This window comes from Oculina patagonica, chromosome 9, assembly GCF_052425735.1.
Source record: "Oculina patagonica isolate OP01 chromosome 9, crgOcupat, whole genome shotgun sequence".
Lineage (NCBI taxonomy): Eukaryota > Metazoa > Cnidaria > Anthozoa > Scleractinia > Oculinidae > Oculina > Oculina patagonica.
In genome coordinates, this window is record NC_135766.1 from 3293867 (window position 1) to 3417700 (window position 123834).

The 123834-nt window shown below is 39.1% G+C and overlaps 5 protein-coding genes and 1 pseudogene across 10 annotated transcripts in view; 2 read left to right on the forward strand and 4 right to left on the reverse strand.

Moving 5' to 3' along the window:
- Positions 1–299: 299 nt before the first annotated feature.
- On the forward strand, positions 300–54277 carry LOC144665191 (uncharacterized). 3 transcript variants are annotated; one of them, XM_078526375.1, is made up of 18 exons: positions 300–409; positions 14552–14901; positions 15167–15331; positions 15458–15571; positions 16451–16573; positions 24203–24299; positions 24857–25075; positions 26296–26672; positions 26860–27027; positions 28061–28171; positions 30095–30211; positions 30705–30795; positions 32170–32550; positions 35535–35657; positions 36753–36875; positions 38160–38285; positions 50175–50525; positions 53533–54277. In XM_078526375.1, the coding sequence occupies exons 1-18, from the start codon at positions 340–342 to the stop codon at positions 54153–54155; spliced, it is 3729 nt and encodes a 1242-aa protein (XP_078382501.1). In that variant the 5' UTR covers positions 300–339; the 3' UTR covers positions 54156–54277. The 3 variants fall into 3 exon arrangements, with proteins under 3 accessions (XP_078382501.1, XP_078382502.1, XP_078382503.1); XM_078526377.1 differs by lacking the exon at positions 300–409 and adding an exon at positions 7204–7234; XM_078526376.1 differs by lacking the exon at positions 35535–35657.
- Positions 54278–72956: 18679 nt separating this feature from the next.
- LOC144665267 (uncharacterized) lies at positions 72957–89394 on the forward strand. Its single transcript, XM_078526484.1, has 7 exons — positions 72957–73064; positions 74947–75275; positions 75857–76006; positions 84982–85098; positions 86303–86431; positions 86558–86634; positions 88292–89394. Exons 2-7 carry the CDS (start codon positions 74960–74962, stop codon positions 88934–88936), a joined length of 1434 nt encoding a protein of 477 aa, XP_078382610.1. The 5' UTR covers positions 72957–73064; positions 74947–74959; the 3' UTR covers positions 88937–89394.
- On the reverse strand, positions 77217–84175 carry LOC144666541 (uncharacterized). Its single transcript, XM_078527961.1, has 2 exons — positions 77561–84175; positions 77217–77373 (listed from the first exon to the last, which is right to left on the reverse strand). The coding sequence occupies exon 1, from the start codon at positions 84173–84175 to the stop codon at positions 77924–77926; it is 6252 nt and encodes a 2083-aa protein (XP_078384087.1). The 3' UTR covers positions 77217–77373; positions 77561–77923.
- A 7473-nt stretch (positions 89395–96867) lies between the features above and the next one.
- LOC144665215 (uncharacterized) lies at positions 96868–114943 on the reverse strand. 3 transcript variants are annotated; one of them, XM_078526405.1, is made up of 17 exons: positions 114424–114943; positions 113781–113857; positions 110260–110425; positions 109182–109398; positions 108109–108332; positions 107724–107831; positions 105754–105913; positions 105022–105218; positions 104213–104332; positions 103928–104090; positions 103307–103388; positions 102444–102490; positions 101873–102139; positions 100629–100703; positions 99991–100116; positions 98967–99317; positions 96868–97122 (listed from the first exon to the last, which is right to left on the reverse strand). In XM_078526405.1, exons 1-17 carry the CDS (start codon positions 114478–114480, stop codon positions 97112–97114), a joined length of 2448 nt encoding a protein of 815 aa, XP_078382531.1. In that variant the 5' UTR covers positions 114481–114943; the 3' UTR covers positions 96868–97111. The 3 variants fall into 3 exon arrangements, with proteins under 3 accessions (XP_078382531.1, XP_078382530.1, XP_078382529.1); XM_078526404.1 differs by having other exon boundaries at positions 102444–102493; XM_078526403.1 differs by having other exon boundaries at positions 102444–102496; positions 114424–114942.
- Positions 114944–115020: 77 nt separating this feature from the next.
- On the reverse strand, positions 115021–120033 carry LOC144665261 (uncharacterized; annotated as a pseudogene). Its single transcript, XR_013572906.1, has 7 exons — positions 118578–120033; positions 117605–117715; positions 117243–117353; positions 117045–117158; positions 116563–116673; positions 116328–116438; positions 115021–116152 (listed from the first exon to the last, which is right to left on the reverse strand). The product of XR_013572906.1 is annotated as an uncharacterized LOC144665261 (transcript).
- A 154-nt stretch (positions 120034–120187) lies between these two features.
- Positions 120188–123834, reverse strand: part of LOC144664887 (geranylgeranyl pyrophosphate synthase-like) — a 9852-nt gene continuing 6205 nt past the window's right edge. The window contains exons 8-11 of the mRNA XM_078526094.1: positions 123410–123477; positions 123243–123307; positions 122588–122637; positions 120188–122204 (exon numbers count right to left, since the gene is read on the reverse strand). Of these exons, the coding sequence (XP_078382220.1) occupies positions 122123–122204; positions 122588–122637; positions 123243–123307; positions 123410–123477 (265 nt within the window). The 3' untranslated portion in view covers positions 120188–122122. The remainder of the gene's footprint in view (positions 122205–122587; positions 122638–123242; positions 123308–123409; positions 123478–123834) is intronic.

Consider the following 123834-nt stretch of genomic DNA (forward strand, 5'->3'; position numbering starts at 1 on the left):
AAAACACTTAAATAAAATTCTATCGTCGCCGAATTAACTGTGATATACTTTTGTGAGAAAGTAAAATCACTAAATCAGTCAAGCACTAAGTGAACCACGCATTACACCTTTTCGTCTACAAAACAGATCTGAAGATATTAGGTTATTATAGTGAACATGTACGGACTTATTTCGCGGGGATTATGCTGAAACAGCTGAAACGTGAATTCTTTCTAGAAGCCAGACATTGACACCTGCTACTCAATACTGGCTGTATTATCTCAATATAAGTAACTTTAACTCGCCGTGTGGCAGTCGTCGTTTGCTACGTGAGGTACTCACACTTCTAAGTATCAAACCATGACATTTTCGAAGAAGGAAGGCGTGCTTCTCTTGGTTGGGTGTTTCTTGATGTTTGACATCGTTACAGGTAGGATAATTCTTTTTTTAAAATATTGTTTAGTTATTATTTTTAAAATTTCTCAGTATTGCCAAAACAAGCCTATGAATGCCAATTGTCGGACCTAAAAGATCCGGGTGGTTTTATCACTTGATGACGAATGCTATTGCCAAAGCTGTTTTCGGCGAACTGCGCAAAAAATTAACACCGTGTTAATGTGTTTCCATTTAAACGAGTTTTACATCGCCGTACCTTGCAAATTAAAACAAAAAACATTTTGGTCACAACCATGTTTATAGCATATCAAAACGGCTACATGTATGTTCAGTCGAATCACGTCCGCCTTAATAGAGACTGGGCAACACCCCCTCCCCCAAAAAATACATTTTAGTCGCTGGTGTGTTCATGTTTAAAATAGGTTTGTGCTTTAGGATTGTTATGAAATGGATTTGAAAATGTTTCGTTGTTTCCGTACGTCAAAAGATAGTACAATATTGACAAATTTACAGCTAATATATCATTGCTTATTTGACAAATCGTTGCAACCGAAGAATTAAACACTTAAGATGGCAATACCCTCCACTGAAGAAAGGCAACATCATGTGCTCTTTGGTAATAAAGTACAAAAAATGTCTTGTTAACAGCTCTATCTGCTGATTGGAGAATGAACTTTTTGTGTAAAAATCACCCCAAAAGACTTCATCCACAACCTCTGGTTTGTGCAATACACGATGCTCAAGGATAATTTGTGTTAGTATACACACACTTAGTGATTGACAATACTATAGCTAAGAAAAAACTACCAAATTTGCCCCTCCTTTTTATTTGTTTTTTCTTTTTTTTTTAAGTAAGAGAAGACAACATATTTCGCAATTTGCAGCACAATTTCTGCACAACTCGAGCAATGAAAAACATGTTGCTTACGTACGGTCAGGTAACTCTTCTCCCGGCATCGGCAGAAATCAGAATACCGCGAGTTTTAATCGGCAGAAATAACGAGTAAACCAAGAACCTCTACAAATATTCAAGGAAACATCTTTGTTTAGATTGATGGATTGAATGGTGTTAAAAGATCATTTAATTTTGCTAGATTGTGAAGAGGACTTTATCAAAGATTAATTAGATTTGCCATGTTTTAAGAGTCTGTTAACTGTTTCGCGCATGATTAGTGCCGCTTGTACGTTTTCCACGCATGAGTGGGAGTTAAATTAAATCGACTTTAATGGATTCTTTCTGAAAATGTTGCGAACGCTTGTTGAGATCACTTCGTTTGTACATACCAAAACAATTATTCTTTGAAATCTCGTTGAATAGCCGCAGAATATTTACTTGGGCGCTTGGTAAATATTTTATCGCTTTTCACCTCCATTTCAAAAAAATAATTGTGAATTATGACCCATGTTGAACTATGTCTAAAAAGCTGTCTAAAAAACCGAACATTTCGCTCAGTCGTCTAAAATTCAAAATTTGTCGAATGCCCTTCATATATTTTTTTCGCCTAGCGCTGAATTTCCGCGCATGGAACTAACAAGCTGGATATAGTGAACACACATAACCTTTTTTTTAGAATTTGTTATTTGTCAAGACATACTTATTCTAAGAGAGTTATGACCCTCTCAAATATTAATTACGGTTAAAATTTGATGTGAAAATTGTTCGCTATAGTTGTATTATTTTAAACGGCTAAAAAGCAGACAACGCATTTTTTTCTTGATGACATTAGCTCAACAAAATGAACAAAGAAACAAAAATACTAATTAAATCAAAGCAATTTTTCTTCTTTCCGTACTGGCGCTGTACCGAGAGGCTCGATTTGTGCTTAAAACCTGTCGGTTTTATTATTTTTGTTTGTTTGTTAGAGCTGTATAATTTAGTTACATGTAGAAGAATTACGAATTTGGGGGCCATGCATTTATTTACTCAAAGGCAATGGTCGACCTTGTAGACAAACAAAAGAAATAGCTCACTTACCAAACCAACTGTGTTTTGAAACTGTTTTGGAGCTGTTTTGAAAGTATTTTGACGATTTGAACACTATTTTTTAAGCATTCAGAGGTATTTTTGTGCTATTTTGCAAAAAAGTTAAATTTGCTTCGTTTGAATTGTATTTAGTTGAAACGTATTTTATGATACTGAAAAAAATTTCTATCTGTTTTCAAGGTATTTTAATTTTAAAACAGTGTTTAAATAGTGGTTTTTAAATCTGTTTTAAAACAATGACCACAAACAGTTAGTTTAAATAGTTTAAAAATACTACTTTGACACTGTTTTGAATGTAGTATCCGCTATGGTTGTTGACTTGAAATGCCGGTATAGTTTATAAACTAACAGTATAAAAACAGATTTAAGTAGGATATTTTAAATGTAGTTGCCAAAATAACAGTATAATTGTTCATTTATCTTTGTCTGAATGAAGCGGAGCGTAATGAAACAGAAGATAAATGGTTTCTTGAATTCCCAAGCACATGTGCATTTGTCAGAAGTATGTTGTAAGTACGTGATTATGCGAAGAAAGTGTGCAATGTAAAGTAGCTAGTATAAATACGCTGAACAGTAAACAAGTTTCATTGCGGATTTTCAACCTTAGCGGACAGTTTAATTTTGTTAAATTTTGTCTCCGTTAGGATTTCAGTCAGTTTTATTTTCCTGATGATCGGCTCGTGTGACTTGGTTCAGTTTGTTAATTTGTTTTTGTTTACTCATTTTCCTTGCCGGGTCAGATGTATACAGTTTGGTTTTTTATTGTCCAAGTGTAAACTTTTGTTACTGTTTGTTTACTGCCGTTTGTTGTATTACAGTTAGTTGTTTAGTTCAATAAATGGGCTAAGAATTGTCTGCTTATCCCACACCGCATTCTGTTTGTCAGTTTTTTGGGTGCGGGAAATTCAAGAAAATACGTTTTAAATAGAATATTTAAAGTGTGGTTTACAAGTTACTGAACAGTATTAAACAGGTTTTAAACATAATATTTAAAATCGATTTGAAATTCAACTCATGATTGCGTTTTACAATATTCTATAAAGAAGGCTGAATTAATCATACGCAAATTTCTGTTCAGGTGACTAGACTATTTACAATGTGGTTTTGAAATACTAAAAGCAGGAACAACATACATATTTTAAATACCCTATTTTTGCGCTATTTTGAGAGGTTGCCCCTGAACTTTACTGCTTATCCCCAGTCCCGTCTCCGTTTTATCTCAATTCCTTTCGCGCGCAACGAAGATCTGAGGGAAATAGACCGACTTATAGACGTTTAAGAGCCTCGTAGGAGGGGTGTCGAATGGTAAATGCGAGACTTTGCGAGCCGGCGAGACTGATATCTTTTCTGCGAGCCCGAGAACTTTTTAGCCTTGAAAAAGAAATCGAGACTCCGAGAAGGCGTCAAAGAAAAATTCGAGACGACGAGACCCTTGAAATTTGGCTAAAATTTTGCGAGACACAAATTTTTTGAAGGACCATTCACCACTCCTCGTAGGCATTATAAGCTTCTAGATATAGACAAATAGGAAAACAACAATTAGCAGACCTGAGACCTTTATACACAAAATGCGCCTTCTGCTTAGCCATGGAATCCCAGATTTTTTTCACAAAATAAATCTTGAGCTTGGATATCCAAGAATTTCTCCCTCCGGCCTACAGCACTCTTTGTTCGATCAAACATTGCCGCAATCGGGCGCGCAATTGTCACGTGGGTGTTTAATCATTAATTTTACAGATCACGTGATCCGTTCCGAAAGGGATTTGAATTTCTTTCCGCCATTTGTACGTACCACCATATTTGGTTGAAATTCCAACTGAAATAGCTTCTTAATCGATGGGTCACCTTCGGAAAGATGTATTTTCCAGTCATATGGATCGATGACGCCGTTAAAGGTAAGCTTGAACTGATTTTTAAAGCATTAAAAGATCTATCACATAAGTACACGAAGCGAAAGTTGTTTTGAGCTTATTGTGCACTGTATCTTCAGAACCTCCGGAGAAAACTGCTTTGAGAAATCGAGAGTAAAATTACAGAGAAGTACTTCACAAGGGAAACGAAAATTGTTCGAGGAAGTTTCGAACGAGAAACCAAGGGCTGGAGAAATCGGAATTCTACTGTTAGTAGCTCACATGTACATGACCCACATGACACTACATGTACAGTAGTACTGTCACTTGAACTGAACGTTCAAAGGTTTCAGTTCACTTCAGCCTGCGAAATAATTTATAGACTAAATCCGATTTCTTTCGTATCCAAAAACAAAGTTAAGGAGTCAGGCTTACTAAAATATTTCGTTTCTTGGATTTTATAATTTAATGCCTTGATTTTATTCAATTTCTATGAAGATACAATCACTATACATTAACTATTATCATTTTAGGACCTATTTTATTTATTGTAATTTGGTCAAATTTCGCCCCTTCGCCCCACTTTCCCAACCCCTTCCCCCTATCTATGTCGTAGTTTGTTTTCATGAGCTCTTTGCTACAATCATACATGTACAACATTGGATTGGGAGATGGGGGTATTTTAGCAGAGTGCAGGGCTGCAAAGCAGTCCTGGAGAGGTGCGCACTGCAGCGCAAGACAGGAATCGATGGAGAGCACATGTGGAGGCCCTATGCGCCAACTTGTCGCCAGGGGACAAGTGAAGTGAAGCAGGGCTGCAAAAAGCAGTTGGTCATCGAACATTGGCTGACCAAAATTAGCTCATGTCTGATGAAATAGCAAGTGTGACTGACATGATGTCTGGACCATTTTCTTGATCATAAATCACTTTACAGCAAGGATGATTAAAAATTCAACCTTATATTTTTTGGTGATGTCCGACCACAATTTTGTTGTTAAATTTGCCATAAAAACTGCTATTATTATTAAGTGTCAACAATAATTGTTAACCATAATAAAAATTATTTTAGGCTAAGAATGTAGTTCTAAATCCATACCAGACTGGCTTCAGAATGGTTGCATTTAAGTGCAAGCCTAGGTCCAGTCCCATGTACACGTTCAGTGAATGTATCCTGAGATGACCTTAAATAATATTGTTCTGTCACACAAAAACGTTTTCAATCCCATTACATTTCTGGTCTTCATTATTGATCAGTGAAGCAAATAGTACTTTTGCCAAGTCCGAGTAACATTGATAGGCCAATCAACAGTTTGATTTCAAAATGGCAGCTCGGTACATGATATGGATGAGTGAATAAATTCAGTCATTTGTACATTTAAATCTGCTCAAACTGGTAGCTGCTCTGAACTAAGTGAAATCAGCATTTTTATTTTAACTCTTAGAAAGAAGGCCCTCAGCCATTTTGACTATACTAAAAGCTTACATTCATAGTAGGAGAAACTTTATTCTGGTAAATACATGTAAAGTTCTTTGTGTTATTTAAATATACATGATGCAATTAATTAATTTAGGGTTTGCAATGTGAGATCTTAATTATTTATTTGTTATATTTGGGAGAGAAGGCATTTTTGCTACATGCAGATCTTAAAGCTTGTGCAGTAACACAGCATAAATTATTTCGAACACGTTGTTCATCATCAGAGAGGTAATCTTTCAGTCAATTGAAACCCCGCACCCCCAGCACCAAGCGGGGAATTTACATGTAACATCAACCAAATGTTTAAACATGACTGATCACCCTGTCCCAGGTGCCAAAACGTCTTTTAAAAAACCCAGCATAGCGGGGGCATCCAAACCAAATGAAGAAACAACTCAAGAGTGACTTTCAAGAAAACTGGGCAAAAATCTTGATTCTGTGCAGAAGTGGAAAATTGATTTCCTTTCATTTATTGTCTATATTGAATAAGTAAAGCTTGACTGTGGAATTTTTTTTTCAATAAAAAGTATTAGGAAGAAAGTGTTAAATAGCCAGAGCACTTACGCACCGCACCAGCAGTGCCTTCAGGAGAGAATTTGCCCTTTCTGCAGGGGGAGTATGGGGGGCCTCCACCAGAAAACTTTGAAAAACTGCATGGTCAGAGGTGCATTCTGGTGCATTTTCAGGACCATTATTATTATTTATTATAACCTAGAGTCTAAAACTTGACTCATGACATTACCAAGAGTTCCATAAAAAGTAGAGACAAAATACTTTCTAAAGGCAAACAGCTTAAATTCACCCTATGATAAAATTCATGTCAGAAACAGAAATGGGCACGGTAGTGTACAAAGTTGACAGGTTTCACAAGGAGTCTATCCTTGACGTGTGAAGACATAACCAACCTACAGAGGCATTTCAATACACAAATTTCTTTTCATGTCACCCACCGGGTGTCATGAAAGACTTTATCAAGGGAGAAGCGTTAAGGCTTCTTAGAACAAATTCCTTCTCACAACGTACATTTGAGAGAAAAAAAAAAACATTAGACATGTTGCCCCTGCTTCTGGTGATTGCATGTTGTTAAATCACTCTCCACCACCCCAGTCTTCTGACAATTTGTTAAATCCACTGCCCACCGGGGCACACGTGCCATTAAAAGTGTGTTAAATCCTGGCTTTGGACATGTTAAATCCCAGCTAAGTCCCGGGGGTTAAGGGACCAGGGTTTCAATTGACTGATGCATTATCATCAAAGTTTACATGTGCTTCTAATGATGAACTTAAGGCTTAAGTGTATCCCAATACATGTACTAAGTGATCACATTTACACAAATTGTGAAAAGGATTGGGATTTGTATTTTTTTAATATTATCATGGAGATCATTTCTTAGGGTTTCATAATGTCGGATCTTGATAGCAGGTACAGTACATATTGTGAGTGCATAATTATGTCAATTATATTGAAGTCTAAGTTTTTTTCTTTTTATTTTTGTAGAAAAATACCAACAGAACAACCTGGCCAAAAGGAAAACCCTGCAGATACATGTACACTTGTTGAGCTAAGAATAATTTAGAAATAATACTACGATTTCCAGTTGAGTACGACGCGAACAAAGTTTGGTGACGAAGTTTCAACATAACAACGGCATTGTTGTCAAGGGCAAACTTCTCTGTTACCATTGGTAACAAATTTGTTTTTGTAACTGCCTTGCTCGACAATCTCGATGCTTAAATAAATACAAACACTACAAATATCGTCAGCAACACTTTATTACGCTTTCAAATAAAAAATATTTACACAGAGACAACAATAAAAGAAACAAATAACGAAATATATTATGCCTTTGCAGTTTTATATCGACGGTAACAGATCTGTGTTGAGAGTTGACGTTATGTTTAACGTGCGTCACTTTACCTTCCTCGTTAGAGTTACTGTTCAACTGAAATTTTATCGTTTTCCAACTCCAGGGATTTTCTAGCAGCTTTAAGAATTCCTTCAGCTTTAAATAATATATCTTTCTCAAGTGCAAAATGAATAATTCGCGAACTGAAATGAAGAACATTTAGCGTTTCGTAAAGCTGACAAAAGCTAACACCATTTCGGATCGAAATTTCAAAATATTAGCCAATCAAAAAATTGCTCAATTAAAACTGACGCCATCTTGGATCGAAATTAGCCAATCAAAAAATTGCCCTGTTTCCCGAGAGGTCCTCCTTGTATAAAAGAACTTTGGCGGTCAGTACCTGTAACGACAAGTTACCAATGGAAACAGAGAAGTTTGCCCTTGACAACAATGCCGTTGTTATGTTGAAACTTCGTCACCAAACTTTGTTCGCGTCGTACTCAACTGGAAATCGTAGTAATTATACAAGCATTAAAAGGACCCTTAGCAGCCAGCCAGTTGATTTTGTTAAAAAAAAATATTATGAGTGTTTCAGTGTTACGTTTACACTGTATATTTTAGGTAGAGCATGTCATGAACACTATAAACTGTGACACAAGTTGCAGTACTAATTTGCAAAAAGATTCCATTTCATTGTACAATTAAATTTTCATTATTTCAATGGCATTGAAAATGATGGAGGCTGACTATGGTCCTTTACATGTACAGCTGTATGCACATGTAAATTTATTTTGGGAAGAGTCTTCATAATTAAGTGTTTGAACTCTTTTACAAATTATTTCACACACTCTCAGTGTTTACAAAGTAAAGTGGACATCTTACAGTTGTTGCTCATTCATAAATTGTGGAATGCACTATTGAAAGAGTTTGGGTTGAGAATATGAAAGTAGAGTGAGTGTCAGCTAGAAAGTTACACTGTACATTTTTGTGTATTCTTTGCTGTTGATTACTGCTATTGAAAGCCTCAGGGCTTGACAACTAGAGATGCATGTACAATGTACAGGTGTATGGTCATACACTGTTTGCATTGGTTTCAAAGTCAACATAAAAATTAATGTAAAAGGTTGTCGGATAACCGCATTGATCTTCTCAGTCTCTTCACTGCCAACTTGTGTTCAATTGTAGAAATCTGCCCTATGTGTACTTTAGTTTAAGACCCTAGAAGCTTCCAGAAAGCCAGAGTATATTGAAATTTAAAAATAACTGACACCTCCCTTGATAGGAAAGGTAAAAAAAAAATCACAAACATCGTGCGCTTACATGACATGTACTACATGTATGCAGACAGCTTATACATTGTGTACAAAGTATAATGCTCATGAGTTCAATCTATTGTTTTACAAGCATGTAAATTTCACCTACAAATGACTGCACACAAATTTAAAATGTACATTGTATAGTGCATACATGACTGTTTAATCAGCACACGTATAAACAAAAATATATAGCCTGAAGATTTGACATCAAACAAGAAATCAAATTTACTAAACATCTCGACAGTATATTTAAATTTTCAAGAACTTGAAATTTTTTCTTTGAAAAGTTTAAAATTGGAGTGCTTAGTTTTTTACCTTATTACCACTTGGCCTTGCCTATTCTATAACTTAAGGTATTATTACCATGCAGTGATGTCTATACAGAATGATCAATATTAATGTTGTGCTAAAACAATCTTTTATAAACTCCTAAAAACGTGTGCCATATAATCACATTTTTACATGTACTTACCATATTAAGAGATATGACCATACAGTACAGCTCAAATGTAAGTTGACAGTCCCTCAAGCCTCGAGACTCGATCCTCAAAACTCGAAAACTTCGAGTTTCGAGTCTCTAGTCGAAAATTTTGAGGTTCGAGTATCGAGTCTCGAGTCGAGAAAAATAATGAGCTTGTCGCTTGAATGATTCCTCGAGAAATAAATTGCTCAAGTGGGCCACACTCTCAAGTGCTGTACACAGTCGAAGCATAGTTATAAACTACGGTCGAAGCCAGCGTGCCGGCTACTCATCTCTGTTGTAACAATGCGCACTTGGTCGTTTAATATTTCGAACCATCAGGTGAACAAAAAGCTCGAAATAGCAAGAGCTTGAAACCGTCGATACTGAATGAATTGAAGGCTATCGAAACCAGAAGTAACCGAGTTGCAGTTAGCACGGTCCCGCCGAATCAACCTGTGATGAGCGATCTTAGGACAAACATGAAACGTGTGTAATGTCAGGCGTACGATTGTTTGTGTTATGATTTAGGACGCAATTATTAAACCTTAAAGTTCAATCTGTCATTTAGTTTTCTTTTGGAAAACGCAGTTACATGTGTATGAAATAATTTATCGCACTGTCAAATGGTGAGGTTTATATTTCAGGCACTTATGGTGGGCGCGAAACACTTGTACATGATATGCGAGGAGCTTTTATTCTCCACTCAAGAAATAAATCATTTCCTCGAAAGCCTTTTCGAGTTATGAATATTCGAGATTGCCTTGTTTCTCAATCCTCAAGACTCGAAATTCGAGTGACTCGAACTTCGAGACGCGAGGATCAAGTCTCGAGGATCGAATCGAGACTGTCAACTTACATTTGAGCGGTACTGTACATGTATCTGCAGTTGTTAAATCAGGGATTCCAATAACAGTCATCAACAGCCAAGAATCACTCTCTAACCAACAAGATAATAATTATTACACAGTGTTGTACCTCAATAATTACAACAGATCTATACATGTACCACCTTAATCCCCATTCTTTGCTTTGTTTTAGTTCAAAGTGAAGCCACACTTAGTTGCTTGTTTTCATGTACTCGACCCAGACACTTATTATTTTAAGCACCAAATTTAAAATGCATTTGTAATCCTGTTTTTATATTGTTTGTAATAAATATATTTTAAATTCCAACTTGCTTCTGTGGAATCTTGAAAAAGTTTTTAAAATATGTTTAATAGTGTTTTAAACAGCTTAAAAACACCATTTCAAAAGTATATTTTAATATTGTTTTAAATAGATTACAAAACCAGTTTAAACAGTCAAAAACTACATGAAAAATATAATTTAAGTACCTATTTTTAATCTGTTTTTGAAAAATAGTTCAAAAATAGTTTTTAAAAAGAGTTTAAAAACAGTTTAAAAATAGTTAACAAATAGTGTGAGAATTTGAAATATATTTGTAATCCTGTTTGTCTGAAATATATTTTAAATTCCAACCTGCCTCTTTGGAATCTTGAAATCATTTCAAAATACTTTTAAAATAGTGTTTCAAACAGCTTTAAAACACCATTTCAAAAATATGTTTTAACCCTGTTTTAAATAGATTACAATACCAGTTTAAACAGTCAAAAACTACATGAAAAATATAATTTAAGTACCTATTTTTAATCTGTTTTTCAAAAATAGTTTTTAAAAACAGTTAAAAAACATATTAAAAATAGTGTTGTGTTTGGTAAGGGATATATTTATATATACTTGAGCTGTCCAATTAATTTTATGATCCTGTTAACTATAAGTGAAGCATTTCGGATTCATGGATTTGAGAAATAATTGGTAGAGTTTCATTTTATAAGTTGTAGGTTTTAGTACACGTTTAATTATAGCAAAAAATAATGCTGAATTCGTGGCACAATCTTCTCCGTCGACACACAAAACAATCCATGTTGCAAAACAAATATCATGACAATATTTGCTTCAATCCAAGGCTACAAAATATCAGTTATCCCCACCTATGATCGATGAGTTGATCGTGCTAATGCTAACCATAAAAACAAACAAATATACTTTTCTCGTCCTAATTCTCTGAAGCCGGAGTTTGTTGTTCGTATATCATCCTTAGAAGACCATAATACATATGGCGAAAACGTGACTTCCATTTTTGCGAAAAATTTCGTTATTCAAATCAATCAATTTAAATTCTGTTTCGAACTAGGTTACCGTATATCTTCTGCGGGTGACTTTAGCCCAGAAATAAATAAAAAAATGTCAATAAGGTAATGGAAAATATGTTAGTATATTCTAAAACAGGGGGTAGCGTTTTGGGACACGTTGATTGGCTAATCATTCACCTCAGTGTCTCATTAACCTCAGTGCTGGCTCATTCACCTCCACTTTGATGAATTGTTCTTTTCTATGAAATAAAGAATTGTTTAACTTTAATTCTATCTAACCGTAAGGAAAGAAGGGTGCGGAAACCCCAAATGACAAATGTCGCTTCGAATTCAGTCGCATGAACAAGTATTAGTCAAAAGTCATATTAGTCAAAAGGGGTTAACCTTCAAGACCTTGTGAGGCTTTGTGATATTCTAATTGGTTGCTTCAGAATGTTCAGTCATATTTGAGTAACAAATATTTATTGATACCTGTAACAAGCAAGGCGATAGCTGGAGATCTATTTTGATTTTTGTTGCAATCAATAAAATTCGTTTACGCCCAAAAAATCATTTTAAGAGGGAAGGGACACTCGCATAAATATAAAAGCATCATTGTTCGTCTCACAGATGTTAATAAACATTTCATTCACGCCTTTGCTGTGCCATAGGCATAAACTAGCCAGTAGAAATACAGGGGACGCTTAATGGGTAGGAATTCATTCCGTGCCAACTATTCGCTTGTATATTAAGGACCTCAGGCCAAGGGGAAATAACAGGTTTTCGAAGCAAAAGAAAACAGGATCAGAAACAGATTGCATGTCAAATACCACCTAGTGTGCCACCAGGAGTGCATAAATAATTATGTGTGCAGTGTACTTAAAGGTGGCAAGTTAATGCCGGTAAAGACCATTGTTTACAGTTTTGGTAATTAATGGTTGATCTTATCGATCCATTGTCGCGTAGCATTCACAATGTATATTATTTTTGCTATGGGGTCAGTTTGAAATTTGGCCAGCATTTACACAGTCAATCATTTCCTTGGTAAAAAGGTAGGGCCACGTCTGCAATGGGAATAAATTGGTTAAACAAATGGAGTGTCTCTCTACGAATAAGTACCAAATTGTAGAATAATGTGAAAGAGATGATAGCATGTTCCAAGAGTTGATGCAGTTGAATCATTTTAATACCGATTGTGCATTAATAAATGTCATAATAATTACAATCACCATCTGCATTTTTAAAACACCTAAGAAGACAACTGCGCATAGGTATTTTTTTTTCACAAGAAAGATACATTTTTTGTGCCAAAAAAGAGAAAAAAGGGCAAGAAAACACGATAGAAACATAATCTTTTTTTCCATAATTTTATGAACCTTCTATCCAGAGCTACATCTGAAAAAAAAGAGTTTTGTTCCCTTCTAAAAAGAGGCACCTGATGTTCGATAGTCGCTATACACTGTCCAATCTAGATATTCTTTTCATTTTGCCATAATTATGGCAGAAGCTACATACGTTCTTCACAGCTCATGCCAAAAAAGCTAAACGTTATCGCCCTGGCAGGAAAAAAATATATTTCAAAAGCATTTAGAGCAATCACTTCAAATTTTAAAGCTGTTATTAACTATTTCTGTTGTTTTGTCGTTGTTTAGTGTTCGAATGGGTAATGGTAACTTCTAATTCAGAAAACTTTATGAAAGCTGTAGTATCTGGTCTCTTATGTTCTTTTCCAGTGTCTATAATTGATCACAGCTAACTGATGATATATGTTGTCATTTGATTTAAAATCCGGTCGTTGTTATTTCTAAGTGCATCATGATGAAAAGCTTGTGACATCTCAAAGTGACCACTTGAATGGCCTGTTTTAAATAGCTTAATGCATGCAAAGCACTTGGACCTGTTTTTATTAGCACATTAAGCGTTAACGCTTAACTGTACTGTACACTTTTTTTTCGCAGTTCCAAATTTAGTTATTAATATTTCGCAATTTTTTAATTCTATACTGTAAATTCAAAGTCCCGTTTTTTTTTTATTTACCAAATAAGTTTCATGTTTTATGGGATTCCAAGTATTTGCTGTGAATATTTTTAGATAAGCTGGATTACGATTAAATAATTTAATGACGTCTTGCCCCTTTTTTCTTTCGTAGCTTTGTTTAGTTTATAGATCATAATCTTTTTGTTAGGCTGAGCGATGCCGCCATAGTATTCACACAAGATAACGTATTACTCATTCCAGTAGAATTAACAACACTGATTTTATTATTCTTTGTCTATCATATTTATGCACTTAACTAAAAAGGGTTATCTTGAGCGGATCTACGTAGCAAACCAAAATAACATTCTTGGGATATTACACTAAAGCGACAGTTAAAGCGGATTACACTCTGCTTATACAAGGAGATTAACTAAAGATAATCGTGAAAACAGTGCACGTATTCTTACTTTTTTTTGAAAGTTTGAAATAACATTTAAGCTGGGCAAATGCATTATTTAAGCCTTCTTCATACGTCGATGGAAACTAAACTGCCCAGCACGCTTTCAACATCCCGTCATTTGAAAAAAAAAACTAAATTATTTAATATATTAATTTACAAAGTAACAGTTGCTACACATAGACAAAAACTATGTTTGCTGCTGTAGAGTCATCAAACCAGATAAGCAGTCAAGCGGTATTAAGAAGCGTTAATATTTTACGTATTACTATCATCAAACGTTTGGCGTCAACTGGTAAAGTCAGTGAAAAATAGGAACGCATGCATGTTGACCATGCATTTGTTGCTGTTAATAGATTGTTAAATTTAACTTTTGCTGTCTGTCTAAGAATTAAGATGCATATGAATTACGGTTCACTTTAGTGATTATAATTTCATTCTATTAAGTAACCATTATGTGCGGCTAAACGAACAGCAATTATTTCTATTAATTTAGTGATTTGGTCTTCAACTGTTTATAATATTTGCCGACTTCAAGAAACTTTTTTCTCGTCAGAGTTAAGACACCAACACTTTTTTGTATGTCTGGTTAAAAACTTAGTGCTTAATTTCAATTATTATTTTTTTTAGAAAACTGTCGTATAGTTTTAATTCTTTTTAAATTTCTTTTCAGGTGTCGAGAGAGGAAAACTCAATATTCAACAGGTGGGAGCTGACGGTTTTCACTGCGAACCTGTGTCATTCAGCAGTGGTTTTTCCAGTGGAACTCCTGTGAGAGTATTTGCTTCCATTAATCATGGAAACGAATCATCAGGAGCCCATGATTCCGCTTTTGTTTGGGTGGAAGATGTGACAACTAACCGCTTTAAGGCCTGTCTCGTGCAAGTTGGTTGGGGCTACGGAGGTAACACCACCATCGACTGGTTTGCATTCCAAGGTTCCCAAACGGGCGTTTATCACGGAGAGGCTAGTTTTAGCCTTTTCACGACTGGAACAAAATGCAGTCAGGTTTCATTTCCTCAGGTGAGATTATTTTACTTTTTTTTGGTTTTTCTTTTTCTTAATGAGTCTCTCTCTCATTTTGCACTGACTATGCCCTCAGAACATTTCATGGCGGTAATCAAAAATAGACATTTTCACGGGAGGAAGTACTGATCAATCGCATATTTATTCTAAGTTTTGTTTTTAGTGTTAACAAAACACTCTTGCTCCAACAAATTATAATTCTAAAACTTAAATTAATAAGGACGACCCCGTTTTTGTTTTTGTTTTTTATTAATATTTCCAGGCCTTTTCATTGGTGCCAAAAGTTCTCTTGACTGTAAAACACGGTACCCCAAACCAAAAGCAGGACGCCATGAGTGTCTGGATAGAAAGCGTTTCCAAAAGTCAGTTTGAAGTTTGTTTACGGGAGGCGAGGACATTTGATGGACCTCACAACAATCTTGCAGTGGTAGGTCAAAGATGAGATACATGTACCATCTTACATGTTTGACTGGTATAACAATGAACGCGTGTAATTTTAACAAATATTATAGCAATGAACATATTCTGCCGTTTTCCTGACTTCGTCCTCTAGAGCTGGATGGCATATGAACAGTACCCATCACCATGGGAAGCTAAAGAGTCATCATCGGTGGTGTTTTCTGACAACGAGGTACCAACTGCAGAAACCAACTACTCCCTTTGCAAGGTACGTGTGCACCCGCTATTGTGAGAAATTTTGACGTGCTTAAATTGAATATATACACTTAATATGTTAGTTTAACATAGTATTTATCTGAGCCCCGCGAATGAGCGAGGAAAAATACGTGTACGAGCAAAGAGCAAAATGTCCGCGCGTAACATATATTTTAATATATGTTACGCGCGGACAAAACCAACGAATAAGGGATTCTCATCCTACTACTAATTAATTTACCAGTGTTTCGGCTTCTAGTTTTTAAAATGCATTCTGCACCATCTGAGAATACTATCGACCTCATAAGGCGTGTGCCAATGACGAAAACATTACAAACAAAATATCTTTGTCCAGGGCTCACTACACAAAACTTTTTCAGCTACGCTGCGAGAAGTTTTTGCCGTAACAAATTCAGCAGTTACTGATTAGAGGTAACGTGGAGTAACACTTGCAGATCAATTCAACCGACAACTACATTTGCATCGTTGAGTGAAAGCCGCTATTATTGTCTTTAACACAAAGGCAATAATATGTTTTCGACTTGCACCCAGTATAAAAGAAAATAATACTCCAAACGAGGAAAGATCCTGCGATGCTGTAAAGTTAGTGATTTTGTTCAGTTAGTCGTTTAGTGGTTGGCACGGCGAAAAAAGCGTATGCCTTTTTTTTGCGGTCTAAGGTCCGTCATTGTGTCCATTGGAAAACAGTCACTTATAGAGGTAGAAGTAGCTAAGAATGTAGTTTTGCTGTGTAATTGTAAACTTACAGCACAGCTCATAAGAATAAATGGCGATACTGGAAAACTAAAATTTCTAATACTGTACAGTAAAATGCCTAACAAGATACATACATGTATGTTCACTAAATATAGCTTTTTAAACTACTTTGCAGATGGTAAACTTCACACAACCATTTTATACACCGCCAGTGATACTCACAACTGCTCTTAATGGTGGAAGCAACAATGCCAACATAGCGTGTGCAGTGAAAGGTCCTTTGAGCAGTTGGCTGGAGGTACATATACAGTTAGTTTACAAACTTTAAAACCAGTGTTAACGATTCTGATAGTGACAATGACTATTAGGATGCTATTTGTATCATAAATTTTACCCCATATCTTTATTTTTTTATAAGGGACTAGTCACAAAGTAAAGGGGGGGGGGGGTATGAAAAAAGGGGGGTGGGCCACTATTTCTCAACATGTCAAAAAGGGTAGGCGAGGAAAAGTAATGCACTGCATTTGGTCATGGTAAAATTATTCATTTAGCTGCATCTATAAAAGTGCACAATTTTTTATCAGAATGCCTAAAACAGCATTTTTGTGGCTCTAAAAATCTTAATTTCCCCGGGGGTACATCCTCCCAAACCCTTACCTGCTACGTACCTAACATCATTAACTTAAGACCACCATGCCGCGAAAAAATAAATCCAGAACTATTGAGTAAAAAAATCAAGAATATTATAGGTTGTAGAAAACTACTATATAAACTTCTTGTCCAAGTCTGAGGTCTGTACGTCATTTCGTACTCAAGTTATCCGTCAAAATGTTTCACACAAATTTAGAGAGCACAGTTTGGAAACGCCATGTTGGAGCCCAACTGCCTGGGCCCCAACATGGCGGTCGGAAATCAATCAAAACATCTGGCAATCACTTCTGCTACAAAAGCGGTCAGATCACCCTCACGAACAAATAAACATTCACATAAACACTTCTCGCAAAACCTCAGCTGTACGTCCAGATGGTTACAAATCGCAGGATAAGGCTTTTTTTTAAAGACGTCTGATAGCCAGTGAAGAATAAGAACTCAGGGGTCTTGCGATTCTGAGTTTTAGAATTTTGATGACGTCACGTGAAAACCAAGAATTATTATCCCGTTAAACTGCAGAGACTACATGTCAACAGTACAAAAATTCAACCAGAATGCCCTAAACACCGACACCGGCATGTTTCAAACTTTTGATCTCGATGATTTCTTGGAGATTCTGACTAAAGTGATAAGCCGATGTTCTCTATGTACCTATCCACGTTTCTGAATTTGGTTGGGGGTGGACCAGTCCCTTATTATCAAAAGAGAGAAAATCATCTTAAACGTGAAAGGTAACAAATACATGAATTTCAACAAGAACAGTATTTTTTTTGTTTAATGATTGCACTAACAACTGACTTGATTTGCCACTTCAGACGTTAAATTTAGTTAACGCCCATGTTGCAAGTGGAGGTTAGGTGCCCAAGGGGCCCGGGGGCTGCAATTGCAATCACACCCCCAAGGCGCCAGAACACCCGACTGGCCTGCCCAAACCCGCAACCCAGCCATGAGCCCCCCATACCGGACCCCCGAACCCGAGCACCCGTCACACTCAAGCCCAAATGGCTCAGTGGAAGAAAACTAAACACTTGGTCCCAGTAAATGGCCCAAACCCCAGGGAGGGAGGGAATGGAACGCTGAGAACGCTACTACAAATTAACACAAAACGCCACGCCGATCGAACTACGAATAACAAACGCAAGCATATGGGATAGCTACGCATGTACCAACGGGAAACACCGCTGGACCAGACTCGACCCAGTACTTCAGCAACCATGTGAACACCACCAAAAGGCTACTAACAAACATACGCCAAACAATTAATGCTACAAACGCCTGAAACACTAGAAACACGCTAATGACTACAGTAGGCTCTTGCTCCTTGTCGTTAACTATGTTAAATTACATTTAACTGTATTTAACACCCACGTCGCAAGTGGAGGTTAGGTGCCCAAGGGGCCCGGGGGCTGAAATCGCAATCACACCCCCAAGGCGCCAGAACACCCGACTGGCCTGCCCAAACCCGCAACCCAGCCATGAGCCCCCCGTGCCAAGCCGAAGGATCCCCCAGGTTGGGACCAACCTGGAGCCACGAGGGGGCTCGGGAATCCCAAGCCGCAGCCCCTAAAGACCCCAACCTGAGGCACCTAACCCGACGTAATAAGCCACGCGTACTAAATACCTGTCACGCCACCAACTGACTGGAAACCCGGACAATTGAGTTGACTGGAGTCCAAATATAGATCTGGTACGCATCACTGGACGAACGCCCTAAAGTCTTGATAAGGTGATCCGGAACACCACGGGCCGCTGCGTTAGTTGCTGCCCCAATACGGAAGCTGTGGCCAGAGTACGAGCCAGAGTAACCCGCTGCATGTAAGATTGACTGCACTGAGGATGACAACTGCTGCCGTGTAAGCGGACGACCACTGCTAAACCTGAACAGCGGTCCCGAAGTGGCACCACGTTGAGAAAGGTAGTTGCCTAGCGCAACAATGGGACAAACTAAGCCCACACCACGCCCCAAGTAGATATCACAACCCGCCCGAAAGGGGTCAGTCTTAGAACACTTGATCCGAACCTTAAAACAAGTAGGTTTCACCAACGAGTCTGCTTGAACATCACCGACTGTCATGTGAGTGCTCGGATGGAAGGTTGAGTTTACCGTGAATTCCCCAGCTCGTAAAAAAACCGAAAAATCCCAAGCAGCACGCAGCCCACAACATCACAGGGTCTGCTGTGGATAGGTCCAAGGAGCGCTGGATAACCCTCAATTGGTCTATTGTGATAGGAAGGTGTCTTGGAGTCACTGGACCCTGGACACGCTTAATGCCCCTGAGTAACCGCTGCAAACGAAGACACCCCACCAGAGGATCAGGAAAGCCATGGACAATGTAGAGGGAGCGAACTGCTGAAAGGTACACCTTGATAGATGAATGGTTTAAATTGTCCCCCAGCACTGTGGCAAAGCGCATCAGAGTCTCCTCATCGGCTAGAGGGAGGATGCAATGCTGAGTTACGCGACCATCCTGATGGCAGAAGTTAATGAAACGGCGCTGGGCAGAGAGGTAAACTCGCCGAGTCGATGGTGCAAGACCTTGAGTAAAGAGAAACTGGCACCTCTGAGTCAGGGCGTCTGAAGAGCAGCTAGGAGGGAGGCAGGAATCTGGGCCGGTGCTTCGTCGGAACCCCTGAAATTGGAAACGGGAGAGAGCATCAGCTACTGGATTATCTTTACCACAAACTGATGAGGAAGTAAAAGAAATGAATGGCGAACGGCCAGCATGGACAAATAGCGCAGCAACAACATGAGACTCTGATCCTGCGGAGTGCCCGACTTGAGTACTGCCACCACCGACTCATTGCACAAAAACTCAACCCGCCGCGACACCCACTGCGAGCCCCGCAGAGAGGCTGCTATAATGATTGGGAAAAGTTCCTTGTACGCAATTGAGGATGATCTCTGCACGGCCAACCAAGCGCCACAGAACCAGTGAGATTTAAAGATAGCGCCATGGCCCAGTGAGCCGGATGCATCTGAAGAGACCTGGAAGTCTGGGAGAGGGGCCCATGTGGGCATACAAAAGAAACTCAGGCCATCCCAGGTCTGAAACAGCTCCCGCCACCACGTTAAGTCCCGTTGGAATTCCTGGTTCAGCCTGATCGGGTGATCATCCCGGCGGAGGGCGCAGAGCAAATTAATCATGCGACGAAGAAAGGTCCTGCCCTGGGGCGCAACCTTGCAAGCACGATGGAGGTGACCGATCAAAGATTCTTGCTCCCGACGCCTGCAGAAACGCTTCGTAGACCACTCTTCCAACAGTGCAATGATCGTGTCCCGCTTATCTGATGGAAGGCGAGCCTGCAGCTTTTCTGAGTCCAATTCAATCCCAAGGATGGTTAAACAAGTAGCTGGTCCCTCCAACTTGTCAGGATGTAACGGCAGGCCCAATTTCTTACACAGGTGCACACACTTCTGCAGGTTATTGTGACAGATGGGAGAGGCTGGTGGGACCAAGGTCAGAAAATCATCCAGGTAGTGACGCAGGAAGTTAACACAGGAATTGTTAACCAAAATCCACTCGACAAGATCTGCAATGGCTGTAAAAATAAATGGTGCTGACCGCAGACCAAAAGGGAGTACCATATCCACGAAAAATTGACCCCGCCACCTCATCCCCAACAGGGGGCGATCCTCTGGGTGGATAGCAACATTCCTGTCTGCCGTGGCCACGTCAAACTTAGCCATCAGAGTTCCTCGACCTGGAGTCATAATGCCCTCAATTAACGCATCCACTGAAACATACTGGACTGAAAAGCAGGCTTAGGAATGCCATCATAACGCTGTGCCCCGGCGACGAAAATCCAAGATCAACCGCCATTTGCCCGGCTGATATTCTGGGTATCCCCAAATCGACATGTGCAGGGGCGCCACTGGGGAGACGAAAATGGGCCAGCCACCCTGCGAGCTAAGACTTCAGTTTGGAGATAGGAGTCAATTACTGAAGGATGATCCAAGGAAGAGCGCATATTGGCGGAAGCTGACTTCAGAGACACATAGGAAGCCTCAAAACCAATCCGAAAACCATCCTGTATTCCCGAAATCACAAATGCTACTGCTGACCTATCCAGGTGGTGACGTAACTCTTGCTGGAACTGATCCAAGCGCAACGGTGAGACTTCCTTGACAGAGGCTAGCGGAGAGAAAATGCCATCTGCAACAATGGGCTGAACTGGAACAGGAACTGAACGAAACAACTTAGCCCTACAAGGCAGTTCAATCTGCTGGCCAGGCAACGTAACATGACTGTCTACACTATATACACTGAAATCACGACGAGCTTCTAGCCTGTCAGTACCATCCTCCTCTTCCACCAGGAGAGGCCAAGGGGGACTGGGAACGATGACCGCTGGTGAGGGGAAAAGGGGCAGTTGACCTTTGCATGTTCCCCTTCACAGTTTGTACACACATAGCGGAACCTGCACCTACCAAATGGCCACAGGCACTTTCCCTCATTCCACGAGCGGCAAAAGGGATATGCACACTTGAATCATGGCTGCCCGCTGGGGACTGGGACGACCCTGGAAAGGAAACCCGCAGCTGCTGTTGCGAGGATGACGCTGGGGACTGCAAATGAAAATTGTACAAATCCAGGTTCATCTTGGACCAGTCGCCCAAGCCCGAGGCCACGGCATCCTTCCTAAATGCTGAGTCATACTTCCTAAATGCTGAGTCATACTCCAACCATGCCGAGCCCCGAAACTGATGTGCCGTCTGTATGATCAACAACTTGTATTTTGTTAAATCGGACCACCGATGCGGATAGGTTGCACACAAAACCATTTGGAAAATTGTAAACGCTTCTGTCCACGTCAAAATATCAGATATCTCCACTTGCCGACGCTTTGCGTTCGACACCAAGAGCTTCGAATTCCCCTCCAAGTGCACCTGTGGGCCCGTTCGGCTGCCCTCACAGGGCATCAAATTGCGCCTAATACGGGCGCCAATGCGACTAAATTTTTCACTTTGGCGACCAAATCCTGAAAGCTGGTCGCCAAATTGGCGACTAGAATTCGCACAATCGACCACGTGCACACATTACCTCAAATCGCATCGGATCGCTTAATTCATCAAAAACTGCATAACTCGTAAATAAATCGCACAGTGTGAGCAAAGTACACAATAACTTCTTGCTCTATCTAAAGATCTTACATTTCAGCTAAATATAATGGTTTTGAAGGTTATTTACCTGTCCAAAACTGTAAGAAAACATCTCATATGGTTTGCAATCGAGCGTTGTTATTTTGGGCGGCCAACTTCCTTTTCAGTTTCAACTTACAAAGTAGCCACACAAGACAGCCACACAATAAATTTGCTTTCTATCTTTGATCTTTGTATTTTATTGAAGTTTACAAGGCAAAATGGCTCAATTCAAATTGTTTAAATCCATAGATGAAGTCAAAAACATCGCCAAAAGACTGTCAAACATCGTGTAGTGTTCGTGTTCGATGCGTACGAAGCACGTGCGCCTATTTTGATATGGTCAGCGGTTTGGTACTTCATGTAATGTCACTAAAAGTCTTCCCAGTTCTTGTGCACAAAAAGCCATTCCAGATTGAAATAAATGCAAATGTGATGAAAATAATCTATTTTAAAGGGTCTATCTAGTAAAATGACAGAATGAAAAGTGTTTTATATTTCTTTTTTTTTAAAAAAATGGCGACCAAATTTTTGGAATTGGCTACCATTTTGGTATATTTAGGAGCCAAGTGGCTACTGTGGAAAAAAGTTAATTTTACGCCCTGCCTCAGATTCACCGACAGTAGTTCTGCCAGCTCCACAAACTCACCCCCAGTAATTTTGGATACTAGTTTGGCCGGAATTGGGGCATGACCCGGCCCAACAGTGAACGCCTTCTCTGCTTTAGGCCACGCAGTCATGTTATCCACGTCTGGCAGAATGGAGCCAAATGACGCACACGCGCCGGTCGCCGCAATGGGAGCCCCGAGGGCCGAGCTTGAGTCGGTTGTGGCTGTCAACGGCGTAAAAGTCAGCACAAACAAAGGCAACATGTACGTACATGACGATTGAGTCCTAGCCCCAGAGGCAACATGAACATCAGCACTCGTTACAATCGGCGGTGCAGAGGAGCTTGCCGGCGCAACGCTGTCGGCTGGCGAGGAGGCGTTCCCTGGAAGCGACGCTAAGATGGCAGGCAGCGAGCTACCAAGAGCGCGAACCACAGCGCTGGCAATTGCATCCGCTGATAGCGGCGGCCCAGAGCCAGCAGAACCCGATGCAGGCACTAGCGAAGCGGCCGAAGACGATGGCAAACCGTCCTGAGAGAATCCCGCCGACAAACTGTTGTTAGTTGAACGAGGTGGCGGCGGCATATTGTAAACACGTGGGCGACAACAAACTGGCTCCGAACAAACCAACCACGACGGCGAGCAGCGAAGAAGGAGAAAAATCCCGACCGACGACACCACAACTTCACTGGAACTGCCAACAGCGACAAAGACAACGGAATTTCCACGAAAAACGAGCAACCAATGCCACCCAACCCAATGCCACTGGAAGCGAACGACAACTTTCCACGAACGGAGGCCAAAGCAAGATGGATGCCCGACAAAAGAGGCGAAAACCCCAGTCAGCAAACGAAGAACACTTTGAGAATTGCAAACAGGAACAGCAAAAGTCACCGAAACGAAACTACAAACGCTGAGAACGCTACTACAAACTAACACAAAACGCCACGCCGATCGAACTACGAACAACAAACGCAAGCACATGGGATAGCTACGCATGTACCAAAGGGAAACACCGCTGGACCATACTCGACCCAGTACTTCAGCAACCATGTGAACACCACCAAAACGCTACTAACAAACATATGCCAAACGCTTAACGCTACAAACGCCTGAAACACTAGAAACACGCTAATGACTAGGCTCTTGCTCCTTGTCGTTAACTATGTTAAATTACATTTAACTGTATCAAAACTTTGGCAATTTTTTTGCCTTTTAGCCTAACACTGTGTATACTAATCTTTACTTGATATGATTTTTTTCTCTGTATTTGTTTTTACATTAGACCTGTTTTGACGTTCTCTTGGAAATAAAGTATGACGTGATATGCAAATAATTTTGTCTATTTAGAAACTCCAAAACATTTTTCCATCCACGGCATCGGGCTATTTATAATAATACCTTAATTACATATTTCAATAACATTTTTGGGGTACTTTCGTTCCATAAATCTCTTATACATCCACGAGTACTCGAAAGGACGTCCCTTCTAATTGCGGTTCTTATAAATATATTTTACAATTTACAGGAAGTGACCAACTCCCACTTTCGAGTGTGCATCAAGGATTACGCAGGATACAATGGTCAGAGAAGCAATGTAATTGTGAACTATTTAGTCATCGGAGGTAATTATTGAAGTATAATCCAACTGTTTAAATGGAGAGAGACTGGCACGGGACGAGCGAAAAACTAAGGCATTACTATTCCGGATATTCGTCGGTCAGGAGATGCAATGGTTGAAATACTGACCATTAAATTATCACCTACTCTATTTCATTTTATTTTTATTTATTTATTCATTTATTTTATTGTTTTTTTATTTTGTTTTTGTTTTTTTTTTTTGTTGGGGGGGGGGGGACGTTTCTCAATGCTTTTACTGACTCTACATCTATATCATCCTTCAGAAGCAAACTAACGAGATTCGTTTTCACCTACAACCAATTTTCTAAAAGACATCGCTAATCGTCAACATGTTACATCCTATTTCCAGATAATTATTCATCCTGTTTTTATTGTGTGGGAACCTTTAGCCTATTTAAGTCTAATGTTGTTGTTGATGTTGCTGCTATTGTTGTTGTTGTTGTTGCTGCTGTTGTTTTCAATGAGGTTTATTTAAAAAAAAATGTTCGATTCGAAATCGATGAATCACTGATTACTTTCATTTCTTACTTATCTTTTTTAGACCTCGATCCCTGTAGAAATTCAAGCTGCAAGTACCACAGTTACTGTGTAGCCTCGTCTCCGAACCAGTTTACTTGTGTTTGTGAAAGCAGCTGTCCATCATACGAAGAACAAGTCTGTGCTTCCAACGGACGTACATTCACTAACATATGCTTGCTTAAGAAAGAAATCTGCAGAACACGTGGAAATTATACCAACTATCATCCTGGAAGTTGTACAGGTATTTAGGCAAACTTTCAGGTGTTTTGTTATGTGTGTTACAAATCAGGCAAAAAGACACACGATAACGGAGAGACAGAAAGACAGACAGACAGACAAAAAGACAGACAGACGATAGAAAGACAGACAGACAGACAGACAGGTAGATGGACCAACGGACGGACGTGTACACCGACGAACACAACAAACAGTCTGAACCTACAAGCAAAATAAACCTTTCTAGTAAAATGAATCTTTGCAATTATGTCAATGTGGTTTCACCACGGTGTATGGTCACCACAGTAGCTTCATGAGGATGTCACATTTGTAAAGAAAATACAAGTGTAGCCACTTTGAAATTGAAATACGCTGCTTAAAACTTATTCCATGCCAATGTTTAGACAATCGCCAGTCAACTGAGTACTAATCAATGCAAATCTGTGATGTCGTGTAAAAGAAGTCATAGTTGATTGTGGACAGGAAAAAGCCAAGTTCGTAATCAAACTTGATCACTTAGATACACTTCACGGATACACTTCTCCAAATCCTCCATTCGATAAACTAACAGCACTTGCAACGTTTTGCCTCTGTTGACAACTGGAAGACGCATAAGCGTAACCATGTCAAATAATCTGTTTTGACACCGGGATGTTTTTTCATAACAGAAAAATGATATGCCATCAGACATGATATCAACGAATCCAAAGTAGAAAGGGACTTCAGTGGTATTAAATACGATGGTCCCCTAAAGTCTCCCGACCCGGGCAGTGATCCAGCCAGAAGAAGAGTGGAGGGGAGAGGGGGAGGAGAAGAGAGGGAGAGAAGAAAGGGGGATGGAGAAATGCACAAGGGACAGGGACGGGGAACAGGGGAAGGGGCGACTGGACAGGGGTGGTGGTGCAGAGGAAGGGAGCAAAAAGGCGGGTCGGACCCCCGGGGGAGGAAGGAGAAACAAGAGAAAAAGAGCGGGCGCGCGACCCGACAGAGCCCCGCCTCAGGGCCAGGGTGGAGCCGGGGGCGAGGGGGGGGGGGGCGGGGGGGATGGAGGGGGGGAGGGGAGGGAGAGGGAAGGGGGGAGGGGGAGGGGGGGCAGGGGGGGGGGGGGGCAAGGGTAGACTCTGTCACAGCATAATTTAATTCCAAACTTTAAGTTACAACAATCTTGCATTGAGTATCAAAAGCAAAACCTAAAAGTAAGACTATGAAGAGAAACCCTAATTAATTATTGTCCTTTTCTCGCAGGTTTTCCACTTCAGAAAGGTAGACACAAATTCAAGAACGTACCCTCATGGGCAGAAGATCAGTGTGACGTCGTCAAGTTTGAACCGTACACATTCTACCCTCATAAGAAAATATACATACAGCTTACTGTAAACCACTTAAATTACTCTGATCCTACCTACGTACACGAGGCCACTACACCGTGGGTTGAAAGCGTTAACAGCAGTCAGTTTACGGCCTGTGTTACTCGAGCTGGAAGGAATGACTATCCTTCAGATAGCTTCGCTACAATTGATTGGGTCGCCTATCAAGGTGCCCCACCTGGAGGAGTAGCGGGCGAAGAAGCATTTTCCAGATGGTGGACTGGGACTAACTGTCAAACGGTCACTCTTCCAAATGTAGGTGGAGATGTGTTATTTTTTCATTACTCATTTGAATTAAACTTAAGCCATTTAAAAAAATATACTTGTTTCTTCTTAGCAGACAAAACTTATGCCCAATACCAGCCAAGTGCTGATTGGGCCACCTTACCCTACCTTTAACTTTTCACCTTGCTCTCTTGTTCTCGTTTAACGATTTTTTTAGGGGAAATTTTCTAACTCACCGACTATATTCGCCACGGCTGAACATCACAGATCAAGTCTCAAACACGATGCTACCAGTGTGTGGCTGGAAGATGTATCAGCAAGTTCCTTTAAGATTTGTCTCAGGGAGCTTCAAAACTTTGCGGGAGTTCATGACGACATCTCAGTGGTACGTGCTATCCAATCCAATCCGATCAAATGAAATTTATTTTGTCCTGATAAAATTTTCCGAATGAGGTCGAATGCTACTGTGTTATATTCTATTCAGGACAAGCTAAAAAACGCCGAAACCTTATGCGATTTTATTTAATTTCAACTCATCCAAGGTTACAAATTATTTACAAGGTAGTAAAGTTAATGACCACGGAACCGGCAGACTACTTATTTATCTTGTAAACCATCCAAAGGGATTCTACCAGTTCAAGACATCCTTCAGCAACGAAAACCAAAGGGCGGGTAAATATAGTGCGGTCGATGGGTTAGGGATTAAAATGTACGTCCGAGGGCTGAACTGGTGCCACAGAAAAAAGAGCCGTTTAAGTCAGGATCTTTCTTTGATGTAAGAATTAAGCAATGTTAACTTGAACACATTATTTACATTAACCTTATCATTACTGTAATAAGCGCCGCCCCCGTATAAGCACCGCCCTCGAATAAGCGCCGCCCTCGAATAAGCGCCGCATTTGGGACAAAAAAGTTTTTTTATAAGCGCCTCCCCCGAAATAAGCACCGTTTAGTCACCGATGCCGGCTCTTATATGGAGGATTTAAAACAGCACTACAAAGCAACTCTAAAACAAACTTGGATATTTTTTCCCCATCAAAAACGATGTTTTGCAGTACAAAGTGATTGTTTTACTGGGGTATATCCAGTATTTTGTTGGACTATTGCAACATTTTTACAATACGTAGTTCTGTAAATGTTATGAAGGTATCCAATTTTGCCAGGACAGCTAGCGCCACTTTTCTCTTCAGCAAGAGACAAAAACTGACAATAAAAAGACGCTACTGTAAAAGATTAGACTCTTGTAGCATCCAAATTTTAAATAAGCGCCGCCCTCAAATAAGCGCCGCCCTCGAATAAGCGCCGCCCTCGAATAAGCGCCGCCCTCGAATAAGCGCCGCACTTGAGGCGCGAAAAATTAAATAAGCGCCACGGCTCTTATTCGAGTAAATACGGTAACCTCATCATTTTTGTTTCAGAACTGGTTGGCGTTCGAGTCCCTTCATAGACCACTGTTTAAAGAGCATGGAGATGTCAGCTTTCAAAATAGCATGTTGCCTTCGAAGAACCATAACTTCGCCTTCTGCCAGGTAAACAGCATTAACTGTAAGACTATGTAAATGGAAATCGAGTATAGAAGTGTTTTGAGAGTGGTCGGTTTTGAACATGTTTAAGAAATAGTTTTTTTGTAACTGCTATAAAAGGAAAAACAAACAAACAAACATACAAAATTGATCTTACAAAGAACTTTTAAAAACTACATTTCCGCATTTCCGCCAACCTTGTGTAGCCTTCACCAGAATTAAAAACAGTGTATTGCAAAGTTCACAGTTCCGTTTAATTGTCCCCAGGGATGTAGGACATGTGATTTCGGAGAGAGTGTCATGACTTGGAATTTATGAGGTTTAGAACACAAACCGGGGGCATTGTCGAACACTGAAAGCGCAATTAAGGTGGCTGGGTATCAGTTTTCAGCTTTTTTAAGCTCTTATACTTTGACTGGTCAGTACTACAAATATTTATCAGTTGACGCTCCAATAATGGTATCAAATAAATTTCCAATGATTGGTGAATACGTTTTGGTTATTATATTTTTATTGACGTCACTGGTTACCATAGCAACAGTATAACCTGTTTAAAACACCCTTAATTTTGGCTTTAGGTGTTAATAACTCAAAAACGAGCTCGGCGACCCCAGTTTTTATTATTGAACATTGACTAGCATGTTAAGATACAACTTTCTGCAAAGTAAACAATCTGGAAGGGACGAGCCACCAATGAATCTGACCAATCAGCATGCGTCACACGTCAGGACCAAGTCAATGACCCACGGACCAGCAACAGAAACCGAAACACCCGGCAGGGCAAGCCAAAACGAGCCCGAGACCCCAGGAAATGACCAGCATGTTAAGATACAACTTTCTGCAAAGTTAAAACAAATTCTACGAAGCGGATTCAGAGCCACCTTAAACTTTTGAATTTTCATATTCAGCATGCATCAATTCAATTCAGCTGTAAGTGCTGCTGTTGGTGTTAAGGCCAAAACGTCAGGTCTATTGGACCACGCTACAGATTTTTCTTTAGCGAAAGCGGACGTCTTTGGTTGAATAGTTGAGTAGAAGCCAATTATTGAGAGTTAATTTTGCTTACCGCCCTTTTACAGTTAAAATGCCTGAAGAGTTCCGCTTAATATTTGTACCGAACCCTTGGACGTAAAAGCAGACTCAATTCAACCCCCCTCCCCCCCCCCCCCCCCCCACCGTCGTTACATTACTTAAACCTTTTCATAACATTAGGATGTACCTATTTGCAGAAAAAAAACCTCATTTCACTCGCGCGTTTTGAAACTGAAGTTAAAATGTCCAGAATACGAAAAAGACAAATCTTCCTGTGCTGCAAATTGAAGTTTTATTGGTTAAAAACACAAATAATGACTGAAGAAGATTCATAACAAGTAAATTAATTTTATGAATCTGTAGCTACGTACATTGACGATAAACAAAGTTCAAATGGACAATTTAAGAACTTTAAACGAGTTATGAAATAATTTTCCCGATGGATGTGCGTTTCTTCCATTATAATGTCGTTCCGATAGAGGAATCTCCGTTTTCACTTTGCTGTATTGTAAATAAACAGCTTTCAAACTCAAGCTTGCTTGTTGTTCATGTTTTGCGAAGCCTCCTGTGGCACCATGAATGAGTTTTCAAGCACAGCCGCCAAGCAACGCTTACACACTAATTTAACTCTACCCTGAAGACAATAAAATAAGAAGTTAATTCCATATTTTTTTGACCAAATCTTGAGAATGAACATAGCTGAAGGTTCAGTCTTGAAGGTTTCACATAATAGTTTCCCGCAGCAGATAATCTATTGTTGTAAGTGTGGACGTCGCTTGAATGGGTGAAGAGATTAAACATAGTTGAAGGCGCTTACTTCCTGCCCACTTCTATTTAAATGAATATTGCCAATACTGATAATTGTTAATTCTGCGTCTCTTTGTTAATGATTAACAGGATGTGAATTTCATTCGAAGCTACAGCAAATTCCCCATAGTGATATTAACAGCCAAGCATTCTTCCGGTGGTGGAAATGCAGCTGCAGAGTGTAACGGGATCGTGAGCTGGATAGAGGTATTATGGACGTAACGTGAATTAGTTGAATATATATATGGGTTATTGACCAAGCTAGCGTGAGGTCAAGATTGCAGCATATTGGCCAAGTTGTTTTTTTTTTTGCGCCTTTGTGGACCGAGATAACACGCACGCAAAAAAGGAACGAGTCTTTGAGAACCTTTTTATTGGTGTGTGAACAAGCTGAATGTAAATTCACTCCGTTGTACAAACGGCAGAAAAAATAGCAAAGGAGAAGCCAGTTAAGTTCATTTGATTAACACGTGAATGGCGTAAATGTCCAACAACAAGTATCCAATTTGAAGTTGGACATTGCGTATTGCGTGACAAAAAAGCACGCAGGAACCAAAATTAATAGAAACGAGAATTTTGTTAGTGGTACTATTACTATTTTTTAGGGTTTAACTTTATATTATGTTAAATATATGTATGTTAACTTAAAGGTAATTCACACAATTATTGTTATCTTTTCGTTTTCTTTCACATATAAAAGTTTATCACCAACTCCGGATTTCGAATTTGTGTCAAAGAATTATATGTCCAACGCTTTGATCCACTGACTGTCTCATATGCAGTATTATCAGGTAAAGTCTAAAGCTAATTACCACTATTTCTAAAATTTGTAATACCTTCATACAAAGCATAGGAGAACTTCACACCCGTTGCTTTCTGTATTTGGCCACACTTATATTGCTGAGATCGACTTGTTCGATACATGTAAATTTACAGTAGTACCAGAGTCTTCTGTTGCAAATACACAAAACTGAGCAGGACTCAGCGGGCCTTTTTTGGTGATTTGACCGAATTCGATGTTTGAAAAAAATTAGAGAGCTTCTTTCAGCGACAATACAAACGAGAAAGTCGTGTTTATTGTCATTTAAGGATTTAGTGCAGGTCGGAATAAATTCTGTATATTTTTTTAAAGTTCTGTAAACAACCACAGAAATTGTATAGCCGGATGTTATACTCATGATAAAAAATGTATTAACTAATTGGTTGTAGACCTTCATAATATATTCATAATTAAACAAAGATCTAGAATTATATATTAACGCAACGCAGCTATCATTTTGTCGTTAATGGTTATCGTTTATCACCTGAAAAAAAGGAGTTCGAAAATGATCTTCTTTATCCATTCTTCTTTAATTGAGGACTCGTCAGACGCATATCTTTCTTCGCAAACTATATGAGTATACCCAACAATGCCCCTGACGTAATTGTGACGATTTCCGCTGCGAGTTTGTCGCACTAGTATGTTATGGGCGTAAACTATTTGTGATTTCTTGTCGTGATTTCAGTGTGACATCGCCGCGGATTTTGGAAACGCGACAAACACCACCATCCTGCGTGTAATGTGTGTAACACTCTGATACAAAACCTCTGTTAATTTTATAACGTTTCATAAAACCCTGGCAATATGGCGCTGTTAACTGTTGAAAACGCGCTAAAATTGTAGCTGGTTACAATACAGGAGCTACAAAATAGCACCAAAAATCGCCCGTGCAGGTATGCCTTTGGAAGTTACCACCAGCGTCGGTATAATCTGTAATAAAATGATTCGTTGTAACTTTTAATTTCAAGATAGCACTCAGCCAAATTTATGGTAAAAAGTAACACCATGACAAAATGAATATCATGTTTCTTACCAGTTTTTGTATAATGCATGGAGCGATGTCTGGGGAGCGGGAAGGCGTAGTGGTGAGAGCGCTCGCCTCCCATCAAAGTGGCCCGTGTTTGATTCCAGCCCGGTGCCATATGTGGTTCGAGTTTGTTGTTGGTTATCGCCTTGCTACGAGGGCTTTTCTCCGGGTATTCCGGGTTCTCCGGGTTTCCACCCTCCTGAAAAACCAACATTTCTAAATTCCATAAAAAGCAGCAAGAGCTAATGCGGCTTCCTCTATAAATATAGCATTTATAAAAAAATTATCAATGACTTATTTTGAACTTTCTTTTAAAAGACATTTGCCATGACGACTGGTCGTATTTTGAAGGATATTGCTACAGAAAGGTGCTTTCGTGCAATACTTGGAGCAACAGCCAGGGAACATGTGCTACTCTAGGAGCTAATCTTCCCAGTGTCCACAATCAAGAAGAAAATGTCTATATCCAAAGTTTACACGGTGGAGAACACTCTTGGTTGGGCCTCTCTGATATCAACTCAGAAGGAACATTCGTGTGGAGCGACGGAACACCGCTTGACTTCCATTACTGGGCGAAAAACCAACCAAATGATTTTCACAACGAGGATTGTGTTCATACCCTTGGCTTACTTAACGATCACAGATATAAATGGAACGATGTCAACTGCACAGTTTGTCACAAATTTACTTGTAAGAAAGGTACGTGTTTCTGAGTTTGATTATTACAATGCTTTGGCTATTTTTGGTGTTGTGAAGTTCACATGCCATTTTGGCGATAAAGTAAAATCAAGTAGATTAAGGTGGCTTAATACAGTTTTGCCGGAGAGGGCAAATCAGTGCAATCTTCAACTCTCTTGTACAATCTCCAGAAAAGTTTTTTTCTTTCTCTTATCACTATTTGTTACATCCTAAAACCATCTAATGCGATATTTGGAAAATAAAAATGCTAATAAACAGCTTAAATGGACGGCCGAGTGCTTGAGAGGGGACTGGCACTAGTAGTTTAAAAGGCGTTTTTCTCAAAATCTACCCGTACGACCCTACCTCAAAATTTCAGAAATAAGAAATTGGCTTTGAATTATCATTCATGCAAAATAATATAAAAATCTGTAAGACAAATTTTTCGCAAAATAGGAAACTGTGATATTTTGCCGATTTTTAAAATAGCTCAAAATCTGTCTTACAGATTTTTTCAAAATTTTGGCTGTGGACGTAGTTCACCCCTTAAATTTAATTGTGAAAGTTTCATAATAGGTTGTACGGTAGGTTTTCGAGAAAATCTGGATCAAAATCTGGCTTTTACGACCTCCGAAGCGAATCAAATTGCGCGTGCGAGCGCGCGCTAATATGACGCCATGCATCGCGAGCGATAATGAAAGACAGATTTAGAACTTCTCTGTCGGTTGTTTATCCACCATTTTGTCGTTTTGTTTTCCGTCCCAGGTTTCATGACCTATCTGAAAGTATTTTTTAATTTTCTTTCGTATACAAATTTGGTAAAGCGCGGTAAAACAGATGGAACTCTTTTTCGTTTCTGTTTAGAGTTGCTAGCGCCATTTTAGTCCGCGCGAGCAATAATGACGTCAAGCAGAAAATCGTAGCGCGCGCTATTGAGCCACGTAAAAACTGTATTCAGCCACCTTAAAAGCCTGGCATACTGTATGTTACGCTAGTTGCCGAAAAAAGCTATTTCCATGCTGACGCGCCTGCTGCAAATTTTATCCCTTGCACAGTAAACTTAGGTGCACACATGTCCAGGCCAAACTAGAAATCGCAAGTTGACGCAAGTTGAGTGATGCGTCTACTTGCATCTCCGATTAGTGTTTTTTTTTGTTGTTTTGTTTTGTTTTGGTTTGGTTTCTTTTCTTTTACATAACCTGCAGTGCAGGCGTTTTCCATGGTCGCACAAGAGTATCATATTAGCTAGCGACCAAGAAAATTCGCCGCCATGTTGAATGAGGGCGGAGAGAGGTTTGGAAGCGAGGAAAAGCGCGAGATGGGGTGGCACGAAACGCCTGCCCGTAAAGGCTAGGAAAACAAGAAACACCCCCAAATTAGTAGTGCATCAAGTGCTGATTTCCCGGAAATGAGCGGTCAGCCAATGAAAATGAACCGGAAGCTAAAATTTAATTCCAATGAAAACAAAAGCACATGGAGAGGGCACATGCTGTCAGTAAACATCGGCACGAATATGTAACACACGCTTGCAACTTTGCGTAGCGTATAAATGTGAAATAAGAGCCCCAGTGATAACCGTAGGCTCTGCTTCTTTCAAAATTGAAGTTTGGAAATCTCGGAAAGCAAAGTTATAAATCGTCAGAGAATCTTTTCAATCCCTCCAAACAGCAAGATTGTTTTGGAGCTGTATTAGCCGATATCTGTAGTCTAGTTGGATTTCCGCTGGTCCACGATTCTCTACGATTTTTCGAATCGTGTCTGCAACCCATGTGGCCGGAAAATTCGCAATTTAGGGCAGTTGTATCGGTTTGTGAAAGTGGCTAATACTTCTACAACAGGTACACTGATTAAAAGCGGCAAACATACTCGTACGTCAGGGAAAGCTTGTAGTCCATTATGGAGAAAAACTAAATCAGTACGTGTCAACTCACCCGTAGCAAATACACTGTCGATTGTAGTTTCTTGCAGGAAATCAAGGAAGTCCCTTGCCTTAGCTAAAAAAAACGTCTTAAACGTTGTTACAAAGGCATAATGAAATGTTCAACTGACTGAACGCTGACAATCTGCCAATTATGGACGGTGACAGTTAAAATTGTGTATATAAATCCTCCTATAACAGTGACCATGAGAATCGAGTTAGAAGTCCTCAAGATTCGCAAACGAAAACGCTGGTAAAAAAGAAAAGAAAATATTGCTACGGAGAAATGGCGCGAGGTATCGAACGCAGTTCTAAAGCATAGGGAAATTGTGCCTGAACTAAGCGGGGTACGTATGCAAAGTCATATCGAAAGAATTTAACTAGTACATGAAATCGGGTGGCATGTTGGAAGCGCGAAATCCAGACGATTGACTTCTCAAGTAAATTTCCCTATGCCAGTGTGAAATTCGCATGTCTTTACTCCATTCGTAGATTTCGCGACATTCCTAGCTGAAACAAACACTCTAGAGCTTTCTCAAGAGCAGAATCAAAACAATCTTTAGAATCTGCTATTTTTTTTCCTTTCACTGAATAATTTATTTTCTCGCACGCCACGCCAGGGCGAAATTAAAATATCGATCAACGTACATTTCGTTGGCAGGCATCAAACTATGCTCCATTAAGGCACCAACCAGCGACTCCGTTCGTGGGCGAAAGGCCTTTCCCATACGAACAATGACTGTGGACAGGCGTATTCTCCCCTCCCTTCCCTTTGACTGTGGACAGGCGTATTCCTCCCTCCCTTCCCCTTCGCTGTACATTTAGCCTTACTCCTACTCCCTGGGACGCGTTTTCTTCTCTGGCCAACCCTCTGCAGACTACGAATTCGATCAAGATGGTGCTCGCCCGATCAAAATGCGTTTGCTCGCTAAAATATGCGTTGCAGGCTTTTTTACACTGAAATGTAAACTAGTTTCCATGCGACCACTATCAGCACCATCGCAGTCTCTCAGCCTATAATATGGGTGACTATTTTGTAATTTCAACTCAAACAAGTACAAAAAAGTGCAACATTCTCTTATCACAGATTACGACGAATGCCGGGACTTCTCCTACGATTGCCCAGTGAACTCCACTTGTGTGAACACTGATGGTTCTTACTCATGTAAATGTCCTGTTGGATATCGTCTAGATGGAAAGAACTGCACAGGTTAGAAAAAAAGTAATTCATTTGATTTTTTTGGCTTTTTCCGAAGTTAAAACTTACCGTTAAATAGCAATAAATACCGCGACCCTTCAAGTTATGTTTTTTTGCAGTAGAACAAAATAAAATGCCTTAGACAATATAAATTAAAGTTAAATGAAAACAGGATTGTGTAAAAAACCTTATTCTGAAGTAAAGGTGTCAATTTTTTTAAATCGGCCCAAGACAATACATGGCTTTATTAAAATTAGAATGACAACAGAAATATTTTTACAACAGTATCGAAAGAAGAGCTATACGCTTCATTGCTTACATATAACCATAACCAACGAGTAATAAATCAAATCAGGGATATTTTGTTAAATCATTTTATATGTTCAGAGGTGTGGTGGCGACCCCATTTCGAGCCTGGTTGGCCGAAAAGTCTTTTTGTTAAGTTCAGTGAATGTTCCAACCGCCGCCTGGTTTGCTCAGTTGGTAGAGCACTGGACTGCTGAGCGGGAGGTCGTGGGTTCGAACCTCAGACCGGACCAACACTCAGGGTCTTAAAATAACAGAGGAGAATGTTAGACATTCTAGTCTTCTCGGAAAAGGAAGATAAACACTAGGTCCCGTCGCCTGTTTCTTCAGTTTTATAACAGGGGACGTTAAAGAACCCGCACACTATTCACAAAGAGTAGGGTACAAAGCTCCCGGTACCGGTGTTGTGGTCTGGCCTTTGCAATTGTGTAGTAAATTACAGTATGTGTGCAGCGCATTAGAACATATTATACATATGAAAAATGTGCTATATAAATTCATAATCATTATCATTTCAGCTGAAGGAAAACACTTGAATATTAATAAGAATAACAATACTTTATTTATTGAGCGATATTTCTACCGCTATCCAATAGCGATTTACAAGTTTATACAAAGTTTATAAAATTTTATACAAAGTTTATAAAATATGCGTTGCAGGCTTTTTTACACTGAAATGTAAACTAGTTTCCATGCGACCACTATCAGCACCATCGCAGTCTCTCAGCTTATAATATGGGTGACTATTTTGTAATTTCAACTCAAACAAGTACAAAAAAGTGCAACTTTCTCTTATCACAGATTACGACGAATGCCAGGACTTCTCCTACGATTGCCCAGTGAACTCCACTTGTGTGAACACTGATGGTTCTTACTCATGTAAATGTCCTGTTGGATATCGTCTAGATGGAAAGAACTGCACAGGTTAGAAAAAAAGTAATTCATTTGATTTTTTTGGCTTTTTCCGAAGTTAAAACTTACCGTTAAATAGCAATAAATACCGCGACCCTTCAAGTTATGTTTTTTTGCAGTAGAACAAAATAAAATGCCTAAGACAATATAAATTAAAGTTAAATGAAAACAGGATTGTGTAAAAAACCTTATTCTGAAGTAAAGGTGTCAATTTTTTTAAATCGGCCCAAGACAATACATGGCTTTATTAAAATTAGAATGACAACAGAAATATTTTTACAACAGTATCGAAAGAAGAGCTATACGCTTCATTGCTTACATATAACCATAACCAACGAGTAATAAATCAAATCAGGGATATTTTGTTAAATCATTTTATATGTTCAGAGGTGTGGTGGCGACCCCATTTCGAGCCTGGTTGGCCGAAAAGTCTTTTTGTTAAGTTCAGTGAATGTTCCAACCGCCGCCTGGTTTGCTCAGTTGGTAGAGCACCGGACTGCTGAGCGGGAGGTCGTGGGTTCGAACCTCAGACCGGACCAACACTCAGGGTCTTAAAATAACAGAGGAGAATGTTAGACATTCTAGTCTTCTCGGAAAAGAAAGATAAACACTAGGTCCCGTCGCCTGTTTCTTCAGTTTTATAACAGGGGACGTTAAAGAACCCGCACACTATTCACAAAGAGTAGGGTACGAAGCTCCCGGTACCGGTGTTGTGGTCTGGCCTTTGCAATTGTGTAGTAAATTACAGTATGTGTGCAGCGCATTAGAACATATTATACATATGAAAAATGTGCTATATAAATTCATAATCATTATCATTTCAGCTGAAGGAAAACACTTGAATATTAATAAGAATAACAATACTTTATTTATTGAGCGATATTTCTACCGCTATCCAATAGCGATTTACAAGTTTATACAAAGTTAAAATTACATCATCTACAGCTGTATATAAAAAACGTTACATTATTTACATAAAAAAGATCAATAAAAGAATAAAAGACTAAAAATGGAATAAAAAAACTAGCCTGTTTGTAGTATATTATTTAGTTCTAAAAAGTCACTAAATTACAAAAAATACCTAACTAAAAGTTTTCATCAGAAGATATGTCCCTAGCTTCCGCCAAAACTCTGATATATTATCGCAAGCTTGAATGACAAAAGGTAAACCACTGGACAGTTGTGGAGCAGCTATAGAGAATGATCGAAAACCGTTGCGCAAATTATAATTAACCTCAACCAACTTTCTCTCTCAAATTGGTGTTAAAGAAACGCTGAAACTATATGTTTAAACAGATGTTGATGAGTGTCATTTGGGGTTATTCTCCTGTCATGCCAACGGTCAGTGTGTGAATGTTCCTGGTTCCTACACCTGCAGATGTTTGCCAGGCTATGCAGGGGACGGAAAACAAAGCTGCGCTGGTAAGTAGATTAATAATATTAATAATAATAATAATAATAATAATAATAATAATAATAATAACAACAACAACAACAACAACAACGACAACAATAATAAAAAATTAATAATAATAAAAATAATAAGAATAGTATAATGAAATTAATAAATCACGCTCTTCCCAAGGCTCCAATTGCGCTATTTACAAAGTTAAAACGAAAATACATAATACATAATTGCGATCAACGAAGGGAAAGGCTTCCTAAAAATGAAGAAATGGATATTTTATGGGCAATCTAGATAATGAAACATTTTTGGCTTAACCCTGTTCAGATCGGGGAGGGGGGGGGGCGGGCTTTTGAGGCCCGCGGTGACTTTGAACTCTTATAACTTTTTTAAGATTCAACCAAACACTGCCAAACTTTCTGACTTTTCCTAAAATTTATCTGGCAATAATTTGGTAGGGTTGATGATGTGTCAGGAACTTGACATCGCCATGGCAACGGCATTTTGACAGTCATGTTTTCCCAAATTTGTAATCTTGCGTGTTTCTGTTAATAAAAATTAACTTTAATGGAATTAATTTTACATTTTTACGGTTTTAAAGCACATTTTTTTTTATTTTGAGTACTTTGCAGTAATTTTGGGTGGTTTTCTGGCATTTTGGAAAAATTTTGAAATCCAAGATGGCAGCTGTTTTGACATCATGATGTAATTGTCACGTGATGTTACGTCACCATCCCACGTGACGTATACCAAAAGAAAGATGTTCGGATATACAGTACCGCCTGAAATCATATGCACATTGGCACGCGTGAAGCACGAGGGCAGAACGCGAGTATTGCACGCGGGAGGAACGAGACGAAACCGCGCGGTTCACGAACGAAACCCGCGCGGTTCACGAATGAAAACCGAGGTCAGAAATTCATCTCGGTCAAATGGACGAAAGGCCGACACAAAAGGATCTTTTGGCTATTGTTATTTTTATTGTTTTCGTTTCAATGGATTTTTTCTCACATTTTCAACTTGCTCACACCGTATTCAGCAACTATATGCAAATTTCTTTCAAACAGTTTCTCTGCGATTACCGGTAAATTTTGTTGAACTACAAGATCTTCTCTTCGTATTGAATGTTGCGTGCATGCTAGCATGAGAAGCTTTTGAGTCGAAGCTTGTCGCTTCGCAAAGAATTCATTTTTTTCAAAAATGCAAAACGTGAATGAAAAAATCGAAAATACATGTAAAGACGCCTGTAAAAGCACTTCTCTCGATTCATTCATCCGAAAATGAAGGAAGCGAAAATCTTTCTGCCGCCGCGCCGGGATTTCTTATCTTCAAATGATCTGACAGATCGCCACCCGTGTGTAAATAAAGGTCGCAAAAGTCACGTACGCTTGTCATGTCGAGTTATGAAAACGAACGTGTTTAAAGTCTGTTACTTAACAAGGCGAGCGTTTGGTTTACGGTCGTTTCGAGACAAAGTCTTTTCGAGACACGTCGTTTCGAGACAAGTCGAGGTCGATTCGAGACAGAAGTAAAGTCGTTTCGAGACAAACTGAGACACATATAAAGTCGATTCGAGACAAACTGAAATTGCTTCGATTTAGAAGTAAACACCCAAAAAGATCAGTATATTTTAGTGTTTCAGTTTGCGAATAAGCGACTCGATCGATCGATGTAATAATACCCAGTGCTCCCGCGACACAATCGAATTGTAATACCCAGTTTTAGATTTTAGATTTAAGCGTTTCGATTGGTTTATTCACTTCCGTTAGAACAATAGGGAAAATTAGCAAGTTTTTTTAACACAATGAGTTAACGCGTCTATTGATATGATAATTTACAAACTCGCCTACCGTACCCACGCGTCAGATAAACTCAAGTTTCCTCAGAGGTCCGGTGCACCACCGAGTTACACAACTTTATTGATCGTATTTGTGTTTCTTGATAACTATTGTGGAGTTATAGAGTACGTCTCATAAATATATTGATCCAAATCTCTTTTGTAAATAAACATAAACTTGGTCTCGTTTGTGTGTTCTCATTGCGGAGGAGGGCTGGGTATCGGAAGGACTTCGCGAGAGCACTGGAAATTATTTACGTCGATCGATCGAGTCGCTTCGGCAAATTATAGATTATTCGCAAACTAATATACTGATCTTTTCTCGAGTTTACTTTTATATCGAAACAATTTCAGTTTGTCTCGAATCGACTTAACATGTGTCTCAGTCTGTCTCGAATCGACTTTACTTGTGTCTCGAATCGACCTCGACTTGTCTCGAAACGACGTGTCTCGAAAAGACTTTGTCTCGAAACGACCGGACACCGAGCGTTTACTAAGATCGAATAAACGTTTCACAGAAGTTTGAGCAATCAATGACATTTATTTGCGGGGAATGTGTTCTCTTTCGGGCGACAAACGGCGACAATTGTCGGCTTCCAATCCACCTTTTACCGACAAGAATTATTTCGCGCCGATCAAAATAGCTATTTTCGGTCAGTTCTAAATTTGACGTTGGGTTCGTGATTTTTACGGCTCGATGGTAGTCAGAAACGACAAAGAACATGTATCCTGTCTCGCCTTCCCAGACATTCGGCATGCTAAACAACTCGATGAATAAACTTGTCATTTTGCAGCTTTTCGGCAATATTGACAAATTGGGTTTTCTGCAACAACTTCCCGACAGTTCTTCCTTCGATCTCCAACCCATCTACATCTTGTAATTCCCTGACCGTTTCAAAAATTTTCCTTCCCTTCTTTGAGAAGAATCAAAATTTTCGCGCGCGACCAAGCTGAGTAAACTGAGTTGATCAATTTCTGAGAAGTGACAAGCAACGCGTGCTATTCGATTTACATAACATTGCACGTGAATGAACGAGTGCTTACGTTGCACGTTTAGATTTTGCATTTTTTTAAAAAATCTCATATCTTGTGCGGATAATTTTCCTTCTTCGGGTTTGATCCTTTTTTATTTTTGGTTGAAAAACTTTTGTGACATCGTGCCGAAAACTACATAACATGTTGGTCGAATGAATATGCAAAAATTCAACTGGTTGTGGCGGTCCGGCAGTCTCTGATTCAAAAAATTGCAAAGGGACAAGAAAACCGGTGATAAAAGGAATTCGAGTGCAATCAGGCGAAATAATATTTACTTGTCTAATAAAAAACAGAAAAACAGAACAAATAAGCTCAACCGAAGGACAACGCGTCAACATATTTTTAACTATGCAAATCTTGAATGAAATTAATCGAAGCGTGAACAGCAAACAACTTTTGATAGATTTTCAATTTAAAACTAGTTAAGTCATTTTGTCGCTGCCGTTTATAGTACATTAAAAACAGGGCAAGAAACAATCCTGTGATATTTCGATGTTTAGGCGAATAAAACGTTCTCTTCAATGTCGCACGTTTTTCGCAGGCGGCGGGATCAAAATGGTATTCCGCTGATTTTTTGGACGAACCAGCATTCTCTTTTGTTTGTTGTGGTTTCCGCCGATCAAATCTCTTGGGTGTCGTTGTCAAAAACCTAACAATGAAGAGCAACAATAAAGCTAACAAAGGCAATTAAAAGCACGAAGCCTCGGTTTCGTCTCGGTTTCGTCTCGTGCTTCATTCGTTCCTCCCGAGGTGGACGCACGGGCAAACTGCGTGCACTACCCGTAGTCCGTGAGCCAGGACCTCAAAAGTCTATTTCCGTAGCACCTCCAACCGAACAAAGTTTCATTGGTACCAAATTAAAGCTCAGGGCCTAGTGTTTTATATTCAACTTGTTTCCAGCTGTGAAAATGGAGCCTAACGAAGAAAATGAGGTGTTTGTAACAGGGGGTGGGTGGGGATAAATTTGAAACATTAGATCGGTGTTATATAACAATGCTGATATCTATAACTACATTACACCAATATTCATTAAATTTGGATGAGTTAAACAATCGATCATACTCTATAATATGAGATGCTATTTAATCAATTAGTGGACGCCATAGAGGCCGTTGCTAAGGCCTATTTAATGAAACAACGACAATTCAAATCCTGAGTTTCAGAATGAAAGTTAAATGGCTGCGTTTTTAATAAAAGCTGTATTAGCGCAATAAAGGTTTAAAATAGATAATAACAATGAATAATAATGAATAATAATGTAATAATGTACAAACTAAACTACTCTCCGGGTGTAGAATTTCGGAATTAGCAAGTATTTTCTTGCATTTTGAGGTACTTAATACCTTAGCAACCATTTGTTTACATGCAGACCTTTGTGTACAGTATGCACACTGTCAAGCACACTGCACGGTTATATCCAGCAAGTACAGCGGTTATGAAATAAATGTAGTGAAATATATTGTGCTAGAATGAAATGTGGCCGTTTTTGTACCAGTTATGTCACTATGGCAAAGATTGCTAGGCAAGGTTATTGGAAACGTTGTTCTTTATTACCATACGCAATGGTGAGTATACTGTACTTCACGAATAGCTGGAATATCAACTTCACAAACCCATCTCTGTTTTGAGTTTATATATGTTCCTAAACTCCACGAAACATGAAGAAATAAGGAAACTGTTAAAAAATGAAGAAACCGCTAACACATTCCTATTCAAACAAAACGACAGAAATGATGGTAAATACAAAATGCTATTGATAATGCCTCCAATGGCTCTAATCATTCTTTTACACTTAGAAAGTAATAATAATAATGATAACAGTAATAGTAATAATAATAATAATAACAATAACAATAATAATAACGATAACAATAACAATATCAATAACAATAAAAATGTTAACAATAATTATAATTAAAACACATTTAAACAAGATTTCTGCACCATTTTTAAGAAAAAAAAATGCTATCAATGCAGGTCCTGAAAAAAAAAAAGAACTAACCATGATATGTATAAAGAATCACAATATTTGAAAAATACTACATAAAGAAGAAAATTTGAAACTTTCCAATAAAGTCGCAAATTCTAAAAAAATGTGTTTACCTACACATATTAATTCTACGTATTAACTAATAAAAAGTCAGTATCTTCGGGGTCGCTCTTATCCCCATCTATGTCCTCCTTGCTTGACCAGTTGGTGCAACTACTGTCCTCGCAAAGACATGCATCTCTGCAAGGCATACCACTTCTTGTACAGGATCAGCGCAGACTTCGGCACTGTACCTTGCAGCCACAACAAACCAGCTCCATCACCACCTCAGGTCCTTTTATATATCATCCGTTACCAACCGAACTATGGGCTGTCGGGTTTGCCTCCAAAGCATTTCTCCAAACATAAGCCTGTAAGGTTGCTGTATATGTTTCTTGAGGGCAGACATTCAGTGGTGGGAGGTGGTGCGACTGTAATTCTTCATTTTGCAGAATAAGTGGTATCTAACTTGATTAACATCTTTCCCTGCCATTCCATACAAAAAGCACACAAGTTCTTCAACAACTGCTGCTGCATGTTCTTCCCTCACAGGTACATTATTGTGGCCAGGGGGAAGAACTAGTTCTCGTAGTTTGTTATTTCCTTAGCTAGCTTAAAAGCTTTCATTTTCCGTTTGCCGGAGAAGGCACGAACCGAATCTCAGCCAGTCAGTGCATGAAGACCCGGAAGCACTTCACATACCACTTCCCCTAACTGATTGCAAACACTGGTAATGTCCACGATTCGAGAATGATTCTGAGTCCTACTTACGATGGCAATTCTTGCTGGGATGTTTGTTTGATGATTGCTTGCCAGCACTTCCACGTCTGCATCAGAAAAGTAAATACTCAATTGTCGATGGCCATTGTAAAGGCATCCAGAACGTGCAAAAACATCCCAGTTCTTCCTGCCCGGTATAAAGCTCTGGGACTCCCGTTGACAACACACGACCATCGCTTCTCGTAAGTCTTGTACACAAGGAGCCGTCTGTGACGTACACAACACGTCCTTCTAGCTTGTGAGAATACGAATGTCTTGCTCATTCACAAGCAAGGAAATGAAGCAGGCAAGTCTTCCCAGTGCTCAGAAATTTCTTCCATTGTCGTGAGCAACGTTGCTGTGAGCTACTAATCTCCACAGTCTGTCCATCCCGACTGCGCTTGCTTCTTTCAGCATTTTTGATTGAAATTACAGGGTACTGATCCCCAACAAAGTCAATTTTTATTCCATCGTTTCCTGCTAATGAAGTGATTCTATCAAGACCTCTTTCAGCTACTAGCACTATATGCACAGAAATTGTCTGGTAGATATGTCATTGCCTGAATCACAACCATGACATGTCTGCCTTGAGAATTTCATCCCCACCTCCTGTCTCCGCGGCTTTTGATTTCGCTGCATTTGTAGACGTTTACAGCTTCAGTTTGGCGAGGGTGTCGAGGGTGGCATTTGTCAGGATTTGTTACCAAGATTACTAAATTGACAGACGCGCTTTTGCATGGGCTCATTGGTCACTTCTTCGTGTGTTGCTGGTTAAGAGGAGAGTTTCACTTTTTTCTATCAGCTTTTGTCGCGTGGTCTTTATTTGTGCATGGCCAATAGCACCTCTTGTGATATCCTCCCTTAGGACCTTCGCTCTAACATCCTTCCATTACTCTAAACACTTCATCTTTCCTGATTTCCACAGGTTTCAAATGATTTCTATATATGTCTTATCATTACACACAGACTGCCATTTACATTTCTAACGTGGCAAAGGCATTTACCTCAGTTTGGTTTACTACCATTGACTGATCGAGCACGTTTTCTTTGAGGAATATTTAGTTCAGTCATTATTGTGTACAACAGTAGAGCCACTGTGCAGCAGGCAATATGGTTCAAGTCGCTACATTGTACATACGAGATATTCAAAGCTTATAAACAACAGCAAAGGCACTCGAAACCCTCGAAACGAAACACACAGTCAAGGAAATGATATTCGAACATTGTGCAAATGGCATGCACTATTGATGCTGCAAAAAAAAAATGTGTTATCTTATTCAAATATAATCACCAATAATCTCATTAGATAATTACATAATAATGTTATTGAAGATACAGAATAATGTAAAAAAAAAACAGTGGGAACTTTTGCAATCGTAATTATCTGTTTACATGTATAATATACAGTATAACATTTTACTATACTCGACAGTCACCCGTGAAAAATGTGTTTTGAAGATCAATTGCTCTCTTTTTACTTTTAATCGTGCGATTGGTTACAAAATCAGCGAATTCTCTGATTTTGGTGATGTGCTCAGAAAACCCAAAGAACAGCCACATGAAAACCTAGTTACTGGCATCGTAAATAAAGTGGAATGCAAATCGTGTCCTTTTGTATACATTTGCGAAAGTAAACGATCCTAGAACTCTTGAGGGGCAGAGCATTAACCTGGCACTCGACCCAATAATGAGTCTAACAAAAATAAAATGATCTTTCAAGAGGAGGCTCCCGTTACATGACGTCGTTTTCAGGGAAGTCTTCAAATAAAACTAATTACAAGGTTAAAAATCAAGTTAAAAATCAAGTCTGCAATAAAACAGCACTCGGAGACCACTGGACATGACATTCATCCACACTATGTAGAAATACTGGAACGAAGCGTGTGCAGCCCAAACAAAAGCTTATTTTTTTAAAATCTTTGCATTCCACTGTGAACACCGAAGCTGTTAATGAACGCCAGCCTTTCCCTTAAGCGTATTTGACGCTAATTGTATCCCTTAGGGACCGTCACAAGTTTTAAACTTTTAAATTTATTCTTTTAGTAATTTCATTCTGATGAAGGCAACAGAAAAGTTGCCGAAAATTTAATTTTAACATTTTAAAGGGATATACAACCGTATTTTCAACTTATATTATGACCCCTGATCACCTAAACAGCAATAATTTTTTAAATACTGCTATATTTCAGCTCATCGTACTACTTTTACGTCCCAGCTGTTCAAAAGTCTACATGTAAACAAATGGTTGCTAAGGTACTAAATCTCTCAAAATGCAAGAAAATATTTGCTAACTGAGGGATTTTTAACTCGGAGAGAAGTTAAGTTTGTACATTTCTTCCAATTATAGCTTTCATTGCGCTATAACAACTTTTATTAAAAGCGTGACCATTTAACTTCCATTCGGAAACTCAGGATTTTAAGTGTCATTGTTTTATTAAATATGCCTTAGCAACTGTCTCTATGGTGACAGTTAATTAATTAAAAAAAAACATCTTATGTTAAAGAGTATGATCGATTGTTTAATCTCTCCAAGTTTAGTAAAGTTTGGTGTAATGAGGTGGGAGATATGGGCCTTGTTATAATATACCGACCTGAATGTTCTAAAGTTATCCCCACCCACACCCTGATAAAAACCTCTCATTTTCTCCTTCAAGCTCCATTTTCGCGGCTGAAAACAAGTTGAATAGAAAACACTAGGCCCTTAGCTTTAATTTGGTACCAAGGAAACTTTGTTCGGTTGGGAGTGCTACGAAATTGCTTTTCCAGCCACTTTTTACGAATTGGCTCATAGACTACCGCGCGTCCACCTCGTGAAACCCGCGGCTGATGTGCATATGATTTCAGGCGGTACTGTACAATACATCCTATAAGTTCATTGTGATTGCTTAAATATTCTGGAAGTTACATAGGGGGGAAGGTCAAAAAAAGCCCGGTCTGAATAGGGTTAAAGAAATGGCTGAAAGTTGTGCCCAAAGTCAAAAAATACCGAAAATCACACTGAAAGGATTACAGGGTAATAATCCAGGGAACCAGAGTTGATTTGCAGCTGGGGGGGGGGGGGACTTCCTATACATTCTCTGAAATGAAATCTGACCAATGTTCTCACAACTGCAAACCAATCATCGGGGCGATAGTCAGCGGATGTCTCTAAGGCGCATGAGCGCCTCCTCTTTTTTTATAAAAGAAACAAAACAACAACATGGGTCCAGTGGGAGAGTTCGGTTACTTATTGCCAATGAGTCAGGCCTTCTGGAAGACCAGAAGGCCTGACGAGGCGGCAGATCATAGAGCCGCGAAAAGATTTTTATGTGCAAAAAAAATCTCACAAACACTCCAAAATGTACTAGAGTAATGTAAGTAATGTAATGTAATGTAAGGTAGATCATGACGACACAATGTCTGATGTTTTTAGCCTAGAATCTGTTCAGCACGTGCACACTTTGTTGTAGTTTGGCCAATCAGCGCGCTACTGATTTGTTCAGCACGTGCATGATGCATTGGCAACTAAAATTCCCAGACAAGATCCGTCTCCGGATAACAAAGAGGTTTCAAATCTGTTCGATTCAAAAAGCCAAAATTCCCGAACTAGAGACATTGAAATACGAAAGAAACTTGAATTAAACTTTGTTTAGAATTTAATTTCATTTAAGATGAAGGCAAGAAATGCATTCGAAAGCTTCGAAAATTTCGAAGTCATACAAATTTGCATGCGTAATTAAGTTAGGTCTGGCTGAGAAAACACACGGAAAGGGATTTGGTTTTGTGGTGATTTCATGGATCAGAAGAGAGCTATTTAGAGTTTTTTTTTCGTTTCTCATTTAGAAAATAAATGCCCTATACTTCATGTTTTTCCTGGATTGTCCGGCGTTTTTTTCTCGGGCAACCGGGCGTTTAATTTTCCTAAAAGCTGCAACAAAACAACGTGACATTTGAAACGTCACACATTGTGCGTGATGAATTATTCTCGGAACGGTGGTAGTATAATAAAAAAAACTTGTTCCATCTTTGGCCATAAACTTGTCCGACCAGGGATTTTCCTTTTAAAACCTCAAATTTTTTGGATACTTATGTGTTGAGTGGATTTAACTGCAGTGTGGGAAGTTTGAATTGATTTGTTTTGGCAAATTTTGTAAATGTTTGCTTTTTGTTCGTAATTTATTTTCCGAGTTCAGTGGCTCATAGCCACTTTGATTAAGACCTCTAGGACTTTAAAACAGCGGAAACCTTTCCAAAATAGCGGCATCAAACAACAATGGCTTGAAACTCTCAAATAACATGGATTTTACAAAATTTCTCACTAAATCTTCACTACTTTGGTATCATGTAGAACTCCTTTCTCATTTAGCCTTTACAAAATCGCATTTTATTCCAGAAACATTCAAGATTTTCAAAGAAAACGCGAAATGTTTATTGATCGGACCAGAATCATAAAGCGTACTTTCAGCCAAACATTTACATAGTTTTTTTTCCTGATTATCCTCCCTTCTTCTCTCCCGTTGTACTCATTGGCATTTCTACCGATAGGTACCACTAGTTAATAGTAGTAAAAAGGTTTTTTTAAGTATTGTCTCTAAAGCAACGAAAACGTCTCCGGAAAGGTTCTTGTTGACAACAAGTGGTGTTTGTTATGAAATAAAACCATCACGGAAATGTTAATAAATATATTCCCGTGCAGGTCGGAGCTCTTGTTTTCGCTTTGTTACGAGGTTGTTTGTTGACTTGGTTGGTCTTTGTTTTACCTCATTTGCAATCCCCATGTGAGTTTAAAATGGTGGTACAATTATTTCCATTTCAGCGCTAAAAAGTAGCACGACATCACAAAATTCTGCGTTTTCATAACTACATGACGATGACGAAATTTTCGGATAAACACACTGCTTTTAGATTTTTAGCAAAGGTAGTTTTCACTCCTTTACAGTACGTGATTCCACGGTATCCTAGTCGTGGTTGCCATAGCTTCCATTTCGCAGGAAAGATGGCTTGCTGCAACATCGTCCAAAAACCGCTGACAACATCGTGAATTGATCGCGTTGCAATTTGTTAGAACATTGCTACTTGGCCCCAGACCTCGTTTCTATCCCCCTCCCCCTCCCCCCCCCCTGACTTGTGGGTTTAGGTAAAAAAGGATAACTTAACGCATGGGAGAAGCATAGATGTGCATGTTTTTAGTCACACAAGGATTGTATACCTTACAAATGCTTATCATTCGATGCAAATAGCAGTTAGAATAAGGAATTTAAACTATTTTTTCCTTTTTTTGAATTTGTGATTTGTTATTCCAAGACATAAGGAAATCATTGTCCGTATAAGCGGACTGTTAGCATACTCTTGTATAAATGCTATGCATGCATGTAGTAACCTTGTATTTTTAAAGTAATTGCTGGAATTTCAAATAAAATCGAAAGTATTTCTAGATCTTTGTAGAGATTTAGAAGTAGTATAGCTCCAAACAAAACAATTCTAGTCGCCGGAGAAAATGATTGTTTTGTTTGCGCATAATTCTCATTCTACATGTAGCGACGGAAATTATTATTGTTTGCTCGTGTATTTGAGGCTTGTTTCTGCTTTGTGAACGTCACAAGAAAGTGCAAGGAGCGACTTCAGTTTGTTTTACATTAATTCTGGTCTCAATGAGCTTCTGCTATTCTGTTCATTATTTGAGGTTTATCTCCTTTCACACACAGTTGCCACCGTAACTCGTGTGAAAACAAATGATCATAACTCGTGTGATGTCAAATGATGGTCTCGTCCGTTATTCAAATTTTATCGCTTGAATGGCTTGTTCAGAGAGATTAGATTACGATAAGATAGAATGATCGCAACAACAAATTCTCCAGAATCCTATCAAGGATTGCTACAGTCTACATTTTTTTCGCAGTTTATTGAGCCCCTTTAAATAAAAGACAAATTGCAATTTATGCTGTCAAATTCACTCATCTCATCTACGCAATGGCTCGTCACGCAATCTTTTCTCCATAAATTTGCACAACAAGCTACCCATCTCTTTCATCCTCTTCATCCCTATTGAGGCATATAGTACACTGACAATCGTGTTCCTTAGCCACCACTTAGCTTTCTTTTTCCAGGTGGTATCGATCATATGTCAAACGCGCTCCCCTAATTACGACTAACTATGAATATGCATGAAACAAACGAATGTACGAAATTGTGCCCAGAGTAAAATTGAACAGCAACATTTACATAAAACTGCAAAAAGATAAAGTCATTTTTGTTATCTTTTAACAGCACCTGTGGTGACGGTTACGAGTTCTTGCGGTTCCAATTTAGTGTTGAGTGACACCAACGCGAAAGGAATCATTCTTTCAAGTACCTCGACTTATGGCTCTAATTTGGATTGCCAATGGGATATATCTTCAAATGCAATTCTAGAACTTGCTTTTTTTACCTTCGACACCGAAGCATCTGCCGACTTCGTTGATGTGTACGATGGAGGATCCACGTCTTCCCCCCTTTTTGGACGATTTAGTGGATCTTCTCTTCCAGCACTCATTGAAAGCTCTTCCAACAATCTTTATGTGAGGTTTACATCCGATGGTTCAGACGGAAGCAACGAGGGATTTACAGCTACTTACCGAGGTATGATGCTTCTTAAAACCAAATAAGTTAAAGAAAATGACGGCTTACGCTCAGTCGCAAAAATTCACCAAAAATCGTCACTAAGAAAATAAACAATATCTAAATTCGTATTCCTGAAACTTTCAACTCTCATTATTTTCTCTAAAATAAAATGCGAACCATTTTTTTAAATCCGGCATTTCACCTAGATTCACTAGTCTTTCCCAGGTTTGATGTAAAATGATATTGTAGGCCTCGACTCGGCATAATTCGGCTTAACATGCATTTTTGGGGCACTTTTTTGAAAAGAAGAATTGCTAGCATAATTTGGCTTTTTCCGACAATTTTATTTGCGCTTTTGTTGTCAAAAACATAGCTTTGCTTCTTTTTGGTGTTAAAACACATCTAAAGGCCTTTAGGAAACTCCAATTTTCCGATGCATGCAAGCTCTCTATTTCAGAGGTTGCACCCTGTCCTTGCTAAAAACCAAAACAAGAAGGCATCACGAAATAATGTACAGTTTAGAGAAGAAGGTCGCGAAGCACAATTAACGCTGCGTGACAGCTAATTCAAGAAAGGTTGTCGAAAAAAAAAGCTCAAAAGTGCACGCGACAAGACCGAAAAATTATTCACTGAAATTTTGCAAATTGGCCCAGAGGAAATGTACACGTTTGTATTTTTGCATGTGAAGATTTTGTTTTTCCTCTCAGGAGGCCTTTTTCTGTAGCTTTACTTTTTCTGTCGTAAACACCGAATGCAAATATGACGGACCACTCAGTCAGTGCCTGGAACGAGTCGCATGAAAGCGAGGTTAGTTAGGCCTCAATGTTTTGTTTTGACAATGCTTTTCCAAAAAAGCCTTGCTTCGTGGTTGATATGGCCTGTTAAATTTCAACCTTCCCCGCCAGCTGTTGGGTTCGTTAATGCTACCTGAAGGAAGAGAATCTTCCACAGCAGAGAAATGTTTTTTTGCCAGTTTCTCCTTTCAACTTTGAGTGGAAATCAGACGAAGGAAAGGAGTTCACGATCGCCGAAGGAACTTTTCATTATAAATTTGTTCATGGAGCTTATAAATTTGTTCATTACATTTCAGGTAAGAAGATCTTAGAAAATGTGTAAGCGATCACATTTAGCTCCAAGTCGTTCTTATTCGGGTCAATGCTTTCACTAGCTTTAACTATGGAGGCAGTTGAATTTCATTTACTTGGTTAGTATTTGTTTCCTGTGATTCCGGCATGCGAGTGAACAACTTTAAGGCAGAGGATGTCTTGGAAGTGGAGCTTTTCTTTACCTTGGAGAAGGTACTGGCCATGCAACTCGTGCTAAAAGACCACCAGAAACCACATTACCTCATCATTTAAACGATTTTTTAAGATCTTCTAACCTGAAATGTACCGAACAAACCTCAATAGTTCTCGCGGCGATCGTGAACTCGTTTCTTTCGTCTCAACAAATTACATTGATCCACTTTTCCCTTAAAGCCAAACGGTTAACACTTCTATCACTTCTCGTGGCATTCAGAATCATAGCAACTCGTAGGCGCAGCGAATTAAGAAACACACCAGATCGACGAACTAGCAAGACTTTTGTAGGAAAGCATGTCAAAACAAAACACCGAAGCCTAACTAGCCTCGCTTTCATGCAGCTCGTCCCAGGCACCTACCGAGTGGTCCGCCACATTTGCATTCGCTGTATGCCTTCTAAAATTCAGCATGACTAAAAGTACCTTGTTTTCACATGTCTGAAGAAAAAAAAAACGTGAAATTTCGCGTTTGTCGTGTCACCATCTTATAAGTATTCAGCACACGCCTTGTCGTGTGCACTTTTGTGCTTCTTTCCGACAACCTTTTTTTTGAATTAGCTGTATATAATACCAGACACATTGGGGAAACGTAAACACGTGTTACATAGGTGTATATATGTAAAAAAAAACACAAATATGTTTTTCACTGTATTCAGTTAACTTAAAACACGCGTAGAGCCTTATATTGTTTAAACCAAAGAAACATAATTTTGAAAAATAGTGAGTTGCTTTCAAACCTGGAAGAAAGATTGAGAGCCGCTTGGTGATAGACAGGAATGCGTTGTGTACAAGATTCCTTGTACCTGCCGGAGTACTATGTATGTAGGAGAGTTGTGGTGCCTTTTCTGGACAAGAAAGAAAGAACATATGGACAAAGTTAGAATAACAAACGAAGACCTTTGCAGAGGGAAGCGGAGGAACGGATGGCCAAAGACGTTGGGGGCCTGCCACGTCACACCGTGGAGTGTCAAAGTGGTGTTAACTGAGAAAAAGCAGAGATCGTAACCAGGGAGAGAAGGTTAAAACAAAGAAAGATTTTTCGAAGGAATTGAGTCGCTACAGGAGAAACATCGCGAAATGAGAGTGATTGACAATGTTGACCACGTTAAAACATGGAAACCAATCCTAAACACTTTTTTGATCGTGAAATGAACAATAATAGACAATGAACTAGCACAAAAGTAAAAGTACTTGATGGGCCTTAGACTGCATTTCCCGCGCATTTTGACATGACTTACACGTCGGGCAATGATAATGATATATCTAAAGGCGCGTTTACACGGTAGAGAAATATGGGTACGGACCCGTCGCAAAAATGGTCCGGACCCGACCACTTTTGTAGAGAAACAGTCAAATCAAAACGGGGCCATAGGCGCCTATGGCCCCGTTTTGAATTCACTGTTTCTCTACAAAAGTGGTCGGTCCGGACCATTTTTGCGACGGGTCCGTGTCCAAATTTCTCTACCGTGTAAACGCGCCTTAAGTGTGTGGTAAACCAAGCTAAACAACTCTATGATCCGCCAAATTGACAATATCATTTTACATCAAACCTGAGGAAGACTAGTGAAACTAGTCCAAACGTCGGATTAAATAAAAAACAGTTTTAACCAAGGAATATCCCAAAAAAGACAGTTCTACCCTCTTTCTGTTTCGTTTTTTTTTTTATATACAGATTGGTTGATTGATTGATTGATTGACTGATGGCACTCCTTTCTTATAACTTAGCTGTGACAGATGGAACTCTTCGCTTATACGGCAATTCGCCATCAGCTGGACGAGTTGAAATATTCTATGCTGGTCAATGGGGCTCGATTTGTGACGATGCCTGGGATATTAATGATGCTAACGTGGTGTGCAGGCAGCTTGGCTTCGAAAAAGCTTCACAAGCTTACGGCGGCGCCACTCATGGTCAGGGATCCGGGCCGATATGGATGGATGACTTGGCATGCTCGGGAAGCGAGTCGCATATTTACGACTGCAGACACCGTGGATGGGGAAAACATGATTGCACCCATAGCCGAGACGCCAGCGTGAAATGTACATCCATTCGCTTAGCAAATGGCGGGGCTAACTATGGTCGCGTGGAAGTATGCCTAAACGGGATCTGGGGCACAATTTGCGATGATCACTGGGATAGCAATGATGCTAATGTGGCGTGCCGACAGTTTGGCTACTCAGGTGTGTCTTCCCAATCTGGTAGTGCAGCATACGGCCAGGGTACTGGTCCTATCTTTTTGGATCATGTACATTGCCAAGGATCAGAGACATCACTTGAAGACTGTCCTCATCTCGGGTGGGGGAAACATCACTGTAGCCACAGCGAGGATTCAAGTGTGGTTTGTTATTAACTTTCATTTGCGGCATCATAATTCGCGTATTAAAACTATGAGGCTTTTCTTTTTAACGCTGGGTAGAAATACTATCGCTTTTAAAATAGGGTGATTAATTTTAATAAACAATTAACAACTCATGTCCTTTGTGACTTTAAAAAAAAAAGCTTTAAACATTTCTAGAGTACGACTCTTTTTACTAAACAAAGGGCACGGTAAAAAGGTCGTTTCCTCACTCCAGTTAATTCAATTCAGTTCAATTGAATTTTATCAACTAATTGTATACCGTAGAATTCCGGTTATAAGCCCTGGGCTTATACAACTTCGTAAGGGGTTTTCGGTGGGCTTATAAGCGGAGGGGCTTATATCCGGGAGGGCTTATAAGAGGAATGAAAAAAACGTTTCGAAACGAACCACGGGAGTGTTGATGGAAATACGTTTTTTCAGTTAAAAACGCATAATAAAGTAACACTTAGCCCTATTTAGTACTGTCGTCCGGTAGAGGGGGGCTTATATCCGGGGGGCTTATAATCGGATGTATTTTTTTGTTTCCATGATGATGGGCCTATAACCGGGGGGGCTTATAACCTGAATTTTACGGTATTACCAAAACAAGCGTGTATACGTAGGATGAATTAACCAAAAACGGTTTTATTGTAAGCCCTAAGCCACTACGATTTTTTTCCTTAATGTGAACAAGAAGTTAAAAGAAAAAGTGCATTAAGGAGTATCAAAACTATCATACTAAATATCAGATTCCAGAAAAGCTTACCTTTTAAAAAATATATATTTCTTTTCGCCTTCTTCGGTACTGGTTCAGTTTAATACTGATTCACTTTCTTTTAAACACAATAATATACTTCTGAAGTGACAGTACATTTTACAAATAAAGAAGGCACAGCCCTGTTTAAATCTGTTATAAAACAAGACGGAGATATTTCTTAACTATGAGTAGGCGATAAATAGGCGGAAATATTTTATGACAGTGTGATTTGTGGCATTCCCTTCTTTATTTACTTTATAATATTGATTTTTACGACGTCAGTCTACGTCATATGGCATCATAACCACCAGACAGCCATCTTAACTCGTAAAACAAGCTCGAGACTATCTACTAAAGGCATAGTGTTCTAAACATGCTACCTAAGCTTCCCATAGGGATGAGAAAGGGTTCCAGCAATACCCCTTGCACATTGGTCCATTGGTGCCATTGAAAAAAAAAATGTTAACCCTCGGACGTACAAGGACGTACCCTTCACGTAAGGTTTTTTCGTAAGTATGAAAAGATGATTTACTCTACAATGCTGAAACTTTCAGTAGCTGTTAATCCATCCCTTGCAGAAATTTTGATATGTCAACCATGTGTCCATGATATTTGACGTTGCCGTGGCAACGTCATAATTACCAGCAGGTTTGGCCAAAAATCGTCATTTATAACATTTTTCAAGTTGTTTTTTAAAACAGAATTGTACGATTTATTTTTATTCTTACATTCTATAAGCATTCTGGCTTGATTTTGCATCAAAGTCCGTTATTTTGTGACTTTCTAAGAAAATGTTGAAATCCAAGATGGCGGCTCGAATGACGTCACGTGACGTCATATGATGTCACACCCAATTAAAATTATGCCAACATGTAGAGTAAGCTACGGGCTTTCTTCTCAGGGCAAAATGATTTCGCTGCGCCTTGAAAACAACGAAAACTCTGGGGAGGGTTTCATCCACCCCCCCCCCCCCCTCCCCCCTTATAAGCTAGAGGGAGTGTGAATTCTCTTGTACGTCCGAGGATTAAAAAACGGACCTGAGTGTACATGTGACCTCATAATTCGAATGGACGACAAAATCGCTAAAACTGTAGTTCAGTAAACTGAAGTAATTCGAAGTTACTTAGGATCCATTTGTATTACGATTTTTTTTTTTTTCATTTTGTACTAGTGCATCGAAAATTGTAGTTTTATTAGAACAGTTACAAATAATACGCCAAGTAGGTTTCGACTAAGGCTTCTAAGGTACACCGTTGAGACGACCGGAAAGCTTTTTTGAATATGATAGACAGTGGTGGATCTATGAGAGAGGCCCCACCTTATTTTAAGGTCAAAGTGAGGTCCAGAGGGACGAGAGAAATTATTTTCGAGACCCCTCCCCCCTTACCTTATTCCAGGGTCTGGACGACCAACCCCACTCCCGCCCCCCCCCCCCCCCCTCCGCCCATTCATCTGAAGGTCTGGATCCGCTACTGAGAGGGCAAAGAAAGCAACACGTGACGCAGGATCATACGACAGCTTTTTCCGATAAACTTTATCACTTCGTGTGCATTAAAAAATGCATTTTCATTGTGCTACTTGAAATTACACATTAAGCATGGGTTGTTCTTTTGATTACTTACTAGTTGTTAGGAGAGTGGGAATCCCTATGTGATTAAGTAAAAACATTATAGTCCGGCGGCATAGCTCAAAATTTCGGCTGAATTGTGCACTTCTTGTTACCAGGCTGAAATTTTGCACCCAGCGAAAGACTATCGAAGTAAACATTTTAAGCTATAGAACCACCTCGACAGAGACGCTGTTTCCATGGAAACTGCATTTAAATGAGCTACCTGTGGGAAGCGATTTTCTGCATGTTTAAGGGGAGATATAGATATGTTTGCGTGTAGGGATGGCCAAGAGCGGCCCTGCCGAGATGTACAACGGAATAAAATGCCATCGCCATGGTTACCGCATCTTAATTATGCAAGTTATACATTGTTTGCAAGTTCAGATTAGGAAATTGAACAACAAATCACTCATCATTCACACTTTAATTCCTTTTTTCTGTTAGTTAATCTGTCCATAATTATACTCCATTTTCCAGCTTATTTTCACTAAATTATAATATAAGCAAACTTCTTATTTTTTTCTTGTGTCTCTTGTTCTTATTTTTTATCTTAGTCCTATCTAATTTTTATTCATCTTGTATTAAAATTTTAATTTAATTTAGGGTGCAAATGAAGTTTGTTGTGTTGTTTTTTGTGTTCAATACTTCTCTTTAGAGGTACAATGTTGAAATTTCCATGTGTTAATATAGCAACCTAGATAACTGCTGACTTGATATAGCTTATCACCGCTAGCGGCTCTAGTGACATACACATAGCTATAGATATTGTGTCTTTCTAGATCAAAATGATGTCTGGAAACTATTATCTTAAATATTTTTTTATGACACGCACAGACACAGTGAAGTGCAAGGCAAATTAGCCTTTTACAGCACTCGCATCTATTGTTGCTCCAGCTGGTCTTGCAGCCACATAGGACGAACTCTTGACAGAACATTGCAGCGTCAGGCAGTGTGCGCCGTATCCGTCGCCATCCGTCGCTGAACGTCCAGTCCCATTCTTCTGGGTGCGATACCTTGGTCCCTCTTTCAGATAAAGATGTTGATTATCGAGGTTGCCTCCGCGATACTGGCAACAACTATTGCCTTTAGTTTGGTAAACAATGGACAATCTGCTCGGGAGGGGACTTTAATTTCGGCTGTTTCTTTCCTAGATCAAATTGACTGGTCTCCTCAAAAGATTGCCCAGCCCCTCTATTATATTTTTGACACCAGGGGTCTGAAATGATCCTTGAACCTTGTTTAACTTGCATTGAAAGTACTCTAGCCTGCGTCGCAGCCGGACGTGTCACAAAACCTCGGTATAGTATACCGAGGTTTAGTTTCGTCTGCAACGCAGGCTAAAAGTACTCGTGATGGGGCAGCATGTGGGTGCTTGTCTTCGTCACTATGTTCAAACTGTCTGAGGACCAACCTCGCTAGTTCAGGTCCAGATACCATCCACTTTAGCAACACACTTGGATTCTCCCCGCCGTCCTCTTGGATAAGTTCAATTTGTATAGGGATCGCGGTTTCTTTCTTACTTCTCCACGTGCAAATCGAATCAGCTTCTTTTCCCTTCTGAACGGATTTCACATACTTCCTGCATTCCTGTTTCTGAAGAATAAAAAAAACTTGCTGCAGATTCCTTAAGAGAGCACCTAGTGCGCGTAATATGTGCACAGTTGAGAAGCGATTCCGCTCTTTTCCTGCTGTAGTGATCTTAGCTTGTGACAGAACTTCAACCCATCCACTGCCAGCGAGCCAGGTCCCGAAAGCCTTTAATGCCGCCTGCTCGATGTGAAGACCACCAAGCATGACTTCCAGCTTATCTTCCTATGTACGATTCTTCTGAGCCCACTCGACTGTTTTTGCTAAAGCAAAGAGCGGCTGATCGCAAGCAATAACCACAGTTTGTCCCGGACTTACATGGTGCTTGCACGAAATATTCGTTTCCCCTAAGTGGCCTGTCCCCCTTAAAAGAAACAGCATTTTCTGTCCTACAATCGTACTAGCAATACCACATCTCGAGCGCTTTTCAATATCACCTGGTTAAGCGTTTCGAATTGGTAGTTTTTACTACCTTATTGATACTTATGTTTGCAGGACTTAATTTTCGCGATTTTCGCAAATCGCGAAATTAAAGATCCCGCGAATCGCGAAAAATTTATTTTTAAAGATTTTTAATTATTGTATTTTTAGGTTTTTAACGTATTTTTTGGCCAAAGTACGGTAAGTCCGGCGAATCGAAATATTCCCTTTCCATTTTCGCGAAACTAAGTTCTCGCAATAAAAATTGTAGTACGTGGTATGACTTAGCCCATGAGGCATTGTGCCTCAAACGCGTCTCAGATATTCTCTCTCCTGCATCTGGCTCTGGTAAGTCTGTGAAGTACTTTAGTCTCATAAAACTCTGCAAATCCTTTTCAAGGGTGAAATATCCAGCACCGCGGTTGCTCAGTTTCGAGTTTGCTGGAAATTCACTATTCTCGCTTGTATGTTCTTGGCGAAAAAAAAAAGTTTAAACAACGGCCCAGTAATACCAGCTGGTCACTGAAAATCCGTTAACAATTTTCCCTTTTGCCTGTGCTAAAATGCCACTGTGAAAATAATATTGCCAAAACACGGGCAAAGGAAGACAATTAACCGGCAAGTAACAAATTTGCATACAATTTTTGCACGCATAATTATCCACTAGTTTTTGTATTTGTTTGTATGAATGGCTCATTAATACATCAAAATTTATTTTTTAGAAGTAAATGTTTAAATTAATACCACATTTTCACTTTTTGCACAAATGATTGAGTCATTCCTGAGTTACTAAAAGATGACGTACGTCTTCGCAGGGGGTCTCAGCGAGAAAAAACTAGAACACCATTTACAGGTAATACGGTGAAACCTGAGAGTGGTTCTATAGCAGAAGTTAATCACCATGCATATCTCTATTGATCTGGAAAATATGAGATTAGTAACAAAAATGACACAATTTTTCAGCTATGCCGCCGGACTATTATATCATTAGTTTGTTGCAGTTAGATACATAAATATGACCTTAACTAGCGCGCGAAACTTGATTCCACGGAAGCTCCCGAGCGAAAAAAAAATCTTATCCCTAGCGCTGCGGCCTCGTTTCGAAAAAATATTAATCTATTAATATGTTTTTCAAGCACGCGATTCGTGGAGAACTTGTAGCGACAATTAATCAGTACATGCATACCATACCCATAAAAGTAAGACTTTGTCGTGCGACCGATGGTCTTGCCGCTAGCCAAGCAACGCACACTGGCTCGGCATTTGCTAACTTAAAATTAACTGCAGAAATGAATATATAGCTGTAATCTAGTTGTGTACCAAAAAAGCAAATAAACAAAGCAGTTTTCAACTGATTATTTCTTGGTGTCAGGCTCATTGATTTTAAACACGTCACTAACACACGTGATTGAAGACTTTAATTTCTCTTTTGAAGTAAATGAGTAAAGAACCATGGCCAATATAGATGACGAAATATTGTTTTTCGGAACAATTTTAGTCAAATAAAGTAGATTTTGGTTACCTCTTCTGTTTTGTCGTTGCTAAGCACTTCAGAAAACCTCGCTTAGATACACTGTACGATTTCTAGTAACTCGTAACAATACCTAAAGAGAAAATAATTCTTTGCATTTTTTTTTTAACTGAAAAAAGCTTTTTCAAAAATAACTCGATTTACACAATACAGTTTTTGTCACATCTCCAAAAGTTAAAGACAATTATGGTTTCTTTTGACACGGGAGAAAAATAATTGTCACCTACCGGTAATTAGTTTTTGTGATGATATGCGAAAAGTCTGTTTAATGGGCTGTTTTCAGACAGCTGTATCGTTGCAATGGTAACTTGTATGACGTCATTTTTACACTCTAAATGTTCCCTCATAATATCCTCGTATGGTTATTTCAGGGGCGTACCTTCCTTCACGCGAAGTACGCAATTGCGTACCAGAATTTCCCTTTTTTTTTACATTTAATTGAACATAATATAGAAGAAAAGTCGTGTAATTTCTCTACGCGTAGTGATGTTTTTTTTTTTCTGGTGCCTGGTGGACTCTGGTGCCACTCAAGTGCGATTCAAGATTCAATTCATTCAACTTCATTGTAAACTTGCAGAAATATGGTAACGAGAAACTGAAGTTTGTGACAAAACTTACAAGAAGTGGTCACAAACGCGTGACATAGGTTGCATTTGACTTAAAATCTTTATCTGCCAACGTTTTCTTTTTCCTTTATTCCTTCCTTTTTGGGTTTTATCAGTGCATTGCAGTGATACGGGAGTCCAATATCTATCTGCGTCGAAGTGATTCTGACTGGCCGAATGCCAGCCTTCTTGCTATTCCAGTGTCCACTAGAGCGGCCATTTAGCATCACGAAAGGAGTAAGACTACATGCGCTCAACTATGGGAACTGACCGGCTCTCCGCTCTGGCGCTTATGCATGCTTATAGAGACAATCTGATCGGCCCGACATTGTAATACGGATTGTCTCTATAAGCATGCATAAGCGCCAGAGCGGAGAGCCGCTCAGTTCCATAGTTGAGCGCATGAGGCTGACCTTTTCATGATGCTAAATGGCCGCTCTAGTGGACACTGGAATAGCAAAAAGGCTCGCATTCGGCCAGTCAGAATCACCTTGACGCAGGTAGATATTAGAGACAACCGTATCACTGCAGTGCAACTGATAAAACCCAAAAAAGGAAGGAAGAAAGGAAAAAGAAAACGTTGGCAGATAAAAGATTTTAAGTCGAATGCCAACCTATGTAACGCGTTTGTGACCACTTCTTGTAAGTTTTGTCACAAACTTCGAGTTTCTCGTTACCATATTTCTGCAAGTTTACACACATTTGAAGTTGAATGAAGTGAATCTTGAATCGCCACATGAGTGGTACCTGACTCCAATAAAACTCTGCTGTCTTGACAAACTTTCAAGTTTTAAGTGCAGAAAAAAGTTCAGAAAAAAAAAACATCACTACCCGTAGAGAAATTACACAACTTTTCTTCTATATTAAGTTCTATTAAAATCATGTAAAAAAAAAAAACATGGGAAATTCTGGTACGCAATTGCGTACTTCGCGTTAAGGCAGGTACGCCCCTGAATTTAACCTCCTTTTTAAAATAAAATATTGCAGACACTCTGGTGATAACGGATGATAGTTTGAGTGTGTTATGCCATAAAAACAGAACTAGATGAAAACGTCTCCGTTTGTAAATAAACATAAACTCTTAAATACGTCAGCTGGACTTTGTTAATAGAAACAAAACGCAAAGAGGATTTCCAAAATTTAATAACAGATCAGTTCATTCAAATGATACCATCAGTTTTCCAAGGTAGAGTGGAAAAAGTATTGAATCACGACTCTGTGCATGCCATATGTGTTTATTACTAAAACTTAAACAAAACCAATACGTAGTCGCACTAGCTTCTGGAGAGGAAAATTTTAAAGGGCGAGATCAGTCGATAACCTAACACATTTGGCATTATCTAAATAGCCCCCAATGCGAAGGAAACATTTTATCAGCGTTTCAAAACGTTCGACGGTTAGATCTTTTATTAGAAAAAAGCATGCATCTTTTGGAAAAGATAAGGGTCTCAAAATAAGCAATTTCAAGGTAAGATTTTTTTCGGCAAGAACTCTTCGAATTTCCGCAATCTTCTTCTTTTCTTCTTTTCACCATCTTCTTGGATTGTAGTTCACAATTTCCGGCTCAAAAACAGCACCATCAAGATCCTTGGTTAGTCACATTGCTAACGTACATACAGCTATTTCAATAAACGTTGTCGGGTCAAAGCTCAAAGCTAAAAGGCAATACCGTATGGCGTTCTGGGTATTCACTACACTGAATTTGCATATAAGCTTCATTAAATGCACAAATTTGTAGTTTGCACGTGGAGAATTCACGAGTTTGTTATTCTTCTCAAGAGGCCTTTCTGTAGCTTTACTTTCACTGTCGCTTAGCTCTGACTTTTGAAAATCCTTCTAAAATTCAGTGTGGCTAAAAGCCCCTTCAGCCCCCTTGTTTCGCATGTCTGAAGAGAAAGAAAACGGGGAAATCCGCGTTTGTCGTGTCACTATATATTTTAGTATTCAGCACGCGCAGTTGCTCTCTTCTACTACCCATACTGCCTTTCAGTCTTGTCTTTTAGCTTTGATCCGGACAACGTTAACTGAAATAGCTGTATACAAACAGTACCCACAATGTAAACAGCCAAACAAACATTGTACTCATAGCAAAATAGTCATAGAGTCGACAACTAAAAGCATGAAAATATATATTCCTTATTTTATACTTCAGCAGATGTTATTTTTAGCCTGATCGACATGTATTTACATACATAAAAACAGCTGACAAGGGGAGAAATAAATAATTAGTAGAAGAACATAAAGTGGATTACAAAGCAGACTAGATAGCGTGAGCGAAAACAGTTTGGATAAAACCAATGTTCCTCTAAGAATGTCAAATGCGTTGATTCCAGTTCTTAAAGTGTCTATCCAGCCTACAGGTTTTTTGTGGTTTTCGTATCTCTTTAATGCATAAAAAAGTATTCTAAAAGAAATTTTTGGATTCCGCCACTTTTTCGCTGCAAAATCGAGCTTTAAAGTTCCCGCTTTGGCCACGCCCAAAGAAGTTGACCGCGTGATCGAGGATTGGTGATGAGTGACGTCATGTCAGGAACCGCTCGAAGCGTTTGCATTTGTTTATTTGCTTGACAGCCACAAGATAAGGTTTGTTTTTCCCAAGAATTCTTCGAGTTTGGATGGAATACTCACAAGACAGCGATTTCTTATCTGAAGAAGACGTGACTAGCAGTTCATCTGATTCGAACGAAGAGATCGAGTCCGGAGAACTCGAATCGTTCGCTTGCACTGCAGTAGAAGATAAGAGTAACAAAGAAGAACGCGCTTACTCTCAAGAACCTCTAGCGGACGATGCATGGATAGAAGAATATAATCGAGAGAAGCAACTTATTGAAGAGAGGGAACGAAAATTACAAAACCAGCTTAACAGAGTCGTGGAATTAGACACATACCGGTATATGGATACTTTTTCCAAACACTCACTCCGCGCGTTAAATTTGCATTTTGTACGCAAATTCACTCCAGAAACCTTTGAATGGAAACTTCACGCGTCGCGAAACCTACAACGACGGACGGAAATCGATCTGCATTCTCAGGCTGTATACCTTTTAATTTTCGTTACAGATGTGAAACGAAAATGAAAACAATATAAGAATAGACTGTAGGCACTATTATTCCCGAAAATTGCCCTTGACACTCACACAATGCATTGACTTGAAAGTGGTATGCTTGTTTGTTTTGAATTGAAACTTGTCGCGTCGGTAGATTTGCGTATGTTGCAAATAAATGTGCCCTTAGTACGCAAAAGATTAATATTAATAAACATGTTTATACTTTTATTAGTCCTTCTTATAACAGCTTATTAAAATACGAGCTACTTTAGTCCTTCTTGTTACAGCCTAATAAAAATACAAGCGACTTTTCACGCGTTTAGAAATGCCGACAACACGCGCTTATGATAAGTGCGACTGATTGTCTCAAAAACGATTAACAAACAGTCCTAACCTATCGATTTTTTACTTTTATAACTTAGGAAAACCTTTTCTTTATATTGTGACGATGCTTACTTTAGGCTGTGAAGGCTTTGATAAACTTTTCATTGTACGCACTTTAAACAAACAATAGCGCTTGCGGAGACCGATCGATAAAGTTATAACTTTACATGTATGGGAGTTGAAACCCTGAAAAGCTACCTACGAGCGCAATGACTTCGATTATAAAGATCACATTTTAATAAGACTTTATGAACAAGACTTACAAGAAACAGAAATAGAAATTCAAGCGATATTCGAGGGAGAAATAATTCGCTTTACCTTGACTGGTCGACAAATCGAATGTCGCTTCAGCTACATGTTATCTTTGCTTGGCGACGCTTGCTCGCTTATTATTTCTACACGATGGTTGACAATAGGCAATAAAAATCTCTTGGGAAGTTGGCGACGTTTACTTGTAGTTTTTTAGGCGTCTAGCGAGACGCGTGTCTTGTCGTTCGGGTCGTTCGAGAACAGACACTCAATTAAATGAATAATCTGATGAGTAATGAATTGAGTAATGAATACCCGATGACGACTTCGACTGGACAAAGTTAAGTATTCCGGTGAAATCTTGGCACAGGAACAATGCCTATTATAATCTTAGATCAGCGACCGTTGGCATTGAAGATTTTCAAAGGAATTTCTTCTTGTAATATCCCTGGGAGCGAAGTAGCAAGCACAGACGGCAGACGAGGCACTCGGATTCCACTTTGCACGTTTTAACTTGACGAAGTCCATCTACTTTTTCCTTCTAGCCTTTGCTTCTGTTCTCATATCACCCCATAACGCAGCGCAATACCCTTTTCTTCGTTTGGAGTATTCAAGCATACCGCAACGACGCATCTATCTGGTATATTTGTACCGCCAGTATCTCCTCGCTATTACAGAAGAAATGCTGACTTCAAATGGCGGCAAGATTTCGCGGTTCCTGATCTGACGTCACAGCCGGTCTGGAACCCAGACTCTATCTGGTCTTGACTCCCGGACAACTTCTTTGGGCGTGGCCGAAACGGGAACTTTAAAGCTCGATTTTGCAGCGAAAAAGTGGCGGAATCCAAAAATTTCTTTTAGAAAACTTGTTTATGCATAATAGAGATACGAAAACCACAAAAAAACTGTAGGCTGGAACTGTGTGCATGTCCAAAGTTTGCCTTGGTAAGTTAAACGAAATCCACACAGTGATCAAAGACTCCTGGAAGTTTTAATTAAAACTAGTGATCAATCAAAGCACTGCCTGATCTACAGTGGGGGGCCAAACCTAATCTTAAGAAAGAAGAGGTGGAAACTGTTTCTATTTGAACAGAACCATTCTCGTGGAATAGGTATTTAGGTCAGTATAAAAGGGGAGGGGTTGATCTAATGTTACATAGCTGCCTAGGCAACCAGAAACAGTGTCGGAAACAGACTAACCATAAACATCAAACCTATCGAATTAACTTCTAAGTCAAATTAAAATGCGCTCGTCCATGGAAAGAAATCCATGCTTTGGAAATTTAAATGTAATCAACGCATAATTCATAAATTTTAAAACTAGCTTCTGTCACACACTAAATTTCAAAGCGACGATAATTAGAAATAAAGTTGCCTGGCTCTTCAGTTAACGTTAAAAAGCAAATCTAGCGGTAACGTTTTGCTCTGTACAGGAAGATCAAGCCTTGAATAAATTTAATTGGACTTTGTTAATCAAAACTGAAAAAGCCAGGTGAGAATTTTAAAAATTTAAGAGTCAAAACTCCCCGAAGAGCTGCCTGTCGACTTCCGCGGTTGACAAACACTTTAAGGAAGCTTTAACTTGCTGGAGACATTTGCCTCTGTGAAGATACAGAAGGCAATACATAGAAATTATTATCGACAACAAAGCGCAGTTGGGTATCTGAAGAAAGCAATTATCTACAGTAATAACTTTCATACAAGAAGTTATTTAATATCAGTGTGAAGTGCGCTCGAAACGCTTTACTATTTGGCGTTTTATAATAATAAAAATGCTCTTTTGGTAGGAAACATGATTATATTAAATAAGTTATAACTCACTTACTCGCTCAGCCCTATTCGTGCGTGTTGTACAGAAGGCCGTAAAACAAGTTCTTAAAAGGTGAGAAATTAATTAATTTTTGCAACTCGGCACATGCTGAAAATAACCAGAAAAATCAGTGCTCTTCCACCATCACTCTCAATTTACAAGTCACAATTTTTCAGAACTACAAACTGCGAATTCAGAGACAGCGAAATTTCTCCTCTTTTTTGACAATTTTTAAAGAATGATATCGAGCCGACTGAACATTCTTTGTGAGTGGAAATAAGGGTCTTTGAGTTAACTGAAAGTCGTTGTTACTTAACTTGTTACATGCGTGCCTCGTTTGACTTCCGCTTGTGTTATTTTTAACCTAAACAACATCTATTCAAATACACCAAACACAAGCCCACGGTGAGAGAAAATTAATTCGCATGGAGACGAATTATGGATGAACACACAAACAAGACAGTAGTTTGCAATCATTCAGTTGATACCAACGCTACTCCAAGGTAGAGAAGACTTACTGAATCCAAGACTATCTACATACCAAGCATTTAGAAAACTGATACATAGGTTACACCAACATCCGTTATGAAGATTTACAAAGCGGAGATCAATCGAGAATCACTTTGGGAGGCTGCCTGACTCATCAGTTGTCAAAAAAAACTAGGACGCAGAAACTGAAACTGATTTTATGGTGACGATACAGAACACCTTGAATAAGGTAAGACGACTAAACACCTTTGGCATTATCTAAATAACCCCGCAATGTAAAGGAAACACTTTATTGGTGTGTCAGAACTCTCTTCGGTTAGACGTTTTATGATTATAAAGAAGGATTCTTTTGGAGAGGGTTTAAAAAAAAGCTATTTCAAGGTTAGAAAAATAAATTAATATTTTATTTGGCTCGAACTCTTCGAATTTCTAAAGTGATGTTTTTGAAATAAAGCGATAAACAACTGCTCTAATTCTACTTCACAATTTAATGTTCAAAAAAGCTTCCCAAGAGTCTTAATTAGCCGCAGTGCTCTTCAAGTGTCATGAAATGGTCAAAAATGTAATCATTACCGTCTTTTATTGTAGTTTAATATACAATCTTCGTTCACTGTCCAAAATCCACGCGCGCAATTGGTTAAAATAGATCACGTGATTTTGCTTTACCTGTCGTCAGCAAACTCCGACAGTGCAGTATTGACAATAATGCACAAAAATCGTGCATTATTGAAAATGTCTTCAGCTTCAAGGTTTGAAGAAGTGGAAGAAAAATGTATTCCTCAAATTATCAACGATCCAATACCAAACAAAATCAAAGAGGATAACAACTTGAAGCGCGTTCGTGTTCAAAGGTAAACTGCAGCTCAATAAATACATTTTTGCGTGCGATTGACTTGCTTGTAGTTTCTTGCCATCGACTCGCTTTGAACAAGCTTCTCGCTGACTGTATTTATGAACGACCACAGCAGCTGATGAACGATTTTATGAACCATTTTAAGCTTTATTTCTGTACAGCTTATTTGTGATTTTTATATTATTGATGGACTTGATGTAATCCCGTGTAATTAAACTTATGTACTACTACACATCTTATTTTTAAACATTAAGCTTATTGCTTGAAGTTCGTTAAGTCGATGATCGCTTGCAGTGTACTCAGATTGTATATTAAAAGTGTTAGAGTCTGTCCGTTCGTGTTTTGTTGACAAATACACGCACTTGCTGGCCTCACATTGAACTCGAAATTTTCAATACTGCACTCGGCTACGCCTTGTGCAGTATTGAAAATTTCTCGTTCATTGTGCGGCCAGCGCGTGCGTGTATTTGTCAACAAAACACTTACAACAGTCTCTAACCCATAATCACAATTTCGGGCTTAAAAACAGCACCATCAAGAGTCTTGATTAGTCATATTGCTAAACTGCACAAAGTCACAAAGTAAATAGCCCAAAAATTGAACTCATAGAAAAATTGACATCGAGTCGACAACTAAAAAACATTTTCAAAGGGAAAATATGTGTTCCTTATTTCATACATCAGCAGACCTCTTAGAATATCAAATGCATCGATCTCGCGATTTCAGTTCAAAATTATCATGCTACAGAAAGTTTGTATTGATAAGTTAAACGAAAGCCACACAGTGATAAAAGACTCCTGGAAAGTTTTAATTTAAAGAAGAAATCAATCAAAGCACCGCCTGATTTCTAGTGGGGTGGGGGAGGGGGGGGGGGGGGGCATAAACTAATCTTAAAAAAAGAATTCGAAGAGGTGGAAACTATTTCTATTTGAACAGAAACATTATCGTTGAACATTGCCTAAAAAAAAAAAAAAAAAAATTGGTTGTTTGATTGAAGTGAGCGGTTGATCTGAATGTTTCATAACTGTCATAGCAACCAGAAACAGTGCACGTGTAGAAAAAAACAACAAAGCATGACGATTTTTTGCCATTCTTTTAAGTTTTAAATTTAAGACTGTGTTAGTATCTATTTTTGAAAGAAACGTCTGTATTATAAAGGAGTTGTTTAAAACTAAAATTACTAATTTTTTGTTCAATTTCCAATACGCAACAACACGGCATTCTTGTCATTGCAATTTGTGTTCAAGGTAAAAATCTTTGGTGTTTTTTTAATTTTATTTCGCGACATTACGTGAAATTTAAACATCATGAGCTGAAAAAGGGCATTTTTTAATTAAATAACTGTAAAGCTGTGTGGATTGTTGAGTGTATCTTTTTTTTTTTAAATTTGCTGATTTAAGGCCCAGTAAAACAGGTAACATTTACTTTCAAATTGTCTCGTAACACTGTGGTATTCTAAGTTGTGAAGTGTTGGTGACACTTGCAACGCATCCGCAGACTTTCTAAGAATAATCAAGCCGTCTTGGGAACACCATGGTAAGGTAGATTGTATTTCTTAATGTGGATTTACGCCGCAATTATTGCTTAATTAACCGACTCCTTGTGTTGTTACAATTTTGTTCAAAATTCGCCTGCGCTGCGTGTTTAGTTGATTCGCTTGTAGCGACGCTTACTCGATGAGATACCAAAAGTTTTGCTTTCAAAAAGTAACGCAATGTGTTTAATTAAATAAAGTTTTATCAGGGTTTTTTGTTGGCAGTGATTTATCGAATTTGGTTAAAAGTGATCTCGCTTGGAAAGCAGTGTGCATTTTGCTGCTTTATTCTTCCTCCCTCTTCGGTCAAACTGTAATATGTCAAAGGTTTATGTTGTTTACTGAATTTGGACTCTTTCATGGGATGTCTGAAAGCTTTTTATGGATCAGGAGCAAGTATTCATGAAGAAAAGGCAACATTCTGTTAATCAACGCGATAATATTGGTTTGGTTTGATGGCTACGCTGAAGGCTTCGTGTTCTATGGCTGTCACGCAATCTACGGCAAAATGTTACCTGGGCTCTCGCTTAAAAGGAATACAACTTGCAGCCAAATCATAAATACTTTGACAAGAAACCATAGCTATTTGTTTTTTAAACTTATCGAAGGCGTTCAAACGGAGAAATCCGGATAATGAGATCGACAGCAGCAGAAAAACCGTAATTGTTTGGTACTGGCCTGGGAGTGTGAAATCGGCCGAAGCGGCAAAAACAGTGCACCATTAAAAAAAATACATTCGCTGGTCCAATTTCAACACTGGCTTAAAACATATTCCTATGTATGGCGAGTAACTTGCTGTTTGTTTTATATTTGTATCTTCCCGGACCCTTGAGAAACTGGAATTCGAAAATGCCTAGTTTTGCGACTTTTGAAAATGTCGGGAAGCATGCCTTCTTAGTTTGCATGCAGATCGTGAATGATATACAGAGAAGATTTGTTCTAGTATGCATTTAAACAACCAAAGGACGAGTGTTATGTTGATGTAAATTGGAGTATGTTGCTTGAATAAATCTAGAGATATACGCTGCTAAAGTTGACCTAAAATCACAACTTTTGTCACGCCACGGGGGCAATTTTTGGGGGGGGTGGTCTGTTCTCGAAAACAATAAAGTCAATCAATCAAAAAATGTTACCATGGTTACTAGTTAGGTAAGGCCTCCATACCGTATAAATATGGTAGAGATCGGCCGACCCCCTTCTTCGGGCCGCTGCCTGGATCTCTGAGTCAGAAGCTCTTAACTTGTTACATGCCTCGTTTGACTTCCGCTAGTGTTATTTTTAACCTAAACAGCACATATTTTTATGTATCAAACAAGCCCACGGTGAGAGAAAATTAATTCGCATGGAGACGAATTATGAATGAACACACAAACATAACAGTAGTTTGCAAACAGTCAGTTGATACCAACGCTACTCCAAGGTAGAGAAGTCTTCTTGAATCCAAGACTATCTACATACCAAGCGTTTATTTTTTATAACTTAAAAAACTGATACATAGGTTACACCAACATCCGTTATGAGGATTTACAAAGCGGAGATCACTCGAGAATCACTTTGGGAAGCTGCCTGACTCACCAGTTGTCAAAAACACCTAGGACGCAGAAACTGAAACTGGTTTTATTGTGACGATACAGAACACCTTGAATAAGGTAAGACGACTAAACACCTTTGGCATTATCTAAATAACCCCGCAATTTAAAGGAAACACTTTATTGGTGTGTCAGAACTCTCTACGGTTAGACGTTTTATGATTATAAAGAAGGATTCTTTTGGAGAGTGTTTTAAAAAAAGCTATTTCAAGGTTAGAAAAATAAATCAATATTTTATTTGGCTCGAACTCTTCGAATTTCTAAAGTGATGTTTTTGAAATAAAGCGATACACAACTGCTCTAATTCTAGTTCACAATTTAATGTTCAAAAAGCTCCCTTAAGAGTCTTAATTAATTAGCCACAGTGCTCTTCAAGTCTCATAAAATGGTCCAAAAATGTAATCATTACCGTCTTTAATTGTAGTTCACAATTTCGGGCTTAAAAACAGCACCATCAAGAGTCTTGGTTAGTCATAAAATTATTGCTAAACTACACAAAGTCACAAAGTAAATAGACCAAAAATTGAGCCGATAGAAAAATAGACATCGAGTCGACAACTGAAAACATTTTCAAAGGGAAAATATGTGTTCCTTATTTCATACATCAGCAGACCTCTTAGAAAATCAAATGCATCGATCTCGCGATTTCAGTTCTTAATTATCATGCTACAGAAAGTTTGTATTGATAAGTTAAACGAAAGCCACAAAATGATAAAAGACTCCTGGAAAGTTTAATTAAAAGAAGAAATCAATCAAAGCACCGCCTGATTTCTAGTGGGGGGCAAAAACTAATCTTAAAAAAAGAATTCGAAGAGGTGGAAACTGTTTCTATTTGAACAGAAACATTATCGCTGAACATTACCTAAAAATAATACAAATTGGTTCTTTGATTAAAGTGAGTGGTCGATCTGAATGTTTCATAACATTGGCATAGCAACCAAAAACAGTCCACGTGTAGAAAAAAACAAAGCATGACGATTTTTTGCCACTTTTTTTAAGTTTTAAATTAAAGACTGTGTTATTCTTTTTGAAAGAAACGTCTGTGTTATAAAGTACTTGTTTAAAACTTAAATAAATAATTATTTGTTCAACTTTCAATACGCAACAACACGGCATTCTTGTCATTGCAATTTGTGTTCAATGTAAAAATCTTTGGTGTTTTTTAATTCTTTTTCGCGACATCCTCGGAAAGAAATCCATGCTTTGGAAAAATTAAATGTAATCTACGCATAATTCATAAATTTTAAAACTAGCTTTTGTCACAGACTCAATTTCAAAGCGACGATAATTAGAAATAAAGTTGCCTGACTCTTCAGTTACCGTTAAAAGCAAATTTAGCGGTAACGTTTTGCTCTGTACAGGAAGATCAAGCCTTGAATAAATTTAATTGGACTTTGTTAATCAAAACTGTAAAAGCCAGGTGAAAATTTTAAAAGTTTAAGAGTTAAAACTCCCCGAAGAGCTGCCTGTCGACTTCCGAGGTTGACAAATACTTCAAGGAAGCTTTAAGTTGCTGGAGACATTTGCCTTTGTGAAAATACAAAAGACAATAGATAGAAATTATTATTGAAAACAAAGCGCAGTTGGGTATCTGTGAAAGCATTTATCTACAGTAAAAACTTTCATACAAGAAGTTATTTAATATCAGTGTGAAGTGCGCTAGAAACGCTTTACTATTTGACGTTTTATAATGATAAAAAAGTTATTTTGGTAGGAATCATGATTATATTAAAGAAGTTATTTACTCACTTACTAGCTCAGTCCTATTCGTGCGTGTTGCACAGAAGGCCGTAAAACAAGTTCTTAAAAGGTGAAATTAATTCATTTTTGCAACTCGGCACAGGCTGAAAATAACCAGAAAAATCAGTGCTCTTCCACCATCACTCTCCATTTACAAGTCACAATTTTTCAGAACTAGAAACTGCGAATTCAGAGACAGCGAAATTTCTCCTCTTTTTAACAATTTTTAAAGAATGATATCGAGCCGACTGAACAATTTTTGTGAGTGGAAAAAAGGGTCTTGGAGTTAACTGAAAGTCTTTGTTACTTAACTTGTTACATGCATGCCTCGTTTGACTTCCGCTAGTGTTATTTTGAGCCTAAACAACATATATTCAAATATACTAAACAAGCCCACGGTGAGAGAAAATTAATTCGCATCGAGGCGAATTATGAATGAACACACAAACAAAACAGTAGTTTACAATCATTCAGTTGATACCAACACTACTCCAAGGTAGAGAGCTAGAAGAATTACTAAATCTAAGACTATCTACATACCAAGCGTTTAGAAAACTGATACATAGGTTACACCAACATCCGTTATGAAGATTTACAAAGCGGAGATCACTCGAGAATCACTTTGGGAGGCTGCCTGACTCATCAGTTGTCAAAAAAAACTACGACGCAGAAACTGAAACTGGTTTTATTGTGACGATACAGAACACCTTGAATAAGGTAAGACGACTAAACACCTTTGGCATTATCTAAATAACCTCGCAATTTAAAGGAAAGACTATTGATGTGTCAGAACTCTCTACGGTTAGACGTTTTATGATTATAAAGAAGGATTCTTTTGGAGAGGGTTCCAAAAAAGCTTTTTCAACGTTAGAAAAATAAATTTATATTTTATTTGGGTAGACCTCTTCGAATTTCTAAAGTGATGTTTTTGAAATAAAGCGATACCCAACTACTCTAATTCTAGTTCACAATTTTATGTTCAAAAAGCTCCCTTAAGAGTCTTAATTAGCCGCGGTGCTCTTCAAGTCTCATGAAATGGTCCAAAAATGTAATCTCTGATGATGATCGAACAGATCGAAAGCGTTTAGCATCAATTTTAACAGCTTTTACCTTAAGTTTTATTTTTAACCTTTTATCGGCGAAATGTATATAAAAATGTAATCATTACCGTCTTTAATTGTAGTTCACAATTTCGGGCTTAAAACAGCACCATCAAGAGTCTCGGTTAGTCATATTGCTAAACTACACAGTCACAAAGTAAATAGCCCAAAAATTGAACCCATAGAAAAACTGACATCGAGTCGACAACTGAAAACATTTTCAAAGGGAAAATATGTGTTCCTTATTTTATACTCCAGCAGATGTTATTTTCAACCTGACCGACATGTATTTATATACATAAAACATTAGCCGACAAGGGGAGAAAGAAACAATAAGTAAAATATCATAATTTAAAATATCATAAAATATCATAAAGCGAATTATTAACAAAACATGTACAGCTAGACTAAATAGCGTGGGTGAAAACAGTTTGGATAAAACCAATGTTTCTCTAAGAATGTCAAATGTGGTGTATGTAACATACTGTGTGCATGTCTATAGTTTGCCTTGATAAGTTAAACGAAATCCCTCAGTAATAAAAGACTCCTGGAAGTTTTAATTAAAAGTAGAGATCAATCAAAGCACCGCCTGATTACTAGTGGGGGGCAAAAGCTAATCTTAAGAAATAATTCGAAGAGGTGGAAACTGTTTCTATTTGAACAGAAACATTACCAATGACGACTTTTTTGCCACTTCTTGAAGTTTTCATTTAAATACTGTGTTAGTAGCTATTTTTGAAAGAAACGTCTGTATTACAAAGGAGTTGTTTAAAACTTAAATTAATAATTTTGTTCAATTTTATACGCAACGAGGCATTTTTGTCATTGCAATTTGTGTTTAAGATTAAGATCTTCGGTGTTTTTTAATTCTATTTCGCGACATTGCGGGGAATTTAATCGTCAAGAGCTGAAGAAAAGGGGATTTTTTTAATTAACTGTAAAGCTGTGTCGATTGTTTGGTGTATCTTTTTTGTTGAAATTTGCTGATTTAAGGCCCAGTAATACAGGCAACATTTACTTTCAAATTGCCTCGTAACACTGCAGTATTTCAAGTTGTAAAGTGTCGGTAACTGTATTACCACCAATATTCCATATTGCGGCAACATGTTGCGCAAAGTTGAACTCATGTTTACTAACACGAGAGGTAACGCGCGCAGACACTCGAGAACTTGCAATAAATTAACAAAAAAATTGAAAGAAATCGAAAGTCCTTGGTTTTTAGCGTTTATTGCAAAACACAAAGGTAGAGTTTGAAAACGTCTACCGGACGTTTTCAATTTTTGAAAATTTGAGATGCGAACTTCATTAACACCATCTTTTTAGTCTCAGGATAATGGTGTTTATAGTAATATTTTTTTAACAAACCAAGACCAGTATTTAAGGATTCTATATCCAAATATGTCCTTTGGCTTGTAAATGTTCGGGTTCATGTTCATGATAACTTCAACATCACGCACTATCAGGAAAAGATGTCAGTTATATATTTTCTTGCGTTACAGATTCACATGCAAAATGATGTCGATATATCTCCTAAGCATCGTGACTGCCCTTGTTATATACCAGTCACTTGCAGAGATAGCTGATGAACAGTGTGGAAGCCATTATTCTATCTTTGGCATGATGCTACGAGGACACACATTCAAGACGTTGAACACGTCAATCTCATTTGAGTGTCACCATGCTTGCAATGACGATATCAGATGCCAAAGCTTCCATTACGTCTTCAAAGAAAATGTGTGCGAGTTGAATAACCGAACCAAAGAGGCCAGGCCCGAGGACTTCGTCCCAGACTTACACAGATATTACTTTAGACGAGACAAGGGATTAGGTGAGTTTGTGAAATAAAAAGAAGACAACGTTAACACATTAAAGAAGTATTATCTTTGAACGTCTTAAGGAAGATATAACCTTATTTTGGGGTTAGAAGACGCGCGGCAACAACCTAAAAACGTTATTCTCGCGTTTTTTAATCAGTTGCAATCCATTTTCATCCTAGCCATCCGCAGCCAAACACTCTTGTAAACAGTTTCAGTGCTCTAATATAGCGGTTGTTTATTATTTATCTTTAGGTTCCCTACAATACAAATTTAATTTTTGGCTGTCCAAAAATCTGTTAAAAGCCGTAAATATAATAAAATGGGCAGCAAATGGACAACATCATCACATACATTTTTCTCCTTAATAGCTCTGGTGGAAAGAAACAAAAATAAACAGAAACAAGCGTGCGACCAGCAAAAGTACAGGAGTAGCAATTTGTTAACGTTTTTTGTTTTTTATTTTTTTATTTTTTGCTTTCATTTTTTGGCTGAGGAAACCCAGTTTTAGTGCTTCTAGGATCCATTCCTTAGTTGCCTGATAAAACAGCAATGTATTTAAGTAACTCTAAGTTTCCTTTTTTTATTTGTCCAGTATCCTTAGGTTCCATCCCTGAGCTTCCCGCTGAAACGTGCAAAGAAATCAAGGCGAGTGAAGGAGGACAAGCGGTCAACGGCAAATACTGGTTTGATTCTATTTTACCTGGGAAAGTCGTTCTTGCTAACTGCAGCATGGAAACAGAAGGTAAAGTATTTTGCTTTTAAGTCGTCTAATATGAATACAATCAACGCAATATTTTAACAATAGAGTGTTTCTGTCGAGGAACTATCGGCTGATAGTTGCCCCGCGGAAATTTGATGTTCTTAAAACAAATATTAGCCCGAGAAGCGAAGCTTCGAGGGCAAATATGCTAGTTTTAAGAACATCAAATTTCCAAGGGGCAACTATCAGACCGATAGTTCCGAGACAGTAACACTCTATTGACTTTATTGTTCACCACTAAATTTTCTTCCGCGCGCACATACAAAAACAAGCATCGTGAATTATTTTTACTTTTGAGGATAAAAAACTCAATTGAAAGCCGAAATTTAACAAACGAAACAAAACCAGACGAGAAACCCATTAAATGCAGTGAATTTGGTTGGGTTTTTTGGTCTGCAGGCAGCTTGTTTACAAAAAACAGTCACGGGCGGGCACTATCGATCCGGGCATTTTTCACGGGAGGGCACTATGGGCTGATAGTGCCCTCCGGCGGACGGGCACTATCGCGTCACGTGTTCAATTTAAACCAATCAGAATCGGAGAAAATTTAGTGGTGAACTATAAAATCTTATAGTAAATGGTTTGAACCCAGGAGTAACAGTAGGTCGTCGTATAGTGTGAACGTCCGGCTGAAAGTAGTTCTGAAGAGAACTGTTGTTGGTGACTGACGTTTCGACAACCTGGGCTGAAGTCATCTTCAGAGTCAATAATCATGTTATCAACTTAAAAAGCTCCCTATGATTGTGATTCATTGTAACGTTGATCGTACGCAGAACAGAGGAAAATCAGTTCGAACTGAAGATGGAAACTTCTGTGTTTTTTCAACACTCCCGACGAAGACTACAATGTACAAAGGCGGAAAGCATAGTCTGAACTGTTACCATGGCGAATTCAGGAATGAAACTTAGACCGGAACTGAATCAATCAATATGGATATCGTTACAGTGATAGTCACTGGCAACCCCTATTCTTGTTTTGTTTTCCTAGAAATATAACTCTTCAATCCCGGCTGAAATCAATGCCCGATACCATTCCTATTGGACAATCTCTTCCTTACCATCCATTTAATTTCTAAATAAATGTTGCCTGTTAGGATAAATCGGTTTAAATCTAAGTCTGCAGAAGTCAGATGTCTACCCTGACAACACATCCACAATTCATTCGTATACCTTTAGTAGACTCCCACTGTAATGGTTTCGCTCAAGTTAGAAATGAAAGTCTCGCTCCCGGGTTGTTACACGCGCAGTCGAAAACACCAAGCCAATATAGGTTTACGATTGTTTCTTTAATTGTTCCTGCGTATTCCTATTCTTGTGGCCTCAGGGCATTTATCGAAGTGATGCGGTCAACTGAAATCATTACATTAAGAAATCATCTAAATATTCGTTTCTTTATAGCTAAAACATGATCACAAAACTAAGCGCACGTGATATCGGAAAGAACTAAAAACAGTTAAATCCAGCGAAACCTATAACCTTAGAATCACAAACTTTCATAACATTGTAACCTTAAATACTGAAGTAAATTGTCTCTTACCAACGTTCGCGGGTCTTGATTGCCTAGAGAATTTCGCTCTAACTTGTCTTCTAGTTTTCAATAGATCTTGATCTCAAGGTGTCTTAGGTAGAACTGAAATGCGAGCTATAATCTATACCTATCTATATGCGGTAATCAGGGCGGTAATGTAGATCAAACCACAAAATATTTCGCGACATATTCCGATTCTAACGGAAGCGGTTACATGGCTCCCCTAAATTATACCTTAATTTACTCTAATCACTGGCTTATTCGCAACAATAATAAATTTAAATTGTCTCATTGTTCATGTTATCCATAATCTAACGTTCATGGTACTCTATAAAACTTCTCTGATGGCTCCTCGACGGGGATTCCCGGTCTTCACTGATCTTCTGACATCAGCAGCACTAACTTGTGGATTGGTCTTTCCAGCTTTGACAGCGGCTGGTTTCTTTTTCCGTCTTGTGTCAGATTCGGACTGCCAACGTCCAGTCTCACCTTCCGTACTAATCCATCCTGGTCTGATTGGGCTTCAATGACACGACACATCTTCCACTGGTTTCTTGGGGTATCATCATCCTTGACGATCACGACGTCATTGACTTGAAGATTTCTCCTTGGTCGGGTCCACTTTTGTCTGGTTTGTAACGGAAGAAGAAACTCTTTCTTCCACCTGGACCAGAATTCGTTCGTTAAGTGTTGAACCCGTCGCCACCATTTTCTTGAATACAGGTCGGCTGAAGTGAATTTTCCCGGTGGAGGCAGAACTACCTTCGTTTTCAATGTCAGGAAGTGATTTGGCGTGAGTGGTTCTGCCGTATCATATGATGTGGTACCTTCTGCTGTTAGAGGTCGGCTGTTGACTACTGCCATTGCTTCACACATAAAGGTTCGTAGAGCTTCATCGTTCATTTGATGGCCGTTTTTCTCTAGTAGAGCGGAGAGCACGCTTCTCACGGTTCTTATTTGGCGCTCCCAAATTCCACCCATGTGACTAGCAGTTGGGACATTGAGTTTGACCTCAAACCAATCACAGCTTTCTTTCAGCATCTCTTGTTTTACTTGGTTTTGGTCCATTTCAGCAAGCGCCTCCTTCAACTCTCTTCTTGCTCCAACGAAATTCGAGCCATTGTCGCTGCGCATCTGACGTACAGGACCGCGGATACATATGAAACGACGAAGGGCGTTTATGTAGGAGTCTGTTTCCAAGGAGTTGGCAACTTCCAGATGAATGGCTCTTGATACTAGGCATGTGAACAGTACTCCATATCTTTTGAGTTCCTTGCGTCCTTCTTTCACGTACCAGGGTCCGAAATAATCCACTGCACAATATGTGAAAGGAGGGGCTGGTGTTAGTCTGTCTGCTGGGAAGTCTGCCATCTTCTGTTCTTGCACCTTCGCTCTAAGCCTTCTGCAAGTGACGCATTCATGGACAAGCCTGGATACTACTGAGCCACCGCCTATGATCCAGTAGCCAGAGGAACGGATTTCGTTAAGGGTAATTCCCTTTCCTTGATGTAGAGCCCTTTCATGGTAGTGTCGGGCTAGGAGCTTGCTAACATGTCCTTGTCCAGGCAGAACAATAGGGTGCTTTACATCTTCGGATACGCTAGCTTGCTTTATTCGTCCGCCAATTCTTACTAGATTGCTGCGATCTAGAAACGGATCCAGGCGGGAGAGGGGACTGGCTCCTTTAGGTTTCTGAACCCTGGATCTTGAATCATCTTCTCTGTGGGTTTCGTTATCTTTAGTTATATTCTTCAGCTTTCTTGTTTCTTCTTTAAAGGCTTCCTTTTGCACGTGCTTTATAATTTCTTTTTCTGCTTCCGTTAATTCGTCAACGTCGACCGGACGATACTCGCGTGCTGCATATCTTGCCTTCACTCCATTCGTGGTTGCCTGCCTCCCACGTGTTCGTTCTAGTAAGATCTTTCGGTATCTCAGGCACACGGCAACGGCGCGTTTTGCTCTGAACCAACTTGAAAAGTATTCCAGCCGTCGAGGAAGGTTCCTGTATTGCTCTTCGTTTGTCACGCAGGTTGTGAAGGAGGATGCTTTCCTTACTTCTTTATCGTCAGGCTGTAGGGGTTCAGGTTTGCTCCTGTCTAAATTCTCCCAGCTATCGTGGTGATCCCATAGGAAAGATGGCCCTCGTAGCCACCTGGAAGACTGCAGGAGGTCTTTGGGGCTGAGACCACGTGAAGCATCGTCAGCCGGGTTGTTCTTTCCGTCAACGTATTTCCATTGTTCGGGGACGGTGCGTTCTCTAATCTGCTGAACTCTGTTTGCAACAAAGGTGTGAAACCGGCGTGCATCATTGTGGATGTATGCCTGAACTACTTTGCTATCGGTCCAGAACACTTCTTCTACTTCATCGTATCTCAGCTCTCGGTTCAGCATCTCGCTTACTCGGACAGATATCACAGCGGCTGCCAGTTCAAGGCGCGGTATGGTTATCGGCTTCAGGGGGGTAACACGTGCCTTACCCATAACTAGTGAGCAGTTCACTTGGTTTCTGGTGTCCACCAGACGGAGATAAGAGCACTGGCCGTATCCTTCTGTGCTAGCGTCCGAGAAGTGATGTAGCTCGACTTTCTTGAGGCTTTCCATTTCCTTTAATTTGAAGCATCTTGGGACTTCCATCATCTCTAGAAGGAGAAGTTCATTTCGCCACATTTCCCACTGCATTCTCAGCTCGTCAGGTATGGCGTCATCCCAGCCTATGTTTTCTTTGCATAGCAGCTGTAATATTCTTTTTCCTCGTAGCAGGAATGGGGCGGCAAAACCAAGCGGGTCATATATTGAGCTAACTGTTGACAGGATGCCACGCCTCGTCAGTGGTTTATCCTTGAGGGTAATACGGAACTTGAAAACGTCGTTCTCAATGTTCCATTCTACGCCAAGCACACGTTCGGGAGGAAGTAAATCACGGTTCAAATCAAGTTCCTTGATTTCCTTCGCGCGTGACTCTACTGGTGTGGACTCGACGACTTCTTTGCTGTTAGAGGTAAACTTGTGGAGTCTGAAGCCGCCTTTCATGCACATCTCAGTGCTGTTCTTGATCAATTCAATGGCTTCTGGTACTGTAGGGACTGACTTAAGCCCATCATCAACGTAGAAATTCTCCTTAATAAAGGAAGCTGCTTCTACTCCAAACTCATTTACACCGTCATCAGCGGCAGTTTTTAGGGCTAAATTGGCACAGCCCGGGGAGGAGGTGGCACCAAATAGATGTACCGTCATTCTATATTCTGTTGGCTCCTTCGAGGTGTCTCCTTGCTCCCACCAAAGAAAGCGGAGAAGGTCGCGATGTTCTTTATTGACGTGGACCTGGTGGAACATGCCCTCAATGTCACAGGCGAATGCCACAGGTTCTTGTCTGAAACGACACAGGACACCAACCAGGGAGTTCGTCAGATCGGGGCCTTGCAGAAGATGGCGATTAAGGGAATGTCCCTGGAATTCTGCTGAACAATCGAAGACCACTCGTAGCTTCTCGGGTTTCTTAGGGTGATACACCCCATGGTGAGGGATGTACCAAAGTGTTTCATATTGCTCGGGGGCCTTCTCTGCGTGACCTTCTTCTATCATCTTCTGCATAAATGTCACGTAATCTTCCTTGTATTTCGAGTCGATAGCAAATCTTCGACTTAACTGCTTCAATCGTGCTTCAGCGTGTTTCTTGTTGCATGGCAAGTGAACGTTTTCGTTGCGAAGTGGCAAGGGAATTTCATAGTGCCCATCGTCTGCTCTATGAATACCGTTAGAGGTAATGTTCAAAAACTTCAAATCTTCCTGAGATGTGGCTAAGTTCGCATCTTTAGACTCGGAAAAGTCCTGCTCGAACATTTTCTTGATGGCCGAGGGTGCCATTATCTCCTTGCAACTCTTCAGAGGGATGAACTTGCCAGTCGAGGCTTCGTTGCTTGCTATTTCTCGTGTAGCAATACGATGGCATCCAGCTGTCATCTCAGCTTCGTCATCATGATCCCCATGGTTTCTGGCTCCTACCACTCCCCAGCCCAAAGTTGTGCGTATAGCGTAGGGGTCATTTGACTTTCCAGGGACTATGGATCTCGGCTTTAAGGCACGAACGCAATTGTTGCCGATCAATAAACCAATGCTTAAGTGCTCTTCATATGGCGGGATCTCATCTGCGATTTTCTCTAAGTGGTCGTACTTGCGGGCGGTTTCCGGGCGAGGAATTTGTCCGCGCTGGCCTGGTATCTGTGTTCTTGTGTACGTCTTAGGGAGGGGTATGTCTACTTTGCCGTCAAAACGTGAAACTACCAGGTCTTCGATTCTTTGTGTGCCGATTTTCTCTATGGCGTGCATGGTGCCCAGCTCTAGCTGTATGGCAGGACCAGTAACTCCAAGCTTGTTTATTACGTCATCTGTAATGAAACAGGTATCACTTTGATCATCGAGCACGGCGTAGGCTTTGACTCGGCGATCCGGGTCATTCTTGTGATGAATCCATACAGGAAGAATCATTGAGGTTGTAGTATCACTGCAGTTCACGCAGTTGTTCGTGGCTCTGACGGTTTCTTGTGTGATTTCTTGTCTTCCCTCTTCAGCTGGGAAGCGATGGAGGGAGGTTGCATGTGGCTTCTTACACACCTCGCAGTGCTTTTTCTGCTGGCATTGTCGAGCTGTGTGACCTTGGCTTAGACAGGAGAAGCATATTCCTCTTGACATGCAAAGTTCTAATTTTTCTTTGAACGGCTTTTGCAAGAAGCTCTTGCACGTGGCTAGACTGTGTTTTCCTTTACACAGCACGCACAAACTCGCATCCGGGGGGTCCTTGCGTGACGATTCACTGCCCGTAGTGGTTAAGGAGGTGCTGTGGCGATCCGTCTTTTCCTTTCTTTCGAAGTTTCGCCTCGTCTTATCCACAGGAGGGTTTCTTTCTTTTTCCAATTCCTTTTTTGTTGAAGTTAAAGCATCGTGAGAAAATACAGGGTGATTGGCGTCCAGGGATGCTTCTTGTGTAAACTCGACGAAGTTTGCGAAGGAGTATTCACCACACTTTGCCTCTAATTTCTTTGCGCTTTCTCTCCACTTATTGCCGTAGAAGGTGGGCAGGCGAGCTGCGAGTTCTCGAATTGTAGAATAACTCTCGAGTTCTCTTAGGTACTTTACGGACTTCATCGTTTCCTGTGTCATGATTAGAAAGTCGCTAAATTCTTGTAGGTCTGCGCTTGTGACGCATGGCGTCCAGTTTCTTAGTTTGTTTTTGTACGCTTCGTAAATCCTGAAGGGGTCTCCGAAACGTTCTTTCAGCGTTTTCCTAGCTCTTTTGTAGGCGTCTTCGGTCCGCAATCCTAACAGTCCGCTAATCGTTTTTTGCGCTGCTCCACACGTGTATTCGCCTAAATAGTAAAGCTTGTAATTGGGGCGGACAACTTGGTCTTCAATCAGTGCGTCGAAGGCGTTTTCCCATTTTGGATACTCCAAGATATTTCCGTCGAAAACTGGAGGTTTGGGGACCGGAACCGTCATCTTTCGCAATAATTCGACTTGCGTTTTCTGTATTTCTGCGTTTTCAGCCTGGATACGCCAAATTTGGGAGTTGAAGTGATGTTCTGATTCGGTACTTCTCGCTGATTGGTTGATATCTCGATATGCAAGGGGCGTGTTCTCGTCAAATCGCGAGGGAAAGTGAGGCGGTGTTCCCGCGCTTCTATTTGCGATGTTTTCTTTTGCATCTGGTGATTGCTTTGGCGTTTTGACAACAATAGGGGAGTTAACTTCGTTATCTTTTTCTCTAATATCCTTGCGGGCAGGTTTTTCCGATTGTGGGTTACCAACTGTTTTAGAGTCGGAAATTCTTTCCTTTTCGGTCTGTCTTATCGACTTGTCCGTGGCTTCTCGCAGAACTAACGTGTCGTTTAATTCAGATTCTTGTAGGATTTTCTGAATTGCTTCGGCTGCGGAAAGTTCTCCATGCAATTCCTCTTGCTCATCTAAACGCTCGAGTTCCTTTTCTTGAAATTTCAATTCGTCACGCCGCCTTTCAATTTCCTGTCGCCTTTTGAGTGTGTCCAATTTCGCTTTAATTTTCGCGGTTTCGATTGCCGCTCGCTTTGAGGAGGTCGTTGACGACGATCGAAAGGACGACGCTGATTTTCTGGAGCGTTGTGATTTTTGCGAAATAAGCTCAACTCTTTCCAATTCTTGGTCTTTAATTCTGACTTTGATGTCCGCTAAACATTCTAATGCCGCATTGTCCATGGCGAGGAACTCGTCATGTGTCTCTTGTTCCTTGTCCGGAAGTTCTAATCTGATCAAAAGATCAGTCACGTTTTCATGTGCGGCTCGAAAGGTTTTCAAGTCAGCTTCTAAACCGTCCTTGCAAGCATTAAGTTTTACAAGGTCCACCGGCTCTCTTAATGTTTCATAGATGGTGTTCATACGCAATCGAAGGTCCTTCAGCGAGGTTTGTCGTTTCTTCGTACCGATTTCCAAGTCGAATTCTAGACCCTTTTCGGTGCGGTTTCTACTCCGACGCTCACGGCATTCTTCGAATTCTTCGCTAGTAACGTGGCTGTTTTCTTCGAGGCTTTCATTGCAACCACGTGCTCCTTCTAAAGTACTAACTTCTTCGACATTTTCTGCCTTGTCGGTATCCATTGTCTAATTTTAGTTCATAATCCTTTTCAATTTGAGTTCTTAGAGTTCTTTTTAACCCTCGTTGTTGACTGTAATGGTTTCGCTCAAGTTAGAAATGAAAGTCTCGCTCCCGGGTTGTTACACGCGCAGTCGAAAACACCAAGCCAATATAGGTTTACGATTGTTTCTTTAATTGTTCCTGCGTATTCCTATTCTTGTGGCATCAGGGCATTTATCGAAGTGATGCGGTCAACTGAAATCATTACATTAAGAAATCATCTAAATATTCGTTTCTTTATAGCTAAAACATGATCACAAAACTAAGCGCACGTGATATCGGAAAGAACTAAAAACAGTTAAATCTAGCGAAACCTATAACCTTAGAATCACAAACTTTCATAACATTGTAACCTTAAATACTGAAGTAAATTGTCTCTTACCAACGTTCGCGGGTCTTGATTGCCTAGAGAATTTCGCTCTAACTTGTCTTCTAGTTTTCAATAGATCTTGATCTCAAGGTGTCTTAGGTAGAACTGAAATGCGAGCTATAATCTATACCTATCTATATGCGGTAATCAGGGCGGTAATGTAGATCAAACCACAAAATATTTCGCGACATATTCCGATTCTAACGGAAGCGGTTACACCCACCCCCACCTCCCCCAAACCACGAAAAAAGAAAAGAATTACATTTCTGTTTCTCAGAAAACAAGAACAACAGCAAAGTGACTTTAAAATTGCGATCACGTGGTAATGGTGTGCTTAACGGCACTAAAAATTAAACACGACATTTCAAATCACTCCTGAGGCTGTGTTTCTTATTGCAGATGTTGACGAGTGCAGTGCTTCCATTCCAGTCTGTGCTGCCAATGCTACATGTCAAAATACAAATGGCTCTTATGTTTGTGCTTGTGAACCTGGATTTAGTGGCATAAATTGCAACGGTAGGTGTAATAAGCTAAGTTTAAGGGTAGCTCCCGAGAGGGTTAATTAGAGTCACCACTAAAATTTGAGTCCCCGCATGAGATAGGGAGTTTATCTATGTAGTCCAATCGGGTATTTTCCCCCCGTGACAGAAGAACATCGTAAATTTTGCAGGCGTTTATTCTTGCTACATCTTCCATCACACTGGACTGAAGAAACATTGTGTGTTAACGAAGAAGTCAGTAAGAATAAACAAGGCCCAGCTTCGCGAGATCCTGGGAGTAGAGGAATCTGACTATATAACGTGTTAAATATATACTTGAATGTGGTTATTCTTGCTCATCCCTCATTTTAGATGTAGTGGTTCCGTTCTAGCCCTTGACGTCAATGAACTGTGGCGCTAAAAGACATTGTTATTTGCTTGCAATTTTGGCAACATTTATGTGGCGTCCTGGCATTGTTCTGCAAAAGCGCGCGGAATATCGCCTGACCTTAACCGAGGAGGTCGTAGAGATTTGCAAATACCGTTGGTCATTCACTTCATATTCATATTGAAGGCCAAGAAATCATTAGGATGTTACAAGAAATCAATAGCAACTTATATCGTCCAATATATGTCCCAACATGTCCGTGAGATTGTTAGCGATATCTTCTCATGTACATGTATAGGTGCACTTAAGAGGCTAAGGACGTTTATGTGTGAAGTTACAGTTATATTAATATACAAAGCTCTTTTCAAAAAGCATTTCGACTACTGCTGCTCTGCGTGGAACGGTCTCAGTAACAAATTAGCCATAAGCGTATCACAAAGTCATATTACTTTCCAGTGCTACCGCGCTCGGTGCAAAACTAGAAAAGGATAACCTATATACCAGAAGGGACAAAAGCGCAATATTTTCTGGAGTACTCACGGGGTCTGTTTAAATAATTTAGCGTAGAAATTGATATGATCTTAGAGACAAAGCAAATATGTTAGCACTACCTTAGCTCCGTACTGATTTCTTAAAAAAGTTTCTGCTACGGTGGGTGGCACAGTTGTGGAATAGCCTTCCACATAACGCCGGAAAGAGTAGTTATTCAGTTAAAAATGTAATCAGCTGCTTAATTTGGTCAATCTGTAAAGAGAAAACTTCTTGTTGGAACCTGATGTTGTGTAATTTAACAGTCTTGTTGGAACCTGATGTTGTGTAATTTAACAGTTGCATTTCTTTTTTAATTGTATAGATATCGATGAGTGCAGTGGTAAACAGATGTGTGACATAAATGCTAACTGCCAGAATACCTATGGGTCTTACAGTTGTTCATGCAAAGATGGATTTTACGGAGATGGAAAGAACTGTGCAATCCTACGTGGTATGTATTTAACCATCTAAGAATGCCTTGAACAAATATATTCCATTCATCCGTAAATCTGTACTCTTTATCATCGACCTTATGAACAACTAGGATGCATGCCATTTTTTTACCTTTTTCTCCTAGATTCGTGCAATGAAGTTTTGCACAGCAATTCAGCAGCGAGTGACGGAACTTACCGACTAACCGCATCTGCAATCCCGGTAAGTTTTTTTTTAATAGTAACAATGTACTAGTACAGACCATTTATTCGACTAAGCAGAAACAAAACGAAAACATATCAACCAGGTAAAAAGGTGGATAAATACGTGGAATAGGGGTTGGATCATTTTATGTTTGTTAACTCAGGGGCACCCATCGAGAATTTAGTTCAAAACCACTTAAAGATAGCACCGTTGAACGTATTTTAGTATTTAAACGGTAGATATAGGCATATTTTTATACTCTAAAAATTTTTTATCTGTTCGGATTTCCTAGCTGAAAGTCTAGTGATCCGAAAGTTATAGGGATCAAAACTTACCTTTTCGAAAAAATTCCAGCCAGAGAAGGGCTCCCGAAAATTCTAGGTGACCTTTTTAGAGTAAAAATCCGTTAAAAATGAACAATTATACCATTTTTTAGATATTCGAAAATCCTAGGAAAGGCAGGCAAGCAAAAAAATTAAAAAAATTACAATGAATGTTCCGGAAATTCTAGATCTCAAATTGTCTTCCAAACAGATATTTGAACGAAATATTCCGTCGGGTGCCCCTGTTAACTCAATGTGTGGCAAGGTTTTCTCGCGAGAAGCCGAGGATTTGCTGGAATCGATGGCTTTGAGGTTAATTTCTGGAATAATAAACTGCCGATAAATTTATTTCGGTCATATCGGGAAAAAAATGCGAATCTGATTGTGTGCTCTTGTGATATGACTTATATTAGTGGGAGTGCAGCTGGTTGTATTTGGCTAATAAGGGGCAGTGATTTAACACTGTATTTGGGCTTATTTTTTGTATTTTATATAAATTGAAAAAAAAAAAAGACTAAATTCTATATTTTAATGGCATACGAATTCGGTCGAAAGCTTTCTGTATCGTTTCTCGTCACACGTCGTGGTTGATTTGATGTGGCTTATGTATGTTTTCTGCAGGTGGCGAGGTCATTGGGTTGTTGTAGATGGGAATCAAATTGACTATGAAATTCATTCTTGATGACAGATGCGGTTGTGGTGTTACAGGATTTCAATGATTTGTGAGGCCGCAGTGCCAACAGTTACATATATGAACCTGTGCTTAAAAACAATTCAGATTTTGACATGCCATCTTGCGTAGTGTTACCTTGTTGTACATGTGGCAGCAAGAATGCTGTAATTAATATGTGATAGTTAAGCAAATTGGACTCCGGTCGCGTGGTCGTGTGTTAATAAGGACCTTCACAACGTAGTACGAGCAGTACTAGATTGGGTACGAGCAAGACTTAAATTTCAACCCTAGTTATGCTTTTCATTGTCACATTTCGCACTAATCTCGCACCAATAGTCTCCTTTTCAACTAATCAGAAAACTGGAGCAATGAGGGCTCTGAAAGTGTAAATTGATTAAAATTCTGAAGTCATGCTCATATTTTATCTCGTACTCGTACTCCAGCGAAGATCCATTTTCACTGTCACAGCCAAACACTGCATGTGCGGACACCGTAGGGATCAAAGAAAGAGTCATTATGAATTGGGTAATTCAAGACAAATTTTATGAGAAAAGGTGCTTTAAGCTACTGTCTGAAAAAAATAAATGACGTGTCCGTATTAAGTAAGTGTCCGTAAAGCGGAGTTCTACTGCCATAAAAAAGACCACTTGACATTGTTATCCCCATCAATTCTCCTTAGACGTATTGCGATATGACGTCAGCTGGCCAAGGTTGGACGCTGATTGCTCGGTTTTCAAACGATGATGCCACAAATTGGATGGATGATAGTGGGTACTGGTGGTATGATAAGGAAGTTGCCTTCGGAAATACAAGTGATCCCTCAATCAACACTGACATGATATCCCCATTATTCTGGCTGGTTAGCGGAAGCGAGTTCAAGATCACGCGCAGTGACGACTCCCAGCACACCGCTTTGCTGCAAACCTCAAGTAACTGTCTCGGTGGACAGACATTCCGCTCCAAAGTCACAAGCTATGGTGACTTCAGAAATGGCGCTATTTGGGCCAGTGACCAGTGTCTGGGGAGTTGCGCAATACAAAATGGCGGACTATACCAGACAACTGACGGGTTTCAGCAGACGGCATGCAGTGGTGACATACAAAGCTCCAACGCGATTGGCTTCTGGTGTGACTGGGCTGGAGGAGACGGTGCAGTGCTTATGATTGGTGGAGGAGGAACCAGTTGTTCACGTGCTGATCACGGGATTGGAATAACGGAAGCTAACGAGGCTTCATTTGTGTATAGTGAAAGTGGTGAAGCAGATTTTGGAAGTAATGGTGGTACGGGAACAACAGCCTACTCTTTAAACTTGTGGGTGCGTTGATTAGCGAGGATTGGGCTTAATCGTTCACCAAAAAAATTACGTATAACAAACATTGTTTCCTTAGAACCATCCTCTGCCAAAAAGCCCACTTTTTATATGAGGCATGTATTATTTCCCACCGAACCCCGCACCCCTAGATTAATGAAAAAAAAAATATTTTGACGCACTTGCTGCCTCAATTAGTTTTCAACAACCTTTTCCAAAAAAGATTCATACTGCCGCGAGCATGTAGAACGAAAGTGGGCCTTTCGTGGCTAAAAGTAAGGGACTTTGATTGATTGATTGATTGATTAATTGATTGATTGATTGGTTGGTTGGTTGGTTGGTTCATTTATCCATTGATTTGTTTTATTAATTTTTTTAAATATTAATTCGTGTGTTTGTTTGTTGTCATTTTTATTCATTAAATTGTTTCTCCACTATAACTCTACCTTATGTTACCTCTTCCATTATTACTCCACTATTCAAAGTCATTTGCATAGTACTTTATTATGCATGCAGGTCATAAGTCCCGTGGAAATGGCTAATTATCCCCATGGCTCTCTCCCATTGGTGTAGCGGTGCAATATTAACCGTTCCCTTCAGCGTGCACCTCAGTTCTAGGTCTTTCGACGGTAAAACACCACGACTACAGTTCAAATGTCGCTTCTTGCTCCCGCGCCGAACGCACCGAACACAGATCGCATGGATGCCTGGATTCTCGCAGCCAGTCAAGCCACAACGTTTGGGCGATCCAGCTTAATGGTTAACCGACGCTCTTTACTTTGGACTGAATACCGCGCCTTCTAATCGGTGAGAATAGTTCAACTTTGGTTTTGTTTGTTCTTTTGTTCTGGTTGCTTTAGGCCATCGTGGTTTGCCGCATGCATTTACAAAGATTCTGGGTTTATTTCTTGGTCTTGTTCCGCTCTGTGGTAGTAGAGTTTTTTGGCTGAGCTTGCTCAGGTTTGTTTGTAATATTTTCATCGCGGCCACGTTTTCACGGCTGAGTTTTTGCATAAATTTGTTTCTCACACCCTCCAAATTCTGGCGGGAACCAAAGGTTTGTCAAAGACAAGCTAATTAGCTTCGGGCCACCTTGTAGTTATTGTGGATTTTGGCACTTTTGTCACAGCGTGTTTTGTTTATTTGGGTACGCGTTGCAACTCTCAATGGCTTTGGGCCGTTTGTCAGTGTGTGTTTTTTTTTAGAACGCGTTGTAGTTCTAAATGGCTTCGAGCCTCTTGTCGAGTGTGGTTCGTTTATTTGAGAACGCGTTGTAACTCTGATTGACTTTGGGTCCTTTGTCAGAATGTGTTTTGTTTATTTTAGAACGCGTTGTTGCACTGATTGACTTCGGGTCCTTTATCAGAGTGTGTTTTGTGTATTTGAGAACGCGTTTTTGCTCTGATTGACTTCGGGTCCTTTGTCAGAGTGTGTTTTGTTTATTTGAGAACGCGTTATTGCTCTGATTGACTTCGGGTCCTTTGTCAGAGTGTGTTTTGTTTAGTTGAGAACGCGTTGTTGCTCTGATTGACTTCGGGTCTTTTGTCAGAGTGTGTTTTGCTAATTTGAGAACGCGTTTTTGCTCTGATTTCAGAGTATGTCTTGTTTATTTGAGAACGCGTTATTGCTCTGACTGACTTCGGGTCCTTTCTCAGAGTTTGTTTTGTGTATTTGAGAACGCGTTATTGCTCTGATTGACTTCGGGTCTTTTGTCAGAGCGTGTTTTGTTTATTTGAGTACGCGTTGTTTCTCTGATTTCAGAGTATGTCTTGTTTATTTGAGAACGCGTTGTTACTCTGATTGACTTCAGGTCTTTTGTCAAAGTGTGTTTTGTTTATTTGTTTATTTGTTTATTTGATGTCTTTGTTAGAGTACGCTCCTCCTTGTGCGGGTACGCATTTTTCATCCGTTTGGCTCTGGTCTCTTTGCCAGAACGTTATGGTTTACTCGAGACTCCGTTTGCCTTCATGCCTTTTGTCGGAGTTTGTATTTGTTGAATTGTCTGGAGGGTTTCAGGGCTGTTAGCACCGGATGCTTTAATTGGTATACCAAACTTTTTCTTTCTTTGTATATATACATATATTTAAACTTGGTTGGGAGCAGCAAGCCGCACGGGCATCTCGCTTTCCTACGTTTGCCTCGTGTTTGCTCTGTTTCGGACGTAAGGTGCGCTGTTTCCTGACTGGGTCTCCCACCCTAAACCCGAGTTTGTTATTTCCAACCGTCAGTTTGGTTCAAATCTGTATGTTTTGAGCTTTGACTTTTCTATTCTCAAAGTAAAGTTTTCCTCTCGCTGTTTTTTCCGCTTCTTAGAAATGTCAGTTGTTGAGTTTGTTAAAGCCATTCCAGCGTCGTGCAAGAGTGTTCTCAGAAGTTTTTTTTATCGTGATTTGTATTCAAATGGGTTAGGGTCTTCGGAGACCCGGTCAGGAGATGGCTATGGGTTGTATGGAGTTCTGAGGCTAGAAGGGCGTTTACGTAACGTGATGTGCTCCCGAAAATTATTTCGATAGGGGAAGGCATGTGTAATTTATGCCAAAGAAGGAGGCGAGTGGGTCTCTAACGCCCAAGCGAGATAGGTTAGTGGCATTATTTGAAACTGCTCCATATGAGGTGGTTACTAAACTTTGCCGGAGAACGTAATTTCTGTATTACGTAAAGTTATTCATGACCAATTTGTATTATGGGTCGTGCATTCCTTTAGAATTTTCCCGGTCGAGGTGGGGGGGTTGTAAGGTTTGGAGAGAGGGGGGTGTTTTTGGCCTTTGCGGGTGTTTAGGCTTGGTAGAACGTAGTAAAGAGGGTGGCGAAACCGGAGTGTCGCTCTCCATATCTTAGCCATATAACAATGACAGCAGAAATAATATAGTACTATTCAAAGTCATTTGCATAGTACTTTATTATGCATGCAGGTCATAAGTCCCGTGGAAATGGCTAATTATCCCCATAGCTCTCTCCCATTGGTGTAGCGGTGCAATATTAACCGTTCCCTTCAGCGTGCACCTCAGTTCTAGGTCTTTCGACGGTAAAACACCACGACTACAGTTCAAATGTCGCGCCCCGCCCTCCCTCCCTTAGCGATCTGTGTTCGGTGCATCAACTTCCAGCGGAGCGTATATTTTGTCTTCGGGCGTATGTACCTTGTTTTTGTTTCTTCCGCGTTTGCTGTTGTCCGCTTTGTATTCCAGGACGCCCGAAGAAAAAATTCCCCCGCTCCGCCGGTGACACTCAGTGTCGCTTATGGCTTCACCGGAGTGTCGCTCTCCATATCCTAGCCATATAACAATGACAGCAGAAATAATATAGTACTATAACTATACCATTATTACCTCCTCCCACTACCCCCTCTCCGTCAGGCTTTTTGTGAGCAGCGCCCCGATTAGACTTTCTCAAAGTCCTTCTACGCGCGGTTTAGGTATGTCGCGTACGAACGACTTTTCCAACTTGCAGCGCGCCAATTTTACCGACCCAAAAACGGGTTGGTGAATAAATTATAACCGCGGCCAATCAGAGTCGAGATCTCAAAGAAAGTGTCATTCAAATGTAAATCGACGCTTCTTCATGCGTCATTTCTTGTCACGTCGAGGTCACATCATGCGAACAGCGAAGGAAGCGTTGGAAATTGCTCAACAGTTCACGGGAAACGAAGAGTTAAAATGTTAAAAGAATATCAACAACATGTCATAGAACCGTATCTCTGCGGAAAAAATGTTTTTTTTTTTCTGCGCCCACGGAAGCGGGCAAAAGCTTCCACCGACTACATGCGAGATGGAGGCGACACGACGATAGTCCTTGTTGTTGTCTCTTTTATAGTATCGCTCATGAAAGACCAAGTTTTCTCTTTGAAAAACCGTGGGATTGTGGCCTCATCTGTTGGAGACGACTGCAGGGACGAACAGTTAAAGGACATTTGATTTGCAGTTCAAAATTATTTTTGGAAGACCAGAAGCACTTTGCAACATTTACCATCACATATATTTCGCCGATTAAAAGTGTTTGCAATCTTTGTTTTGGAAGCGATTTATTGTCATGTGTATTCAAGTATTGTTTAGCTATCGCTGACCAGCCTTCAACGAATCCCTCACAACGTTTTCTTCTGCCTTCTTCACGATCGTCTCATTTTTGTCGGCACAGTTTCTACAAATAATATTTGTAGTAAGTTTAGGTTCTGCGAATTGCCGTCCGGCGAGGATTTCCAGGTCTAAGCAAGCCTTGTTTTCCCCCCTGGGCCGATCAATCTTTGTCTGTAATCGTTTTTACGACTCCCTTAGCGCAAAGAATACAAATTTATATGCTTTTTCGAGCAAGGAGAAATCGAAATTCGCGTGATCGTTTTGGTCGGAGTTGACCCCGCGCTCGCTACTTTCCACCATCACAAACAAGAATTCTTGAAACTTGACTCTTGCTAGAAAAGTCATGCGCTCGCAGAAACACCGCCCTCTGATAATTGATACCTCTTGCTTTTGGCGGGAAACTTGATTCAAAATCCTTCAAGTGGGACAAGTCGCCCTCTCGCGACTTCGTCACTCGCGGTCGTCGCTTCGCGATTTATCGTCGTATCGCTCATGAAAGACCAAGTTTTCTCTTTGAAAAACCGTGGGATTGTGGCCTCATCTGTTGGAGACGACTGCAGGGACGAACAGTTAAAGGACATTTGTTTTTTTTTGGCGGGAAACTTGATTCAAAATCCTTCAAGTGGGACAAGTCGCCCTCTCGCGACTTCGTCACTCGCGGTCGTCGCTTCGCGACTCACTTTGCGTCGCTTCGCGACGCGTGGCTCGCTTCGCTCGCCAATAGAAAGCGACTTGGTGCAAGTCTACGCCCCGATAGACTGTAGTGGATAGAGTATCAAGGGTTTAAACAAAAAGCCAGTATAAGCAAAACAACTTGTATGCTCGCATTTACTACAGATTTCAAACTTGGTTCTTCCACCTGGTTGTTTTGCAGATTGAATGCCAAAAATAGAACTAAAATGTTTATTTTTTTTTTTGCGACGCTCTCGTGTGTCTCCAGCGTCGTGACTTTCATAATCGGTAAAATAATCACAATTAGTCTATTAGCTAGTAAGTGAGTCAGGGTGTAGTGCAGTAAGCCAATGCATAATTCCCTCCATATACACTCCCTGATTCGCTCAGAAGACTACGTAGGCAACATCTCGGGGGGTATAGATCACGTTTCACGAAAAAAACGGCCTTTTCACTAATCACCAAAATTATAATATTGACACTTCACGCTTCACGGGCGATAAGACAATGCGTTTTGGAAAATCACGTTTCACGGTTACTTACGGGTACTACTCTACACGGGTCACGATTTACGAGGAAAATATAACAATTTCACGGGAAATAAAAAGGGCCGATCGCGGGTCACGAAAATACCCTTAACCACCATCTATAGTAGGTCGTTATGCCAATCAACAAGTTATCTTTTTAGTACCGAAGACTAATTTGTATTTAAAATTCCCCAGCGTGTATTTGGGTTAAGGCGTCAAATGTTGTCACATTATTCCTTTCACCACAATTTGTACGTTAATTAAAAACCAGACAGCCTCCTGTTAAAGCGTTTTTTCACTTTTTCACCATGTATCTTTAAGGTAAAATGTTTCTGATGCTTGAACTACATGCCTGACATTTAAAATTAAAGCGATGGTTTTACGGATCAGCGTATGTGCAAACTTAAACGTTAGCCGGTTCGATCAGTTTATTGTTTACATGTCAGCCTGCAAATAAATCTGGCAGAAACTTTGCCTCTAAAACTATGATACGGTACGGTACCGCATCTCTGTGCCTCTCCTAGACTGAGGGCGGTTTTGTCCACTTGACTAAACGTACCATTTTTTGTGGAATATATTGAGCTTCAACCGAAGTGCAGTCGATAATTGTTTCCACCCTTGGAAATATTTATTAAAAATACAAGTGTACAGGAGCTTGAGAACAACAGTGTAAGTCAATTTCATTTTTAAAGCATTCGAATATATACCTAAAGCAAAAATTATTTCGTTCCCATACAAACCCTTATAACATTGGGTGTTCAGAGGGTCCTGTTGCTCTTATCGTAAGCTTGGGCGGCATGTGGTAGGATTTATTCTGGGCACTCGCTTGATTTATCAACTCGCATCAGAATGGTAAAAAAGCAACGGGTGGAATGGACTACGCAGTAGCTTGCACATGCGCCGTACTGTGAAACTATCCCTTAAAAACTTACCTAAAGCAAAACAATGTCAATGTTTCAGGTTGTTTATTACTAACTTGTATAATCTGCTCCCCACATTGCAAACTACTAAAGACATGAGTGGAATTTAAACGTTTATAGTAGCTACGTTTGTTAGATGAAAGGCAACATTTTGTTAAAGATAATTACTAACAAGATTCTCGAGCTACTTTTCAGTAACTAGTGGCTCATACATTTTAATTTTGTAATTAAGCCAGAGCCTGACCTGCCTGTGCATAAACACAAAAGCCGTTGTTATGTAACATACATCGCACGATGCGTCAACGTGTACAGTGCCATGGACTAATTAAGTTTTAGTTTTAGACTTTTTATGGACCTTCGATACAGCTGGCATTATTACAGATACACATACAACAAGATATTTAAAAATTGTACTATTTACCCTAGCTTTCCATTTGAGATTTTTATTAAAGATCTTAAAGATTTCAATTAAAGATTAATCTTCTCCGTGTCTAATTGTTTAAATTGATCACGTGTCATGGACAAAGTAGCACACCATATATAGTCTTTTTAGCCAAAGTACTAGCAGATCTCCCCGGCGCATTGAAGATTATTATAATTTGCGGTCCTTAGTAGTTTTCAGTTGAGAAGAAAACACGATTATTTTTTAACAAAACTGAAATTGCGGGCCAATTGATTGTATGAAAAAGGAACGCTCATCACACAATTTCCCCTGAAACGGAAGCGAGCTCACAACTGATCACTTTAATTGAATTGGTGATGGTCTTTGATTTCGAATTCACCCTTTAAAAAGGTCTGCGCTTGTTCATCTGGTTTTGTAAGCCCGCTGAACTACCCTGCCTGTGCTTATTACTGTCCCCGTTCTTAGCTATTAAATAATGCGATAATCAAAAGCAAGTTTGCCCCCATGAGCTTTGACGGGTTTCTACGATCAATTATAATGCCTCGAAAACCATCTCTTGAAAATATTTTCGGTCCAAAAGCCTTAGTAGTTTAATTTGCAAAATTCCCGATGTTTTAGATATCCAGGACTTGGGGCGATTTCTTTCAAATGAGGGAAAAATTTATTCAGCAAATGCCGCCATGTTCACTTGCCTGGATGACAAAGATGACATGGCTTAGTAGCCAAGCCTTGGGATGCAATATTCAGCGCCTAGCGCGCTGAATATAACGTCATAAACCAAGCTTCTCGACCAATCAGAATGCCCCAATTACTATAATCACCCCTGAAAGAATATTAAATTTGCATTTAATGAGAATACCAAAACTTAAAAAGCAGCGTCTCCTCTTTTTATGTGCGAAGCAATAGGTTTTTGAGTGAGATAGCAAGTTTCTATAGGTATAATTAGGACTGGTTCATACAAGCTATGCAAACGCAAACGCAAATAACGGCACAAGGAATTATCCATTGTCTTGCACATGGCTTGAGCTTTCAATTGCGTTTGCTTTACGTGTAAACGGTAACATTGCTATCGCAAATGCAAGCGCAAGCCGAAGCAAGTGAAACCCGTTTCCTCCATCTTGGACTAAAAAGGACTTCAACTGCGCCTGCATATCTTACGTTCCTTGCGTTTTCGTTCTATGTGTGAACGTCCCTAGCATTTGCGTTGGTATTTGCGTCAAAAGTGATAACGAGGCTTTAGGCTGCGAGATTGAGCAAATTGTATAAGCGGTAGACAACTAGAGCTATCGAAATATACGTCAGTATTTGTGAACACTTGACAAATGTAATAATTGCTCATCTTCGGCTCGCCTTTTTGTTGTTGTTGTTGTTTTTGTTTTGAATGTTTCCCGTGATCTTAAATGCGGGCCTTGTTTATACGACCGTAACATATAATACATGGTTTGGGCATACTAAGTGGCTAAAAAGTGCTAGAGGTTTGGGAAAACGGCCATCAAAATTACGACTATTTATCCTTGTACATGTTATGAAGGTTGTAAGCGATTTTTTGTCTGTCAATGTTCATTCTTTGCTTTTCCTTGGAACCGCCTTTAAGGCTACTGTACAGCTGAAAGACAAGAACAAAAAATTGAACGTGACGGAAATTGACATAATCATAACAACATAAGTAGTCCACTTCATTATTACTGTGAATACTAAGAGATAAATCCCTGGGGATTTTCCAAATAGAACAAGTAGGGGAAAACCGTTGTACCTTCTAACATGATAAAATCGTTCGCCAGATTGCAAACGTGTAGGGTGTTAAAAATTAAATTGACCACCGTTTGAGATATCCTGAATATAACTGGTATATCCCGAGTTTGAAATGGTAAAAATAAATAGTAAAAAACCTTGATCTCTACATGGTTTGAATTTAATACATGAATTGAAACCAACATCAAGCAAACCCAACAGATGAAACAATCCTAACTGTTGAGGCGACCGACCTGAGTGGCTATCTACAAAGCGCAAAGGAGAAAATTGTAGATGCGGATGGATTCGTGCTACACCCACAGAACGGCACTTTGGTAACGTTTTGGGGTTTCTTTAAAAATTTACGACGATCTTCGGCTATCTCCTGCTTTTTCCTGCTATTTAAGGTGGCCCGCGGGTATTTATAAGGCTGACAGTTCCCTTTTTAAGCGCGTTTTAAAACGGGAAAACGTGAAGCGATTGCTTAGATTCTTGAGAATCTGACAGATAATGCTTAAACTATATAGAATGATAAATTTTATGGCGACCAAACGCGATTTGTTTAAGTTATGTGCGATTTTCTTTAGCCTTCGTTTTTAATAAAATGCGATTATTTCTAAAATGCCACGATGAATTTTTTTGTAATTACCCCAAAACGCTGCCAAAATTGAAGTTTACTCACAACAACTTGCGGAAAATCCACTCCGAATTCTGAAAGCATCTTATTTTGCCTTTGAAAACTTTTGTTTCGTCTGACTTGACCGTCGATAAATGTGATATTATCCCTTTTGAGGAGGCACTGTGTAAAAGAAAAGATTATAGCAAAAATTTTTTAGTCAATTGAAAATTCAAAATGACTAAAATGAAAAAATTTTCGATTTTTTTGCATTTTTTAAAGCTGCAGCTAGAACAGGATATTGCAAAGTTTCCGAGTTCCAGCATGTTCCTTAGAAAGAATCGATCGCAAAGTCGGAACATTTCTTTCCAAGTTCTAACGCGTCCCCGCATGAATTTCTTGTTTTCGAAGAGGGGTGTTACTCCAAATTCCGCACGATCTTCTGCCGTCAGGGAATACATGTGCAGGAACGGTTTATTCATCAGTAGAAGATCAGGGTAAACACCCTCTCGAAAAAAAGGGAGAAACCGGAAACCCTTACTCAGCAAAAATGAAAACAAATCGACATTTCGCTTTCTCATTTTTTATTTTTCAAGATCCATCCATTATTATTGCTACTTTATTATATACACGATCACAAAAGATAAGGTGACCTCAGCCTCAAAATGTGGTAGGTTATAATAAGTATCAAAATGCGACGGTCAAGTCAACACAACAGTTTTCAAAGGCAAAATAAAGATGTCGCTCGTTCAGGAAATCTACGGAGTGGATTTTCCTGAATTGTTGTGAGTAAACTCAACTTTTGGCAGCGTTTTGGGTTAATTAAAAAAAAATTCATCGTGCATTTTAGAAATAATCGCATTTTATTAAAAACGAAGGCTTCGGAAAATCGCTCATAACTTAAAGAAATCGCGTTGATCGCGCCAAAAAATTTATCATTTTATATAATTTAAGCATTTTTTTTCAGATTCTAAAAAATCTAAGCAATCGCTTCACGTTTTCCCGTTTTAAAACGCGCTTAAAAAGGGAACCGTCAGCCTCATAAATACCCGCGGGCCACCTAATATCAGGGTCCCACAACCTGGGGAAAAATATGATCCTACCTTCAAGATTTATAAAAAATCCTTGATAGGTTATCGAAGAGTCAGAGGAAAACTCAAGGTACAAGTGCTCTCCGGTACTTTCGACAATGTGTCCCGCCATGTCTCCATCATAGTCGCCTATAAGTGAGGAAGAAGTCGAGGTTCCGTCATAGACATACAAAATATCAAAACCGCTTTCCGTTAAGAAGCTCGTGAAAACAAGTTTGACTCGGTGCGAGGAACTAATAAGCCAAGTGCAAAAGTTGCTGTTGCCGTAGCTGCTTGGATAATACGGGCTATTTATTGTCCTTTGATCCATGTCCAAGGTTCCACTACAGTTGGCATCGATAGCTTGAACACGAGGTCGAACAGCTAAAAATAATCATAAAAAACCCACTCAGGTAAATAATTAAATGAAGCTATCCAAATTATGTACTTTTTTTTAAATTTTCACAAGGATATTTTTTTTACGATGGTTAAAACACGAAAATGGCGAACAAGTGCTTTCCATCTCAGAAAACGAGTTGCAAAAAAAAAAGAAGGATAATTTTATGAGTTTGTATAGAAGGCATGTGCGATTAACATCTGGATCCATTTAAAATCAAAGTAAATAAACGTAAAACACGTTGTATGGGAACACATCGAAACGCTGTCGGGCGGTTGGGACATCTGTGGTTAGGTTTTGGGGGTTTCTTTGCTTAAAATGGAATCAAATTATATAATATAACTTCTAAGTGTGTTCCGACCGAGAGTAAGTCAAAACATTTAATGCCAGTTGGCTATTTACAAAGCGTGGAGAAGTTGAATTCGGGACGACTAAACACAAATCCATCTAGTGGCAGGGAGGAGGATTTGAACCCGGGGCCTCCGGATAACAAGTCCAGCGCCCTAACTACTAGGCCACGTTACCTCCTGGGAACTATCCTTGCAATTGTTATAATTATGTTCTCATAAGCCTTTTAATAATCATTCGAACGGATTTTCTACACAAGAGGTGGAAAGCTGTACAATAACACCTAAGTTTTAACAAAAAAAAAGGACTAACCAGGAGTATAAATACTATCGCAGTTTTTTCCTGTCCAGCCTTTTGGACAAATACATTTATAGTCTGAAATATTCCCAACACAAGTGCCAGAATTTTCACAAGGTCCACTGTAACACTTGTTTAGATCTGGCAAGGAAAAAAAATAAAAAATAATATTATAAGAAGATGAGAAATCATGTTTGACTCCCCCCCCCCCCTTTCCCGGGCAGGGTGGGGGAGAGGGCTCCCATATGAAATAGACGGGGATGCTCGTCGTCTAACTTAGAAGTAAAAAAAAATCGGATTTTGGTCTCACTTAAGGGTGTTCCGGGCAAAACAACTATACTTTTAGTTGTCAAGGTCCCGTTTAGGGTTGCATGCGAATAAATTATTAGGGATATAAATTCTATTTTAAGCATTTTCGTATTTTTAAGGGTCGAAAGAAGAAAGATTTAGCCATGCACAGATTGATCTCCTTTAGAAAGTTAATTTAAAATTTCCGACGGGCATACCCGTCTGTTTGATATGGGAGTTCCTCTCCCCCCCCCCCAAACAAACACACCCTGGGAACTGTTCATTCTGAACATTTGAAGTGGATTTTGAGATTTTGTCCCTGCTGTGGGCACACATGTATTAAACCCCAGTAATGACACCCATACCTTTATCTCGCCATTTGGCTTGTAATTCCCATTCCTGCCGTTGTACTCGGTAAAGGTGTACACCCACAGCTGAAGCTTAAATTGACAATAAAAAAAGAAAACGTAAGAATATAAACAACAAATAGAAAGCTGCATAATTATGTTTACCTATCTTTTAAAGTTATTTTTTTTAAAACCGATATGCCCCAGATTATTGTTAACCCTATTCAGCGGTTTTTTTTGGGGGGGGGGGGAAGGTTAATAACCAGGCGTGGACGAAAAAAAAAAGACTAGGTTTTAATTTCAAAATGTTTTAACGCACGCCTTAAGTAGAGAGCTATTAAATCTTAGTCTCGTAATACGACCTTCATTTTTTAAGGCATCAGTTGCTGCCATGTTAACTTTTTGTTCTTTCTTTTTTATTATTATTATTATTTTTATGAAGACATATATGAAAGACATTCATGAATTTAAGTTTTTTTTTTTCAGGGACTGTTACCACCGTGACATTGTAGCAGGCATAAAAATAATATTCAAGATCTTTTTTTATATTTTTATTTTTATAATGTTTTTTTTATGAAAAACAATAAATGACCTCAATTTTTATTCTTATCATCTTAAGTATTGGATTACAACTAGACTTAAAGTTAATCATAAAAATTGTCTATTGAGTAAACCTGGTATGGGTAGATTAATTCTCGGAGGTGCAAGTAAATTCATAACCCTACCGCGTTACAAGGGGAGAGGGAGAGGGGGGGGGGGGGGTATTCTATTAATGCACAGCGAAATTATTTTGAACTGAGTAGAAAGCCTTCAGCTTACTCTCCACGATGACATATTTTTTTGTTGGCTGTGACGTCATTAGAGCCCCAATCTTGGTTTTGTGCCATTTTTTTTAGAAAGTCATAAAAAAACTGAAATTTATGCACAATCAACCCAGAATGCCCATGAGATGTAAAATTAAACAAACCGTACAATTGTACTTAAAAATCTGAAAAATAAAGAAAAAATGACAATTTAATGACGATTTTTTTTGGCCAGACATGGACACATGAATGACATATCAAAAATTCCGTAAGGGAGGAATGAACAACTACTGAAAGATTCAGCATTATAAAGTAAATCCTTTAAAAAAAGGAAAAACCTCAAGGTAGGGGGGTGTAATCCAACCACCCACCTCCCACCTTGTACGTCCTAGGGTTAATATAAATATACTACATATTTCTTTTATAATTTAACTGTGATTGAAAACAAACTGCATGTACCTCCCCACATATTTCCTTCGTTATCAGTCAATCTGTACACAGAAATGGGCGCATCTGTGAAGTCATGACCCGTCTCTGGGACAAAAACAATCTCTGTGGCTAAGATTGATGTTTGGGAATCTCTTATCGCTAGCCAAGACTCTTTCGCAATGGACACACACTTTGTGATGTTGCAGCGTACGTAGGTTTTTCTGTTTCGTGCCACACCATAAATTACTTCCTTTGTTTCATCGTAACCAAGAATGCTGACGATGCGTCTATCCATGGCTGTTGAAATAATTAAATATTGAGAATGATCAAGGGTGTTTTCTTCGCACTACAAATTGGTTTCTAGAGTGAAGGACAAGGGTAGGATTACGGGGCTAAAACAAAGACCTTATCGGAAAGACACTTGAGGGACGGGTCGTGCTTCTTCGACAGGAAGTGTTACTAATTTCACCCGTTATTAAGGCTGAAATGTTTTTTTTTAAGGATGAACTATACCGCAATTACTGAAAGCCTGTGTGGATTTCACTTCTCAGTGACGACATCCCAGGCGGTTTGTGTCATGTTGCTAAAATATTTTGCTTACCTATCCAGCTTTCATCTGCTGTGTATTTTACTATGAAGCACACAGATCTGCTGCTGTGAAGTTAAAAAAAAAAAAGAATGAATAAACAAACGAACGAACGAACGAAATAACGGAAATGAAAACAAAACAATGACAAAATAATCACTGCATTTGTAAATGTTATAATTGTGAGCAACCCTTACTGTATGTGTAATACTCCTGTCTTTTGTCTATGGTTTTGACTACGATCAATAAAAATTTCTGTCTTTTAAGGATCTAATTAAAAGAGAACACCAATCCCTCGTTTCAGGTCGATAATCCTTACTTTTTATTACCGTATATTTAGCTAAAGTTTCAAAAGTAAGGTCCCGCAAAGAAAGTAGCGATTAAATTTACGTTGCTAGCAAATCCCGAATATAATGACTACAAACGCAACTTGATGTGTTAGCAAAAATGTTTTAAATGTAATACAATGTTCGTTCAACACGTTTTATTATTTTAATCTCTTCGTATAATGAACATCTACTTTATTTAGTTGGAATGCCCAGCATATGGTACGACTCCCGAAAAGTGGCGACCCTCCAAAAGAAGTGATAGGAAAAGACTGCTTAATCCAAAAGAAGCGAGGGTTTTTATTTTCAGAACTTTACGGTATAACCTGTGGTTGATAGGGATGTAAATCCAATGGGGGCTAATAGGGGCAAAATAAATGGCAAAACCCTATGAACCAAAAACAAACAGCAAAAATCTTTATCAATAATAAAACCTATTTTGGTTGTCTTTGATAACGAAGTGTCACTTTAAAGCTATGGAAATTGCTATAAAAAGTTTCAGTGGTACATATTGACATTCCCATGGTTGGGCGGTCTTAACGTATCATTTACCTTATTACATCTTTATTGCATAAGAAAAGCCTTCGTTTTATAGCATCTAAAAGGATACTCCGCTGATACACTGCAGGTTTATCTGCAAAGAGAGTTAATAGACAATTGACAAGGAAGAAAGTGTTTCATTCACACGAAGACAGAAAAACGGGAGCACAGGAGAGTCGAGTTTAGAAGCTGACCCTGAGCTTCGGGAAGTGGAAGAAAAAGAATTAGAGGAGAAGGGCAGAGGCAGAGGCAGGGGCAGGGTTAAAGTGGGTTCAAAGTACGAAACATGATATAGTGTACGAGCCATTTGCAATTAATTATCTGCGCTGGTTCTTGCACTGTAGTTTTTTAAATCTTCTACACCCCGTTGATGAGTCCCAAAAAGGACAAAACTGCTGTTCGCGGTTGCAGCCCTGCTTTATCGGTTCAGGCCCTGTTGGTGTCTCGTAAAGGTCTTCTTTTTTCACCTAGTATCGGCCTTGCTGTATTGACTGCAGGGGTAGGGGGAAGGGTAGATAGAGGTGGAGGTTGAAGCGGAGGCAAAGATATCACCGCTGCTGAGTTGAAACGTTGTGTCTCTTTCAAGGACGCAAAGAGAAAACAAATACATTAAATATAAAATAATGGTCTTACCAGTGTTTTCTATAGCTATCGTGGACTTCTCTCCATACAGTTCAACACGCATGCACACGGAAGATATCATTTCTGTTGGTTGAAACTGAACGAATCGCGCTTTCACTGGAATAGCCAGATGGTGCTTTGTTACAATATTCTCGACTAAGTTCCCAAGGAACTCCTACGGATTAAAAGGGCCAGTTCATTTCAGTTTGATTAAAAGAAGAAAAAGTAAATGAAAAGATCTTTGTTTTTGAAAAGAAGAACACCTAAAATGCATCTAAATATGAAAGGGATAACCACCTTGTCAACTCCATTTTGTTGATAAATATTCCAACTGGTTCCATCCTCAGAATGACCCAACTTGTATTTTGTTACGCTTTCAAACCTGCCTTCATCCGTGTTGCGTGAGTGAGAAGAGATCTGTAAAAGTTGAAAGAAACTTATAAATACCCATCATTTCATTATAACTTGTAAAAGCGAATGGGTAAATAAAAAGTCCTTTTATTGCGAGGCATTTATTTGGAGGTTACGAGATCGAGAGCTCTGCATGGGTCGCACCCATTTGCTGAAGAGAAAAGTAGAACACAGATTCAAAAACCAACTGATTGGGATAAAAAAAATGGCCACGAAAGTGACGTTTTGTTTTAAAACAATGATAAAAGCCAATAATTACAATCTCTTCAGGAAAGGTGGGGGACAAACAATCCACACGTTTAGAAAATACTAAGACTAAAAGAAAGACAAAATGATAGTCGGCGGGTCGGGGACTGGGGAGGCGGTGGGAATATTTACGATCTAGCGACAAGATAGTTTAACACAGGATGATGGCGATAGTAGGAAGGGCCGCACGTAACAGATCACTAATCTTTTATACACGCCGTGTACATGAACAGTCTCCTGATTAGTCAGAGAACCAAAAACCGCGGATTGTCAAGTAACAGGAAATGCCTCGCAATAAAATTACATTACGATTTCATTTCTTCATCTTAATGTTTGTTATTACCTCGAAAAGCAGCATAACTAAGCCACCTAAAGAAACAAAAATCAAGCACAACAAACAGTTGCAAATCCAAAAGTATGAGAAATTGTTCTTCTCGTAATGTACTTACTGATGTAATGACATGCATCTCATTCAGGTCAATTTGAAGATAAAGAGGTTGCTCATTGGAAGTTGCCGAACACCAAGCATGGGCAGAGTTTAAGCGACCGCTTGCTGCGCTTGTCTTCACTGGATCAGAAGTGGACGAGGCTGTTATCTGAGCATCGGCAATGACTTGTTTCTCCAATCCAAGTGAAGGAAACTCGTCTGCGTCAATAAATTACACGAACAAGAGTTTTAATATAAAAAAGTTGATGGTCTAGAGTTTGCAATTTTTGCTCCTTAGGGCTGGTATGTTGGGGGGGGGGGGGGGCCATTAATGACATTTATCTATTGTTGGTCCTTATCCTCAGGTTTGTTCATCCCCCCGTAGTAATTTCAGGTTAAGCTTCTTCACTTTCATTTACGAGTTAAAAAAAGGACAAAAATAGTCAGAAGCATTCTCAAGGTGAAAACCATGAGACTTTCGCCTTTTCCTTTTTTATGAAAGCGCCAAAATTGCTTAACTTAGAATTTTTTTACCACAAAACTGAAACCAAAGTATGGTATGAAGAAAGGTTATCAGACATAATAAGAATTCAGCTGAAATTTTCGATTTAAGCTTGCTTGTTCCATCAGAAATGACGTGCCTAATTTGCATTATAAGGGGAAAACAAACATGGCAGCTACCGCGAATAAGGCCTATTACAGGCAATCTAACAAACACAACTGCAACTAAACAATTTGAACATCAAAATAAAACCTTGTGTTTCTGTTGCTGAAAGAACACAGCCGTAAACTTCGACACGAAGGGCACTTTCTTTATACCAGGACCTTGGCTGTATCCGTAGAAAGCGTGTGGCAGCGACAGATTGGTAGACAGTTGGAACTGCAGTATCTCCACTCATTACGTTGATAACAGCCTTCAATAAACGATTCAAAAAAGTAAAACAACTTTTTATACAGCGAAAGTAGTGTCGGATATCTTCTTCTAAGTCTGATCGTAGACAAGGAGCTGTTTATAGTTATTTTTAGTGGTCGGTCGGTCAGTCTGTCAGGCAGGCAGGTCAGTCAGTCAGTATATCAGTCTTTAGGTGAGCATGCAATGTGTGTGTGGGTGGGGGTGGGTTTGTAAGTCAGACAGTCTGTCATTCCATCAATATAACAGTCAGCTAGTCAGTCAGTCGGTCGATCGGTCGGTCGGTCGGTCGGTCGGTCGGTCTGTCGGTCGGTCGTACTGCCTCTCCCGATGTTTCTCTTACTCAGTAAGCCAGTAAGCTAGCTATAATCTCAGTAGGTATGAAGTTATAATTTGATGGTTTATAGTGATTTGTTAACTCATCTTTAAGCTGGTCAATACTAGTTGCCCATATATACTAAATGTTATAAGTAGAATTTTATTAGTATACTGATGCAAATTCTGCAATCTGATTGGCTGAGATACTGCACACTATCAGCCATTAGTGTCTAGTGGCTGAAGGTCGTCTACAGAATGCAACATTTTTTTCTTTTCGTATAAATTTTGTTGGGCAATTCAATTGCCAAGGAGACTAAAACGGGGAAATTCACCGTTACATTTTTTTTTTGTTTTGTTTTGTTTTTGTTTTGTTTTTTTTTATTAATAACAACAATAACAACAATACAATTACTTACAATACTACGCAGACTTAAACACAAACTACAAATTACCCTACTTTTCTTAACTACTCTATGTACAGTTACTTAGTTACTTAGTTACTTAGTCAGCTACGGTGACAATCTTCTTCCTCTTTTTTGTTACTTACAATATAACTCCTTACACGTTAAGGAGAGATGAGATATTTTACCCTCTATTGGTTTCTGAGTTATCAACGGTGTTTTCAATTAGTTCTCTTTGTTGTGCAGCATTCGCAAAGTCATGGAGGACAATAGGCTTATTATTTAATTTACAATTATAGATATAATAGCGCATAAGTAGTGTAAAGTAATTGAATTTGTTGGTCATACTTTTCTTATATAAGTTAGAGGTAATTCCAAATAAAAGTTGCTCTATTGTTGGAGAGATCTGTAAATTGTGCGTTGTATTAAACCACAGAATGACTTTTTGTATGAATGATTTCGTAAAAGAGCAGTGAATAAAAGTGTGGTTGATTGAGTCCTTTTCCCCACAAAAGCAGCATCTATCGTCTGTTTTAATACCGTATTTGAATAGTTCTTTCTTTGTCACAACGATTCTATAAATCAATTTAAATTGAAATTCTTTTAGTTTCGTTTCCATGCAAAGTTTTCGTGTTAATTTAAATATCTTTGCCCAATGTTCATCATTTAAAGAAAGTGTTTCACTCCATCTTTTGGGACCGGTCGGACCTCCGGTGTGAATTTTAATTTTTGATTTTAAGGTTTTAAAAAACCTTAACATTAAGTTTCAAATCACAAATTAGTACGTGCGCGCGATTTCGCTAAAGCGTGAAGTTTGTTGCTAGTTCATATGTACAAAAATATTTAGAAATCATCATTTGAAGGAAAATGAGTTAAAATTCCAGTAAAACAATTAGATTATTTCCTTTCAATTTCTTTGAGGTCATATCTGATTCAACTATCATCAACTATCACCTCAAAGAAATCTCAAGCTTATAATCGCATTTTCTATATTTTTTTCGCTTCTTTTACTAAATAAAAGTTTCTAATTCATCCCCAATCTATTGAAAAAAAATGAAAAATGCACACTTTTTCCAAATAACAATATTCACCGACCTTTGGAATCATTGCTTTTTCCGTTCTCCAAACATCTCCGTTGCTGCTTGTCAAAGCATCAAACGTTCTGACATGTTCTGTAGAATTCGGTTTTCCTTGTATCACAATCTAGGGCATCAAGCAAAGGAAAAATTACTGCATCGTATACATTTTAACAGCTTCTCTTTTTTAGGGATGAGCTGAAACGTATAAAGACCAAGGCAGGATTCCGTCTCGGTTTAAAGGGATGAAGGCATTCAGCAATTTTTCGCAGCGTTAAAGTAAAGTGGAAGTGTTAATGTTTTAAAACAAAATGAATTGAGTTCATTTGTGCTGTTGTTTCTTTTCTCGTCTCATGCGGTTTTTTTTAAAGCATACCTTTATTTGATTGTGACCTTGTACTAACCATTTTCAACTGAATGGGTGTCTCGAACGCAATTTGAAGAAACTGCTCGCTGTCAATTGATGCACTTCCACCAACTGGTGACCAGTACCCAGCCCCGCCAAGCCTGGCTTGATGAGGACTATGACCGAGTGACGCGTGAGTCTCTTTATAAAATGAAGATGAAAGTATTTGGCTCTCCTTGATGCGCCCACTCTTCATGCCCAGCGGTTGTACGCAAAGTGAATCTGGTAAAAAACAAAACCAATAATAAATACAGAAAGATGGTAAATTTTGAGAAAGTTGTAATAATCATCATGCCACGAGCGTGGGACAAAGAAAACTGAATCTGAGTCCCCGACGGAATTCAAGCGCATGACCTGCCAAACCATGGGCGGGAGCTCTATCCACTGAGCTATGGAGAAATTTATTATGAGCAAAGCCTTTTGTTGGGTGCATATGTGACACACGTCCTGCATACCGCTTGGGTCAGCAAAATGTCGATAGGAGACTGTTTGCTGATAAATAAAGAAAGATGAAAAATTATTTTATGTAGTTTTAAGTTATACGGTATAGGGTACGGTATTTACCTACCGTTTTTTTTTTTTTTTTTTCAGTTCTACTCCTCTTTCGTTGGACGGTGTATTAACATCAGAATATTAATATTATTTCGTCGTAATAATATGATAACATTAACGGGAGCTTTGTCACGGGCGACTCAACTTGAAAAAAAAAATGTCTTTTTTTTTCAAGTTTGTTGCTCGTAATTCGTCTTAATCTTTACCAATCGAAACCAGCCTTTTTCACTTTGTGGTGTTTTTCACGCCGTTGGTATTTTTCTTCGTTAGAAAGCTACTAATTTGAGGATTCCTCAAATTAGCAATTATTCGCCGAAGGGAAGTATTTTCAAAATAATTTAGAAATATTTTTTTAATTTTGAGGGGAAAAAAAAAAAAAAAAAAAAAAAAAAAAAAAAAAAAAAAAAAAAAAAAAAAAAAAAAAAAATTGAAAATAATCGGATAAAGGCAAAAAATACTGTGACGTAGCCCCTCTAACATCACGGATATCATTATTTTTGCAATGCTTTCCATACAAACCTAAAGCGTAGAAGTAGAACGAATAATAAGCACTCTGTATGCTTTTTTCGACTTTTTCCCCGGTGTTCGGATCTGTGTAATTGTCCTGATAGCTGCTGTATGACAATGTTGCGATCACGTGAGCTACGTGTAGGTGACCAGGCTCGGTGAGTCCATCAGGGTCAATAGACACATCACCATGAGCTGAGAATTCATCTTGTAGATCAAGCTTGTTAAACTGTAAAAGCAAAATCAGTCATAACAACGTGGTCATCGTTATTACTGATGCACAAATAAAAAGCCGCCAATTCCAAGATCCTATTTCTTTACCTTTAACATAAAATGTCCCTTAAAATATCCTGTACAATAGGGTTATGCACGCACGTGTAGTTGTAAAAGACAATTAAGCAACTAAGGTGTAAATCAGTTGAACTGGAGAGGAAATACAACAATAAACTGCACCAGAGCAAGTAATTCGTTACGCAGAATTAAAATCTATTCCTGGCAGCTATATTTTTGTTGCGACAGAACAGAAATCAAAATGTTAGTTAAATTATCTCATATCACAACGTTAAAAGTTCTAGATAATTAGAGCAGAGTAATAATTTCACTGGCACAGTTTTTACTTATTTGTACAAGCAGTACAATTTGGAAAAAGATGAAAGTATGAATAACTCGACCGTTATCAAGTCCACTGTATTATATACAATAATGACAAAAGTAATACAAACTAATTTCAACGAAATTTGACAAATTCAAACGAAAATCAACAATATTTTGAATTCATTTGATCCTCTCCCAAACAAGACAAAATGGAGCTATCAAAGCATGAAGCGAAAAGATAAAGAGACACGTTAATTATTTTATTTTTCCGCCGTATTGTAGGTGGAAAGGATGCCAAAAAAATGGAACTAGCAAAGAACGAAGCGAAAAAATAACGAGGCACGTCAATTATTTTATTATCCCGCCGCATTTTAGGTGGAAAGGATGCCATTTTCGAACACACTAATGATGACCGATATTTGAAATATAGCTACCGACCACAAAGCTTACACTACGACTTTATACATTTAAATGGAATAGGTGAAAAGAATCATACCTCAAGGCTGTTCGGTCCTTGGACGTCTGGACTCACTGATTCGGGAAATAAATTCAATGAAGTCAACTCGCCTTTAAACGATAACCCTATATGAAGTGTTACTTGAATTGCCGTTGATGATGAATTGCTGGCATGAGTGACATTGAGGTGGAGTTTGGTTTTGTTTCTAAGTAAAAATAAAAGAAACAACAGGATCAAAAAATAAAATAAAGGGAGGAGAATGAAAATGGTTATAACAGTTGCTGCACTTGGTAAAGTAATCATCGATTACGTCATTCCTGTAAGATATATATATTTTTTTTCTTCGCAGTGGTTTTTATTCTCGTTCGGTAAAAATAAAAGTCGCAAGAAAGTTGACTAATACAACCCATAGCATTTGCATAAGTGTTATTGTCATTTCTTTTATTGTAGAAAAATAAAAAAAAATACATAAAGTTTTTGATTTTCGTCAGGTTTATTTCCATTTCTGAGGTGTTAACTGAATGAGAAGGGAACAATTAAAGAAATGGATATATCAATCTCCTCAGTTTTTAATGGAAGCCTGGCTAAAGAGGTGTGACTGTGTCAACAAAACAAACTCTCAGAACGAAAAAAAAAAGCTTTTCTTTTTCTTTTCCCAAAATTGTGACCTCTCACGCGAAAACGTTCCTTAGGACTTGCCGTTTTGACACGGATAGCCGCGCGTTTGCCGTTCAGTAGCCGTGTGCACGGAAAGGGATGCCGTTTGAGCCGTGTAAGCTATCCGTGTTACATAAATTAAGGGCCGTTTGTGCCGTGTGGCCGTTCCGTGTAAAAAAAATTTTCAGCCGTTCGTGCCGTGTGACCGTTCCGTGTGAAGAAATTGACTAGCCGTTCGAGCCGTGCAGCCGTTCCGTGTGAAGAAATTTACTAGCCGTTCGAGCCGTGTAGCCGTTCCGTGTGAAGAAATTTACTAGCCGTTCGAGCCGTGTAGCCGTTCAGTGTGAAGAAATTTACTAGCCGTTCAACCGTTCCATACAAAGAAAGCTATCCGTTTAAAGTTTCGTCAGCCCTTGAAGCGGCTCAAGCTACACGCTACAAATACAAGAAAGTTGACAGACGTTCATATGGCATGAGCTAAAAACTGCACCTTAGTAAATGTGATGTTTTTTTTCTCTGCTCTTGAAATATCTTCGCTTTTATAACATTCGATCATCGAATGAATAATTATCTAAGACTAAAAACTAAGTTCAATTCAACGAGTTACGAGAAAATGTTCCGTTGCTTGACGGAATGCAAATTTCGAGCGCTTCTGATTTGAGATCTAAGAAAGTATTACCTCGTGTTACGTTGGAATACACTGTCGACCCGTTGCTGCGAACACGCTCTCTCGCTGAAAGGATAAAAACGAAAAACTTTGAGAAAAAATTCTGCTTGAATGCTTTGACTTTGAAATGATTTCGCAGCGCGGGACAGTTAAACAATGGCGGCCTTCTTTTACTAAATTTTGTGATGCGCGTAAAAGGATAAAAACGAAAAACTTTGAGAAAAAATTCTGCTTGAATGCTTTGACTTTGAAATGATTTCCCAGCGCGGGACAGTTAAACAATGGCGGCCTTCTTTTACTAAATTTTGTGACGCGCGTAAAAGGATAAAAGCGAAAAACTTTCAGAAAAAATTCTGCTTGAATGCTTTGACTATGAAATGATTTCCCAGCGCGGGACAGTTAAACAATGGCGGCCTTCTTTTACTATATTTTGTGACGCGCGTAAAAGGATAAAAACGAAAAACTTAGAGAAAAAATTCTGCTTGAATGCTTTGACTATGAAATGTTTTCTCAGCGCAGGACAGTTGAAAAATGGCGGCCTTCTTCTACTAAATTTTGTGACGCGCATAGAAGCATAAAAGCGCAAAACTTAGAGAAAAAATTCTGCTTGAATGCTTTGACTTTGAAATGATTTCGCAGCGCGGGACAGTTAAACAATGGCGGCCTTCTTTTACTAAATTTTGTGACGCGCGTAAAAGGATAAAAACGAAAAACTTTGAGAAAAAATTCTGCTTGAATGCTTTGACTATGAAATGATTTCTCAGCGCAGGACAGTTGAACAATGGCGGCCTTCTTCTACTATATTTTGTGACTCGCGTAGAAGCATAAAAGCGCAAAACTTAGAGAAAGAATTCTGCTTGAATGCTTTGACTTTGAAATGATTTCGCAGCGCGGGACAGTTAAACAATTGCGGCCTTCTTTTACTAGATTTTGTGACGCGCGTAGAAGCAAGAAAAAAAAAACTTTGAGAAAAAAATCTGCTTGAATGCTTTGACTTTTTACTGTTGCCGTGAACCCGCGGAAATATGCCATGATGTTGGTAATGCTCCAGAAGCCTCTGTAACCGGGACTTGCTAATGCCATAGAAATTGAGAAACATTTCTTTGCACATAGTTTGTGAGTGATAAAGGAAACTAAAAGGTGGATTTCGTTTCCTTTTTTCCCCGATCACTTCAGGACCTGCAGCCGCCGAGAAAGCCTGGATGTTCGCCAGTACAATCAAGTCCTCTCAAAAGACTGAGATATTCGATACAGTTTAAGTTTAATTCAAAGTTTTGATTCAAAATGCAGATTAGAAGAACAATTCGATTTTATGTAATCAGTGTTATTGTATTACGACTGTTTTGCGATAATATTATTCGGAGCAGTTCGAAAGAGGAGTTTTGCTATTTTGTTATGAATGAAGCCGTTTAAACTTTTTTCATCCGCGCGGCCGTTCGACATCATCCGTGTGAAGAAAATTTACATCCGTGTAGCCGTTCGACTTCATCCGTGTGAAGAAAATTTACATCCGTGCAGCCGTTCGACTTCATCCGTGTGAAGAAAATTTACATCCGTGTAGCCGTTCGACTTCATCCGTGCGAAAAAAAATTACATCCGTGTAGCCGTTTAACTTCATCCGTGTAACAAAAATTTACATCCGTGTAGCCGTTCGACTTCATCCGTGCGAAAAAAAATTACATCCGTGTAGCCGTTCAACTTCATCCGTGTAACGAAAATTTACATCCGTGTAGCCGTTCTCGGTATCCGTGTAGAACGGCTCATCGAGCCGTTTCTTATCCGTTCGCTTGCCGCGCGTTTCTCCGAACACACGGATTCCGTAAGGAACGTTTTCGCGTGAGAGGTCACAATTATGTTGATATATTTTTTTTCAGACACCGAGGAAACAAACAAAAAAGATGTTTGACAAATCGGTGAGGGTGAAAAATCGGGAGTAGAATTGCAGTGTTATTGGAGAAAAACGACTTTTGGCTCTTAAAAGCTTTTGAGTCATCGGAAGGGAGGTTTTATGGTATTTCACGACTTTCTCTGAAAGGTGTTATGTGATGTGACAAGCTGAGGATTCCTCCAACGGAGAATTGTTCTTCCTCTTATTGAGAATTGTTTTCAATTCCTAACTGAGACAGTAAAACATTCAATTATACATACGGCACGGCTAAAAAGCATGTGAAAACAAAGAAGACGAATAACAAGAAGATAAACAAAGAAGAGCAGATTTTTCAGTAACTAAACTTACCCTTGAAACAAGGGTTCACTGTCATCTACCTTGAGTTGTAACTTTAATTTTGGCTCTTTAGAATCATTGGCAAAACCCTGTGGGTAAATTCAAACACAAATCCCTCTATTACACACGAAACGTCAGATTAAATACAGTATTTGTGATCAATCACACCCAGGCCATAATATTTTATGTTGTATTTTATTTTTTAAAGGGTTTCCATTCCTTTTCTCGCTAGTTCCTGGCGATTTTCGGTGAAAGATATTTTCACTTGACTTTCATAATCCCTTTAAACAAACCACTACGTACTGGAAAAAAAGTGTAACCTCGACTTAGTTTTTGCAAATTGAGTGATCCACTGAAGCATGCATGTACCTAAGTTAAATATACATTTACGGAGAAGTTCAAGGCAAAACACCGACATATATTCTTGATTAAATACAATTCAACAGAATTCCAAAAAAATGGAATAAGCTGTAGTTCTTTGATAAATTAGGGTAAATAGAATTCTTTCGAATATCCATTGTTTTTGTTTTCTCTTGTCCATAATGAGCCATAAGAGGCATAAAGTATCATCTGTTTGAAGGAACTAGGTTGAACGGAAACATGACGAAGTACATCAAGTTGACATTTTTACACAGCAAAAACGTTTCAAACTCACCTTCAAAAACGCTGAACTCAAAATGATTCCATGGATTAGAAGCAAACGTCTTTCCATAATGCTAATAACGCATTGCGTTAATAACTGTAACAAGCAAACTTCATTCCAAGAGTGCTCTATTTTATGTTTTCTATGTCAGGAGTTCTGACTAACACAACACGACGTTTTGGCATGCAGGATCTGTTGTTATGGCATGTTTTGTGTTTTGTTGTGTTATGTTGTAGACGTTAATGCAAAGTTTTGATTTCCCAAGGTTAAAGAAAATAAACTCACCGCCTCTAGGCCTTTTCTTGAATATACTTGATAGCAGGGGTTTATAAATTTAATTTCGTTTTAACATCAACAATTTATCGAACAAAGAAAGATCTGCAGACATTTACCAATTATTGGAATCGATTGACGTCATGATGACCTCGCTAGAAAGTTAAGCCAAATAATAAGGTCGAAAATCGGAAAAAAAAAAAAGCGTTAAACTTATATTCATATGCAGTTTAGCGCGTCCGCCGAAGATATCGTAGCAAACTCTGCAGTCAGAGCACGAAATATTAGCTTAGATTTAGCTTACCCCCTTTAATTAATGTTTTTCAAACGAAAACGTTATCAAACGTGATCTTTATTTTTTATTTCTTTTTTACCATTTCTTACCTAAATAAACAATCAAATATTTATCGTTTCTTTAAAAGTTATACACGGACGCTGTCATATTGGTGAGCTGATGATGGTTGGTCATAAATCTGCAATGGCATCCGACATCATGTGTTCGTGTAAATTTTGCAATTTGTCTTAATTTTCTAAGATGCCAAGCATTTTACCCTATTGTTTTGGAGACGCATACTCTGTTGAAAGGTTTCACACCAGTTTTGCGCTTCATGATTGTAAAAATATGATGACAAAATAAATGCAGCATGATGCCTTCAGAACATCTGTCCGCAACAGTGTCTCTTGAAGAAATATAATGGTGCCTCGACAGGTTAGGAAGTTAAGTTAGTTGTCGACGACTATTTCGTTTTCTATAACAAAAACATTATCCATAAACAAAATAGCCAAATTTAAACCTACTTCAGGTTTGCGATAAGACACATATATTTTACTTCAACTAGTTTCTTTCTCAGTAGACAGTCTTCAAGAACTTAGGAGGCTTTCGACGTAAACTAAGACATCGTCCCGGTAAAAAAAAACAAAAGTTAAAAATGTTTTTTTTTTCCTTTTTCGCAAGTTTTTAACCATTTATCAAACAGATATTTGTTTTAATCAAAAAGCAAATGTTATGGACATAAGGGTTGTTGCCAGCGGGTTCAGCACTCCGACATGCAAAGCTGATCGACAACGACTCGCATAAAAGTTACGTCATCGATAATTTATGGTCTCCAGTATGCGAAAAAGCTTTATTTCATTTAGCTCTACCCATTTTAGTCGAAGACAACTAACTTTCAAACCTGTTGACGCCCTACAACTCTTAGTAAAGTGTACGTCTGCAAGTACCTCACTAAAATAACAGGTTCTTAATTTTCCTGAAAGGAGGTAAGCGCCTAGTGTAACACATACCAAGTTTCACAATAAATGGAAAAACAAGACTTTTCACACTTTCAGTATCTGATGTGACAAATATTATAAGGTATTTAACATTTGTTGCAACTCTTTGCACAGTTTTCGTTCATAAAATCTGAATTTCTGGCGCATTCTCCGTCCTTGGCCCAACTTGCACAGTGTTTATTCTTATCCTTGCAACCTGTGAAAAAAAATATCGAGAAATTATAATTAAATGAAATGTAGGAGCTAGTAACACAAAAGCTGTAAAAACAAAACTAAGAACAAACACAAAAGCAGACAAACAAACAAGCAAGAAATCAACATTGAACAAAACACGCAACACCAAGTTAAAAAAATATATTTTAATTTCTTACATTTCGAGCAACTTTTCCAACAATTTTCTTCCATAAATTTCCTGTTCTTCTTGCACTCGTCATGTTTGGCCCATAGTGGGCATTTGTTTGGATGTTTGTCGACGCATGGAGCTGAAAATGAGAAAAAATGAAAACAAAAAAATCCATTGTTTTAACCTTCTGTATCAACAATTCAAAATGGGGCTATAAAATATAGACTCGCCATAAATCCAATAATTAAATAACTCTAGCCTACCACAAAAGGAACAGCTTTTCCAGCAGCTCGTGAACATAAAAGGAGGAGTCTTTATGCATTGACCATTTGCAGCCCAATCCACGCAACCCTCGTGCTTATTTTCGCATTTAGCTGAAACAAAACCAAGTAAAATGTAAAAGTTAAAAGTTAGTAATGATCACTAAGGGTTGGTACTTTACTAAAAATTATCACAGCCTACTCTTATTGGTATTTCATTTGTATTTTTAATTTGTTGTTAGATAATTTATTGTAAACGGACCAACACCTCCCTTTCGAGAGAAGGGCGCAATTAAGATACACTTCATACTATAAACTAATCAGTCAGTCAGTCAGTCAGTCAGTAAGTCAGTCCGTCAATCAGTCAGTCAGTCAGTCAGTCAGTCAGTCAGTCAGTCAGTCAGTCAGTCAGTCAGTCAGTCAGTCAGTCAGTCAGTCAGTCAGTCAGTTAGTTAGTCATTCAACTAATAAATGTCCACCCTTACCACAGCTCGAACAGCTTTTCCAGCACTGTTTCTCCATGAAATTTCTGTTGGAAGAACATTGGCCATTTTTTGCCCAAATGATGCATTTTGCGGGGAATTTGTTCACACATGGAGCTATTGTGAAAGAAAGGAAATGAAAAACATGAATTTTACACAAACTCTTTTGGCTATCTTCTTTCCATAGATGGGTACACTTACCGCATTTCGAACAGCTTCTCCAGCATTTTTGTTCCATAAATTGCCTGTTTTTACCACACTGGCCATCCTTCGCCCATTCTACACACTGGACTTCTTCATTTTCACATTTCGCTGCATAAGCGAAAAATCAGTGTATAAGACAACGCGAGGTAAGGCAAGCAAAGGCAGTGAGACCAGAATTACGTTCATAGATGGCAGTAGAGAATAGATATTACAAAACCATTTTCACTAATTAATAAACAAATTACAAAAAAGGCCAAAATGACTGTGGAGTAAAACATCCTTGCATTTTTCAGACTGAAAGCAGTGTATTATTTTCTAAAATCAACTCCACCGACATATAATAGGTACACAGTCCTTACCGCAGTTGGTGCAACTTCGTCGGCAGTTTGCAATCATAAAGGGAGGATTCCTGGAGCATTCTCCTTTGCTGGCCCAGTCTATGCAATTCTTGAATTTATTAATGCACGGTCCTAATATTGGGATAATATAATTGTAATTGTTAATTGTATGTTTAACTTAAGTGAATGATCCGTTGTGCTATTTGTTGTTGTCAGCTTACTCAATGGAACAGAGCCTAACCGTCAAGTGTTAATTAGTACTGTAAGCAACACAAATGTAGTGATTTGTTACGTGTGGAGGGATTTTTAAAGAAAAGACAACCGATGTCGTCTGCAGAATTGTCGACATATCTTAGGAGTATATTACGCTTTTGGATACTAAATTTAATACGGAAAAGACTTCCATGTATCCATCTCCATCTCCATCGAGCAACTAGCAATGACAACAAAATGTGACACATTGAAAGGACATTGTCCCTGCTGAAATATCGTGTTTTCATGATTAACGCCATTTTTGTCGCGCCGAAGTCGCATTACTTTTCGAACAGGCTCGAAGCTCCTGCGATATCGCGGCGCTTTTATCGCCGCTAGTTTACACGCGTGCAAACTCACGGCGATTAAAATCGCCGCCGTATCGTAGGAGACTTCGCGCAACTTTGACGAGACAAAAATTGAATTGAGTTGCGAGACAAAAATCGCCTGTGTAAATGGGCTTTAAAATGGGAAGGAATCAAGAAGAAATAATAACTAAACCCACTAGAAAGATCAAACTGTCACAAGAATGGCAAGTTTGATTTTTTGACATCCTGTCAATAAATCAAATTTCACAAACTGTAATCCATTCTATTCCTTGCATTCATTCATTTTATGTCCAAACTACTGTTTCTGGTTTTCTCTACATAACCTTTTAAACCAACTAAGTTGTATATTTGGTGGCCAATGGAACGTGGATATAAGCTCAGTGAAATTTTGCCATTACGATAAAAAAACTTACCTTGTTGCGCAGTTGCACCGTGATGACCACTCGTTACCATTCCACTTGGCACGGTTCCTGGTGGCTGCCCGGCGCCTGGTGATACCCATGGGTAAGGTTGACCTCCAGAGGTTTGACCAGCTCCTATCAAGAGCGGGAGTTGCGGGCCTAAAATGATCTCCCCACTGGGAGTAAGAACAACTCCAGGAGCAATGGTGATATTATGTCTTCCGGGAGGTTTGACACTAGGACATGATCCCGAAGACGCATTACACGAAGCATTCGCTGAAGCCGTCACGGCGGTTGTCGGGGTAGGACTCGGGGAATTCGTTACGGTGGCTGGTGAAGCGGTAGTAGCCTCACTTCCAGGTGAGCCTGTACTTGTGCCTCCGGAAGTAGGACTAGCGCTAGGTGCAGTTGTGACAGCTGAAGGCCCTGGGGTATTTGGTGCAGGTGTCGTTTTCGAGGCATTGGCGGGATTTGCCACCACAGGTTTCAGGGTGGGAGATGTCACCACACTTGCTTTAGGCGGACTATTTAATCCCACAACCTTACGTCTTGCGTTGTCAACCCTATTGAGAAGGTTTTTGAGTACATCTGTAAATGTGTTGTCTCTTTTAAAGCCTGTCTCTTCACCAGGACGACGCTTGGTATAATGTAACTGAATTTTCCTTTCAGAACTCTCATGTCCTTCTTCTTTCGCAAAATGCTTTGTTGTGAAGTTTTTCCATTGCGAACAAATCGACACTGCAATTGCTTTGTTTGTTTCCAGCCACCAGGACGAGCGTTGTTGCCAAAACAACAACGATTAAAATTGGGAAACTTCTAACCATTTCTCAGAAAACTTAACTTCTGCACTTGTGTTTTCAAAGGAGTTCTTCAGATATATCGTTTGCGCCAGATAATTTCGCCCTCAATACCACAGTCAACACAGTTCATCGCAAACTAGACTACATATTATTACTAATTGATGACCCATATGAAGTTTACAAACAGTGCTCTCAGTTGCCGGTCTGAAGTGTCGCTTAAAGAAAAGTGTCCAGTGAAGACGACGAACCGTGGAAAATTAAACTTCACAAACGAGTGAATTGTTTAAGACCAATAAATCAATGAACCCGGACATGGACAAATTACTAAAATCAGTGCAACAGGTTGTCTTTTGTCATAAGTGTGAATCGAGTGTTAATGTGAAAGATGGAACAGGCCACCAGTCAGTGGGTCGTACTGGACGTCGTAATGTGCGGTCAAGTGTCATAAACAAGCTATTTTGTTACACGGCAAACCGGCCAATAATTGTCCCTTCTGCGTTCTAAATGGTCGACTTAACAATGAAAAACCCTGCAGTATTCAATGGTTTGAAACTCGAGCTAGCTGAAATCATCTTTCACCGAGCCAGGCACTGTCGTGAACGGATTCGCTTTGTCTCGAAAAAACACACACAAAAAAATACTTGTAACTGAGCACTAATTAATCGAAAAATAATAATTATAAAAAAGCTAATAAAAAGTAATACATAGTTTTCAAGAAGATGCATAAAGAAATTACAATTAAGAAAATCAAAGCAAACCACTACCTCACAGAGCGTTTGAAAAGGAAAACAACTTCTTAAATAAGAACCGCACGGCTCTCCTCATCACTTTCCCCACCCCAACACAAATTTATTTGTTTTGAATTATATGGTCGACGAAAGGCTGTTCAAATGTCTTTCAAAAGCATTGTTCGTTTCTGAAGCTTTGTTAAAACGTTTGGCAATACGACGATGTAAAGGTAGACTCTTCACAGCCTCTCTATTTTTTCAACGCAAAAGAACGCGCGCGAGAGAATACAGCGAACGAAGCGCCTTCCGTTTTGCCCTGGCGTCCAGTTCTCTCGCGTTCTTTTCCTGCATTCAACAATCGAAGAAAAATTTAACACGAAAAAATAGAGGACTGTGAACAGTCTCATGTAAAGGTGATTTATCTTTAACTGGTAGGGGAGCAAATACCACAAGTTTATGCGCTAGGTGTTTGTATTGCAAGTCTCATCTGGGTCAAGTGAACACTTTTAAAAACTAATTAACGCTTCACCAACTAGTGGATAAACGACATACAAGTTCAATTTTCAAGTGAATTTCTCATTATTAATTTTACATAAGAAGCGCGCCTCTTCTTTTTACTTTTTACAAATAGGAATACTTTAGTTCTAATTTGTAAACGTTTGGCCTGCTTTAGCAGTAAATCATCTGCCTTAAGGGAAGCGAAGATTTCAAAGCAAATCGAGTTCCCAGTGAAATGCACAAAGCTCACTTGGTAGAAAAAAAAAAAGTACAAAATGTCACCCAGACTATTTGGTATATTCATCGAAACCCTCAAATCAAAAAGCACCATTCACTGTTTTTCGGGCCACCTCTGTTAAAATCCTATGACGATAGAATTTCTGTTGACAGTATAAGAGTGAAGGCCGAAAAGGCGGTCGGTCCTGCGAAATCGCGCGGAATATTGCATGCCTAAAACTCAGGCGATGAGGCCGTAAGCCGAGTTGGCTAAATCAGACGATTATCCCAAGAGTGTGCAGGATAATTGTTAAACTATTCAACACATCGACAACAGCATACATTTTTTAGCTAGTTAAAACTGGGGTTGTGCAGCATTTTCTAGATTTCGGACGAATCTTCACAACCTACGTATATCGCAGAATATCTGTTATGTACGGATGTCAGATTCTAAGGGAGCAGACAAAAAACGTAATGGCGCTCCTGCAAATATCTAATTGCCGTAACAGTTCATCAGTAGGATGCCTAAAATGCGTGCAATTCCACAATTGGTTTCGGCTCCATTAAACTTTTATATGACGTTTATATGGGCAGCGCGCGCATTTGTTGAACAAAAACACAAGCTAGATTCAAAAGACTTGTTATAAAATCTTCAAAACGACAAAGGAACAATGCGAGACAGACTATCATCTAAAAGTAAAATATTGTGCGCTAAGGGGCATCATTGAACAGGCTACAGCGAATAGAAAAAGCCATTAACTGTAGTTAGAATTCAATTTCTTGAAGAGGCTTGTATTATTCAGAGGGAAAAAAGATAACTTCAAACTCAACATAAGGATTAGTAAGTTGATTAGTTTATCCATCAAATAAATAAATAAAAAAGTAAAAAAAAAGTAAAAAATGACACAATATTCCCAGTTAGCAATGACTATAAAAACTTGGCGTCCGGAATTAAACTGTCTGACTACAACATACGGACAATTTTTGTTTTTAGTATCTAAAAGAGCGATAACGTATCATATATTTTCTTAAATTCTGGGGCAAATCTCAGTCTCAACGTTCTTTTAAAAATGGTCCTTATAAAAGAAAAAGAGTCTCACTTTCAAAGCTACTTGAAAGTTTTATTTCATGAGATGTCACTTCTCGAGTGAATCTGGGGTAGCTCCGGCCAAAGTTTTTTTTTCCTTTTTTGTTTGTGTTTAGTATTGACCAGCGCCTCACCGGTTTATTGAAAATTACAATCAGAGCATTAAAAGTATTTTTAAGCTAAGGGTAAAAGCATCCTATCCTATCTGAGTGTTATTGTAAACCTAAATCAAGAATAGAGCTTTGCTAGTTGTACAACCACTGCTGATAAATGAGGATTGCCTCCTAGATCAGCGATCAATTCTTGAGATCTGAAATGTTAAAAGAAGTGAGAGATTATTTTACCTAACATCACAAGTGAAGTTGGTTGCAACAGCATCACCAGTTCACGAGATAAACATGTAACTATTTTCAACGACATTTCCGCTATGAAGCACTTTGCACCTTGTCTGCTACTGGCTATACACTGTATCACCCATATTCATTTTTAACGGGGTGGAATCGAAAGTCCCTTTAGTCATAACTTTACATGTTTTTGAAATAAAGTCCTGAAAATTGTTGTATGTATCGAGTCGGTATCTTTCATGAATCACTATATTTTGTTTTCATAATTATTCGCCACCTGTCTGTTCGATAACACGCTGATATAGCAAGGTGGCTATTCAATTTGGCCAATTGGCTAAAAGGTACTTACTTTTCTTCTAATTCTTTGAGTACTACTTTCGTGTAAGCAAATGAGCCAATCTGTAAGACAACGAATAATTCATCTGATAATTATATTGTACTATTAGTGAAAAGCTGTTAATGAAGACTTACGTGTTATTTCACTATGACATTAAACCACAATTGATAAAAACAAGATAGTGCATTGGGGGAGGGGGTGGGGGGGGGGGGGGTACCAGTACCCTAATCGCTTAAGCAACAAATAATCAAATTCAAAGTAATCACTCTGTTAGCCAATCAAAAACGTGCAGATGTAGCCTGCAAAACAAGTTTGGTGAGCGAGTCACGATTGGTTTTGGTTTTACTTCTGATAAGTCGAGAAACTGGGGTGAGTCTGTAAACTAATCACTATGCGTAGAAATGCAAAACCAAAGCTTGCCGCGAAACACTTTCGAAAAAGTGAAAACCGCGTTATACAAAGCAGATCGTAATGGAGTGGGATGCAAGTAGTAACCTTGCCTGTGCCAACAGGTTTGTTCAGACCTACATGCATTTAAAGCTATTTGAACGCAAAGGGCCGCCATTAAAGAAAAGAGAGCGTCGGATACCCCCCACACTGTACTGAGCTTGTTTGTAGGGGGAAATTACTTTTGACCCTTTGACGCATAGCAGTACTGTTCTATTACCTGTTCTAAATAATCTACAAAATACTTCTTGATATCTATATCGGTTGTCCTTTGTTTTAAAATGTCTAAAGTATAAAAAGTTAAGGTTTAAAACAAGTCAGTGTGTAATAGCCTCCTTCCACTTACAACGTAAAAAAATACATCGTTCATCATTGAGTGCATCATACCTTTCACTCTTACAGCCCTAAAGGAGTTCAAGGAGATCCCTACTGTGGACCCAGTCTCATCCAAAAAGCTTATAACACAAATAAAACATTCAAGTCGCAAGACGCAAAAGCTGACACAAGGGACCTTACGAAACCACAACGGTGACAGCAACAAGGACATTGTCAAAAAGAGGTTTAATGTGCAGTACAATAGCTTGACACGTGTGTTATCTATCTTGGTACATTTGCCTATGTGTATTTTGTTTAGCAATCTACAATGAGATGCCTCCTATATTTGAATCATTTCCTCGATGCCTAAATACAGCGTGACAATTCTACCCCTCAAACCCCTTTTTACCCCCTAGCCCTTGACCAAAAAATCCCTCTCCTCTCACTTTCAATTTCGCATACTTTTATACCACAAATAGCCATAACTTAAATTACAG

Excerpts from the sequence above, each read along its gene's own strand:
- LOC144666541 (XM_078527961.1), bottom strand. The coding sequence starts at position 84,175 with ATGGATACCGACAAGGCAGAAAATGTCGAAGAAGTTAGTACTTTAGAA.
- LOC144665215 (XM_078526403.1), bottom strand. The coding sequence starts at position 114,480 with ATGGAAAGACGTTTGCTTCTAATCCATGGAATCATTTTGAGTTCAGCG. Across the intron at positions 113,858-114,423 it reads TGAGTTCAGCGTTTTTGAAG|GGTTTTGCCAATGATTCTAA; the intron begins GTGAGTTTGAAA and ends ATTTACCCACAG. Across the intron at positions 109,399-110,259 it reads AAGGACCGAACAGCCTTGAG|TTTAACAAGCTTGATCTACA; the intron begins GTATGATTCTTT and ends TTGCTTTTACAG.
- LOC144665267 (XM_078526484.1), top strand. The coding sequence starts at position 74,960 with ATGATGTCGATATATCTCCTAAGCATCGTGACTGCCCTTGTTATATAC. Across the intron at positions 85,099-86,302 it reads TAGTGGCATAAATTGCAACG|ATATCGATGAGTGCAGTGGT; the intron begins GTAGGTGTAATA and ends TTAATTGTATAG. Across the intron at positions 86,635-88,291 it reads TAACCGCATCTGCAATCCCG|ACGTATTGCGATATGACGTC; the intron begins GTAAGTTTTTTT and ends AATTCTCCTTAG.
- LOC144665191 (XM_078526375.1), top strand. The coding sequence starts at position 340 with ATGACATTTTCGAAGAAGGAAGGCGTGCTTCTCTTGGTTGGGTGTTTC. Across the intron at positions 410-14,551 it reads GATGTTTGACATCGTTACAG|GTGTCGAGAGAGGAAAACTC; the intron begins GTAGGATAATTC and ends ATTTCTTTTCAG. Across the intron at positions 38,286-50,174 it reads CGGAAAACAAAGCTGCGCTG|CACCTGTGGTGACGGTTACG; the intron begins GTAAGTAGATTA and ends ATCTTTTAACAG.